The sequence below is a fragment of the Ahaetulla prasina genome, chromosome 14, assembly GCF_028640845.1.
Source record: "Ahaetulla prasina isolate Xishuangbanna chromosome 14, ASM2864084v1, whole genome shotgun sequence".
Lineage (NCBI taxonomy): Eukaryota > Metazoa > Chordata > Lepidosauria > Squamata > Colubridae > Ahaetulla > Ahaetulla prasina.
In genome coordinates this window covers 20,006,419-20,148,546 of record NC_080552.1, presented here as the reverse complement: position 1 = coordinate 20,148,546, position 142,128 = coordinate 20,006,419, and the positions used below count along the sequence as shown (strand labels likewise).

Sequence of the window (142,128 nt, the reverse complement as noted above, 5' to 3'; positions counted from 1 at the left end):
TGATGGCTAAACTTTTTGCCATCATGTGCCAGAAGGTGGGGGCGGGGGGGGAGGGTCATGCGCGTGCGTGCCCACACCCATAATTCTATGTGCCCTGCCTCCGTGTGCACGACTCCCCCCCCCGCTCCTCCTGCTCCTGGCACACGATTGCCTGGTACGCCCGTTTTTCTTTCTCACCTGGCTCCAGAGCCTTTCTAGGAGTCTGGGGAGGGCGAAAACAGCCTTCCCATCCCCCCCCGGAGTTTCTCCAGAGGCTGAAAGCGTCCTGTTTACCAACTTACGGTGGGACCGGAAGGCCCATTTTTTGCTGTCCCCCACCTCCAGGGCCTCTCTAGGAATCTGGGGTGGGTGAAAACAGCCTTCCGCACACATCCAGAGGTCCTCCAGATGACCGAAACGACCCGTTTGCCAATTTCCGGTGGGACTGAGCTCGCATGCCCACTGATCATTCACATCCTTCTTTCAGATGGTTGGCAATTCAAGGGGAGACTAGGGTGGCGTGGTGCGAATCGTACTGCCAAAACAATACGGTTAATCCCAAAGCGTGTTTCCAAACCCCTCCCCCATTCACAGAACATCATCATCATCATCATCATCATCATCATCATCATCATCATCATCATCATAATAATGTTTTAATTTGTATACCGCCCTTCTCCCGAAGGACTCAGGGCGGTGAACAGGCAGATAAAATACAGACATACACAATAGTTAAAACAACCCTTAAAAAACTGATTTAAATTTGCCCAAAAATTAAAATAATATACACCCGCATAAAATTACAAAAATTTAAAAACCCATCAAATTCAATTAAAATTAAAGGTAAAAATAAAGCTAGTCCAGCCATACGAAATAAATAGGTTTTAAGTTCGCGGTGAAAGGTCCTAAGGTCAGGTAGTTGTCGAAGCCCGAGGGGAAGCTCGTTCCACAGGGTCGGAGCCCCCACAGAGAAGACCCTCCCCCTGGGGACCGCCAGTCGACACTGTTTGGCTGACGGCACCCTGAGGAGTCCCTCTCTGTGGGAACGCACCGGACGATGGGAGATAGAGGCCGGCAGTAGACGGTCCCGTAGATAGCCCGGTCCTAAGCCATGGAGCGCTTTAAAGGTGGTAACCAATACCTTGAAGCGCACCCGGAAAACAACAGGTAGCCAGTGCAGTCTGCGCAGGATAGGTGTTATGTGGGAGCTCCGAACCGCTCCCTCAATAACCCGCGCAGCCGCGTTCTGGACTAGCTGAAGTCTCCGGGTGCTCTTCAAGGGGAGCCCCATGTAGAGAGCATTGCAATAGTCCAGGCGAGAGGTAACGAGAGCATGAGTGACCGTGCATAGGGCATCCCGGTCCAGGAAGGGACGCAACTGGCGGATCAGGTGAATCTGATAGAAAGCTCTCCTGGAGACGGTCGCCAAATGATCTTCAGAGGACAACCGATCATCCAGGAGCACGCCCAAGTTGCGTACCTCATCCTTTCCTAATTTTTTCTCTCTCCCCCCCCACCCCAAATAAGTAGTTCAAAGCTTAGAGCAATAAAACTAGTTAAATTAGGCAGGTTGCCAGGAACGCCATGGATTTAGGAACAGAACCTAGCGGTGGAATATAGTTGGATGAAGAAGGAGAAGAGAATTAGGCATGGATGTATTCAAACAGCAGGCTAAGCCATGGTTTCTGGAACCACCATGGAATCCATCAAATTGGTTGAAGCCTTACAATGCTTTAACCAGAAACTAGTTATTTAAGATGATGGGTTTTTTTTCCAGTTTTATGATGGGTGTGGACTTCAACTCCCAGAATTCCCCAGCTAGTGGGTGGACTTCAACTCCCAGAATTCCCCAGCTAGTGAGTGGATTTCAACTCCCAGAATTATCCAGCTAGTGGGTGGATTTCAACTCCCAGAATTCCCCAGCTAGTGGGTGGACCAACTCCCAGAATTCCCCAGCTAGTGGGTGGATTTCAACTCCCAGAATTATCCAGCTAGTGGGTGGATTTCAACTCCCAGAATTCCCCAGCTAGTGGGTGGATTTCAACTCCCAGAATTATCCAGCTAGTGGGTGGATTTCAACTCCCAGAATTCCCCAGCTAGTGTGTGGATTTCAACTCCCAGAATTATCCAGCTAGTGGGTGGACTTCAACTCCCAGAATTCCCCAGCCAGCATGGCTGGCTAGGGAATTCTAGGAGTTGAAGTCCACCCGTCTTAAAGTTGCCAACTTTGAAAAAACGCTGGCCGAGAATAATTAAGTGAACGTAGCCACCATTAATGCTAATAATCATCACACAACAAAAAAACTAACCCCAGTTTCTTTCTCTAGCTTTTAGGAGACAAAATCATTCTCAGTCCAGAGCTAACTGTTATTCCCAGTAAGCAGACCCATTAAATGCATAGGAGATGCCCAAAGAAACTTGGCACCTCTAATTTAACGCTTCCTGCTGGGATTATTTAGGAGGCTTCCATTGCTGGCTTGACAAATGCATAAACCTAGCCAGGATGTGTGACCAGTGAACCAAGTTTAAAATTTAAAATTTTATTTAAAATTTTATTTAAATTTAAATTAAATTTAAAAATTCTGGTTTAATGAGAGGTTCGGTTCTGTCCTTGAAGACAGACGTTTGCTTAGACCCAGAACCTACCTGGAGACTCAGGTGAGATTGTCTAAATTGCAGCCTTTTAAGCCAAGAGCCATTTCCCTTGGCCACACCTGGAAAGGTGAATTCTGGCGGCTACAGAATCAAGGACAGGAAGGAAGTGGGTTTGTTTAATTATTTTTGTTTTAGCACCCAGCCCAAAGATCTCTGGGTGGCGTTCTATCCCCAGTCAGTGCCAATCAGTTCCCACCCTCCTTATCCTCTTTCGCAGACCAAGCAATGCAGCCTTGGAAAGGAGTGATTGAGGAGGTGCAAACTGAGGGGAAAAAAAACCCGCGCCCCAATGGACCTGGCCCCGGGGTACAAACCCAAGTCCCAGAATTGGGTAGGGGGGAGGTTTGAACCACCAGCAGGACAACGTTTGCAGCAGCCGGGGACTTTCCCCAAAGCAGAGGGTGGGGCAGGACAAGAGACCTCTGATTTGGGGTGGGTCCCCCGGAAACAGGGCTGGACGCGTGACACGGGACCTCCAGCCCCCCCAGCCCCCCCGAATCCCCGCCATTCAAGGGCAGCTCGAAATCCCAGCCTCCGACGCCCAGATTGCCCAGCGGCTGGAGATACTGGTCGATGTACCCCACCTCCCTCTCTCCCCCCCCAATACCCGCACCGGAGACCCCCTCTCCCTTTTGTGCAAGGGCGTTCCAGCCAGCCCCGCCCTTGCGGAGCCCCCACCCCAAAAAACCCGGCTCCTCCCGCCCCTCCCTGGCTCCTCCTTCCCCCAACTCCCCAAGTGTCGTCAGCTTGCGGACCAGGGGGAAGGGGAGGGGGGGAGGCGGCTGCAGCGCGCCCCCTCCCCCGGCCGAGCTCCACCCTCTCGGGCGGGCGGGCCGAGCCTCAATTGGCAGCGGCGGGGCAGCCGCGCCCCCTCCCCGCCTTATAGCCGGGTCCTGACATCAGTCCCGTCTCTCTCTGTGTGTGTGTGTGTCTCGCTCGCTGCAGCCCGGCTTTGCGGAGCGCGGGGAGCCCAGCCAGCTAAGCCCGTCCATCCGTCGAGCCCGGCTCTTCTTCTTCTTCCTCCGCAGCAGCAGCAGCAGCAGCATCCGAACAAAGGAGCCGTCGGGGAGAGAAGGGAAGAAGGAAGAAAAGGGAGAAAAGAAGGAAGGAAGACAAGAAAGAAAGAAGGAAGGAGGACAGAAGAAAGAAAGAAGGAAGGAAAGAAGGAAAGAAGGAAAGAAAGAAGGAAGGGAAGGAAGGAAGGAAAGAAAGAAAGGAAGGAGCCCAGCCAGCCGCCCACCTCCTCCGTCCATCCCCGCCTCGCCATGACGGCCAACGGGACCCCGTCGTCGCCGTCGTCGGACTCGCTGCCCATCCAATTCGGGCTGATCAACTGCGGCAACCGGTACCTGACGGCCGAGGCCTTCGGCTTCAAGCTCAACGCTTCGGCGCCCAGCCTGAAGAAGAAGCAGATCTGGACGCTGGAGCAGAACGGCGAAGATTCCAGCGTGGTCTTCCTGCGGAGCCACCTGGGCCGCTACCTGGCGGCCGACAAGGACGGCCAGGTGAGCTGCGAGAGCGAGGCGCCCTCGGCCGACTGCCGCTTCCTCATCCTGGCCCACGACGACGGGCGCTGGTCGCTGCAATCCGAGCCCCACCGCCGCTTCTTCGGGGGCACCGAGGACCGGCTCTCCTGCTTCGCCCAGGCCGTCTCGGGGGCCGAGAAGTGGCGGGTCCACCTGGCTCTCCACCCGCAGCTCCATCTCTACAGCCTCAGCCGCAAGCGCTACGCCCAGCTGGGCGCCGGGGCCGAGGAGCTGGCCGTGGCCCGCGACGTGCCCTGGGGCGTGGACGCTCTCATCACCCTCCTCTTCCACGAGGGTCGCTACCGGCTCCAGACCCGCGACCACCGCCTCCTGCGCCACGACGGCCAGCTAGTCGAACGCCCCGAGCCGGCCGTCGAGTTCACGCTGGAGTTCCGCGCCGGCAAAGTGGCCTTCCGCGACTGCCAGGGTCGCTACCTGGCCCCCTCCGGCCCCAGCGGGACCCTCAAGGCCGGCAAAGCCACCAAGGTGGGCAAGGACGAGCTCTTCCTGCTGGAGCAGAGCTGCCCACAGGTGGTCCTGCGCGCCGCCAACGACCGGAACGTCTCCACCCGGCAAGGTAGGTAGGCAGGGGAGGGGAGGGGAGGGGAGGGCCCGGCTGGGGAAAGGAGTCGCTTGGCCAGACTGGGATGAAGGGGGAAAGGTCTCCGCCCGGTAAGGGAGGGGAGGGGGCTCCTGACCCGCCCGGGGAAGAGAGGAAGGGGGAAGGTCTCCACCTAGCAAGGGAGGGAGGGAGGGGCTCGGCTGGGGATGGGGTCTCTTGGCCAGCCTTGGGTAGAGAGGAAGGGGAGGTCTCCATTCAATAAGGAGGGAGGGCCCAGCTGGGGAGGGGGTCTCTTGGCCAGCCTTGGGTAGAGAGGAAGGGGGGAGGTCTCCATTCAACAAGGGAGGGGAGGGCCCAGCTGGGGAAAGGGGTCTCTTGGCCAGCCCGGGGTGGAGAGGAAGGGGGAAAGGTCTCCACTCGGTAAGGGAGGGAATAGCCCAGCTGGGGAGGGGGCTCCTGGCCGGCCCTGGGAAGAGAGGATGGGGGAGGTCTCCATTCAACAAGGTAAGGAAGGGCCCAGCTGGGGAGGGGGCTCCTGGCACGCCCTGGGTGGAGAGGAAGGGGGAAGGGCTCCACCTGGCAAGGGAGGGGAGGGCCCGGCTGGGGAGGGCGTCTCCTGGGCCATCCAGGGAGGAGGAAAGGAGCGGGGGTTCCCTTGGGGTCTTTGTTCCCATTCCCCACCCTCCACAATCTTTCAGTCCTCTCCCCCAGGGCTGGGGGGGTTTGGGGGCTCAGAGTAGGCTGGGCTGGGGTGTCTTGGCCCAGAGCCCTAGAGGAGTAGGGCATTCTTGGCTCTTTGTGTCCTCCCCCCCCAAACCTTTCACACAGCTGGGGGAGGGGGCTGCGTGGGCTTCCCCTCCTGCTGCAGGCATTTTTCTCCTGGGCCAATGATGGGGTTCCCTCTTGTGTGGGAGGGAGGGTCCTTGTTGTTGGTATGATGGGCCCCATCATCATGGGGGGGGGGTGGGGCTGGCTGGAATCCCCCCCCCCAACAAGATGCTGGTGGGACAGGGAGTTTGAGGGGAGGGAGGGGAAGGAAGGGGCCTGTTTGGGCGACACAGTCTGAGCCAATGGAGGGATGGGTGAATGAATGAATCGGCTTCCACTCCACCCGCCCCCCTCGATGATTCAGAAAGAAGAATGAAAAGTCTGGTGGGCGAGGGGGTTTGGTGGGGGGGGTTATACCTAGAAGCGCCACTGATGGTCTCTGTGTGGCCCCATGGAAACGTTTCTTGAGGGGTTGCTGCCCCCTCCTCCCCAATGGAGAGACCCATGGAGGATGGAGAATTGAGGGGATTTTTTGGGGGGGTTCGGGGTCCCCTAGCAAACCTGAGGAGTCTTTTTTTTCAGGGGATGGGCTGGGATCCCCCACCCACTTCCGTCTTCTCTTCCCACCTCCCTGCTTTCTTCCTGCTCTCGCTGGGCTGGGCTGGGCTGGTGGGGGGGGTGGCAGGGAGAGGTGGGAATGGCCTGGTGGTGTGAGTTAGGGGACACACACACACACACACACACACCCCGGGACATTGTTCAATGGGAATCCTTTGTCTCCCTTCTCAAAATGGTGGAGCCTGGGTATCCGGTTTGGAGGGGCCGGGGTGGGGGGAACAACAGGCATGTGTGGGGGGGGGGAGAGAATGGACGGAGCATCTCCGAGACCGCTTGTGTAAAGTCTGCCCCCCTTTTCACCCATCTGCCCCTACCAAGAGGAGGTGGAAGGAGCTGGAGATGGGGGGGGCGGGCAGAAAAAGTAACAAGGCAGGGACAACCCTGCTTTGAAAGAGGCTGCCCCACCACCCACCAGCAAGGAGGAATGAGCCAGCTGCTTCTGGAGACCCTTGCCTCCTTTCACTGCTTGCTCCCACCCACCCCTCCATTCCGCCATTCTCTGCCCTTCCCCCTCCCCGCGCTCTGGCTCTCCTTTATAAGCGCCTCCCTCCTCCTCCTCAGCGGCATTGGTGGCTTAAATCCAGACTGAGCTGCTGGGTTTTCTACCTTCCCTGCTGGGAACTGCCGGCTCTAATTCCCTAATCCTAATCTTGCAGGCTGATTGGAGAGGAGGATGGGAGGGAAAAGAAAAAGAGAGGGGAAAAAAAAAAAGATTTAGGGAGGAGGAGAAGGAGGAGCTCTTTTCTTGCAAACGTTTCATGACCCAATTGGGTAACATCATCAGTGTTGGAAGGGAGTGAGTTTTGCAGGGGAGGAGGGAGGAGAGGAGGAAGAGGACGAGGACAACAACAACAACGACTGTGGGGTCCTTGGAGCTCTCTAAGCTTGTTTGTTTTGTACGAAGCATTTCATGACCCAACTAGGTAACATTATCAATGCTATAGAAAGGAGTGGGATTTGTTGAGAGGAGGAGGATTATGGAGGTCCTTGGGTGCTCTTTGAGCTTGGTTGTTTTCTTGCAAGGCCTTTCATGACCCAACGAGGTACCATCATCAGTGCTAGAAGGGAGTATGGTTGGCAGAATGGAGGGAGGAAGAGGAGGAGGAGGAGGAGAAGGATGGTGGGGTCCTTGGGTGCTTTCTGAGCTAGTTTTCTTGCAAGACCTTTCATGATCCAATTAGGTACCATCATCAGTGCTAGAAGGGAGTATGGTTGGCAGAATGGAGGGAGGAGGAGGAGGAGGATGGTGGGGTCCTTGGGTGCTTTCTGAGCTAGTTTTCTTGCAAGACCTTTCATGACCCAACTAGGTACCATCATCAGTGCTAGAAGGGAGTATGGTTGGCAGAATGGAGGGAGGAGGAGGAGGAGGATGGTGGGGTCCTTGGGTGCTTTCTGAGCTAGTTTTTTTTGCAAGACCTTTCATGACCCAACTAGGTACCATCATCAGTGCTAGAAGGGAGTGGGGTTTGGGGGGAGGAGGAGAAGGACCTGTCTGTTTTGCCTTGAGTAAAGACGGCAACTCTATGCCACCCTTCCTTTTTGCTCTTCTTCTACTCTCTCTCTCTCTCTCTGCTTTGTCCTTTCCATTTGCCCAAACTCTTTTGTTCAATTTCCCTCCACCTCTCTCCCCCCCACCCGCCTCCCCCCTCCCCGTTTCAGGTTGGCCTGGGTAGCCTTGAGGCCTGGGGAAGGGGGCTGGCTGGGATTGGCCTTTGGGGACCAATAAACTCCCCCCCCCTGCTCCCCCCCCATCCCTCGTTGCGCCCCCACTTTTTAACTCAAAAGGGGGAGAATAGATGTCAAGGTAAAAAGGTTCCTTCTTTTAAAGGCCCAAAGCTTTTGTAAAATGGAACAAACTTTTTTTGGGGGCGGAGGGCATTAAAAAGCTTGAAGTTTGAGGTTTTGCATTTGGGACCGACAGCTGTCTCTTTTATTTTCTCTCTCTCTCTTTAAAAATCTCTTTGGAATTGTTTTTCCTTTTTTTCCTGGCAGCCCTATAAAAACCAACTGTTGCTTTTTAGGGTTTAGTTGTGTTTTTTTAAATTTTTTTTTTAAAAAAATATATAGCTCTGGAAAACCTCAGCAGTTTTTCCGAACGCTGACTCCACAGAAAGATCAAAAGGCAGTTAATTTTATAATGCGAGGAGCCTTTCCGGTCCACATGCTCATCTGTCCTTTTTGCATTTAAAAAAAAAAAAGAGAGAGGGGTGCCTCAAAATGGCCATTGAGCGAATTCTCCCTTTGCTTCAGCCGCTCGTCCTTGACTTATGACGATACAACAGAGCCCCAAAAAATTTCTGCGGCTAAGCAAGGCAGCGGTTATAGAGAGCGTTGTCCCGTTCTGTGACCCTTTGGCCGCAGAGTCGTTAAGCAAATCGGTGCAATTGTTCAGTGAATTAAAGTGAGTTTTTTTTATTCCTTCTGACCCTTCCTGGACACGTCATAAATAGGAGGCAGTTGATTATGTGACCCCGGGGATGTTGCGATGGTCGTTAAGTGTGAACGCTGGTCGTACATGCCAGCTTTTTCAGTTGCCGCTGTCGCTTTAAATGGTCACTAAGTGAACCGTCGAAAGTCCAGAGCTGTTTGTAAAGATGAAAATAAACTTGTCTTTCTGGGCTCTTCCTATTTCCTCCTGTCCTGCTCAAATCGAAAAGACTCCTGGATTATTTCTCTAAATTTCAGCTGAGCAAGTTGTCAGTCCCTATAGCTCTTGCCTCAAAATCAGGAGGCTGTGAGTTCGATCCTAGGTAGAGGCAGGTATTTCTCTCTCTCTGGGCACAATGAAAATATATATCTGCTGGGGGGGGGAAACCCTCTGCATTGGTAACAGGAAGGGCATCCGGCCAGTCAGCTCCATTTAATTGCCCAGACTCCATCCTGCAAGCAATTATGGGGTCATTAAAAGAAGATGAAGCAGTTAGGTCCTATCTAAGCAGTTAGGTTGCAATGGGGCAATTGATTTGGAGGGTGGGGGGATTTGATAGTCCCTAATGTTTTTTTTGGGAGGGGGCATCTCCTACTTTGGAAGCCAGAGTCAACTCTATTCTGCCCCAGAGCAAAAAAGTTGCTTGAGGTCCCCTCCCTCGCCCCGTGAATGAAATGGTGGCTCAGACTGGTAAGACAGTCTGTTATTAACAGCAGCTGCTTGCAATTACTGCAGGTTCAAGTCCCACCAGGCCCAAGGTTGACTCAACCTTCCATCCTTTATAAGGTAGGTAAAATGAGGACCCAGATTGTTGGGGGCAATAAAAGTTGACTTTGTATATAATATACAAATGGATGAAGACTATTGCTTGACATAGTGTAAGCCACCCTGAGTCTTCGGAGAAGGGCGGGATATAAATGCAAATTAAAAAAAAAAAGGCTACAGACGTGTGAGCCAAGAGTGCTTCTGTGCATACTCAGAGTGCACAGAGAAAGGACTCTCGTGATGCTTGGAAAAAATAACAATGGAGGCCCATAGTTCCTGGAGCCGAAATGTCTGATTTGAGAAAAAACTGCTGCTGTGGCACTTTGGGGGAATTCCCTTCTTGGGAGTGCAGAAGGCCAGCTGCCACAATCCTCATAACTTCTGCACAGCTAAAACGCTCCTTTTGCACGAGGCCTCGGGGTTGTGCGTCCTTTCACTGGTTGTTGTTGGCTGGGAAATGGAGGGGGGAGAACTGGAGAGGACAGGGCCCTAATCTTTAGGATTCGTGGCGTGTTCAGGAGCCAAGGATGAGGAAGGAAGCAGAGCACAAGGCTCGGAGACGTGTGTCAGGGCAGGGAAGGCCTTGGATTAGCCACAGAGAGACCTCCAAAGCCGGATTTCTCAACCGTGGCCGCTTGAAGAGGGCTGGACTTCAACTCCCAGAATCCCCCCATCCAGTATGAGATGGGGCTTCCAACTCCCAGAAGCTCCCAGCTGGCATGGATGGATGTCAGCCCCCAGAATTCCCAGCCACCATGGGTGGACTTCAATTCCCAGAATCCCTCAACCACCATGAATGGACTTCCAGCTCCCAGAATCCCCCACCCAATAGGTGTGGACTTCCAACTCCCAGAATCCTCCATCTGGTTTGGGTGGACTTCAACTCCCAGAAGCTCCCAACTGGCATGGGTGGACGTCAACCCGCAGAATTCCCAGCCACTGGACTGCAACTCCCAGAATCTCCCACCCAATAGGTATGGACTTCCAGAATCTCCCAAGTGGCATATGTAGACTAAGCCCCCCCAAATTCCCCACCTGGCCCCAGAATTCCCAGCCACCATGGGTTAGATACCCCACCCAGCATTCTGGGAGTTGAAGTCCACCCATCGTGAAGACGCCAAGGTTGAGAAACACTGCCTGTCGATTAGGGCCTCCCAATCTTGACATCTGAAATTCAACTCCCAGAATTCCCCCTTAGCCACTGGGTAGACTTCAATTTCCAGCATGGCTGGCTGGGGAATTCTGGGAGTTGAAGTCTCCCCATCTTAAATTGGCCAAGATTAGCAACCCCTGCTCTAGAAGATCTTGGCCGGCGGTCTCACGCTCTCAGCCCAGCCTACCCCACAAGGGTGGCGCGGTGGGAAAAACAGGGAATGCGGGAATGCCCTGTAAGATTTAAAAGCTCCTTGACTGAAAGACAGGCTATAAATCTTTTTTAACTAGAAGGACTTTAATCCTTTAGTTGGACAAGAACCAGGGCTTCTGTAAACCGCAGAGAGCTCCAACAAACCCGTTTTCTGGCCAGTGGAGCTGCTATTTCTAGATTGGACCTTTGATGTCGTATCTGGGCATAGACCTCCCCCCCCTCCCCGTCCCCCCTCCCACTCTTGGGGCAGAGCTCTGCAATGTTGTGGGTTCAAGAGGATGGAAAAGAAGCCATGGAGAGGTGGCTTTGGCAGGCAGGCAGGCAGGCTGGCTGGCTGCTGCAGAAACGAAGGGCACCATTTCTGACCATTTTTTTTTGGTAGATTCTTTTTGTGGATCGCAGATGTTCTGGGCGGAGGCCCCTAAAGTGGGGCGTCCTTCAGAATTGTGGAGAGAGTTGTGTATGTGTGTGTGTGTGTCACTTTTATGAAACCCGGATTGGGAGGGCAAGGTGTGGCTGCAAGTGGGCACGTAGATGCGCCAATGTTGGGTGTGGCTGCATCCTTCCGAAGCATCTCTTCCAAGCCTCCTCTAGAATTGGCTCATTTCCCCCCCCCACTCTTCCTCCTCCCAAACTGGTGATGTGGGGGGTGGGGGGGGAGGAGGAATTGGGAGCAGGAAAAAAAGAGGGGGGTGGACACGACGTCAACAGCGGAGGGGAGGGCAGCCTGTGTGGGGTACACGCGCGCCCACCTTCGGAAGGAACGGGCGAATGGGAGCCAGCAGTTTTATTTGCGGCTTGAAGCTGGGTTCGAATTGACTTGTCTGGGGAGGGGTGGGTTGAAAAGGGGAGGAGGAAAGCGGGGTGGGGGAGGCTGCGTCTCCTCTCCCCACCCCCAAGCGATTCAGGGCTGGAACCAGCCTGAAGCTTTTTGCAAAAAAATAAATAATAAAAAAATCTCCCCTTTTTGCAAAATCTCCCCCCACCCCACCCGGCCGCCCGCCCACATAATTGTCGTGATGGCAGCTGCAGGTTGGTGCCTCCCACTCCCCACTCTTTTAGTGTGATTTTTTTATTTTATTTTTTTGCCGAGGTGGGCTGGCTTCCCCCTCCCCGCCAACCAGCCCTCCATCAACACACACACAATCCCTTGGGCCCCCACTCTCCAATAGCAATTGGATTCTTAGCATTTTTGGTTTTGTTTTGTTTTTTTGTTTTTGGCAGATGTTAAATATTTGTCCTGCTGCAAAAAAAAAAAAAGGGGGAGGGGGAAGAGAGGAGGTTGGGAGAACAAGGACAGGATTGTGTGGTTTAAGAGAGCCCAGTGGCTGAGGGGGGGGGATGGGGGGGTGGGGAAGAGGGAAAGAGGCTCCTGTTTCAATCCTTTGTCGCTCTGGGAAACCAGATGTGGGGTGCCATGGGGCGGCTGGTTGCGTTGGGCAGAGAGGCAGAAACCATTTCCAGTTGCCTTCCTGGGTGATGGGGAAATATTTTTTTTCTCCCCCCGCCCGCCCCCGCCCCCCCAGCACTGAGAAGGAGAGGAACCTGAGAATTTTCCAATCTTAAAAAAGAGAGAGAGGTTTGCTTTGCTTTGCTGGGGAGAAGAAGCATTTTTTGGAAAGGAAAGGAAAGGAAAGGAAAGGAAAGGAAAGGAAAGGAAAGGAAAGGAAAGGAAAGGAAGGAGAAAGAAAGAAAGAGAGAGAGAAAGAAAGAAAGAAAGGAAGGAAGGAAGGAAGGAAGGAAGGAAGGAAGGAAGGAAGGAAGGAAGGAACGGAAGAAGGAAGGAAGGAATGGAAGAAGGGAGGAAGGAAGGAAGGAAAGAAAAGAAGGAAGGAAGGAAGGAAAGAAGAAGGGAAGAGAAAGAAAAGATAGCTTTTGAGGTCTAAGGATTGCTCTCAGAAGATTTTCTGCCTTGCTTGGAGCCACCTGCATCTCTGTTAGCCACACCTTGAGGGCTTCTCCTGGGCTCGGTTGGGCTTTGTGGTGGGTGGAGGGGTTGCAGCAGGAGCTTTCTGACATGGGGCTCTTTCTCTGGAGGACAACAAGGGTGTGTTAAAGGAGAATTTAGAATGGAATAGACCTGGAAGGGACCTTGGAGGTCTTCTAGTCCAGCCCCCTGCTCAAGGAGAGCCTATACCATTTCAGACAAGGGACTGTCCAGTCTCTTCTTAAAAACCTCTCTTCTTAAAAACCTTAAAAACTGGAGTGCCGATTTCTGGTGGCAAGCTGTTCCACTGGTTAATTGTCCTCCCTGTTAGGAAGTTTCTCCTTAATTCCAGGCTTTGCTTCTCTCCTTGATTAGCTTCCATCCATTGTTTCCTGTCCTGCCTTCTGGTGCTTTGGAGAATAATTTGACCCCCTCTTCTTCGTGGCAGCCCCTCCAATACTGGAATACTTCTATTATGTCGCCCCAATTGATCATCAATTGTGTTGTAAATGTTGTACCTTGATGAACATATCTTTTCTTTTATGTACACTGAGAGCATATGCACCAAGACAAATTCCTTGTGTGTCCAATCACACTTGGCCAATAAAAATTCTATTCTATTCTAATTCTTCTTTTCTTTAGACTAGCCAAACCTAAAATCCTTGGCAACTGGAAGACCTGTGGACTTCAACTCCCAGAATTCCTCAGCCAGCATTTAAGGCCAATCGCAGTGTTCTGTGGTCACATGACCACCGTTTAGGATGTGGATTCCAACCAATGACACCCATAGGAATATACCGATTCCCTTAATGACTGCTGAGTTCATTTAATGACTGCCCCATTTGCTTAACAACAAATATCGGGTCCGGTCACGTGGGTGACCTCAACTTAAGACCATCATGACTTGCAGCAGAAATTCCCGGCTCCATTACAATCACATCTACCTATCCCATCTACCTAGCTAGCTCCATCACGGTTATATATCTCGATGAAGGTCATAAGTTGAGGACTGCCTACCTATAAGTTACAACACTGCCCTGGCAACAGCTTCACCCTGTTGATCTCCAAGAATCGGAAATCAGATTTCTTGCAGTCACCTGGGATGTCCAGAGATGACCGTCTTGGCCAAGGATTCTGGGAGCCGTAGTTCCGACACATCTGCAGGCGTGCAGCTGGGAAAGAATTAATCATCTTCTTGAATTTGTAGCATATTTTCTCGTAAGAGAGACCTCTCCTGGGCTGTCTTTCTCCAGTTGGAGAAAAGGATAATTTGCAGAAATGGCTGCTGGTTCCCTAGCTCACCACGTCCTGTAGTAATTATTGAGCAGCTCTTTGTAGTTGGATCCCTTTCCACCCACCCACCCACCCTCCTCCAAAAAATCCCAGGACCATAATTTTCATCCGGTTCTCCTTACGGAGAAGAAGATGGTTGTAGGTATTAAGAGTTGTGGTACGGTTTCTGGGGGTTGCAGATGGGAAATTTATTTCTCTCTCTGGCTGTAATCTCTTCCTTTTTCTCTGCCATAAAAGGGAAAAGCAAAAAAAAAAAAAAGTTAAGTTCCCAGTTTTAATTAGAGACAAATTAGAAGGCAGGGTTGGGCATTCTTAGCATCGCACAGTTGGAGTTGATTTTGTTAATTGTATGGTCCCCAAAAACCATCCCCGATAATTGAGTGAACCGAATTAATTCTAGGCTAAATCAAACCAGAGGTGGGTTTCAACAGGTTCTGACCAGTTCTGGAGAACAGGTAGCGGAAATTTTGACTAGTTCGGAGAACCGGTAGTAAAAATTCTGACTGGCCCCACCTCCATCTATTCTTTGTCTCCCGAGTCCCAGCTGATCGGGAGGAAATGGGGATTTTGCAGTGACCTTCCCCTGGAGTGGGGAGGGAATGGAGATTTTGCAATAAGCTTCCCCTGGAGTGGGAAGGGAATGGGGATTTTGCAATGACCTTCCCCTGGAGTGGGGAGGGAATGGGGATTTTGCAATAAGCTTCCCCTGGAGTGGGGAGGGAATGGGGATTTTGCAATAAGCTTCCCCTGGAGTGGGGAGGGAATGGGGATTTTGCAATAAGCTTCCCCTGGAGTGGGGAGGGAATGGGGATTTTGCAATAAACTTCCCCTGGAGTGGGAGGAATGGGGATTTTGCAATAAGCTTCCCCTGGAGTGGGGAGGGAATGGGGATTTTGCAATAAGCTTCCCCTGGAGTGGGGAGGGAATGGGGATTTTGCAATAACCTTCCCCTGGAGTGGGGAGGGAATGGGGATTTTACAGGATCCTTCCCCCGCCACACCCACCAAGCAACACCCACAGAACCAGTAGTAAAAAAATTTGAAACCCACCACTGAATCAAACCTGGGATTTGAAATAGACTATGGGCAGTGCTGGACATACGGCCTCAAGGGAGCCCCCAATTTTTTTTTTTTTTATTTACATTTATATCCCGCCCTTCTCCGAAGACTCAGGGCGGCTTACAGTGTGTAAGGCAATAGTCTTCATCCATTTGTATATTATATACAAAGTCAACTTATTGCCCCCCCCCAACAATCTGGGTCCTCATTTTACCTACCTTATAAAGGATGGAAGGCTGAGACAACCTTGGGCCTGGTGGGACTCGAACCTGCAGTAATTGCAGGCAGCTGTGTTCTAATGACAGGCTCCTTACCAGCCTGAGCTACCACGGCCCCATTTTGTCCCATTTTACGAGTTTTCTTACCACCCTGGTTAAGCGAATCCCTGCTGCCGTTAAGTGAGTAACAAGGTTGTTCAGCGAATCCGGTTCGACTTTGCTTGTCGGAAGGTCGCAAAAGGGGGAATCGCGGGACGTTGCAACCGTCATAAGTACACGCCAGTTGCCAAGCCTCTGAATTTGGATACCGCGACCCTGGGGATGCAGCAACGGTCGTAAGCGTGAAAAATGGTCCCTTTTTTTTTTTTGGGGTGCCGTTGTAACTTTGAACAGTCACTAAGTGAACTGCTGCATGTCGAGAACTACCTGTGCTGCCGTTAAGTGTGAAAAATGGGCATCGCTTTTTTCAGCGCTGTTGCAACTTCGAAGAGTCACTAAACAAATTGTTGTGCGAGTGGAGAACAACTCGTCTCTATGCCATCTGGGTAGAGGGCTGCAGGTTTAAAATTAAAAAATTGGGACAGGATAGATAGACCGAATTTTTTTATTGGCCAAGCATGAATTGGACACGAAAGGAATTTGTCTTTGGTGCAGACGCTCTCAGTGTACATAAAAAGACAAGATACCTTCATCAAGGTACAAGACTTAATGATAGTCATAGGGTACAAAGAAAGAAGGAGGGAGGGAGGGAGTGAAAGAGAGAGATGGAGAGAAAAAAAGAAAGAAAAGAAAAAGAAAGAAAGGGAGGGAGGGAAGGAGGAAGGAAGGAAGAAAGAAGGAAGGAAGGAAGGAAGGAAGGAAGGAAGGAAGGAAGGAAGGAAGGAAGGAAAAGTATGGAAAATTGTCAGCATTTTTTGGAGGGAAGGGGAGAGAGAGAGAAAGAGAGAGAGAAAGAAAGGAGGAAGGAAGGAAGGAAAGAAAGAACGAAAGAAAAAAAGAATAGAACAGAACAGAATAAAAAAATTTTATTGGCCAAGTGTGATTGGACACACAAGGAATTTGTCTTGATCCATACGCTCTCAATGTACATAAAAGAAAAGATACCTTCATCAAGAATCATAAGGTACAACGCTTAATGATACTCATAGGGTACAAATAAGCAATCAGGAAACAATCAATATCGATATAAATTGTAAGGATACAGGCAACAAAATTACAGTCGTAAGTGGAAGGCATGAGTGAGGTGGAGTCCTTTCCATCCATCCCCTTCTCCCTCCCTCCCCCGTCCCCCCAGGAAGTTTTCCCCTTGTCCTCCCCTCCCCTCCTTTTGTTCTGCGTGGTTGTCCATAATGGGGACAACATGGAATTTTTAACGTTTGAACGTGCATCCTCCTCTCAGCTGCGTTAAATTACTCCCGGGGTGGGGGTGGGGGGGTCTGGTTTCTTTTTGTGCAGAAGTGTGGAACAATGCAAAACTCATTTTCAGAACTTTGGGGTCTGGGTGGGAATGGCTCTCAGGCCTCTTCAGTGGAGTTTTTAATTCGGCCCAGGGTCGGGGAGGGGTAACCATGTGGAAGAACAGGTCAAAAAGACCCCTCACCCACGGCTCGTACATGATGCACGTTCTGCGCTCCAGCAAATGCACAAAAAAAAATGGTGCAGGGCTTGTCAATGGGTGGTCAAGAGGTCTTTGTTGCCCCCACCCTCCCAAACAGGATTGCTGCGTTGCTATCCTTGCCTCTCCTAATTAGTAATTGGGGTGGAGGGAGGGTTTGGCAGATGGCCAAGGTCTGTGGAGCATCAGCCCCTCATTATGAGTAAGCCCCCCTCCCCTTTAACTGGGACTCAAATGAGAGAGCAGGAGAGAAAGCCTTTTAAAACAGATTCTTGGGCAGCTCCGACGGGGTAGAGAGGAGGGTCGACAGGGTAGAGAGGAGGATCGGTGGCTCTTTTCGCCCTCCGAAGAAATCTTTCTCCAATTTGCCAGGCCTGGTTCATGCGCTGAGGCTAACCTTAAGCAGCTGATGGTCATTCAGGAATGGGGGTGGGGGGGGAAGGCCACCAGGGGGTCGGGTTCTATGGGGCAAAGGGGTCCTTTGAATGGAGAGTTTTCCCTCCTTGAAGGCTGTTGCATTATGCAGAGGGGAGAGAATATTTGAAGCTCAGGGTGGAACTGTGGGGTCCTTGCATCCTGGACATAAACTGTTTCAACTCCTACCCTCAAAACGATGCTATAGAGCACTGCACACCAGAACAACTAGACACAAGAACAGTTTTTTCCCGAAGGCCATCACTCTGCTAAACAAATAATTCCCTCAACACTGTCAGACTATTTACTGAATCTGCACTACTATTAATCTTCTCATAGTTCCCATCGCCAATCTCTTTCCACTTATGACTGTATGACTATAACTTGTTGCTGGCAATCCTTATGATTTATATTGATATATTGACCATCAATTGTGCTGTAAATGTTGTACCTTGATGAACGTATCTTTTCTTTTATGTACACTGAGAGCATATGCACCAAGACAAATTCCTTGTGTGTCCAATCACACTTGGCCAATAAAAAATTCTATTCTATTCTATTCTATTCTATTGGGGGTTTCCTTGCAGATGTTTCATGACCCAGCTAGGTAAAATCATCAGTGCTCTAGGAGGAAGAAAGGTTTGAGGAGGAAGAGGAGTGGACTGTGAGGTTCTTGGTACTCTCTGAGCTTGGTGGTTTTCTTGCAGATGTTTTGTGACCCAACTACCTAATGTCATTAATAATCTTCCTTCCTTCCTTCCTTCCTTCCTTCCTTCCTTCCTTCCTTCCTTCCTCTTGGTGCTCTCTGAGCTTGGGTGGCTTTCTTGCAGATGTTTGTTTCATCACCCAACTAGGAAACATCATCAGCGCTATCAAGTTTTAATAACCGAAACACCTGCAAGAAAACCAGCAAGCTCAGAGACCACCAGGCACCTCCTTCCCCAAAGCGGGGAATTGCTTTAGCCTCCTTTGGAGGATCATCAGCCAGACAATTTTTCCATCCAACCCAAGGAAATTGCCGCTTCCTTGTCAATGCCCAGTTGCAGCCTTGGGAATAACGATCCCGGTTTGCAAAGCTAGGTTGCGTCAAGAACGGAGAAGGAGACGGGATGCGTTGGAGGAAGAGGCATTGTGGTCCTTGTTGTTTTCAAACTTGGGGGGGGAGGGAGTTTGCACGCTTGCCCTTTGCCGAACACCCACGTTTTTTGTCAAGAGGTGCGTTAGCTCCAGCTCGGTTCGTTCACTGGCAGTCCACCCACCCTGAGATTCTGGAGGACGGGAGGCGAGAGAAACCTCCCCCCACAACGTGAAAACAAGAAAGAGGAAACTGGGAGGAATCGCCCAAAACCAAGAATTGAAAATTGAAAATGTCCTTTACAAACACGTTTGGAAACGATGAATCCCTGCCAAAAAACATATGCTCACAATTTTTTTTAATTTGCATTTATATCCCGCCCTTCTCCGAAGACTTAAGGCGGCTTACACTATGTTAAGCAATAGTCTTCATCCATTTGTATATTATATACAAAGTCAACTTATTGCCCCCCCAACAATCTGGGTCCTCATTTTACCTACCTTATAAAGGATGGAAGGCTGAGTCAACCTTCTTCCCTCCCTCTCTCTTGCAAACCGCTAGTGAAGGTAAGTAAATACCACCCCTGGCCAGGTGGTCTCTCCACGTCTTCTTGGACTATTTGGCTTTGTCAGTTTTTTTGATGGTGTCCAGCCACCATGTTTCTCTGACAGCCTGGTTTTTCCTTTTACCGCTAACTCTTCCAAAGATAATGGCTTTCTCCAGTGAATTCTCTACCCGCTCCCCTACATAACCTGGCCATTAGAAGTGAGATGCAATTTTGTGTTTTTTTGCCTTCCAGTGCCATGTCTGGTGTTACCTGCGCCAATGCTTGCTTGTTAGTTACCTTTGCTGTCCATGGAATATACATAATCTTTGTTTTGCCAAAATCTACCTGTAGATTTGGGCTACAACTTTCCTTGCCTCTGGACAGAAGGTCCCATTGCTATTTCTTTCTTTAAGGCGACCTATAAATCACTTAGCTCTTTCCTTTCGGTTCTCTCTTCTGCCTCTCGTTATTGCAAACCAATGACTTTTTTTAAAAAAACCTATTTTTGCCATTTTTTCCAATTGACGTGATGCAGAGTTGCATTGATCCATGGTTAAGAATCCTTAGGATGTTGTCCTCTCAGATTGATGTCGATTGGATTGTGCAGAAATGAATTCTACCGGCAAAGCATTCCTGGCTGAGAATTGAACCCGTATTCTTGCAGCCGAGTGTTGTGACCTAGGCAGTGGTGGAATTCGAGTAATTTAACAACCGGTTCTCTGCCCTAATGATTTCTTCCAACAGCCAGTTCACCAAACTGCTCAGAAAGTTAACAACCGGTTCTCCCGAAATGGTGCGAACTGGCTGAATCCCACCACTGGACCTAGGCCCCAGTAGTTATTACCAGAGACAATCAGTCCTAAACAAACATATTTTATTAGAACAGCTGAGAATTACTTCTTTCCCAGCTTAGTCCAAATTAATTCCTAAACAAATCCTTCAGAACAAGTCCTTCGGCCGTATCACAAACCTTTGTCTTCTTTGGCACCCTGCCAAAGGCTTTTCTTGGCAAAGCCCCACAAAGTTCAGAAACAAGAGATGCTGACTAGAAACCAATGTAGCAACGTTGCTTTCCTACAAAGAGCCCAAGAGCCATTGCTGCTCTTTTAAGCCTTATGGGAGGGGCCAATCATCTCCAGGCCTTACTCACAAGTCATCCTTTTTGCTTTAGCTGCTCTTGCCTGCTGGCAGCTCTTTGCATGCATGCACTGGGAACAGGCTCCTCCTGTTCCTCTGCCTCTCTGCTGTCTGCCTCTGGAGGCTCCGGAGACCGTGCATCGCTCCCAGATGGCCCTGGCCCCATCTCTGCCTCCGACGCAGAGCCCTCATCCAGGCCTTCCCCTCACTCCAGGACTGACCCGTTGTCCTCCCCATCCTCCTCACTGTCCGACTCCCCTGCCAGCTCCACAGGCTACTGGCGGACCACAACACTGGAGTCTTTGGCACTCTCTGAGCATGGTTGTTTTCTTGCAAACGTTTCATTACCCAACTAGGTAACTTCATCAGTGCCAGAAGGGAGGGGATTTTGTGGAGAAGAGGAGGAGGAGGAGGAGGATTATTGCGGGGTTCTTGGCGCTCTCTGAGCTTGGTTGTTTTCTTGCAGATGTTTCATTATCCTAACTCGGTGACATCATCAGTGTTCTCCAGCACTAGTTTGGGTAATGAAATGCCTGCAGGCAAACAACAACCAAGCAGGGGTCTCCAACCTTGGCAACTTTTAAGTCTTGTGGACTTCAACCCCCAGAATTCCTCAGCCAGCAAAGAGCTGCCGAAGTCCACAGTTCTTAAAGTTGCCAAGGTTGGCGAAGGGAGAAGAGGTTTGAAGCACAATAGGCTGCAATGATTTGGATCAAGAAATCCCTCCTTAAAAATCCGTTCCCATCCCTGGGGATCAAGGAGCATCTGTTTTGGTTAGCCTAGACAGAGACCAATGTGGAAGCTCCTGCTTTGCCCTTTAATTGACGCCTAGGGAAGGAAGGGCAGAGCTGGAAACCCACCCTTTCTAAAAACAAAAAAATAATGATAATAATGATGATGAGCAGAGCCGGTTGGAAGTCCCCACCTTTGCATCTGGGCTGTTCCCACAGCCTCCCCCACTCTCTAGGTCTCGGACAGCAACAGGTGGGCCACTTGGCCCTGGACCGCAGTCGGGTTAATTTCTTTGCTCAGCCATGAACCTGGGAAAAAGCCTGATGAATGGACTTATTATCCGCCGGAGTGTGCAGCTGGCCGGAGTTGGCACCGGTAGCCGCGTTGGCTCTCCGGAGGCTCCGAAAGAGTGAACCCAGTTGGCACGGCAAGCTTTAAAAGATGGCAAGAGGGCAGAGGCAGAATTCGCCTCCTAGTCTCTGCCCGAGATTTCAGCTTTGCGACAATTTTGCACGATTATAAGCCTAAGGTTGAAAATCGGGCACGTCGGACGTTACATCTTTTCTATCTTGCTCTATTTCAGAGGTCTTCAAATCTGGCCGCTTTAAGACTTGTGGGCTTCAACTCCCAGAATTCTCCAGCCAGCTATGCTCTATGTCAGAGGTCTTCAAATTTGAAGTCCACAAGTCTTAAAGCGGCCAAATTTGAAGACCTCTGCTCTATGGAGTAGAAAGTTGATCTCGGACAGAAAGCCATTCGAAGAGACTAGAAGCATTTGAAATGCGGATTTACAGAAAGCTGTTACATATAAGCTGGGGTGACAAAATCAGAAATGAGGAGGGGATAAACCCCCTGGGTAAAGCAAAGGGAAATCATCAAAACCATAAAAAAAGCAAAAGTTAGAATATTTTGGACATGTGCTGCGTCATCCTTTGATAATATACAAATGGATGAAGACTATTGCTTAACACAGTGTAAGCCGCCCTGAGTCTTCAGAGAAGGGCGGGATATAAATTCAAATAAATAAATAAAAATCCTTCACTTAACCCTTCAAGGAAAGATTGAAGGCAAAGGAGGTCCAGGCAGAAGAAGAACATCATGGCTCAGGGGTGGGCTTCAAAAATTTTAGCAAGGGGTTATCTGCCCGGTTGCTGGGTGGGCGTGGCCTAGTCAGCCTCCTGCACCATGGCAGGAAGGGCGTTTTTGGCCACCCCGGGCTCTGGAGGCTTTCCTTGAGCCTCCGGGAGGGCGAAAACAGCCTCCCCAGGATCCGGAGGCCCTCTGGAGGCTGGAAATGGGCCTGTTTCTAGCCTTCCCGAACTTCCGGTAGGCCCGTTTTTTGCCTTCCCCAAGCCTCTGCGCACACCCTGCACTTACCTGCATCCAAAATGGGACGCATGGGGATTCCTGGGAGGGGCGGGGCAGGGTGGGCGGGGCCAGCCAGGCATGGGATTTGGGAGGTTCTCCAAACTGCACAGAATCTTAGCTAGAGGTTCTCTTGAACCCCCAGCAGCTCACCCCAGTCATGGCTTCCAAACCTAAAGGACCGGTTTGGACAAAACTCGGCAGCACTTTCGTGCAGCTGTTGATAAAAATAGGATCGCCAACACGATCGCCGACGTCCGACGATGACGGCTACGGCACACGAAGAAAAAGAATTATTATTTATTTTCTCCTGGCCAGGAGAGGGGCATGAAATAGCATCTCCGCAGGACTTGGAAAGGGTGATCTTCTGCTTCCTTCCTTCCACCTGCCAGATGTGACTCGCACACCCTTGGGGGTTGTGTTGCTTTGCTGCTTTGATGGGAAGGCAGTTCTCTTGGGGCCATTTTTTGCAAATTGGGGTAATGAGGAAGAGAGGGAGGAGGGACACCTGCAGGCATAAGCCAGGATGTGCTGAATAAGCAGTCCTTGGTGTTTTTGTGTGTGTGTGTGTGTGTGTGAAGGGGTTGCTGGGTCTTCTTAGTCAAGAGAGCAGGAATGATGAGAGATTAAAAAGTCAAACACCCTATATCTTAAAATGTCTTGCTTTGAAAGGGGAGCTTTAAATTCTTTCCTGATGCCTTAATTGGTGGATGCAAGGACTTTTTAACGAGGGGAGATGCTTGACAATTTCTGGCCTAGTTTACAGAGGGAAGGTCAATTCAGGAACCTATTTGTTGGCGGGGGGGGGATATTGTGCAAAGAAGAAGAGTTTGGAGCATGCAACCTCATTCGGGGAACTGTCTCCTAAAGCCGAGTGCACAGCTAAGAAAACAGCGTGCGGCTCTCCAAGGCGAGGCAAGTATCCAATTTTAATCCCAAATTTCAATGAATGACATTGCAAATCCCATTGTTGCTTTCCTCTCTGTTGAAGATTTCCCAGTCCCCTATAAAACAATTTTGGTGATGCTGGAGGCCGCGTCCAAAATTTGGGGACCAATCACGTGGACCAGAAACGTAGACCTTAAATTGAACCTTTTAAGCAGTGGTGGGATTCAGTTCGCACCACTACGGGAGAACCGTCTGTTGACTTTCTGAGCAGTTTGGCGAACTGGTTGTTGGAAGAAATCATTAGGGCAGAGAACCGGTTGGTTAAATTATTTGAAGCCCACCGCTGCTTTTAAGGCTATTTCACTGCCTTTCCCCCGACAGAATGTTTCTGTTGTCTTTTCGCACCCTCCCTAAGGGGTAGTAATGTACCTTGAGGCAGTGGTGGGATTCAAGTAATTTAACAACCGGTTCTCTGCTCTAATAATTTTTTCCAACAACCAGTTTGCAGACTGCTCAGTAAGTTAACAACCGGTTCTCCCGAAGTGGTGCAAACTGGCTGAATCCCACCACTGCCTTGAGGCCATCTTGATCTAAAGCAGAATTCTGCCTCCGGCATAAATAATATCAATACTGCAGTTCTCTGGAAGGCCTTTGCTTGGCTTCCCCTGACCCCCAAGGTAAGCCCCGTGGGTTGAACTGAGAGAGGAGGGCAGAGCTGTTCTACTGCTTCCTCTGGGACTGTGTGTGCAGAGCTGCCAGTCGGTGCTGTTCAGCTGCACCGGTTTGCTGCAGCCTCCTGTCCAAGCAGAGCCAAAGAAATCTCATTGTGTTTTTATGTAAGGATTCAAACAACCCCTGCAGCTTGGCACACGTGCCCTCGTCCCCAGGGTTGTTGCGGTCAGAAGTTGCTGCCTTTTCTTCCCCAAGATTTATCCCCAATCTTTATTCTGGCCTTTGCAGGGAAAAGGGAAGGCTTGGGGAGGGCCAGGGCCAAGGTTAGGGCTCCTCTGAAGTTCTCATTTCCGTGTTGTTGTTGCGTGTTGTCACAAGTTTCTCTGGCTTCAAAGCTGAAGATGGGCAAAATTACGAGCTGCCATCAGCTCCGGGCTCCCGTTCTTGCCTTCCTCGACGTCGTCGAGCTGAAAGGTTAGCTTGAAGAATTGTGGGCCGGATGGAAAGAATTGTGGGCTGGATGAAAAGACGTGGGCGTGACCATCTCTGGATTTCATAAAGGGGACAATTGAAGAATCGTAACACAATAACCAAGTTGGAAGGGACCTTGGAGGTCTTCTAATCCAACCCTCTGCTTAAGCAGGATGTACTGTATACCAGTGATGGCAAGCGCCAGCAAGCTGATCTTTGGATTTCCGGGGCTCCTGCACATGCGAAGATCAGCTGGCTGGCGTGCATGTGCATGCCGGAAACCAAAAGAGCAGCTGGCAACAGCGTGTTTGCCCACAGAAAGGGCTGTGCATACCACCTCTGGCACATGTGCCATAGGTTCGCCATCATGGATATAAACCATTTTAGACAGATGGTTATCTCAAAAACCTCCTGTGTTGGAGCATCCAGAACTTCAGGAGGCAAGTCCTTCCACTGATTAATTGTTCTAACTGTCAGGAAGTTTCTCCTTAGTTCTAGGTTGTTTCTCTCCTTGGTTAGTTTCCATCCATTGCTTCTTGTTCTGCCTTGGAGAATAGATTAACCCCTTCTTCTTTGTGGCAGGCCCTCAAATATTGGAAGACTACTGTCGTGTCTCCCCTAGTCCTCCTTTTCATCAAGCTAAGACATACCCAATTCCTGCAACCGTTCGTTGTATGTTTTAGCCTCCAATCCCCTGATCGTCTTTTGTTGCTCTTCTCTGGACTCACTCATAGATTTTAAGCAATTTTAAGGTTCCTTTCTCGGCAAATCCAGCTTGCTCATGTTTCCAGCTGCATCCCCCCAACTCTTCTTGCCTGCAAAAATCTAGGATGAGTCAAGGTTTCCCCTGCGGCCTCCACCCCCTCTCCCCACCCCAGCCCTCTCCCCATCTCCCTCCTTAATTGCCACACTGGGAAATCATCTGACTTCGGAGCCTTTGTCTGACCTTCAGGAGGCTAGTCATTAAACGTCTGCCTGCCTGCCTTGGGATCTGCCAATGGTGCTTTTTGGGGTTCAATCTGAACAGAGCTAGCTCTCTCTTTCCCTTCACACCCCACCCTGATAAAAAAAATAATACCCACTTCTGACTTTGCAAAGAAATTGAGAAAAGGGGCTGCAGCACCCAAGAATTGCCGTAGAGCAGGTCTACCCAACCTTGGCAAATATGAAGAGTTGTGGACTTCCACTCCCAGGAATTCGCCAGCCAACAAAGGGTTTTTTTAAGTCCTTAAAATTTTTATTTTAAAAAAGGGTTTTTTAAGGACTTAAAACCATAAAACCCCTTTAAAACCAAGCTTTTGAAGGGTTTTTTTTAAAAGGTTTTAAAACTCCGAAACCTTACTACCTCTTTAAAACCAAGCTTGGAATTGAAGGCGGGAATTTCACTCTTGCGTGGTTGTAGCGCAAAGCCACAAGCATATCGCAAATGCAGGCGTGAGTGGGGTTACGGGCAGTGGTGAAATCTGAACCGGTTTACTACCGGTTCGCTGGCTGCGCGTGTACGCTGTGCGAGTATGCGCAGTACGCACCACACACCAAACGCGAGGTGCGTGCGCGCAGTGCTCGCCAAAAGGAGGCATGGGGTAAGTAGAACAGCACACGGGGGGTATGATCGGCTGTGGTGCACAATCTTTTTTTTTTACTTTTAAAAGCATTTTTTTTAACAAGCTATTCGGCCGAAGAGGTTGTAAAAAAAAAACGCTTTTAAAAGTAAAAAAAAAAAGGCTCTGACGATCAGGCAGCTCAGCTGTGATTGTCGGAGCCTTTTTTTAATCTTTTAAAAGCATTATTTTTTACAACCTCTTCGGGCAAAGAGGTTGTAAAAAAAAGGCCCTGACGATCAGGCAGCTCAGCTGTGATTGTCGGAGCCTTTTTTTAATCTTTTAAAAGCATTATTTTTTACAACCTCTTCGGGCAAAGAGGTTGTAAAAAAAATGCTTTTAGAAGTAAAAAAAAAAAAGGCTCTGACGATCTCATGGCTCAGCTAGGCTTGGGTGGGGTGGGGGCAGGGATGTTTGCTACCGGTTCTCTGAACCAGCCGCCGCCATCGCTACCAGATCAGCCGATCCGGTCCGAACTGGGAGCATTTCACCCCTGGTTACGGGGCTCCAGACAGCTAAATCTCAATCCAGGGACTGGTTTGTAGAAGGGTTTTTTTATTTTTATTTTTGTGGGGGTGCCTGGAGGGCTGAGATGCCTGGGCAACACTCTGGCAGTTGGAAGGCGTGCGTAGTTGACAAACACACTCAGCCTTTAGCTAAATCCAGCTGCCGCTGAATAAATAGAGTGGGTTTAAGTCCCTGTCATTCTGTTCCATGATGCTGCGCGCATTCTCCGTGTATGCCGTTTCCATAGAAATAGATGTAGCTGGTTCTTTGGCCATAATTCAGAATTTTCTGCTCTAATAGTAGTAGCCCTGCTTCGCCAGTGCCAAGGGTGTGTGTCCACTACTGGGCTATACAATAGCAAGAGCACTTAGACTAATATGCGGCTACACAGTGCTTTTTCAGCCCTCTCTAAGCGGTTTACAGAATCAGGCTGTTGCCCCCAACAATCTGGGTCCTCATTTTACCCACCTTGGAAGGATGAAAGCTTGAGTCAACCTTGAGTCAGTCAGGATTGAACTCCTGGCAGTGGGCAGAGTCAGCCTGCAACACTGGGAGAAGAAAGAAAGGAGGGAGAAAGAAAGGAAAGGAAGGAAAGAAGCAATAGATTTATATACCACTTCAGTCCTTTGCAGTCCTCTCTAAGCTGTTTCCAGAGTCAGCCTTTTGCCCCCAACAATCTGGGTCCTCATTTTACCCACCTCAGAAGGATAGAAGGCTGAGTCAACCTTGAGCCGGTCAGGATTGAACTCATCGCAGTGGGCAGAGATAACCAACAACACTGCATTGTAACAAGTGCACCACTATGGCTTGCTTGCTTGCTCCCTCCCTTCCTCCCTCCCAATAGCAGACTTAAATACCGCTTTACAGTGCTTTACTGCCCTCTCTAAGCTGTTTCCAGAGTCAGCCTCTTGCCCCCAACAATCTGGGTCCTCATTTTACCCACCTCGGAAGGATGGAAGGCCAAGTCGACCTTGAGCCTAGTGGGATTTGAACTGCCAAACTGCAGTCAGCCGGCAGTCAGCAGGACTAGCCTGCAGTACTGCACTCTAAGCACTGCGCCACCCGTGGCTCCATAATGACTTACAATCATTGGTTTAGTGACGGTTCGAACATAACGACAGCACTGAAAAAAGGGACAGGCAACTGGTCCTCATGTTTATGGCCATCCCAGTGTCCCCCTAGTCACTCGAGGCTTTGCCATTTGCAATATTTGAGGGGCTGCCCCAGAGAGGAGGAAGGGGGTCAAGCTATTTTCCAAAGCACCCGAAGGCCAGACAAGGAATCATGGATGGAAACTGACCAAGGAGAGATTCTACCTGGAAATAAGGAGAAATTTTCTGACAGTGGGAACAATCAACCGATGGAACTGAAGTTGCCTTCAGAATTTGTGGGAGCTTCATCACTGGAGGCTTTCAAGAAGAGACTGGATTGCCATCTGTCAGAAATGGTGTAGGGTCTGCTTGGGTGTGGGGGGGGGGTTGGACTAGATGACCTACAAGGTCCCTTCAACTCTGCTGATCTGAATCTTATCTCTGACGATCAAAGGCCTAGAGACTAAAACATACAATGAATGGTTGCAGGAACTGGGCCTGGCTAGTCTAGTGAAGGGAAGGACCAGAGGAGACAGGATAGCATCTTCCAATACTTGAGGGGCTGCCACAGAGAGGAGGGGGTCAGGCTATTCTCCAAAGCACCTGAAGGCAGTCAAGGAATAATGGATGGAAACTGACCAAGGAGAGATTCAACCTGGAAATAAGGAGAAATTTTCTGACAGTGAGAGCAAACAATCAATGGAACAGAAGTTGCCTTCGGAAGTTGTGGGAGCTTCATCCCTGGAAGCTTTCAAGAAGAGACTGGACTGCCATCTGCCGGAAATGGTGTAGGGTCTTCTGCTTGGACTAGATGACCTCCAAGGTCCCTTCCATCTCTGTTGTTGTTGTTAATTCTTCTATTCTAATTCTGAGGGATGGTTCAAAACTGGTTTTATAACAGAACAACAAGACTTGGAAGGGACTCTGGAGGTTTCTCCTCCAACCTTCTTCCATTCTGGACAAAGGGTTGTACCAATTTCTTGAAAAGCTCCCAACGATGGAGCGACCACAACTTCTGGAGGCAAGCTGCACGGATGGATCGTTCTCACAGTTAGAATAGAATAGAATAGAATAGAATTTTTATTGGCCAAGTGTGATTGGACACACAAGGAATTTGTCTTGGTGCATATGCTCTCAGTGTACATAAAAGAAAAGATGCCTTCATCAAGGTACAACATTTACAACACAATTGATGGTCAATATATCAATATAAATCATAAGGATTGCCAGCAACAAGTTATAGTCATACAGTCATAAATGGAAAGAGATTGGTGATGGGAACGATGAAACGATTAATAGTAGTGCAGATTCAGTACATAGTCTGACAGTGTTGAGGGAATTATTTGTTTAGCAGAGTGATGGCCTTCGGGAAAAAACTGTTCTTGTGTCTAGTTGTTCTGTTGTGCAGTGCTCTATAGCGTCGTTTTGAGGGTAGGAGTTGAAACAGTTTATGTCCAGGATGCGAGGGGTCTGCAAATATTTTCACGGCCCTCTTCTTGATTCGTGCAGTATACAGGTCCTCAATGGAAGGCAGGTTGGTAGCAATTATTTTTTCTGCAGTTCTTAGGAATTTTCTCCTGAGTTCCAACTTTGTTTAAAAGTGACTTATGACCAGTTTTTCACTCTTACGGCCGTTGCAGCATCCCATAAAGGTCACGTGATCAAAAATGGATGGGCCTACGAGGTCCCTTCTCAACTCTTGTATCTAATCTGACCAACTCACATTTACGACGGTTGCAGAATCCCAGGGTCAGCCTTCCCAGGCAACGTCCAAGAAGCAAAACCCCAAAAAAAGAATCATAAAAATCAGGCGTGACTTGCTTAATAACCGCTTTGCTTAGCGATGGGAATTCTGATCCTTGATTTGCATGCTCGCAAATCGAGGACACCCCGCAGAAGTGAGCTTTCTGGTCTGTTTCTTTTTTCTTTTTTTTTTGCTTGGGTAGCAGAATGAATGGGTCAATTTTCCACTTCACTCCCTCCCTCCCTCACCCTGGCCATCCGCTGAGTTTCCTTCCTTGCTCTAATTTTGCACGTCAGACATTTTATGGAGTCAATGCATTTTCACTGCCGGTAAGATAGGTTTATTTTTGTAAGAAAGAAAAGGCTAATTTCCTGTCCGCGCTTAAGAGCAAATGGACGGGAAGGCAACCGACAGAAGAGCCTCCGAGAAACTCTTAAAACTCTTTTTGAAAAAGTATTCAGAAGACGAACCTCTGAAACAGCCAGTGAAGAATTGGCTAGTTAGATTCTGATACAGATTAACAGAGCTGGAAGGGACCTTGCAGGTCATCTAGTCCGACCCCACCCCCAGGCAGGAGACCCTACATCATTTCTGACAGATGGCAGTCCAGTCTCTTCTTGAAAGCTTCCAGGGATGAAGCTCCCACAATGTCTAGCAGACAGGTGTTCGACCTTGGCAAGTTGAAGACCTGTGGATACCTAGAATTCTGGGAGTTGAAGTCCACAGGTCTTAAAAATAGCCAAAAGAGTTGGACAACCCTGTTCTAGGCTGTGTCCACACATACACACCTTTTACTGTGTGCTGTAGGGGGGTTAAGATGGTTGTATTTTGGACCAGGAACACTCTGCTGAAGTCCACTGTGAACCATGGAGCTCGTTGACCATTGAAGACCAAGCCAACCTTCTAACCCAACGTACTTCAAAGGGATGACATTGGAAGAGGAAAGGCCAGTTTGTCTCCAGCATTGGAGGAACCTTCAGACTGCGATCAATCCGAAGAAAATGGAATTCCATGTGCTTCCAAAGAGAATAGAGATAACTGGAGCCTGGCCATTGGTGCCTCAAGCAAGATCTGGGGGTTGTGTTGTTCTAGAGTCCATGTGGTGCTTGGGTTTCCTTTGTTAATGGTGCGTAATCACTGGAGGCTCGGAAGAGAACAGACTAACGGAAGGGACCTTGGAGGTCTTCTAGTCCAACCCCATGCTTAGGCAGGAAACCCTACACCACTTCAGACATCTTCTTAAACTCCCAGTGTTGGAGCATTCACAATTTCTGGAGGCAAGTTGTTCCACTGATTAATTGTTCTAACTGTCAGGAAATTTCTCCTTAGTTCTAGGTTGCTTCTTTCCTTGATCAGTTTCCACCCATTGCTTCTTGTCCTGCCTTCAGGTGCTTTGGAAAATAGCTTGACTCCCTCTTCTTTGGGGCAGCCCCTGAAATATTGGAAGACTGCTATCATGTCAACCAGGAGTGGGTTCTACTTATCTTTAGTACTGGTTCGCAACGGGAGCACACATGCGCACATGCGCAGAAGCCCCTTGATGACGTCGGGGCAGGTTGGCGGAGCCTCCCGCCAGTTTTACTATAGAACCGGACAGAACCAGGAGCAACTCACCACTGATGTCACCCCTAGTCCTTCTTTTCATCGGACTAGACATACCCAGTTCCTGCAACTGTTCTTTATATGTTTGAGCCTCCAGTCCCCTAATCATCTTGGTTGCTCTTCTCTGCACTCTTTCTAGAGTCTCCACATCTTTTTTATATCGTGGTGACCAAAACTGGATGCAGGATTCCAAGTGTGGCCTCACCAAGGCCTTATAAAGTGGTATTAACACTTCACTCCTTGGTTGCCCTCCTGGGGAATGTCTGGATGCCATCTTGCTGCTGTTCCAGCTCTTCTCCGTGGGGTTAGCTGAGAAGCGTGGGGGGCAACTGCAGGCCTTTTCTTTCTTTCTTTGTCTCCATGGGGTTCCTGCCATCTTGTCATCGTCTCTTTAGCTGGCTGTCTCTGCTGCTGGAGGGTTTTGTGGGGCGGGAGGGGGGGGCGTTGTTCTCATTGGAGCAGAGACAGAAATGCTGAGGATGCAAATTCTGAACTCTGAGGAATTTCCAAGAGCGGGACTTGCCAAGCATGTGAGCAGTTGGTGTTGGTCTGGTTGAATTTTGAGGAAGCAGCAGCAGCAACTGCCAACGAAGCGGGTTTTTTTTTCCCCTCTTAGATTTCTCCCGGGGGGGGGGGCTGAGCAGGGTCTTTGACAGGGGTGTCCAACTGTGGCAACTTTTAAGGCTTGGGGACTTCAACTCTCAGAATTCCCCAACCAGCTATGTTTGTTTTTTTTCAATCCCATCATCCGATGTCCTCTTCTACAGTGTCGAGTCTGCATTGGTTTAAAGCAGCATTTCTCAGCTTTGTAAGATACGTGGACTTTTTGACTTATTATGTATTTATTTATGTATTTATTATATTTCTATACCGCCCTTCTCCCGAAGGACTCAGGGCGGTTCACAGCCAGTAAAAGACAAAATACATATAATACAAATTAAAAACTATATAAAAAACTGATTCGATAATGGCCTAAAAATTTTAAATACAATTAAAACCCCGTTTTTAAAACCCCTAATTAAAAACCCTAGATTAAAACTATGTTCAAGCTAGTCCTGCACGTCGAAACAACAGCGTCTTCAGCTCGCGGCGAAAGGTCCGGAGGTCGGGGAATTGACGAAGCCCTGGAGGCAGCTCGTTCCAGAGGGCGGGAGCCCCCACAGAGAAGGCCCTCCCCCTGGAGGTCGCCAGCCAACATTGTTTGGCTGACGGTATCCGGAGGAGGCCCTCTCTGTGAGAGCGCAGTGGTCGGTGTGAGGCTACTGGTGGCAGTAGTCGGTCCCGTAAATATCCCGGTCCTAAGCCATGGAGTGCTTTGAAGGTGATAACAAGCACCTTGAATTGGACCAGGAAGATCACTGGGAGCCAGTGCAGCCCGCGCAGGAGAGGTGTCACACGGGAGCCACGAGGTGTTCCCTCTCACCCGCGCAGCCGCATTCTGGACCAGTTGAAGCCTCCGGGTACCCTTCAAGGGGAGCCCTATGTAGAGAGCGTTGCAGTAGTCCAGGCGGGATGTAACAAGGGCATGAGTGACTGTGCATAAGGAAACCCGATCCAGAAAGGGGCGCAACTGGCGTATCAGGCGAACCTGATAAAAAGCTCCCCTGGCGACGGCCGTCATATGTTCTTCTAAACTTCCAGAATTTGGTGTTTGTTAGATGTGTTTGAGAGGAGTCTAAACCAGGGTGTCCCAACTGTGGCAACATTTAGACTTAGGGGCTTTAACTCCCAGAATTTCCCAGCTATCCATGGTAACTTTTAAGACTTATGGACTTTTAACTCCCAGAATGTTGTGGCCCGCCGCAGTCAGCAGAGCTGGCAGCAGACAGTGAGGAGATTGGGGAGGAAGATGGGTCAGTCCTGGGGCCTGGGGAAAGATCGGATGAGGGCTCTGTGTCAGAGGCAGAGAGGGAGATAGACAGCAGTGAGGCAGAGGAACAGCTGGAGCCCGTTCCCAGTGTGTACATGCGCAGAGCTGCCAGAAGACAAGAACAACTCAGAAAGCAGGGTCGACTTGGGAGTAAAGCCACACCTTGGAGGTGATTGACCCCTCCCATAGGAAAACAAAAGAGGAGTGAACGGGGTGTGTGTGTGCTTTTACCGGAAACAATTCGTTCGTTCAGTGACTCTGAGAGACTCTGTGCCAAGTTTTGCCTTGTACTGCATTTGGAAACTAGTTACGTGGCAGCTTGCCAAGCAAGATAAGGTCTGTGTTGATAAATATTCCTTTGAAGAACTGTTTGGACAGGCCTTGCTGACTGTGAATAAAAGGAATTCAGGTTTTGACGGGACCTAGACTCGGCTTCCTGCTTTTTAAGGGTGCCTAGGTCAGAACACAGAATTCCCCAGCCATCCATGGTAACTTTAAGACTTATGGTCTTTAACTCCCAGAATTCCCCGGCCTTGCTAAGCGAGGACTACCTGTATAGACAGATAAGACTTTGGATACCTATCTAGGGGTGGGCCTACAAGGGCCGGCCTTGACTCCTTTCGCCATCCGTGTCTCTTCTTCTAGGGATCGATCTCTCAGCCAACCAGGATGAAGAGGGTGACCAAGAAACCTTCCAGATGGAAGTCAACAAAGAGACCAAGAAATGCACCTTCAGGACTTGTACTGGGAAATACTGGACTCTGACCTCCAACGGTGGAGTGCAATCCACTGCCTCGACTAAGTGAGTTCCCGTTACCCCAAGATTTGCTAAGAAATGTGCGAGAATGGGATACGAGTTTGCTTTGCACTAAGCCAGGGGTGAAATGTTACCAGTTCAAGACCCGTTCTCCTGAACCAGTAGCAAAAAATACTACCAGTTCAGTCGAACCGGTATTTCCGACGATTAGCAGGGAGACGATCAGCTGTGATGTGCGATTTATATTAGCTGGAATCATCAGATTTCCTGCTTTCTAGCTAATCTAAATCACGTGGCACAGCGGATTCCCCTCCCCTCGCTGTTCTACTTCATTTAATTTCCAAAATACAGAAACGCTGCCTGCTCCCAAGAGAGAATAATTCGAATACCGTGAACTTAAACAGCACTTGTGCAAAAACAAAAAATAAAATAGCATCCGAGTCCAAAACAGCTCATTGACTGTTTCTGAATTTGATGTCCAACAGCGTCAAACTCCAAACGCATCCAGAATGCCTATACAATCTTGTTTCAAATTCGAAATGTTTTGTGTACGTCTTCAGTGTTGGGCCACAAATATTTATTTGCTCAGTGCTTAAGAAAATAAATAAATCTGGGGAAAAAATGACCGTGGGTTGGAAAAGACTCAACTCGTTGGCCATTAAGCTTGTAGAGATGGGTGACTCGTGCTCTCCAGAGGCCGTAGCGGAAGAAAACTCATTTTTTCAGAAGCGCGTGGAGAAATTGGGAGAAAGCTACCACCATCAATCCTCAAGGGGGGTCCAAACCATTCTTGGTTGCATTGTCCTCTTGACAAAGGGTGGGGAATATTGGTCTTCTTCTGGTCCTCTCCATCTCCCTGATGCTACAGCAGGAAAGGTCCTTCTCAATCTTCCTTTGCTCCAGCAGGAATGCCAACTGTTACTTTGACATTGAGTGGTGTGACCGGCGTATCACTCTGAAAGCTGCCAACGGCAAATACGTCACTGCCAAGAAGAACGGGCAACTTGCTGCTACGGTCGAAACAGCCAGTAAGTGCTTTTTTTGACTCAGCCTATCAGGAGTCTTAGTTTAGTTTTAGTTTTATTTAGATTTTAGAAGTAGCTAAGAAGCTGAGCTTGTCAATCGAAAAGTCAGCAGTTTGAATCCCTAGTGCTGTGTAACAGGGTGAGCTCCTGTTCCTTGTCCCAGCTTCTGCCAACCTAGCAGTTCGAAAGCAGGTAAAAAATGCAAGTAGAAAAATAGGGGCCACCTTTGGTGGGAAGGGAACAGCGTTCTGTGCGCCTTTGGCGTTAAGTCATGCTGGCCACATGACCACGGAGACGTCTTCGGACAGCGCTGGCTCTTCGGCTTTGAAACGGGGATGAGCACCACCCGCTAGAGTTGGGAACGACTGGGACATATGTGCAAGGGGAACCTTTACCTTATCAGGAGAAGCCAGAGATGTGTCATGGTGGGAGCATCTGCTGCTTAAAGTGGCCATCCTGAGTTGGGGTGATTGGAACTATCCTGGATGGTGAGAAGCAAGTTGGTTTTCTGGTAAACGGTGTCTCGTTCCTTCCGTTCTCCGATGGTAGGTGAGACAGAGCAGTTCCTCATGAAGCTGATTAACCGGCCCATCATTGTTTTCCGTGGAGAACATGGCTTCATCGGCTGTCGGAAGATGACGGGCACCTTAGATTGCAATCGATCTTCTTACGATATCTTTCAGCTGGAGTTTAACGATGGTGCCTACAATATCAAAGGTAAGGGCTCCACCTGGCCACGAGGCAGACTCTCCTTAGGACAGGAGTCAGCAACCTGCAGCTCTGGAGCTGCATGTGGCTCTTTCATACCTCTGCTGCGAGTCCCTGTCGCCGGTTGGCTCCACAATTGATAGGGCTTTCGGTTAGGACAGGTAGAGGAAAAAGAATGCCGCTCTAGGGGGAAACTCTATGGTGGGAGAACCAGACTTCTGCTCGGCTCCAGAATTGAACGGGGGGCTCCCAGTTTGTGGCTCTTTGAGTATTTAAGGTTGCCTACCCCTGCCTTAGGGCATCAGTGAGACTTCCCCCAACCAGTTGCCATACTGAAGTCTGTTGTCAACTCCCAGAATTCTTAGCCACACACTGGTTGGAAGGATTATGGACACCGAAGTCAAGAGAAGGCGGGTAATGTCTTCCACATCCCGTCCTGGAGGAGTTGAGATTTGAAAGTAGGAAGTTCGTGACGCTCAAATAGTTTGGGAAAGAGTCTCTTGGAGACCGTAGGAGAAGATCAGGCAGGACTGGGGGCGGAGTTAAGCAAGCCATCAGCCTAGAATTCTTACATTGCCACGAATGATCCAAGTCCAAACCTCTCTTGAATTCCCTTGACCCTTATTTGGTGCCAATTTTGTTGAACTTTAGTTGACTAGGTCCTTGTGTATAAGTGTTCTGACCCAGCTCCCCAAACACGAAAAACCCTCTGAAATGAACTCAAACCCTGCCTTTTATCCCCAGAGCTAGGGTGGGGCTTTGCTAGCAAAGTTGGCTCTCCCATCCCAAGGACTGGCCCATGGATTTCCACTGCTCTCCTCTCCCTTCTGTTGACTCTCCATCTGAGGGCTGACTGACGGCCCAGGCTCCGCCTCTGTCTCTATCTCTGATAGCTCCATTCCCTCTTCCCCCTCGGATCTCCCAGGTTGCCTCGATGTGAACCCTGATTCCCACGCTGCCGCCTCCTCGTGTGATTCGGCTGCGGGAGGGGTCGGGCGGCTGGACAGGCCACAACAGTAGGCTTGATACATACAAATGATCCTTTGTGCCTGACATCTCGTGGCCATGCTGGAGGTGCCTCCATGAATCCGCTCACCTTCCCTCTTCCTCTTCCCCTTTTCAGATTCCACTGGGAAATACTGGATGGTGGGAAACGAGGCGTCCATCACCAGCAGCAGCGATTCTCCCGTGGATTTCTTCTTCGAGTTCTGCGACTTTAACAAGGTGGCCATCAAAGTCAACAACAAATACCTGAAGGGCGACCACGCTGGGGTCCTCAAAGCCTCTGCCGACGCCATTGAGCCCTCCACCCTCTGGGAGTATTAAACGCACTTTAGTCTCCTTCCCTTCACTCTACGCTTCCTCTCTTCCCCCACTTCCTTTTTTTTTTTTTTTTCAGTTGCCAGAAATTCCTGCAGGAATTTCCTTTCGGTATGTTCTGGTGTGTCTTTCTCAAAAGAGAGGGATTCTATCTTTCAGACCGGCCTGCTGCCTTTGGTCTGCCATGTTGTTGTTGTTGTTGTTGTTTTAAGTTGGTTTCCCCACCCCCGCCCTTTGTTATATGAGTTCATTTAAAACTGGAAGGAAAAAAAAAAGTGTTTTGTCTGCAGAAAATGTCCTGCTCTCATCTTACGGAATTTTTGTAGGAAGGGGAGGGAGGGGAGGAAGAAGGGAAAAATTGGGTAGGGGATGAACGAATCTCTCCTTTGGCCTCTGCTGAATTGAAATCGATTCAATTCTGGAACTGAAAAGGAATCTTATTTCTCAATCATTGGAATCGGAAAACGTGGCCCACCCTCCCCCTCCCCATCTGTGAGGTCTCCTCCTGAGAAGGAGCCGGGTCTTCAGGAAGAGCCAGCATTGAGCTCAGCAAGGGCCCACTTTGGAAAACCTTGGAGGGTTTTGTGTCTTCAAGGACTCCGCCCTCTATCCCAGTGTTAGGTGGGCATCCGTAATCCTTGTTCCAACTGGGCCTTTCCAGTTCGAGTTGGGACATCTTCTGGTAGTAGGACCGAAGAGTTCTCGTTCTTGGCTTTTTAAGTTGCTCGTCCCCCATTCTCTGGCGAAGATAAAGAAGAAGTAGCTGAGGATAGTTCCATGGGATGAGAGAAGGAGGGGCAGGGGAAAGAGTCAGGATGTGAAACTAAGGTGAGCTACCGAAGCAGGACAGAAGGTCCGTTTTTACGCTCACTGACCAAACAAGCTGCTTTTTCTGAATGGAATTGTAACTGCACCCCTCCGTGGGTTCATCTCATCCTCAAAGAGCCAAGCGAATTCCTTGTTTCTTCCACCCTTGTATACCCTTAAAAATCATCTCTAAAATATCTCCCCGATACATACCGAGAAGCCATTGATGTTGCCTTATGATTCCTTTCCCTTTCTCCCCGGAAGGTCCAACCGTTACTGAATTTCCCTTTTTTTCCTCTTTTATTACCTTCTCATCATTTGGGGGCGTCTCTTAGCATTTCGTTAGAGCAGGCCAGGACTACCTTGAAGCCGTTGCTTACGGATTGGATGCATCAGATAAAAAGGCGTTGAGTTGCACGTTAATATGTCCGTGTGTCTTTTCCTTCCCCTGCCTTTTGCTTTGGCTGGGGAGAACCATCTCGACATCTCCTTGTTTCTCTTCACCCGTTCATCCATGATGGAGGGCCGCCAGCGGCTGATAACAACTGACTTGGAGAGAGGTCTCCAGTTGAACAGGAACTTAAGTCATGACACAGATCAGTCCGCAGGAGACCTGTGGCTCTCCCTTGGTTTTTTCCTCCTAAGTATTTCCCACTTTGTAGATTTGGGAGGGTGGGGAGAAAGATATGGAAGACGAGATGGAGGGGAAGGTTAGAAGAGAAGGAGGTCAAGCAGAGGTGAAGCCATGGGGGAATCCTCCATCGCCAATTGTCTGTGTTCCTTAAACTAGCATCATTTGCACAATACATCTCCCACTACATCGTTCTACCTGTTGACCTGAACTGGAATTTGTCGTCTTTCTCATCTCGCCGCCCCTTCCCTCAAAATTGTAAACTGTTTTTTGAGTCAACGTAGCCATTTCTGGGCTTCTGCATCTCAGAAGCTTCCCAAAAATCTCATCTCATCTTTTCTCTCGATAAGCTAGGTGAGGGCATCTCCTTAAGATGGTACCCAAGCATCATCTCGTGACCCACCGGGCCCGCTTCTGTGATCCCACACTTTGCCTCGCAGAACCCCAAAACGTGGAAAGTTGAACAGGAATGGTCTTCTCTTGACTCTTTAGATCAGCCTGCCCTCCGAGCCAACCTAACTTAGCCCCTCTGCTAGGTTCGCTGTTCGGCACGGACAACTTCAATCTTTGCCACATGTTGCTTAACGCTTTGGGAGTTTCAAGAGAGTCTTCTGCGCACGCACATTTTGCGTGGGTTTATTTGATTATTTTTTGGTTGTTGTCCGATGTGATGCCTTCTTGGGGTTTTAATCTCTGTTTCCTCTTAGGCCAAGTAGACCCCAGATTTACCCTGAAGTCTGCGGGGGACTTCGCTTGAAATGGTGCTCTCTCTTTCTATGAAAAATCCATGAAAATTTGTAAGATCCAGATATGTATTTCCTAAACGCGTTCACCTTGCAGGGAGCCGGGGTTGGCCAAATTTGCAAAGGGGTTGGTGGGTTTTTGATGAACCGAGGGAGGGGAAAAAAAAAAAGCAAGGACACATCCTAAGCCTTAAAAACGCATCCAACCCTCTGCCATCCATAAGGTGACTTCAATAGGAATTGGTGCTCTTTAATTTTATAGCAATGGATAATATTTGCCTTATGCGTAAAAAGAGGGTTTGAGCTGGAGTTTGCCTGGGAATCTTAACTGGACTGCGCTGAAGTTCTGGAAACTGTAAAAACAAAAACAAAAAAAACACCTTAGCTTGTGAAAGAATTTGGGGAGCAGAGATGGCTACCCAGTTGGCCTCCGGAGTTTGTCCTGTGTCTCTTGCCCACCTTGGTGGGACTTGGATCATGTACACCTCACTGCCTTTTCCACCCCTGTAACAGTTTTTAAGTCAAGAATCCTTGCCTTCTATTTCCTTGACTATTGTGGCTATGAAAAGCATCTCATATCCTGATATGTTTAGTTAATTTTTCCCCCCTCTCTTTTCAAAACCACTTTTTGTAAGTGCCATTTGTATAAGAAGCATCAAATGGAGAAGAGAATTGACAAAATAATAAATAAAAAAACCTGCATACAGATATAAAACGAACGGCTGCGTGTTTGGTTATTTTAGAGGCTACTTTTTGGTTCCTTTGGGAAATCTGAGCCGGGGATTTTTATTAACTCCTCTCTTAGTGTTCTCTTAAACGACTGATCCCCACAGAAGGTAGCTGAGCAAGTACACAAAACACAAAGGACGTGATTTGCAGGACCCAAAAGAGGGGAGTTTATGCCGTGCATTTCTTAGAGGTAATTATCTGGCCCTTTTGCCTAGCAAAGGCAAATCGATTAATTTGTAGACAATTCACCCGCAAATATTCATTTGTGGAAGGCAACAGCCTCTTTCTACAATTATAAGCCACAGCAGTGTTGGTGGGTTAACACCAAGCGATAAACAATATCCCAATCAAAATTTGGTGAAATCACTTTTTTTTTTACTACCGGTTCTGTGGGCGTGGTGTGGCTTGGTGGGCGTGGCAGGGGAAGGATACTGCAAAATCCCCATTCCCTCCCTACTCCTGAGAGAAGGATATTGCAAAATCTCCATTCCCCCCCCCCCGCACTCTGGGGCCAGCCAGAGGTGGCATTTGCCAGTTCTCCGAACTACTCAAAATTTCCGCTACAGATTCTTTGAACTGCTCAAAATTTCTGCTACAGATTCGTTGAACTGCTCAAAATTTCCGCTACCGGTTCTCCAGAACCTGTCAGAACCTGCTGGATTTCACCCCTGCTCCCAATTCAATAAGCAGCAGCCTAACGAAGAACGCTCTCACAAACACTAACGAGCAAAGCCTCTTGAATATCGACAGAGCACACCCCAATCCCTTCTAGCACTGATGATGTTACCTAGTTGGGCAGTGAAATGCCTTCAAGGAAACAACCAAGCTCAAGAGAACACCAAGGAACCCCACATTATGGCTTAGCAGGATATTTGAAACTTAGTTCCTTCTTCCAAAGCTACATCCTTAAGAGGAAGCTGGGTGGTATTTTTAACCCTTGCCATTAAAAGCCATTCATTCCTCCAGCTAGATACTGGACTTCTATAACTGACTCTATTGAGTTTTTTCCCATGAGAACTTTAATGAGCTTCAGGACCCCAACCATAAATTTCAGGTTCCCCCGCCCAAGACTGAATGATGGTGGTAGTGTGGAAAGGGATATTAATGCAATTATTGTTTAAATCTCCCCAATACCCTGATGTTGCTTTTGAAGTGCTATGCTAGACATCTCCTTAAAAAGCAAGCATTCGTGGGTTTCCAAGGAGTTGTGTTTTTTTTTTGTTGGGCAGGAAATCTTTCTTGCAATTTGCATCTGTCCTTCAGCTCGGGGACTTTAGTATTAAAAAGGTAAAGGTTCCGCTCGCACATATGTGCTAGTCGTTCCCGGCTCTAGGGGGCGGTGCTCATCTCCATTTCAAAGCCGAAGAGCCAGCGCTGTCCGAAGACGTCTCCGTGGTCATGTGGCCGGCATGACTCAACGCCAAAGGCGCACAGAACGCTGTTCCCTTCCCACCAAACGTGGCCCCTATTTTTTCTACTTGCATTTTTTAACCTGCTTTCGAACTGCTAGGTTGGCAGAAGCTGGGACAAGTCACGGGAGCTCACCCCGTTACGCGGGGATTCGAATTGCTGAACTGCCGACCTTCCGATCGACAAGCTCAGAGTCTTAGCCACTGAGCCACCGCGTCCCTGCACTTTAACTAATTAGGCCCTCCAATAAAGATCAGACTGTTTAAAAGGATGTATAGGGCACTTTACACAAAAGATACTTGTTTTGTTGGAAAAACGAAATCCCCCTTGGGTGTTTCCTTTCGTCTATTTGCTTTCTTATGGTCTTCTCTGCCCCCATTCAGGCAGCGGCTGATGTAATAAACATGGTCAGCCAGAGGTAGTTTAGGAGAGACAGAGGCCCTTAAACCGCAGTCTTCCCCCCCCGCCCCCGTTGCCAGCAGCAACTTGCAAGCAAACGTGAGGTTTAAAAAAAAGCAAGATGTGCACAAGTTAACAAAATCGGTGGAGCAGAATTGAAGTCCTTCCACCGTTTCTCTCATTATTTACCATCGCCTAAAAGAATACGGAGTCCTCTTCTTATTCTGGGTTCTCTCGGCCGTTTCCAATATCGACGAAGTTTCCCGCTAAGCCATAGTAATTAAACCACCGTTGAGTTAATTAAAAAGTCAAGCCTCCTCCGAGTTCAGCTGTTAAGTCCCTGGCCCCAGAGGTGGGCTTCAAAAATTTTAGCAAGGGGTTCTCTGCCTGGTTGCTGGATGGGCGCATGGCCATGGTGGCTGTAGCCTAGTCGCCCTCCTGCACTGTGGTGGTGGCAGGGGGGGCATTTTTGCCCTCCCCTGGCTCTGGAGGCTTTCCTTGAGCCTCTGGGAGGGCGAAAACAGCCTCCCCCGGGCTTTGGAGGCCTTCCCGAACTTCCGGTAGGCCTGTTTTTCACCCTTCCTGAGCCTCTGCCGTGCCCTGCACTTACCTGCATCCAAAACGGGCTGTGTGGGGCAGGGGTAAAATGCTACCGGTTTGGACCGGTTCGCCTGAACCGGTAGCAATGGTGGCAGGTGGTTCAGAGAACCGGTAGCAACGGCAGCGCGAGGCTTAGCGACCAGGTTACTAATTTAAGAACGGCAGCGATTCGCTCAGCAAACGTGGCGCGGAAAGTCGTAAAACGGGGGCGAAACTCCCTTCAACCGATGTCTCACTCAACAACATCTGTTTTGGGGCTCCATTGTGGTCGTAAGTTGAGGAGCGCCTGTAGTGTAACCGAGCGGCTTGCCAAAGGTTTTAGAGGCATGGTTTTAGTTCCTTCCAGAGGCAAATCAGCCCCCACAAGGGCCTGCGGAGCTGCAGCTGACCCTTAATAAAAGCAGGACGGCTGATGGATGAGGCCTTCCCGTTGCCATGGTGATGAGGTCTGATGGAGCATCATGCCCAGAAGATTGAAAGTGGGGATTTGCAGCCCCCATGAGAGCAAACAAAAACCAAAAAAACCCAAAAAAACCCCAGAAATCCCGATTTGCAGCAACTTCCTTGCTACTTCAGACCAATCTCTCCTTGTTTTCATTCCCCCCCCCCTTCCAGAGATACCAGAAGGAGAAACCCAGTTTAGCTTAGCCACCATTAAAGGAAGGAACGGCTGGTGTTCTTTTGAAGTCCACTTCTGAATTACGCAGGGAAGGTTTTTATTTTTATTATTTTTAAAAACAAGTTTAAACTTTTCTTGGGATGCTTCAGAAGTCCCGAACCCCTGTGCAGCTGACAAAAAGACAAAACCTCTCAGTTTGTTTGTTTTTTGTTTTTAAAGTCCTGGGGCTGAAAATTCATTTGGCATGTCCCCTATTCTTCGGTTGGATGCCTCTAACAAAATAGTTTTTAATATTTCTGGGGGGCTCGCTTGGTGGAGGGAGAAAAAATGGGGTGAAAGATTGTGTCAGCGTTCCAGAAAAAAACCCCCACTCCAAGTAAAACTCCGAAGCACGCATCTTTCAAATGTCATAATAACAGATTTGGAAGGGACCTTGGAGGTCTTCTAGTCCAACCCCCTGCCCAGGCAGGAAACCTTACACCACTTCAGACAAATGGTTATCCAACATTTTCTTAAATATTTCCAGTGTTGGAGCATTCACAACTTCTGGCGGCAAGTTGTTCCACTGATTAATTGTTCTCACTGTCAGGAAATTTCTCCTTAGTTCTAGGTTGCTTCTCTCCTTGATGAGTTTCCACCCGTTGCTTCTTGTTCTACCCTCAGGTGCTTTGGAGAATAGCTTGACTCCCTCTTCTTTGGGGCAGCCCCTGAGATCTTGGAATGTGTGGCCGTAAGCTTCCGTACTACCAGATTGTGCTTTTTATAACAAGGTGGCCACTGCATGCAGGCACCTAAAAATTGAAAGTCTTTGGGGGGTGGTAGTGAAAGAAAAGATATATTGGTATTTTCAGGAGAAAAGAAGATTAACAGATGAACAGGGTTGGAAGGGACCTTATAGGTCATCTAGTCCAACCCCCCGCTCAAGAAGGGGACCTTACACCAGTGATGGCAAAGCTTTTCGGCACCAAGTGCCCAAACCGGAACATACATGCATATGTGTGCACATGCGTGTGCCAGAGCTCCGGAAACCTGAAAATCAGCTGGTTGGCGCACGCATGCCTGTTTTGGGGCCATTTTTTGAGCATTTTCAGTCTGTTTTTCGGACCATTTTCAGGCCGTTTTTTGGGCTTGAAACCAGCCTTAAAGTGGCCCTGAAAATAACCTGAAAACAGCCTATTTTTGGCTGTTTTTAGGGCCGCTTCCAATCTCGTTCCAGGCTGTTTTTGGGGCCAAAACAGCCTGAAAAACGGCCTGGAAAAGGCCTGTTTTTTGGCCCATTTTCCAGTGTTCTGGTGCCTGCAAAGACCAGCTGGCCAGCGCACGCATGTCTGTTTTTTTTGGCCGTTTTTGAGCCAAAAATGGCCTGAAAATGGCTGGAAAACATCCTCCAAAAATGGCCTGGAAAAGGCCCAGAAAACAGCTTGAAAAAATGGGCTGTTTTTTTGGTTGGTTTTGGCCGTTTTTTGGGGGCATTTTCAGGCTGCTTTCCAGCACTCCAGTACCTGCGAAGACCAGCTGGTCGATGCGCATTTGCGCGCCCAAAACCAGAATGGGAGCTGGCAAAAGCGCACTTGCCATAGGTTCTTCAGAGACGGTTCTGCATTCTACCCCTGGCACGTGTGCCATAGGTTCGCCATCGTGGGTACAGGTTCTCCTGCTTGAGCAGGGGGCTGGACTAGAAGACCTCCAAGGTCCCTTCCAGCTCTACTCTATTCTAAATCCTCTGAACTTCAAAAGTGCCTCTTGAAACGGGCAATTCTGGAGACCCTGGGAGAAAACGGTGACATCTGAAGACGTTTGGGGTTAAAGGGGAAGATCAGTTTGCTGCAATGGGTGTTTTTTAATTTTTAACAAGTTTATTCTTGAATGGTGGGGGGGGGGGCGTGGGAGTTTGGGGAGATACTTTTCTTTTTAATCTTCTAAGCCACCCTGAGTCAGTTGGATGAGATGGGCCGCTTTATAAATAATTTAAAAAAACAAAAACAAAATTACACTTCCCTTATTACAAAGGTCTGGGCACGGCTCCATGGGATGACTCAAGCTAGAAGAAGAAACGGCTATGAAGGTTCAAATATATCATGAAGTTCTCTTCTCCCCCTCTCCCTCCCAAGGCAATTACCTTCCCTTCCTCCTTAAAGAGCAATTAACAGCATCCTCCGGTTTTCAGAGAGGTTTTGAACCCTGGCCCAGCTGCTGCCAGCTGACCTTTCCAATTCTCTCCGGTGTCATTAAAAGCAACGAGGGAAGAGAGGACGATGAATTAAGGAAGAAGAAGAGAAGACGGATGTGCAAGAAAACGCAGCCGAGAATTCGCTTGAAAAAATCAGATTTTAATCCGCCCCCTCCCCCAATTACACCGGATTTTTTTTTTCTTTAAAAAAAATAATAATAATCAAATTTTAATCGCTGCCTCGTGATTACACTGAATTCCAGGCGAAAAAAGGGAAACCTGTGAAATTGTTTCAACAGTTGTTTTTTCAAGAACTGCACACATTTTTATTTAAAAAATAAAAAACGTTTTAAAAAAAAAGAGAGAAAAGAACTGCACATCGTTGGAGGGGTGAAGACCAGTGGTGAAATCAAAATTTTTTTTACTATAGATTCTGTGGGCGTGACTTGGCAGGGGAACAGATACTGCAAAATCCCCATTACCTCCCCACTCCAGGGGGGAGGATACTGCAAAATCCCCATTCCCACCCCACTAAATTAAATAAAAGGGGATTATCGGGACGAGGACTTGGCTTCGTGCTGCTGGGGAAGCCTCGACCGAGAAAGAGACGCCGTGAAGGTTTGACATGTGGGCATTGGCCACAAAGTTATCTCTTCATCACCGTCGTAACTGCAAATGCTGTCTGAGGCAGTCGCTAAACGAGGGCTAACTGTATTGAGATTCAAGCAAGGTTACCTGACCCTTTTGTGGCCCACCAGCTGTCAGAAGAGCTGGAGGCAGACTCGGACAATGAGGAGGTTGGGGAGGAACTTGGACCAGTTCTGGAGTCTGCGTCGGACGCAGAGATAAGAGCCAGGGCCGTCCGACATTTCCTAGCCACCAAAGAGGCAGCTGCCTCAAGCAATGGTCACTAAGGTGGTGTTGTGCCTCGTCCTCCCTCCTCTCCTCAGCCGGGCCCCTCCCGTCTACACCCAGGCCTGTTAAAAGACTCAGAGTCTGATAATGAAGATGAATGGCCTGTCATGCCTCCAGCCCCCGGCCCTGATCCCATGCCCGGACAGGATGTCAGGGATGAACAAACAAACCTCACTCCTACAGCATGTGAGCAGGGAGCCAGCCACGTGCTGGAATTACCAACAGCAGTTCCAGCTGAAGAGAATTCACAGTGGGAGGATCCTCGCTTCCGGAGATCTGAGAGGCGACGCCAGCAGAAGGAAGGGAGGGGCAGGCCTGGATAAATGCTGAGTCATGGAGCCACACCCCACAGCCTATATAAAGGACCTGCTTGTGGCATTCCAACCTTGAGTCAAGCAAAGTCTCATCTAGTTTGCTGAAGTCACAACTTGGACTCCTGCCTGCCCTGAGAAACCTGGAAGGAATTTGGCAAAGCTGCAGAGGCTTCGTGGCCACGCTTGATACGGACTTCCTAGACCCGGTCGTCGGAGGGGGAGGGGGACACGACAGGTGGGATGGCTAGGGAAGAATTTGTGGGTTGGAAGACGCTCACAAAGCTGGGGGAGGAGGGGAAAAAAATCATGCGCTGGTAATTTTATGCAGAGGATCAGCTTACCAGATTCCCCAAAGCCGACTCCCAACGGCGGCCCTCAACCAGGCTGGGAAGACAGGTTGACACTGAGCGCGCTCGCGTTTGAAACGCGAAGCTAATCTGTCGCGACATCCTTGTCATTTTTCTCCCCGCAGCTGCCCGTTCATTTAAGGGGTGAATTCCCCCCCCCCCTGCAGCAGGCGGTGTCGCCGTCGCCAAACACCCCTTCCTCTTTATCCCAGATTAGGAGCTCAGAAATGGCGGGCACGCCTGACTCCCCCCCCTCTTCCTCATCCTTGCAGAGAAGGGATTAAAAATCACCGCAGGCAGTGCCCCAACTTACAAGAGTTCCTTTAGCGACCGTTCAAAGTTATGATGGCAGGGAAGAATGAGACTTGGGACCCTTTTTTCATCGCTACGGCCTTCGCAGCACACACACACACGGTCACGTGATCCGAATTCGGATGCTTGCCAACCGGTTCATTCTTAGGACCGCTGCTGTGTCCCCATTTTGCGACCTTCTGACCAGCCAAGTCAAGGGGGATGCTGGAATCACGTAAAACGGGTGTCACTAACAATACAGCTGCAGTGATTCGTTTAACAAGCATGGCAAGGAAGGTCATAAAATGGGGCAAAATTCACTTCACAAATGTCTCGCTTAGCAACAAAAATGGGGGGAGTGTCAAGGGTGGTGGTCGTAAAGGCGAGGATTACCTGTGTTCATTGTGTATGTGAGCATTTAATAGCAATCGCACTTAAGACTTATATACTGCTTCACAGTATTTTACAGTCCTCTCTAAGCGGTTTCCAGAGTCAGCCTCTTGCCCCCAATAATCTGGGTCCTCATTTTACCCACCTCGGAAGGATGGAAGGCTGAGTCAACCTTGAGCCAGTCAGGATCGAACCGCTGACAGTGGGGCAGAGTCAGCCTGCAATACTGCATTCTAATAGGAAGGGAGGGAGGGAGGAAGGAATAGCAATAGCACTTAGACTTATATACCACTTCAGTGTTTTACAGCCCTCTCTAAGCGGTTTACAGAATCAGCCTCTTGCCCCCAACAATCTGGGTCCTCATTTTACCAACTTCGGAAGGATGGAAGGCTGAGTCAACCTGGAGCCGTTGAGAACTGAACTGCTGGCAGTTGGCAGAATTAGCCTGCAATACTCCATTTTAACCACTGCGAAACCAGGAAGGAGAATGAGAAAGGGAATAAGAAAGAAAGGAGGGAGGGAGGAAGGAGAATGAGAAAGGGAATAAGAAGAAAGGAAAGGAGGAAGGGAGAGAGGGAAGGAGGGAAGGAGGGAAGGAAGGAGGGAGGGAGGGAAGGCAGGCAGTCAGGCAGTAGCACTTAGATTTATATACCGCTTCACAGTGCTTTGACAGCCCTCTCCAAGTGGTTTACAGAGACAGGATATTACCCCCAACAATTAAGAGTCCTCATTTTACCGACCTCGGAAGGACAAAGACTGAGTTAACCTTGAGCAGGTGAGGATCGAACTCCTGGCAGCTGGCAGAATTAGCCTGCGATACTGCATTCTCACCACTGCGCCACCACGGCTCTTAAACAAAAAGTTTAGCCTTTTTTTGTGATAAAAATGTCCGCTCTTTTCACCCAGGGAAAGTGACATGTTTCAAACTGCAGGGATTTGAAGAGAACGGCAATTGAGCTTATCTGGCACGGCCGTTGGCTACGCCGCAGGCCAGGCTGCATTCTTCGGGACAGATCCTCCCGTAGGAAACCAGGATACGTAAAAAAAACAGGGAGCACAAATTTTCTTTTAATTACAAAAAAAAAATCGAAATTACAATATAATACAGAAACTTTTTACACGCGGATTAGAATGGTTTCCTACCAGAAGGTAAAGAAAAATATTCTCTTTTTTTTTTTCTCTCTCTCTTCTGGTTTTGGGTCGTCTTCTTTTTTTTTTTTTTTTAGTTTTCAGCTATGTTATACAAAGTTGTAGAACATGCAGCTCTCCCGTTGATTGGGTTTTGCTCCTTTAAATTAATTTCTCTCGCTTTTTTTTTTTTTTTGCTAAGTGCAAATGCTAAGTTTCTCTCTCCACCTTTTAAGGCAAGTTAAATGCAACACTGCAAAGTTGATAATAGAAAGTACCTATTAAAATGTCAAAAGGGGGCGGAAATCCATACACTTCTTCTTGTCTACCCGTAAACAGATGAATGCTTTTGGAGAGATAGATACTATAAACCATATATATATGTATATATAAAAAAGAAGCTACCAATAAAAAAAACACCACAACCCCCAAAAATGGAATCTCACACAAATTCCACTCTCCACCCAAGTAACTTTCCACTTGTAGGCATGTTCCGTTTAAACCAGGGGTCTCCAATCTCAGCAGCTTTAAGACTTGGCAACTTGGAAGACTTGTGTACTTCAACTCCCACAATTCCTCAGCCAGCTTTGCTTTGCTGCCTGAGGAATTCTGGGAGCCGAAGTCCACAAGTCTTAAAGCTGCCAAGATTGGAGACCTCTGGGGTTTAAAAGATTCAGGGAAGATTCGGATTAAAGAGAGGGGAAAAAAAAGACAACGCAGTAGACTAACCAACAACATCCAGGAGTTTTAAGAGGAAAAAACAACAACATGGTTTTCTTAAAAAAAAAAGCAAAGCAGGAGAAAAACAGATGAATCAATCGATCGTATTGCTGGAGCCCCCCCACCCAATCCAGAAAGGGAAAAATAAAAGATCTGAAGGCTGGTTGGGTTTGTAATCTCTTTTGCCACACCTTGGTTAGGATTAAGTCTTTTTTTTCTAGCTGAGGGCTAGAGCTGGCTTCTAAGACTGCAGCTGGCCTCCAGTTTTATTTGCACCATCTCTACAGGCACGGGTGGCCAAAACACCTCCCCATCTTCAAGTTTTGAAGAGTTCAAGGATTTATTGATTTATTTATTTTTTAAAAAGAAGATGGGTTTGGTAGGACATTACCTGCTACAGATCGGACCAAGTAATCGTCTCAGTGGGAATTGATAAGCTGGAAGATGTCCTTGAGATGCATGTTTTGGATCAGGGGTCTCCAACCTTGGCAACTTTAAGACTTGTGGATGTCAACTCCCAGAATTCTGGGAGTTGACGTCCACAAGTCTTAAAGTTGCCAAGGTTGGAGATCCCTGTTTTGGATAGTCTCTTTCTTTCTTCTTCTGAGAAACTTGTAGGTAATTTTCAGAAAGAGCAAAGAGCTGCTGGAAGTCAGAGGTCTTTGTCAAGGAATACCTTCCCCGATGCTCTGGGCTCCTTCCTACCCATAGTTTCTTCCTCAAATGTATTGGGAGACTTAGTCCCAAGGCCACAACTCTCAAAAGCCTTTTCTAAACCGTGAGTGGGCCAGCTGAAGTTCTCCAGAAGATGCGAGCATAGGTAGTGATGAGAGAATCTGGGCTTTTCAAGTAGAGGAAATGGAAATAGAAATTACTAGTTAATTAATTAGTTAAATCGGGAGGGGGGTTGTCCTCCAACTTCGGCAACCTTTAAAACCTGCGGACTTCCAATTCCCAGAATTTCATTTCCGTAAGGATCTTGGCTGCCTGGGGAATTTGTGGGAGTTGGAAGTCATAGATTTTAACATAGCCAAGGTTGGACACCTCTTGTGTTAAACGATAAAAGAATTCTTCCCCACTTGTTACGGGCAACCTTGTTCCAAACTCCTCGTTCAAGATCCTTACAGGAATGAAATCTTAAGAGGCAGGGTTGGGTTTTCTACAACCAGGAGTAAATGCACACAGCCTTTACCCAACAGAAAAAGCTGAGCTAATATTCTGGAACTCAAAGCAGAGGAAGAAGGGAATTGTTGCATCAGCTGTTCCATGATGTAGGAGCAGAAAGGAGGATGCAAATCCTTTTCACTTTAAATCTAGCCCAAATAGCCAAAACCTATCAAGAATATGTTAAAAAGAAAAAAAGCAGCTTTAAGATGCAAAAGAACTCAATTTCCTCGGAATGAGGAGTCTTTCTAAACTCAAGTACTTCTATGAGAACGGGTCCCTTTTGGGTTTTAGTGGTAGCAAAATTATTCTACATATATATATAGAGAGAGAGAGAACAATTGCTACCGCAAAGAAGCCAACAATTTAAGGTTAAGGTGCCGATTTAAGAACCTGAATAAGATCCATATAAGCAGAGTTATCGGATCAGCTTGGACTTAACGTGTTCCGTGGGCTTGGTTTTCATGGCCGAACGATAGCAAAGGGAAAAAAACCCCACAATTTTGAATCTAACGTGGCTTAAGATGGGACCGGAATGGCAACCTGTGGAATGGAAGACAAAAAGAAAAATTTTGGGATGGAAGAACTTCAGGAATATATGGCTCCTATGGGATTAAATTCCCAGCCGGTCCCAAAACTTTCACCATGAAGCACATCACTTTCTCACCAAGGAAAAGGGTCCAAAAATTTTCCACGGGAACATTCTGATCTATTGATTAGTCTGAGCGATCCTTATTGATTTGGGATTCTGTGGGCCACCTAGACCAGGGGTCTGCAAACTTGGCTCTTTTAAGACTTTGCTGGCTGAGGGACTCTGGGAGTTGAAATCCACAAGTCTTACAAGAGCCAAGTTTGCAGACCCCTGCCCTAGACCTACGCACACGGGGTTGTGAGCGCTCTTCCTTGGAAGCGAGCAGCTATTCAAAGCATCCCTGATTTTATTTCAGAATCATTTTAAAGAAAAGTGGGAGTTGCATGATCACGTCCAGAAGGAAAGGGGAGACGGTCAACTGCTTGGATATCCAGGAGGAGAAAACAAAACAAAGAAACAAACATAAAAAGCTGGTTTGATAATATCGTTTAAAAGGAAAGAAGGTAGCTAGAATCGGGGAGGAAACCCTTGAAAAGCAAGCACTCTGCTTCACCTTCCCTGATTCTTTTCCACACTTAATGGAGGGTGAATAAATGACAATATTTATGGGCCTTTTCGTTATAGCCAAAGAATCCTGTCCTCCTCCAAGGAATATAGTTTTTTGTTTTTTTTTTCTCACGGAGGAAATTTTTAAAAAATATAAAATAAAAAAAAAATTGAAGGAGGGAGGGGAGCAATCTGGGAGACAAACAGAGCTAGTCCTGGTTCAAAAACCGTCACTTGTATTCTATTGCTTGAGCTGAGCCAAGGCCCCGAAGGAAAACCGCAGGGAAGATTCCCTCGGTTGGATTTAGGGTTTTAGAAGAGAAGAAAGCCATTTTCTGCAATGTTTCACACACACACACACACAACCTGGCGTCCACCAAAGATGCAAGAGGCCCTTTGGCTTCCAGGCTTCTGACCCAGGGAGAGAGAGAAAGACCCTTACTGGCCAAACTCTTCGGAAGAAAGGTCATCAACCTTGACACGGGTGGCTGCTGGTTTTGGGAAGGGAAGCCGTTTCTGAAGACAAGGAAGTTTTCCTTCCTGAAATCACGAGAGCCAGCCGGAGTGCGGCTCACTTCCTTGTCCTCCGAGCTCTGGTGTGGGTGGCTGATCACGCAGGAACTTTCTGGCATGTTTCTGAGGTCACACCTCTTCCAGATGAAGGTATTAAAGTCACAGAGGACCGAAGGGGGTACAGGTGTACTGAAGATGGAAGGGGAGATCTGGGGGAGGGGGGGGGAGAGACAGGAATATTTGGAGAACAGGCTCTATCCATCCATCCAACTGATCTTACTAAACCAGGGGTCTCCAACCTTAGTAACTTTAAGGTTTGTGGACTTCAACTCTGGGAGTTAAAGTTACTAAGGTTGGAGACCCCTGTACTCAACCATTGTTTCTCAACCTTAGCGGCTTTAAGTTGGGTGGACTTCAACTCCCATAGCTGGCTGGGAATTCTGGGCTTTTAAGATGGGCAGACTTCCAACTCCCATAGCTGGGAGTCAAAGCCCACTCCTCTTAAAGCAGCTCGGGTTGAGAAGCACTGATCTAAAGTGGGCCCTTTAAAACGGTTCTGCGGAAGAACCCAAGACCTAAATGTTGAGACCACAGATCTAGCTTCTTGGTGACCTGTTCACACCCCTGGGCTTCGAGAGCTGGAGGATGCATAAGGGAGCTTAGAGCCAGGTGCTCCCACAGGTAAGGGATGGGGGGCGGGGGCGGGGAAGGTCCAAGGCGCATAGGGGCAGTTCTCCTAGCCGTGAGAGCAACGGCAGAGAAAAGCGGAGGAGGCCCAACCCAATCGCACACCTGCCTTTCACCCAGAACCTCAATACTTTTGACCTCTGTGTAGGCCAGTCAGTTTGTCCTCGCTTCCTCCAGCTGGGGCTCTCATTTCCATTGCACAACAGAGAAAACCTCCATGGGCTACATTAACGCTGATCTGCTTTGTGCTTCCGGAGGCCCCAGCCCCACCGCTGAGCTGTGATCAAGGCTCATCAAATTATCCGAGGGTTTCCCCCCAGCTCGCTTTAGGACAGGGGTCTCCAACCTTGGTCCCTTTAAGACTTGTGGACTTCAACTCCCGGAGTTCCTCAGCCAGCATTGCTGGCTGAGGGACTCCAGGAGTTGAAGTCCACAAGTCTTAAAGGGACCAAGGTTGGAGACCCCTGCTTTAGCAGACCCCCGACCCGCTTAAGAAGGGCATCGGTCCCCTGCTTTTCCTAGCAGAAGAGGGAAGCTGTGGAAGATCTAAGCTAAGAAGAGCACACACACACACACACACCCGTGCCACGCCTGGCTTTTTGGGCAGGAAGAGAAGCGCCACCTGAGCGTTGCAAATATTCCAAACTCCTCCTCCGCCGCCACTTTCAACCTCTTCTTGGGGTTGAGGTGTTGGGAGGTCCTACCGCTACGGAAGGAGATGATTTGGCAATGCTGTATACCCCTCCCACTCCTCCTCCTGCGGAAGCCCTCTTCTCAAAAACCGAGAGCACCTGGAGAAAACTGAACGGTGCCGGGATTAAAAAAACAAAAAACCCTTATTGCAAACTAGGGCTCCCCTGCACCTAGCGGTGGGCAGGGGGGAAAAAAAAGGACTTCTGAACTGGGAGGCAACCAGGGAGGCAGAAGGAACAGGTGGCGAAGGTGGACATGTAGCTTTTGTGGGGAGGGGAGGGGAGGAGGGGTCGAGCGAGCGAGCATCGACAACCAGTGTGTGTGGACTTTCCCTGCAGCAAGTTCCAGGAAAGGACCTTCCCCGAAAGCGGATCAGAACCGATGCCGAGGCTGAGGCCCGAAGTGCATAGGGAGGTTGTGCTCCAGCTGAAGGTTCATTGGGGGGAAGTCGTAGTTCACTCGCATGTTGGGGAGCGGAGGCACGTAAGGGGCCGGGATGGGGCCGAGGTTGATGGGGCCGAGGTTGTTGTACAGGGGGTGCACCGGAGGGAGAGGGAAAGGGGGGTGGCCGAACGGGTAGGGGCGCATTTGGTGGTGATGATGGTGGTGGTGGTGGAAGTTCTGGGGAACCGGCCTGGGGATGGCTTCGATCCGCGGGATCTTCTCTGCGGGTTTCTCTGCCGGAGGCCCGATCCGCTTAAAACTGTTTTCTGCAAAAGAAAACAAATAGATATATATAGATATATAAAAATATAGAAGGAGAAGGTAAGCAAGAAGGTGACAATTTAAAAAGAATTCCGGCCGTCCTGTTTGGATGGGTTTCCTAGTATTAGGATGAAGTAACCGGGTCATTTGGACTAGATTTGCGTGCCACGTCTGTGTTTCTTTAAGGACAAATACGGGCTAGCACTGATGACGTTCCCTAGCTGGGTCATGAGAGGTCTGCAAGAATACAACCAAGCTCAGAGAGCACTGAGGAGCCCACAATTCTCCTCCTCGTCCGGAAGTCTGCAAACCCCACTTCCCTTCTAGCACTGATGATGGTTTGGCAATGAAACATCTGCAAGAAAACCACTAAGCTCAGAGAGCACCAAGGACCCCATGGTCCTCCTCCCCCCTCCCTCTCCACTAACATCTCTCCTCTCTTGCACTGATGATGTTACCCAGTTGGGTCATGAAACGTCTGCAAGGAAACCACCAAGCTCAGGAATCATTAAAGACCCTACAGTCCTCCTCCTCTTCATGTCTTCTCTCCCTCCTCCTCCTTTCTATTTCTTCCCCTCTTCCTTCTCTTTCTCACTCCTCCTCCTCCTCCTCCCAAACCCCACTCCCTTCTAACACTGATGGTGTTCCCTAGTTGGGTCATGAAACGTCTGCAAGGAAACCACCAAGCTCAGGAATCATTAAAGACCCTACAGTCCTCCTCCTCTTCATGTCTTCTCTCCCTCCTCCTCCTTTCTATTTCTTCCCCTCTTCCTTCTCTTTCTCCTCCTCCTCCTCCTCCCAAACCCCACTCCCTTCTAACACTGATGGTGTTCCCTAGTTGGGTCATGAAACGTCTGCAAGGAAACCACCAAGCTCAAAGAGCACCAAGGGCCCCATAGTCCCCTTCCTCCAGTCTTCTTCTTCCCCTTCTCTTCCTCTTCCTCCTCCTCCCAAACCCCACTCCCTTCTAACACTGATGGTGTTCCCTAGTTGGGTCATGAAACGTCTGCAAGGAAACCACCAAGCTCAGGAATCATTAAAGACCCTACAGTCCTCCTCCTCTTCATGTCTTCTCTCCCTCCTCCTCCTTTCTATTTCTTCCCCTCTTCCTTCTCTTTCTCACTCCTCCTCCTCCTCCTCCCAAACCCCACTCCCTTCTAACACTGATGGTGTTCCCTAGTTGGGTCATGAAACGTCTGCAAGGAAACCACCAAGCTCAAAGAGCACCAAGGGCCCCATAGTCCCCTTCCTCCAGTCTTCTTCTTCCCCTTCTCTTCCTCTCCTTTTCCTCTCCTCTCCTCCTTTTCTTCCTCTTCCTCCTCCTCCTCCTTTCTCTTCCTCTTCTCCTCCTCCATCCACAAAAGCACTCCTTTCTAGCACTGATGATGTTACCTAGTTTGGCAATGAAACATCTCCAAGCTCAGAGATCACACCAAGGACCCCACAGCCCTCCTCTCCTCCTTTCCCCTCCCTCTCCACTAACATCTCTCCTCTTCAGCACTGATGATGTTACCTAGTTGGGTCAGGAAACGTCTGCAAGAAAACCACCAAGCTCAGAGAGCACCAAGGAGCCCTCGTGTCAACCCTGAGCTCCAAATATTCTCCTTTCTTGGTCAAAGGCAAACATTCCCACCTAATGCCGCTTTCCTGCTTCTATCCATTCAACGCCAAGGTTCAACCAACCTCCGCTCTTCCTCTTTTGTTCTTCTTCCGCTTCCTTCTGAATTTCGTGGATTATCTTCTCATCGTCCTCCTGTAAGGGACAGGGAGACCCAGAACCGTCAGGAGAGCTAGAGGTCGATACGCTTAAATTTATACATGTATATAAAAAGGGAAATCGGTGACGCTGAACGAAGGTGTCCTCCGCCTTCTGCAAGGGGAAAAAAAACTAATTTCTTTTGCACGCCTGTGTTTTGAGACCTTGACTTGGGTCTGCTGCCGTTTGTTCACGGCGAATCACCCCTGACTCCAGGGCTGTAGATATGTCACTGCTACCTCCTGCAATCTCTGGTTCCTGAAATTACATCCACAAGACTTCAAAGCATGCCTTTGAGGTCTCCACCCGAGGAGCAACTGCCCCGGAACACTTGTGAGCAATCTCCATTCTTCCCCTTGTCAGATTTAACAGATTAATAGAGTTGGAAGGGACCTTGTAGGTCATCTAGTCCAACCCCCTGCTCAAGCAGGAGACCCTACACCATTTCTGACAGATGGCAGCCCAGTCTCTTCTTGAAAGCCTCCATTGATGAAGCTCCCACAACTTCCGAAGGCAACTTCTGTCCCGTGGGTTGATTGTTCTCGCTGTCAGAAAATTTCTACTTATTTCTAGGTTGAATATCTCTCCTTGTTCGGTTTCCATCCATTGTTCCTTGTCTGGCCTTCAGGTGCTTTGGAAAATAGCTTGACTGTTGTGGCCCGCCAGCTGCCAGCAGAGCTGGCGGCAGACTTGGACAATGAAGAGGTTGGGGAGGAACTTGGGCCAGTCTGTTGTGTCTCGCTCGCTCCCCCTGCCACAGCCGGGCCCCTCTTATCTTCTGCCAGAAGCTGATAGTGCTGAAGAATGTCCTGGCATGCCTCCAGCCCCCAGCCCTGGCACCATGCCCGGACAGGCCGAACAAACAAACCTCCCTCCGATAGCATGTGCGCCTGAAGCCAGCCACGAGCTGAGATTACCAACAGCTGGAGACGAAACGATGCAATGGATAGACCCACGCTTCCGGAGAATGGAGAGGCGATGTCAGCAAAAGGAAGGGAGGGGCAGGCCTGGATAAGTGCTGAGTCATGGAGCCACACCCCATGGCCTATATAAAGGGTCCGCTTTCTGGCATTCTCTGAGTCAGGCAAAGTCTAACTCAGATTGCTGAAGTCACTTCCTGGTCTCCTGCCTGCCTTGAGAACTCTGATAGGACTTTGGCAGAGCTGTAGAGGCACACTTGATACGGACTTCCCCGACCCGGCCGTCAGTGGAGGAGTGGGACACGACACAGTCCTGGAGTCTGGGGAAAGGCTCTGATGGATGCTCTGCATCGGACGCAGAGATAGAGCCAGGACTGTCCGACATTTCCCAGCCACTGGAGAGGCAGCTGCCTTTGGAGGCCGAGATGAATGAGGAGGAAGAATAGCTGGGGCCTGTTCCAGATGCATGTATACACAGAGCAGTTAGGAGAGGAGAACAACTGAGGACTAAGAGTCTGTTTCTCGTTTCTGCTAAGGCTGGGTCAGAATATTAACCCCCCCACTCCTCTCTGTGGCAGCCCCTCAAGTATTGGAAGACCACGATCATGTCTCCCCTGCTCTTCACTAGACCGGCCAGGCCCAGTTCCTGCAACCATTCATCGTATGTTTTAGTCTCCAGTCCCCTAATCATCTTCGTTGCTCTTCTCTCCCAGTCTTTCTAGAGCAGCGGTTCTCAACCTGTGGGTCGGGACCCCGTTGGGGGTCGAATGACGATTTGCCAGGGGTCGCCTAAGACCATCGGAAATATGGGAAGTATACTTGCGAGTCGAAGAATCGCGCTCCAATGGTTGACTCCACAAGCCAGCTGCAGGCTCTTCGAATCGCTAGCCGAATTCGGCTTCAGGCACGATGAATTAAAAACGAAAATAATTTTATGGTTGGGGTCGCCACATCGTGGGGAATTGTATTAAAGGGGTCGCAGCACTATAAAGGTTGAGAACCACTGTTCTAGAGTCTCAACCTCTTTTTTATAGTGTGGTGACCAAAACTGGATGCAGTATTCCAGGTGTGGTCTTACTAAGGCTTTATAGAATGGGATTAGTTACCTTGTCCGGAGAGGAATGGACAAGGTCTACTTCCTGGCTCTCTGTTTCGCCAGTCATCAATTCCACTTTTGCCATTTCCTCCCCGAAAGTCAATAAATCGAAATAACGATGATGATATATGTATTCTAAATGTAGAATCAATGGACTGCTACATAAGAAGAATGCTAAGGGTGAGAAAACTAATGTAAGCTGCAGAGCTAGTTGGAAACAAATGGCCATCCCATTAAAAAAAAATAAAAAATGCACGGACATCTTGTTTTCATTTCTTCGCTTTTTAATGTTTTCCTGTATTTTCCCTTTCCTGTAATGTGGAAAATCCTCTGGATTTGGAGGAACCTCTAGGAAACATGCGGTCTCGGGTGAACATGCTTGCACACGCACACACATGCACACACACAAAGAGAGACACACACAGAGATGATACAGAAATGGGACAGTTTTCCCAATTTGGATTTCATAAAAAGACGTCTGGAAATTTTGTCGAAGCCCTTTCTCTCCCCCTTTTAATGTTTGATGGGAACCAAACAGCATTTTGGCAGGAGGATGGTGTGTGTGTGTGTGTGTGTGTGTGTGTGTGTGTGTGTTTCAGCTCAACCAAAGCTTGTTCCTGGATTCACTAAGTCACTAGTTTAACTGATCTTCCAAGCTGGTCACTATGCCAGAAGGAACTCTTGTGGGTCTTTGAAAAGCATCGTTTTTCGTTTCCCACAATGGAGATCACAACGTAAGGGGTCCGCAAACTCGCACAATCTGGGCATGGGAATCATTTGCAGCAGGGGTGAAATCCAAATTGTTTTTACTACCGGTTCTGTGGTCATGGCTTGGTGGGCGTGGCAGGGGAAGGATATTGCAAAATCCCCATTCCCTCCCCACTCCTGGGGGAAGGATATTGCAAAATCCCCATTCCCTCCCCACTCCTGGGGGAAGGATATTGCAAAATCTCCATTCCCTCCCCACTCCTGGGAGAAGGATACTGCAAAATCCCCATTCCCTCCCCACTCCTGGGAGAAGGATACTGCAAAATCCCCATTCCCTCCCCACTCCTGGGAGAAGGATACTGCAAAATCCCCATTCCCTCCCCGCTCCTGGGGGAAGGATATTGCAAAATCCCCATTCCCTCCCCACTCCTGGGAGAAGGATACTGCAAAATCCCCATTCCCTCCCCACTCCTGGGGGAAGGATACTGCAAAATCCCCATTCCCTCCCCACTCCTGGGGGAAGGATATTGCAAAATCCCCATTCCCTCCCCACTCCTGGGGGAAGGATACTGCAAAATCCCCATTCCCTCCCCACTCCTGGGAGAAGGATACTGCAAAATCCCCATTCCCTCCCTGCTCCTGGGGGAAGGATATTGCAAAATCCCCATTCCCTCCCCACTCCTGGGGGAAGGATATTACAAAATCTCCATTCCCTCCCCACTCCTGGGGCCATCCAGAGGTGCTATTTGCCGGTTCTCCGAACTGCTCAAAATTTCTGCTGCCGGTTCTCCAGAACCTGTCGGAACCTGCTGGATTTCACCCCTGGTTTGCAGCCATAAACCAAGGATCATGTTGTTTCCAGAGTTCCCCACATGGAAAAGGGGGAGACTGAAACGTATCTCTAAACACACACTTGCGGAGTTGTCCACACACAGAAATACATGCAAGCGGTCTTTGACTTACAATACCTCACTTAGTGACTGTTAGAAGTTACAATGGCACTGAAAAAAGTGACTTATGACCGTTTTTGCCCCGTTTTACGACCTTTCTCTCTCCGCCACAGGAGTTAAGGGAATCGGCGCCATCTTTTATTTCCGTCTGCTGCAATGGCTGGCGGTTACTTTCTTGGCATGCGACAGCAATGATGTGAATCCTTTACAAAGGTCGCCCTTGAAATGCTTCTGGGATGTTTGAGGAGAAGAGAATGCGAAGCACATGGGCACAAAAGGGCCTGAAGATGCGCTGGCATGTGCAAGCAACGATGTTAAAAAGGAAGATTTGTAGCTATCAGCTGTACAGCCGACGCCACGGGAACTCCTTCCAAATTCCTCTCTCCAGAACAGGTTGCTTGAGATAAAAAGTTTTCTCTTTCTCTCTCTCTCTCTCTCTCTCTCTTTCTTTCTTTCTTTCTTTCTTTCTTTCTTTCTTTCTTTCTTTCTTTCTTTCTTTCTTTCTTTCTTTCTTTCTTTCTTTCTTTCTTTCTTTCTTTCTTTCTTTCTTTCTTTCTTTCTTTCTTTCTTTCTTTCCTTCCTTCCTTCCTTCCTTCCTTCCTTCCTTCCTTCCTTCCTTCCTTCCTCTCTCTCTCTTTCTCTCTCACCCCTTCCAAATTCCTCTCTCCAGAACGGATTGCTGAGATAAAAAGTTTTTCCTTCCTTCCTTCCTTCCGTCCTTCCTTCCTTCCTCCTTCTCCCTTCCTTCCTCCCTATCTCTCCCCTTCCAAAATTCCCTTTCTCCAGAACAGGCTGCTAAGATAAAATGTTTCCTTCCTTTCTCCCTCCCTCCCTCTCTCTGCCCCTTTCCAAAATTCCTCTCTCCAGAACCGGCTGCTAAGATAAAGTTTCCTTCCTTCCTTCCTTCCTTCCTTCCTTCCTTCCTTCCTTCCTTCCTTCCTTCCTCCCTCCCTCCCTCCACCCCATCTCCCTCTCTCCCCTTCCAAAATTCCTCTCTCCAGGACGGGCTGCTGAGATAAAGTTTCCTTCCTTCCTTCCTTCCTTCTTCCTTCCTTCCTTCTTCCTCCCTCCCTCCACCCCATCTCCCTCTCTCCCCTTCCAAAATTCCTCTCTCCAGAATGGGCTGCTGAGATAAAGTTTCCTTCCTTCCTTCCTTCCTTCCTTCCTTCCTTCCTTCCTTCCTTCCTTCCTTCTTTTTTTCTTTCTTCCTCCCTCCCTCTACCCCATCTCCCTCTCTCCCCTTCCAAAATTCCTCTCTCCAGAACGGGCTGCTAAGATAAAGTTTCCTTCCTTCCTTCCTTCCTTCCTTTCTTCCTTCCTTCCTTCCTTCCTTCCTCCTCCCTCCCTCCACCCCATCTCCCTCTCTCCCCTTCCAAAATTCCTCTCTCCAGAATGGGCTGCTGAGATAAAGTTTCCTTCCTTCCTTCCTTCCTTCCTTCCTTCCTTCCTTCCTTCCTTCCTTCTTTTTTTCTTTCTTCCTCCCTCCCTCTACCCCATCTCCCTCTCTCCCCTTCCAAAATTCCTCTCTCCAGAACGGGCTGCTAAGATAAAGTTTCCTTCCTTCCTTCCTTCCTTCCTTTCTTCCTTCCTTCCTTCCTTCCTTCCTCCTCCCTCCCTCCACCCCATCTCCCTCTCTCCCCTTCCAAAATTCCTCTCTCCAGGACGGGATAAAAAGTTTTCTTTCTTTCTTCTCTCTCTCACTCTGAACAGTAGGGAACTCGTTACAGTGCTGATAATCACAGAAGCTGTGGAAGTAGTAAATGCAGGGAGTCCTTGACTTACGGCCACATCCGAGCCGAGCCAACATTTCTGATTTCTGGGGCTAAGGGAAACGTTGGTTCAGTGAGTTTCTGAACCATTTGATGACTTTCCTTGCCGTAGTTCTTGTTTAACTATTGTTAAATAATTAAACTGCAATTGTTAAATTAGAAACACTGTTTTGTGAAGTGAATCTGGTGACTTTGGTTGCAAAAGGGGATCACGTGACCCCGGGGACACTGCAACCGTCATAAATAGGAATCAGTTGCCAAGCGTCTGAATTTTTATCATGTGACCATGGAGATGTTCCAACGATGGCAAGTGCGAAAAACGGGTCATAAGTCACTTTATTCAGTGCCTTTATAACTTTGGTCACTAAACGAACTGCTGTTAAGTCAAGGACTTCCTGTAGAAGTAAGAAGAAGTCAGTTATGCGAATAAAGCAACTTTAGAGCATGTTGTTCCTCTGGGATAACAGACTGCAACTGTTTGAACAATTTTGCATATTTTTTTCTGGCGCTATCAGTCACGGGGAGAGTTGTGCAGAGCACCAAAAGGTTGTGTTTGCATTGTTATTGTGAAACAAAAAGCAGAACATGGCTGTTGTGGTCCCCCAGCGGAGTTGGACAGCGATGAGGCTGAGGAAGAACATGGGCCAGTCCTGGAGGCTGGGGAAAGCCCGGATGAGGGCTCTGCGTCGGAGGCAGAGGTGGGGCCAGGGCCATCGGGGAGTGAGGCGCGGACTCCGGAGCCTCCAGAGGTTGACAGTAGTGAGGCAGAGGAACAGGAGGAGCCTGTTCCTAATCCACGCATGAGAAGAGCCGCCAGAAGGCAAGAGCAGCTCAAGCAAAAAGGACAACTTGGGAGTAGGGCCAAGAGATGATTGGCCCCTCCCATAAGGCTTAAAAGACCAGCAACAGCGTTTGGGCTCTTTGTCGGAAAACAACGTTGATAGCCTTGCTCCTTGTCTTGCTGCATTTATTTCTTGTCGGCGTCTTCTGCTTTTGAACTTTTGCCAAGAAAAAAGCCTTTGGCAGTTTGCCTAATTAGACCAAGGTTGGCGATAAGACTGAAGAATTGTGCTTATGAAGAACTTGCTTCGATTTAGTTTGGACGACGCTGAGAATGAGTTAATTCTCAGCTGTTCTAATAAAGTCTGTCTGTTTTTGAACTGAGGGAGCCTGTGGTCCCTCTGGCAGCCAAAATGGGGCGTGGGAAGGGGCGTGTCCCGTTTTACCTAGCAAGGTGCTGCAGGAGGCTGTCCAGGCCGAAAAGTGAGCATGGGGGAGGGGGGGCATGTGGTCCCCCCATGCCCCGTTTTGGCCAGAAGGATGCTATCCCCTCTCCTTCCCCTCACCCCAGCCAGCCCGCAGACGAGAACTACAATGCTGATCTGGCCCTCAACAAATTCCAGTTTGACACCCCTGATCTAAGGGCTGCTCACGGCCCCTGAGCCTTCAGGTTGCTGACCTTTGCTTGGGACTGTAAAGTCCTCTGGCCAACCACGGCTGGGCGCAGAAAACGAAAGGAGGTGGGGAACCCGCAGAGACCAGATAAGAGAGTAAAAAGCAAAGGGCCCCATCACACTGCAAGACGATCTTGATTGCCAAAGCTCCCCTCAACAGAACGTATTCCTTTCCAACTCAAAAAAAAGCAAAAAAATAAAAATAAAAAATCTCTCGCAAGATATATTTACAGTCTTTTATATCGAGCCGGAATCACTGGCTAATTATTCCAGGATGGAGGGGTTTATATTTAAAAGTGGTGTTTCAGATGAGTCAATAGGAACTTGGTTCCTCCATCTGTAATTTGATATGCAGGCATATATAGATCTCCCCCCCCATCCGACATTCTCTCTCTCTCTCTCTCTCTCTCTCTCTCTCTCTCTCTCTCTCTCTCCATGTGTGGGCACAGCTGTTCCCAATAAGCTCAAAATGCTTTCATGATGTATGGATGTTCAGAGGGAGGAGGAGAACAAGGACTTTAAAAAGAAGAAGATCATTCCCATATTAAACCAGGGAAGGTCTCAAGAGCAACAGGGAAACGGTGACGAGGCCAAGCCTATTTTCTCCAAGAAATTGGGAAACGTGAAGGCAGGGAGGCAGGGTTGAAATGGTGAAAGGATACCAGCAGGACAGAGAACGCATAGAACGTAAAATAACAAGAGTTGGAAGGGACCTTGGAGGTCATCTAATCCAACCCCCTGCTTAGGCATGAAACCTTACACCACTTCAAATGGTTATCCAACATTTGGCCTCTGGTGGCTCAACAGATTAATGCAGTCTGTTATTAACAGCAGCTGCTTGCAATTACTGCAGGTTCAAGTCCCACCAGGCCCAAGGTTGACTCAAGTCTTCCGTCCTTTATAAGGTAGGTAAAATGAGGACCCAGATTGTTGGGGGCAAACAAATTATACTTGTATATAATATACAAATGGATGAAGACTATTGCTTGACATAGTGTAAGCCGCCCTGAGTCTTCGGAGAAGGGCGGGATATAAATGCAAAAAAAACCAACAACAAAAAAAACAAACAAACAAAAAACATCTTCTTAAAAATTTCCAGTGTTGGAGCATTCACAACTTCCAGAGGCAAGTTGTTCCACTGATTAATTGTTCTAACTGTCAGGAAATTTCTCCTTAGTTCTAAGTTGCTTCTCTTCTTGATTAGTTTCCATCCATTTCTTCTTGTCCTGCCCTCAGGTGCCTTGGAGAATAGCTTGACTCCCTCTTCTCTGTGACAGCCCCTCAAATATTGTATATATATATATATATATACAATTGAGGGAACTGGAAATGTTTAGTTTCATATATATATACGTGTGTGCATACCATGGTAGCTCAATCAACACGGACTCGCACTTAGCACTTAAGACTTATATATCACTTCACAGTCCTTCTCTAAACGGTTTACAGAGTCAGCCTCTTGCCCCCAACAATCAGGGCCCTCATTTTACTCACCTTGGAAGGATGGAAGGCTGAGTCAATGGCAATAGCACTAAGACCAGGGGTGAAATCCAGCAGATTCTGGAGAACCGGTAGCGGAAATTTTGAGTAGTTCGGAGAACCGGCAAATCCCACCTCCTGCTGCCTCCAGAGTGGGGTGGGAATGGAGATTTTGCAATAGTCTTCCCCCAGGAGTTAGGAGGGAATGGGGATTTTGCAGTGTCCTTCCCCCAGGAGTGGGTGGGAATGGGGATTTTGCAGTATCCTTCCCCAGCCACACCCACAGAACTGGTAGTAAAAAAATCTGAATTTCAACACTGACTTAGACTTATACACTGCTATATAAGTCCTAAGCCGTTGACAGAGTCTCTAAGCGTTTGACAGAGTCAGCCTCTTACCCCCAACCATCTGAGTCCTCATTTTACCCACCTCGGAAGGACGGAAGGCTGAGTCAACCTTGAGCCTGGTGAGATTCAAACTGCCAAATTGCAAGCAGCTGGCAGTCAGCAGAAGTAGCCTGCAGTACTGCACTCTAACCACTGCACCACCGCGGCTCTTGGCATCCCTGGGCTTCTCGAGAGTCTTCCTGGGGGCTCTTCCCGGTTTTCCCGAGATAGAGGACGACACCACCACCACCACTCGTGAAGGGCGCCAAGGAATGGGGGTCACAGCTAGGCAGTTGTGAGGGGGTCAATCCCTTCGAGATTGTGGAGAGAACCTCGGGGCGTCCCAGACACTTACCGTGGGGTCGGTCCAAAGGGAACACCTCGCACAGTCTTGACACGGGGCTCCCGGGGAACGAGGGTGCTGGCAGAAGTGGTCGTACCCGTTAATGGCAGCTCGGCAGAGGTAGCACATCTGGGCCCCGCAACGACAAGACATGCGGTTGCAGCCTTCCGACTTGATCAAGCCGGTGGCGCATTTGTGGCACTTCCTGATGCGGGCCGCCGTCATCTTCTCTTCTCTGGAAGGCAAACGGGGTAAGAGTCAGGCGGGGGCCAGAAAGAAGACGGTTTGACTACATGAGCCAACAGCTCATGTGCCGAGACAGCCGGAGTTTGAAAAGGCTGCCCGAAGCTGGGTTGGTTCAGAACTGGCGTCGGCAACCTTTAAACACTCAAAAGAGCCATTTGGACCTGTTTCCCACAGAAAAGAAAACACCGGGAGCCACAAAACCCTTCCCGTGCCTGACTATTTCCTGAGCGGCCACAAATCTAGCCTATGTGGTTGAATTAAATGTTCTGTTTTCTTCTGAAACTTTCCTTTTCTTGGATTTATCCATGGTTGACCTACCGGGGGTTGAAAAGCTCAATAAATCACGTGCCGGCGGGTGTCACACATTGGCGGTTGTGATGCATATTTTGAGTGACAGGGAGCCGCAGCACAGGGGTGAAAGAGCCACATGCGGCTCCAGAGCCACAGGTTGCTGACTCCTGGTCCAGAGTTTTACCTACGTCGGGGATCTCCAAAATTGGCAAGTGTCCCAAAAAGGGACACTGTTGTCTAGCTCCAGAGGCAGCTGATAACTGCCAGATGGCCTTGACCCCCTCTCTGCCTCGGATGCAGAGCCCTCCTTTGAGCCTTCTCCAGCCTCCAGGACCGGCTCAGGTTCCTCCCCAACCTCCTCACTGTCCGACTCTGCTGGAGGGCCACAACACTCTCCAAGGTCATCTCCGTGGCTCTCCTACAACTTTCCCTAGAGCAGCGGTTCTCAACCTGTGGGTCGCAACCCCGTTGGGGGTCGAATGACGATTTGCCAGGGGTCGCCTAAGACCATCAGAAATATGGGAAGTATACTTGCGAGTCAAAGAATCGCGCTCCAATGGTTGACTCCACAAGCCAGCTGCAGGCTCTTCAAATCGCTAGCCGAATTCAGCTTCAGGTGCGATGGATTAAAAAAAGAGAAAAATCTTTGCTCTGATGTCTCCCTCTCAAGCCAGCTGCAATCACTCCCAATCCCTAGCCTAATCTGGCTTCAGGCGCGATAAACTTAATAGGAGAGGAGTCTCCGCTTTAATGCCTCCGTCCTCAAGGCAATCGCAAGCAGTTCAGATCGCTAGCCAAGACGGCTTCAGGCGCGATAAATTCAAAACGAAAATAATTTTACGGTTGGGGTCGCCACATCGTGGGGAATTGTATTAAAGGGGTCGCAGCACTATAAAGGTTGAGAACCACTGCTCTAGATGGTGGGTGTCTTCTCTGTCTGAAGCTAATAGTTGCCAAAGCCATGGTCGATTTATTGACCTCAGCCCATCTCACCTCCTGGAACAGAATTGAGGGGAAGTGCTCCAGATCTTTTCTCCGAAGCACAGTCATCTAAGAGAGGAATCTTCAAGGTGACTGAGGAATTCTGGGAGTTGCAATCCACAAATCGTAAGATTGCCAAGGTTGGTAGATCCTTGATCTAAGGCAGGGGTCTCCAACCTTGGCAACTTTAAGACTTGCGGACTTCAACTCTCAGAATTCCTCAGCCAGCTTTGGACCCAGGAGATCTCCTTTCTGAGACAGCCTTCCCTCCTGAGATGGCCATCACCCCCTATGGAAAGACCCTCATTTCAAGAGGGTTAGAGGGACCCGGGACGCGTGCTTTGGGGTTGCAACTGGGTGACCAACTGCCTTGACGATTGCATTAAGATTATTTTCATGGCCTTTTGCTTTGTTCTACGCCGATTTTTTTTTTTAAAAAGGGTGTCTTGAACTACACTTATTACTTATGGTAGCTGCCTACAGCGACCTCTTTGAGGTGGGTGGCCATATTGTTGCTTTAAATAAATAGCCAAATAAAGAACCGAAGGAGACGAAAAACCAATTTAAGGCTAAACATTCATCACCCATCCATCCACATTCTGCAGGTTTAAAGCCAGTCTCCTGGAGAACCAGCCAGACAGCCAAACTTTTCGGCTAGAAACAATGGAAGGTCTGAGAAACCAGCCGCAGAAGAATGGTGACTCCTGGCAGAGAGAGAATGCAGAACTGCAGGGGCGAAAAGGAGGCTGGGGAAACCAAGCTCACCCCAAGAGTTTTTCAACCGAGCAGGGTTGCTTGTTGCTTAGTTACTGAGATGCTGCCAAAGAAGTTGGGGCTACCATGGTCTGCAAACACTGGACCGTGTTTAGAATAGCAGTAGCACTTAAACTGATATAGAAGCAGCCTCTTGGCCCCAACAATCCGGGTCCTCGTTTTACCCACCTCCGAAGGATGAGTCGGTCAGGATTGAACTGGCAGTGGGAATGCAGAGTTAGCCTGCAATTCTGCATCCTAACCACTTTATTGTTACGTCGAAAGCTTCTCTTTCCCTCCCTCTTACTGCCAAAGAGACGCAAGGCCTTACGATCTTGAGTTTCTTTCTCACCCTTTCCTGTTTTTCCCGGCTAAGCACTGATGTTTTTGTAACAGTCCCTAAGCCCACCTTCCCCCTCCTCTACACTACAGCTGTTAAAAAGCTGTCAACACAATTGATTTCCCCTACTTGGAGGCGGCAGACAAGACAAAAGCTAACATCTAAGCCTTAAAATAGTTTAAAAAAACAAACACACACACCTCACCACCCACTACAATCAGGAAACCGTGAAACATCCTGTCTGCGTTCAAGCGCAAGAAACAGCCCCAGTTCCCTTTCTCTAAAGCTATCGAATTGCTCGTCCCTGCACTAAACCAGTTTGTTCCAATCACAGTTTATGAAAACAGCCATGTTGGTTGCGTTATACTCTCATTACAGTAGTGGCCAAAATTGTGGAAACCGTTTGGGGAAAGTGTATTTTTCAGGTTTGATGGCTAATAACACCACTTTTCTTTTTGGGAGTTTCAAGATAATCCTATTCCACTGCTGGAATGGCCTGGGAATAGCACGGACCTTCACCCAATTGAAAAATCTATGGAACCCACTAAAGAAACTTGCTAGTCAGAAGCGACCCAGCAATAAAACCCAGTTAATAGAAGCCATCGTTCAATCTTGGTTTCACATTATAACAGCTGCAGAACTCAAAGACTTGGTTCGCTCCATGGGAAGATGTTGTAAGGCCGCAATTCACGCTAAAGGTTACTCATAAATTAATTGACATTTTTTCTACCTGGCTTCCCCGAAAATAAGCCCTCCCTGAAAATATTTAACCGCATGCACAGCCGGTCCCTGCCATTTCCTCTGGTTAGAGTTAGGGAGACAGGGCTGAAAATCAGGTAAGACGGCAAGAGGAGCTCCGTCTTGCTCCACACGCCCCAAAATAATAAGACCTCCCCAAAAATAAGGCCAAGCGTTCAAAAAAATATAAGACGGGGTCTTATTTTTGGGGAAACACAGTACGTGTTTCACTTTTCTTCTTGATACTGTAACTGCTATTCTAATAGCAAATCCTTCATGAAAGTTACTGCATTACATTCTTGATTAAATTATCTTTCCATTGATATATAATTTTATGGCACTACTCCCATAAAAAAAAGTGGTGTTATTAGCTAGTTTTAGAAAATACACTTTTCCCCAAAAGGTTTCCACAATTTTGGCCACTATTGTACATACTCTAGAGCAGGGGTCTCCAACCTTGGTCCCTTTAAGACTTGTGGACTTCAACTCCCAGAGTCCCTCAGCCAGCTTTGCTTGAACTCTGGGAGTTGAAGTCCACAAGCTTTGAACTCTGGGAGTTGAAGTCCACAAGTCTTAAAGGGACCAAGGTTGGAGACCCCTGCTCTAGAGCAATAATGGCTAACCTTTTTGCTGTCGCGTGCTAAAAGCGAGGGGAACACAGGGGGTCGCGTGCGTGCGTGCCCACACCCATAACTCAATGCGCCCCGCCCTCCCGCACATGAGTGCACGCCCCACCTGTGCTCCCCCTGCTTCTGGCGCGTGATGGCATGGTGGATCTGGTAGACACGCTTTTTGCCCTGCCCATGCGCCAGAGGTTTTCTAGGAGCCAGGGGAGGGTGAAAACAGCCTTCTCCAACCCTCCTGGAGGCCCTCTGGAGGCCAGAAATGGCCCGTTTCCCAACTTCCGGTGGGCCCAGAAGGCCCGAAAGTCAGCAGGCTGCCATGCGCATGTGCGCTGGAGTTGAGCGAGGGTAACGCTTGCGTGCCCACAGATATGGCTTCGCGTGCCACCTGTGGCATGCGTGTGATAGGTTCGCCATCGCGGCTCTAGAGGTTTTAAAAGGGCCAACGTGCAATCCTCTCTTTGCAAAACAATTCTTAGCAATCCTGGCTTGCAGAGCAAACTGGGAAAAAGAGAACAAGGCTAGCAATCTCCCCCACCCCTACCCACCCCCTTAGGAACCATGTAAGCAGAGGCTCTTCTCAATGATCAGGAAATATCATCAGGAAATGAGATAATGTGCAAATTTCTAGCCTCAGATGCAAACTCTTGCTTCCATCGGTAATCAACGCAGATGTGTCCCTAACTTTGAAGAGTGCAGAAAGAAGGAAAAATAGAGTCATTATATATTTAGCGGAATGGAAAAACAAATGAAAGGTTTGCATACGGCCCTAAGGAGACAGCAGGGCCTCTGCGAAAGAGGAAGAAAATGGAGTTTACCCACAATGCACTCAGAACCGCAATCCTAGAGTAATTTTGAGGTCTCCAAGTTCAATTCTAGCAAAACTTCCAATTCTTCTCTGCAGTAGCCCAACTGTCCCTTCACCATTTAGAATAGTATAAAGGCAAAGGTTCCCCTCGCACATATGTGCTAATCGTTCCTGACTCTAGGGGGCGGTGCTCATCTCCGTTTCAAAGCCGAAGAGCCAGCGCTGTCCGAAGACGTCTCCGTGGTCATGTGGCCGGCCTGATTCAACGCCAAAGGCGCACGGAACGCTGTTCCCTTCCCACCAAAGATGGTCCCTATTTTTTCTACTTGCATTTTTTACCTGATTTCAAACTGCTAGGCTGGCAGAAGCTGGGACAAGTAACGGGAGCACTAGAGATTCGAACTGCTGAACTGCCAACCTTTCGATCGACAAGCTCAGTGTCTTAGCTACTGAGCCACCGCGTCCCTTAGAATAGAATAGAATTCTTTATTGGCCAAGCATGACGGGATATACAAGGAATTTGTCTGCAGGTGCATAAGCTCTCGGTGTGCATGCAAACAGCAAAGTGGTAAGCCATAGATCATAAATCATAAGATACAAACAACAAGTGATAAATCATAAGATACCAATAGGAGAAGATAGTAGGAAAGATGAGAAGAGGAAAATATGAGGATAATAGCAATACAGCTTACTACGTGGCTGTATTTATATGTAGAAGTATGTACCGTGTTTCCCCGAAAATAAGACCCTTATTTTTTTTAACCCTGAAATAAGCGCTTGGCCTTATTGCCATGAACTCAAAAGCCCAATTTGGCTTATTATCAGGGGATGTCTTATTTTGGGGGAAACAGGGTATTCTGCACTATTGGCCTAATAGCGTGTACTACAGCTGTATTTATATGTAGTAGAATGTAGTATGTATTGGGCCTCTGGTGGCTCAACAGGCTAATGCAGCCCATTATTAACAGCAGCTGCTTGCAATTATTGCAGGTTCAAGTCCCACCAGGCCCAAGGTTGACTCAGCCTTCCATCCTTTATAAGGTAGGTAAAATGAGGACCCAGATTGTTGGGGGCAATAAAAGTTGACTTTATATATAATATACAAATGGATGAAGACTATTGCTTGACGTAGTGTAAGCCGCCCTGAGTCTTCGGAGAAGGGCGGGATATAAATGCAAATAAATAAAAAAAAAAAATGTATGTAGTACATTCTACTATTTATATGTAATACATGCTATGTATAAAGACAACCATTTAGTAGGCTGCATTGCTATTATCCTTCTCATCTTTTTCACGTACATAGTAAAATGTACTATGGCTGCATTTATATGTAGCAGTATGTACTATGTAAATGTAGCACTATGTACATTTATTTTAGACTTCACTAGATAAAGACACCTGGTTTGAGATACAGGTAACTCCTAGATCTTTCTTGAGACCTCTATTATTTTACTATTATGTCATGGCACAGGAAAGATTCTTCCTCACTAACTTATCTTGTTAGCATCCTGCCACGAAAAGGTCTACATAATTCAAAACATTTCAATCTGGCTCTACGGACGCAGACTAAAATAGCAATGTTGTACTGTATCTTCTATGTCAGCTATGGCAAATCTAGACAGATGCTAAAAAGCAGAGATATCACCCTACCAACAAAAGTGCACTGGTTTTCCCAGTTGCAATGGATGGCTGTGAAAGTTGGACCATAAGGAAGGCTGAGTGCCAAAGAATCGAGGCCTTTGAACTCTGGGGCTGGAGAAGACTCCTGCGAGTCCCTTGGACTGCAAGGCGATCAAACAAATCAGTCCTAGAAGAGATCAACCCTGACTGCTTTTTAGAAGGCCAGATCCTGAAGATGAAACTGAAATACTTTGGCCACCTAATGAGAAGGAAGGACTCCCTGGAGAAGAGCCTCATGCTGGGAGCGATGGGAGGCAAAAGAAAAAGAGAAGGAAGTGGATGGATGGAGTCACTGAAGCAGTTGGCGTGAGCTTAAATGGTCTCCAGAGGATGGTAGAGGATAGAAAGGCCTGGAGGAATGTTGTCCATGGGGTTGCAATGGGTCGGACACAACTTTGTAACTAACAACAACACAGTATCTTCCAGCTTTGAACTGGAAAGTGTCCTAGAAACCAGGGGTCTCCAACCTTGGTCCCTTTAAGACTTGTGGACTTCAACTCCCAGAGTTCCTCAGCCAGCTTTGCTGGCTGAGGGACTCTGGGAGTTGAAGTCCACAAGTCTTAAAAGGACCAAGGTTGGAGACCCCTGCTACAACCAATTTTTAGGGATTGGGGCATCGTGATTTGTGAATTAATCTGCAGGCTGGCCTTCTGTGCTACGATCTTCTCGTTCCAAATTCCATTTTTGGTCATTGCCTTTGCGATTCGGACAAGCAAGAATAACTCCGCGTGAATTCAGCCCCTTCATTACTCTTCTATTCCCATCTCGTCCTCTTTCCCAACAGGAAATCCTTAGCAGCCGAGCAGGAAGCTGGCTCTGAAAATCCCGCTGGGCTTACTCTTCCTTCGGCTCAAACAGGAAGTCGCATTGTCCCGCGTTTCAGCTGGGCCCAGCGGTTCGCCAAAAGACATCAGCCGAGTTCTTCCTTCCCCTCTTCTTCAGATGAATAAAGCTTAAAAACCTGGGTGTATTATTAGATCTGCCCTCTCTCTCTCTCTCTCTCGATAAATATATCCTGTGGAAGAAAGCACGACGGGAGCTTTTTTTTTTTTTTAAAGTATTTTTATAATAATCTAGAATAGCTTGGCAAGACAATGAGGGACAAAGGAGGGGAGCGGCATAAAAACAACGGGCATCTCATTAAACGCCACCTTTCCTCCTCTTTGCTAGGATCCTTTCTGACCACAGCAATCAGACACAAGAGGCGGAATCCTTAGCCTCCTTCCTTCTGATACTCTCAAGGGCATCGAGCCCCAAATCTCAGGATGGCGTATTTGTTTTATTTGCATTAGCTCCTCTTCGGTTCACTTCCGTGGATGAGGTTTCTGGTCCCCTCTCTACTGCTTTGGAAATGTGCTCGAGCTTCATGCTTTGAGAAAGCCCGTCCAGCTACCGGGAGGGGCTTCAGATAATCTGCCTCCTGTGGCTCTTGGCTCCGAATGGCACAAAGGTTGCCCCACTTGTAGGAAGAAGGGTGAGAGTTTGACTTCTGTTGCAGCTGGTCAAGAAGACTAAAGATCTCTCGCCTCTCCTCTCCTTCCTTCCATCCTTCTCTTCCTTCGATCCTTTCCCTACTTCCTTTTCTCTCCTTTCCCTCCCTCTTTTTCCTTCCTTCCTTCCCTTCTATCCTTTCCTTCCTGCCTTTTCTCTCCTTTTTCTTCCTTCTCTCCTTTCCCTACTACTTCCTTTTCTCTCCTTCTCTCCTTTCCCTTCTTCCTTTTCTCTCGTTTTCCTTCCTTCCCTCCCTCCCATCCTTTCTCTACTACTTCCTTTCTCTCCTTCCCTCCCTCTTTTTCCTCCCTTCCCTTCCCTTCCCTCCTTTCTCTCCCTATTTTTCCTTCCTTCCCTTCTATCCTTTCCCTACATCCTTTTCTCTCCTTTCCCTCCCTTTTTCCTTCCTTCCTTCCTTCTATCCTTTCCCTACTTCCTTTTCCTTCCTTTTTCCTTCCTTCCCTCCCTCCCATCCTTTCCCTACTTTCCTTTTCTCTCCTTTCCCTGCTTTTTTCCCCTTCCTTCCTTCCCCTTCCCCTCTCCCTCCCTCCTATCCTTTCCCTCCTATTTCCTTTTCTCTCCTTTCCCTGCTTTTTTTTCCTTCCCTTTCTCCCTCCATCTGTCCCTCCCTCCCTCCCTCCCTCTATCCTTTCCCTTCTATTTCCTCTCCTCTCCCCTTTTCTCCCTCCAAGCAACTTTGAATAAAGAAGCAATTTACCTGAGAGGGGGGAAAAAACAACCCACCAGTCTTTACTCAAATTTCAACAGGTCGCGGAGAAGGTAGGAATAGAGCCAAGTCAGTCCAGGGAGACCAAAAAAAGAAAAAGAAAAGAAAGAAAAGAAAAACCTGGTAGCCACGCAAGCTTGTACCTTTTCATAAAACATGTTCCAGAAAAGGTGCTACTGTCCCGGATTTGTAATTTTGTAATCGTTAGGAAACAAAACATTAGAGCTTAAGAGCAACCTTTGCAGAACTGGCCCTAGTTGAAATCTGGGGAGTGGGCGGGTTTCTGTTTTCTTCTCCCCACCGCAACACTAAAGATACTCACATGGATGTTCTGTATTTAATGTCGTCCTTTTCAGCCAGCTGTTCACAACTGAGGTTCATGTGTTCCTTCCAGAGACCTTGGCATTTTCTGCAGGTTTCCTGGAGAAGAAAGCAGAGACCTTAGGTAAGGAAGGGGGACCCACCAAATCCAGGTTACCCAGTCAGGGAAGCTGTAATGGACCGATCCTGCACCGAGCAGAAGTTCTGGAGTACAGGCAGTCCTCGACATACGACCGTCCATAGCTCTTCTCCATGCAAACCTCCTTCCGAAATCTCAAGAGTGTCTTTCATCAAAAATCCTAAGAGCTCATCCATTCCTCTCTGGACAAGGTACTAATACCACTCTGCAAAGCCTCAGTAAGACCACACCTAGAGTACTGCATCCAGTTTTGGTCACCACACTATAAAAAAAGATGTGGAGACCCTAAAAAGAGTGCAGAGAAGAGCAACCAGGATGATTAGGGGACTGGGGGCTAAAACATACGATGGACAGTTGCAGGAACTGGGCATGGCTGGTCTAATGAAGAGAAGGACCAGGGGAGACAGGATAGCATCTTCCAATATTTGAGGGGCTGCCACAGAGAGGAGGAAGGGGGTCAAACTATTTTCCAAGGCACCCGAAGGCCAGACAAGGAACAATGGATGAAAACTGACAAAGGAGAGATTCACCCTGGAAATAAGGAGAAATTTTCTGACAGTGAGAACCATCAACTGATGGAACTGAAGTTGCCTTTGGAAGTTGTGGGAATTTCATCACTGGAAGCTTTCAAGAAGAAACTGGACTGCCGTTGGTCAGAAATGGTGTCAGGTCTCCCGCTTTGGGGGGGGGGGTTGGACTAGACGACCTACAAGGTCTCTTCCAACTATGTTAATCTGTTAAATCTCAGAATTGTGATTTTTAAACAAAATACGGCCTCCCCACCCCCACCCACCCCCGCCTGATTGCTTTCGGCCAACGCCAACCCCTGCATCGTCTGGCTTTGCTCACCAGAGATCAAAAGCAATCTATGCATTTCGACCTATGGATTCTGGAAGAGAGATCGCTGGCGTTGCTCTCTGAAGACAATCATCTCCAGAACTTTAGGAGAACCTCTCTTCCTTTCTCTTGTGGAAAAGGGCCCTCCAAAGGAGAGGTCTCCAACCTTGGCAACTTTAAGACTTGTGGATTTCAACGCCCAGGAGGAATTCTGGGCGTTGAAGTCCACAAGTCTTAAAAGTGGCCAAGGTTGGAGACCCCTGCTCCAAAGGACGAATTCATTCAGCAGCTAATACTGCCACCTTGTGGCTCAGGCAGGATGCTGGACTCCATCCCACCCCAAGGCCAGGCTAAGCCCGCCTGCATGTAGGGGGATAAAAAGATGAAACAGGTTTATTTATTTATTTATTTATTTATTTATTTATTTATTTATTTATTTATCAAATTTTTATACCGCCCTTCTCCCGAAGGACTCAGGGCGGTGTACAGCCTAAATAAAACACAATATATATACAATTAAAATCAAAATTTAAAATAAAACATATTTGTCAACAGCTGCAGAGTGGAGGAAGGAGATTCAAGCCAAGCCAACTTTAACTGCTCTGGGAAAGTATAAATGTTGACATGAGTCACGAAGCTGTTGAGGTTGGATGGCTTCCATCAGCAAAGGATCCAGGAGGATTATTTACACTGGTCCTCGCAAAGCATCAGAGATACTGGAGTCAACCGTGAAGCTCTGTTTGTGCAGCTATCTATCTATCTATCTATCTATCTATCTATCTATCTATCTATCTATCTATCTATCCACCCCTCCATCCATCCCTATCAACATCTATCCATCCATCCATCCAGCTATCCACCCTTCTTATTTTCCTCTGTATCTTACATTTTGATAAAATTAATAAATATTTGATTATCTATCTCTATTATCTATCCATCCATCCATATCTTATCCATCTATCATCTCTCTATATTTTTTCTTTTTCTTTTTTTCTTTCTTTCTTTCTTTCATCTATCTATCTATCCATCCATCCATCCATTATCTATCTATCTATCTATTTTGTCTATCTGTCTGTCTGATTCCATCCATCATCTCTCTATCATCTCTATATATCAACTATCTGTTATCTATCTACATCTATCTATCTATCATCTATCTATCTATCTATTTTGTCTGTCTGTCTGTCTGATTCCATCCATCATCTCTCTATCATCTCTCTATTTATTATCTATCTGTTATCTATCTATCTATCTATCTATCTATCTATCTATCTATCTATCTATCTATCTATCTATCTATCTATTTTGTCTGTCTGTCTGTCTGATTCCATCCATCATCTCTCTATCATCTCTCTATTTATCATCTATCTGTTATCTATCTACATCTATCTTTCTATCTATCTATCTATCTATCTATCTATCTATCTATCTATCTATCTATCTATCTATCCCTAGCTATATCTATCCATCCATCCAGTTATCCACCCTCTATCTATCTATCTATCTATCTATCTATCTATCTATCTATCTATCTATCCATCCCTATCAATATCCATCCATCCATCCAGCTATCCACCCCTCTATCTATCCATCATCTATCTATAAGAAGGACTAGGGGTGACATGATAGCAGTCTTTTAATATTTGAGGGGCTGCCACAAAAAAGAGGGAGTCAAGCTATTCTCCAAAGAGAGAATAGGGCAAGAGAAGAAGCAACAGATGGAAACTAATCAAGGAGAGAAGCAACCTAGAAATAAGGAGAAATTTCCTGGCAGTGAGAACAATTAATCAGTGGAACAACTTGCCACCAGAAGCTGTGGCTGCTCCAATACTGGAGGTTTTTAAGAAGAGACCCGGCAGCCACTTGTCTGAAAAGGTCTAAGGTCTCCTTATTGAGCAGGGGGCTGGACCATATTACCTTCCACAAGGTCCCTTTCAACTCAGTTATTCTGTATTCTATACTATCCATTTCTCTTCTCTCAAAAACCCTCAACCAATTCGCCTACGCTCGGCATTTCGCCACCAAGCAAATCGCTTAATGGATTTAAATGTCCCGAAGGAAAAACTAAATGACCAGGATCGGTGCCGGTCTTTAAAACTTTTATTTTGTTTTATTTTTTGTTTTCTCTTGGATGGGATCCCGCAAAACAAACACACAGGAAGGTTTCAACACCCAGGGTAAATTTCCATGTTTATTTGCACGAGTCTCTGTTATGACTCCGCTGCAGAAGTGTGGGGTTGTGCAATGAAGTTATTTACGGCCTTGCAGAGGGATTGTGCAAGGGAAGAAGGAAAAAGCTGTGTTTTGAAGCGTGGCGGGCGGGCGGGGGAGGGGGGGGGGCTGTAGCAAAACAATTCTCTGAGCATCTGAGCCTGGCCTTCTCCAATACAGTGGCCTCCGGTTGGGTTGGCACCGGCCATTGGGAGACTGCACTCTCCACACCCTCACAACAGGACATCAGGTTGGAGAAAAAAGATTCGGGTCGACCAGAAGCCCAGGTGAAGGCAGACAGAAAAAAACAAAAAGAGGAATATGGATCAACAAAAGAAAAAAGGAAGTGGCAAAGGATATGCCAAGTCTTGCATCACAATTCCAGATTGTGAGAATCTAGAAGCAATTGCTGGGCATATCCCACCTACATACAAGACCAGCCAAAATGAGCAAAAATTATTCACCGAGGTGTTGGAAATGTGAGGAGGTGGTAGGGACCTTTTGCCACATTTGGTGGGAATGCCCCAAAAACCAGAGGCTATCATATCGCAAGATCTAAAATGGACAGCTAACATCAAAAACATCATTAAAAAAGGACAGCAAAGAATGTTCTTTCTGCGCCAACTCAGTAAGCTCAAACTGCCCAAGGAGCTGCTGATCCAATTCTACAGAGGAATTATTGAGTCTGTCATTTGCACCTCTAGAACTGTCTGGTTTGGTTCTGCAACCCAATAGGAAAGACACAGACTTCAGAGGATAATTAGAACTGCAGAAAAAATAATTGCTACCAACCTGCCTTTCATTGAGGACCTGTATACTGCACGAATCTAGAAGAGGGCCGTGAAAATATTTACAGATCCCTCACATCCTGGACATAAACTGTTTCAACTCCTACCCTCAAAACGACGCTATAGAGCACTGCACACCAGAACAACTAGACACAAGAACAGTTTTTCCCCGAACGCCATCACTCTGCTAAACAAATAATTCCATCAACACTGTCAAACTATTTACTGAATCTGCACTACTATTAATCCTCTCATAGTTCCCATCACCCATCTCTTTCCATTTATGACTGTATGACTATAACTTGCTGCTGGCAATCCTTATGATTTATATTGATATATTGACCATCAATTGTGTTGTAAATGTTGTACCTTGATGAAGGTATCTTTTCTTTTATGTACACTGAGAGCATATGCACCAAAGACAAATTCCTTGTGTGTCCAATCACACTTGGCCAATAAAAATTCTATTCTATTCTATTCTATCAGGTAAAGCAATGGCTGGAAGAAATGCTAATGCAAAATATCGAATTAAAGCCAGAACTTTTCTTACTAGGTATTACAATAGATAAATACAATAAGGAAACAATATACTTAATGTTACATATTCTAAGGGCCGCAAAAACTGGCCTTTGTACCAAACTGGAAAAATAAAGAAACCGCTCAGAGGAAGAAGTAGCAGCTAAGGTATTAACTTGTTATGAAATGGACAGGTTGACATTGGAACTCAAAGATAAGAGGGAAACAGAATAGGACGAAATCTGAAATAAATTATACTATTGGTTGGAGAGGAGGAAGAATGCTAAAGGATAAAGGATTGCTGATGAGTTGAAAGTTTAGCAATTTATACGGTAGTTTCTTGAAAGAGATAGGAATGAAATTGTTACGGATGTAAGTTCTATAGACGCAAGAATTCTTGTGTTTGAATTGTGAGACAAGGTATATATATTTGTATAACGTAGAGGAATTGTATTAGTTGTAAGGTAAAATATGACGGAAATGTCTAAACCGGAAATGTCAAACCATGTCCAATGGTTTTAATTGTATTATTAATAAAAAAAACTTTTTTTAAAAAAGAGAGAATTTAGAAGCATTGCTTGGGGGCAAGGAGGAGGCAGAATTAGATTAAGATTAATTTCAAAAGCGCAGATCTGGCTTGGTCAACTTTTCCAAAGAACAAAAGATACCCTTCAATTACAGGTGTTCCTTGGACTTACGACCGCAATTCAGCTCCAAATGTACGTTGCTAAGCGACACATTTGAGTTTTACCCCATTTTAGGACCTTTCTGAGCCACCGTGGTTAAAACGAATGCCTGCGGTTGTTAAGTTAGTCACATGGTTGTTAAGTGAATCCTGGCTTTCCCTCTGACTTTTTGCTTGACAGAAGGTCACAAAGGGGGATCGCGTGACCCCGGGATACGGCGACCGTCGTAAATATGAGCCGGTGGCCAAGCGTCTGAATTTTGGGGATGCTGTGAGGGATGCGGTGGCCTAGAGGTGGAGCTCTCGCCTCACGATCAGGAGGCTGTGAGTTCGATCCTAGGTAGAGGCGGATATTTCTCTCTCTGGGCATGATGAGAATCTATCTGCTGAACAAAACTCCTCATCGGCGACAGGGAAGGGCATCTGGCCAGTAAAACACTCCGCTGGCTCCATTCAGTTGCCCACCCTGCAAGGGATTATGGGGTCGTTAAAAGAAGAAGATGATGATGATTGCGGGGATACTGCAAAGGTCGTAAGTGCAAAAAGTCACTTTTTCAGCGCCACTGAACGGTCACTAAATGGATGGTCGTACGTCGAGGACTATGTGTACACAGAAGAGAGTTGGCCAATGAAGAAGCATGAGAAAGCAAGAGAAAACCAGCAGGGATCTCCGTCAGTGCGTGTCTCCAGCCCCCACCAAGCGCTCATGGAGATCTGGCGATGGGAACCTGTCAACGGTTAATGGTCCAAGTCGTAATATTTACGACGGAATTATAAACTAGGACACAGAGACAGAGAGAGCAGATGCAATCTGCTAGTTCTCAGGCTCCATCCTCAGCTGAGCGTATCAATAATCCAATTAATGACACGAGGAGTCATTCCCGAGAAAGCAAGGATAAGGAACAGCTCTGCTAGATAAAATAGACCCAATAATTACACGCCTGCAGGCTCAAATTTGGGGGTTCAAGGGTCTTTAATCCCCCTCCCCCTTTTCTTGTATTCCTTCAGGACATATTGAAGGTAGAGACAGGGTCGTGGGTTTCCAATATTCTTACAACCAGTGTTCTGTCCCCCCCCCCGCCTCAGTCCGAGCGACGGCTTAATTAGCCGGCACTATCAGCTCTGGCAGCAAACTAGCGAGCGTCTGCCAAGTGTCTCTGTTATCTCCCTTGATGCCGATGAGTCAACCAGGAACAAACAATACTTCAGCTCTAGTTAAGCAGTTGATTTGCTTGCCACGAAGAGGTATAGCAGCCCTCGCTGCCTTTATATCCTGTGGGGTGTGGCTCCATGACTCAGCACTTCCTAGGCCTGCCCCACCCCTGCTTCTGTTGTTCCCGCCTCTCCTGCCTACAAAACCTAGGGTCCAGCCAGGCCTGACTGCCATCAGCCGGGTCTGGAGGCGTGGCCTGGGGGGGGGAAAGAGTCAGGGGATGGAGGCCTCGTTATCTCCTCCACCTGGCCTGCCTCTGGCTCCTGGAGCTGAGCCAGGGAAGCCGGTGCTCCCGAGGTAAGTCCTGATGGCCCTTCCCCCTCACTTTCTGGCAGGGGGCCCGGCTCGGAGGGCGCAGACATAACAACCGGTTCACCGTGCGTGTGCCTTCTACACATGTGCCCAGCCTTCCGCGCATGTGTTTTGCTTCTTCGCGCGCCTTTCTACACATGTGTAACACCACTGCTCCGTAGTCTGCACTGGCTTCCTGTGGTCTTTCGGGTGCACTTCAAGATTTTGGTTACCACCTTTAAAGCGCTCTATGGCTTAGGACCCGGGTACTTACGAGACCGCCTGCTGTTACCCTATGCCTCCCACCGACCCGTACGCTCTCAAAGAGAGGGTCTCCTCAGGGTGCCGTCCGCCAAACAATGTCGGCTGGCGGCCCCCAGGAGTAGGGCCTTCTCTGCGGGAGCATCGACGCTCTGGAATGAACTCCCCCCTGGCCTACGTCAAGTGCCTGATCTTCGGACCTTCCGTCGTGAGCTAAAAACATACTTATTTATTCAAGCGGGACTGGCATAATAGTTTGATTTTAAATTGGGGTTTATTAATATTTTAAATATTTTAAATTTTAATTTTAATTATCAGCCGTTTTCGTAATTTTGCTACATTTTAATTCGTTTTTAACTGTACATATTCTGTATTTTTATCTCTGGCTATACACCGCCCTGAGTCCTTCGGGAGAAGGGCGGTATAAAAATTTAATAAATAAAATAAATAAAATAAATAAATAAATAAATAAATGCGCCCAGCCTTGAAAACGTGCCTAAATAGGACGGTTCCAAACTTTTTCAGAGGTTGGCTTCTCAGCCCTGAAATCTCACAATTGTGACAACAACACCTGCCCGATGAAGAAGGTCAGCCCCCCGCCCCCCCTTCCAAGAGAATAATTGCCCATTGTGGATCGCTGGTTTGAAAAGCAACCTTGAAAAACTGGCGGAGACTATTTTGCCCCTTCTGACCAGCTGCGTCTTTCTGAAAACATCGCCAGATGTTTGAAGGGGAGTGACTTATCTTTTGTTCCCCTGAAGGACGAAAACAGGCAAGCTATATTTCTTTCTTTAAAGGCGCAGGACACACCTGCTCTGCAAAAGCCACGTTACTCCAACTATTGTGGGGGTGGAGGCGGGAAGGCATTTTTCTGGGTGAAGGTTTCTTCCGTCTCAGATTTGGCTTTGGGAGGGGGGGAAATAAGTCTGAGCTTGCTAGATAAAATGAGAAGCGGCAAAGAATAACGGAACAGAATAAGGGAGTTGAGGGGACCTTGGAGGTCTTCTAGTCCAACCCCCTCCTCAAGAGTGAGACTTTTTACAATTTCAGACAAATGGTCATCTAATCTCTTATTTAAAACTTCCAGTGTTGGAGCATTCACAACTTCTGGAGGCAAGTCGTTCCACTGATTAATTGTTCTCACTGTCAGGAAATTTCTCCTTAGTTCTAAGTTGTTTCTTTCCTTGATTAGTTTTCATCCGTTGCTTCTTGTCCTGCCTTCAGGTGCTTTGGAGAATAGCTTGACTCCCTCTTCTTTGGGGCAGCCCCTGAGATATTGGAAGACTGCTATCATGTGTCTCCCCTAGTTCTTCTTTTCATCAGACTAGACATATTCAGTTCCTGCAGCCGTTCTTCATATGTTTTAGCCTCCAGTCCCCTACCACTGTCTATGGTATCAAAAGCCACAGAGATCTCAGCCCAGAAAAGGATAGCTACTCTCCCTTTTAACAGAATAAGAGAGTTGGAAGGGACCTTGGAGGTCTTCTAGTCCAACCCCATGCTTAGGTAGGAGACCCTAGACCACTTGAGACAAACAGTTATCCAACCTCTTCTTTAAAACTTCCAGTGTTGGAGCATCCACAACTTCTGCAGGCAAGTCGTTCCACTGATTAATTGTTCTCACTGTCAGGAAATTTCTCCTTAGTTCTAAGTTGCTTCTCTCCTTGATTAGTTTCCATCCGTTGCTTCTTGTCCTGCCTTCAGGTGTTTTGCCATACCTGTTTAATTCATGTGTGATTCAAGGCAGCGGCTAAAGCTCACTGAATAAAACCCAACTGGAGGAGTTCAAAGCTTGCTAGAAGTCCATCAATCATTACCGCTGAATTCACATGAGATCAACAATAATTATTTTTCCTGAAGGATATAGATTTATGTATATGTGTGTGTGTGTATGTATGTATGTATGTACACACACACGCATGCACACACACACACATATATACATACACACACACACACATATATATATATATTCCCAAAAAATTACAAGCATCTTTCTCTAAGCTATTAACTTTGAGACCTCAATAGAGATTTGAAATTATTTTCCTGATCTTCCTTCCATAAATGGCCGATGGTTAATTCCAACCTGATACTAACTAAACCATCCGTTCAAATGGGTTGAAAGTACTTTATGAGGGGTCTGTTGTAACTTCGAACAGTCACTAAGCGACCGGTCATAACTGGAGAACTACCTGTACTGCTTTTAAAGAAAGATGAACGATAAATGATTTCATCGAATTGGTTGAATTAATACGTGAATGCCCCAGGTTGGTTTGGCGAGAATTGGTAACACAATTTTTCAAAATCTAGGGTTTTGGAGCCTCCTGCTGGCCATCCCTGGTCTTTACAACCACTGCAGAAACCTAAAAATGCAGTTCCTCCTCTAGAGGGCCGTATGCCTCTTGAAACTCAAAAACACTAGATTAGAAAAGGAAGCAGTTCTAAATTTTTCCCCCTCCTGCTTTCATCCCTGCAAGGAAACCAGTTGTAACGTCTGGGATTACCTAGAACAAGATACTCATGCAGAGAAGAAGAGAAGTTTTTTAAATAATTTTATTGGGGTATTTTAGTATCGGTCAATTTGACGGTTTTAATTCGGCCATTTATTGAATATGTATTTTAATTGCTATTTTAATTCTGTATATTTAATTGTTTTAATCTTGGCTGTACACCGCCCTGAGTCCTTCGGGAGAAGGGCGGTATAAAAATTTAAATAAACATAAACAAAACAAACAAGACCGAAATGCACGCATTCTCCTGACCCTCTTCAAAAATTACCCAACTTTCATTTTTGCATGCGCCGAAGGGGAATTTACGGAATGTGTAAAACAGAACAAGGTTACTGAAGTTTGAACCAAATCTAGGTTTTGCCCTGGTTCTGCCCACTTTTCTCCTGCCCTCCCTCGACTTTTGGTGCCCGGGCTTCCCAAAGGTAACTTAACGACCGGTCCTCACACTTATGACCATCATTACCAGGAGCACTGCAAACATTTGCTTCCGGTTTGGCCACAAAAACGCCAAGTCACGTGAAAAAGCCTTTGCATAAAAGTCCACGTGACTGGTAGTCCTCGACTTACAGCCACAATGGAGCCCAAAATTGCTGTTGCCAAAGGAGAAAAATGGAGCTCTGCCCCATTTTACGACCTTACTCGCCACAGTTGTTAAGTGAATCACTGCGGGCGTTGAATTAGCAGCAGAGTAGCGACATTGTCATTAAGTGAAGCTGGCTTCCCCTTTGACTTTGCTTGTCGCAAAAGCGGATCGAAGGGCCCAGGGGCACAGCAACTGTCTATTCCTATTCCTATTCCTATTCCTATTCATCCTCCAAGGAAAGGCTGAAGGCAAAGGAGGTCCAGGCAGAAAACGAACATCATAGCTTCAAAATCTAAGGCACCGGTTAGGACAAAACTCAGCAGCAATTTTTCGTGTAGCTGTTGATAAAAAAATAGGATCGCCAATATGATCGCCAACGTCCAATGACGGATATGGCACAAGGAGCAGAAGAGGAGCTGGAAGGGAACTTGGAGGTCTTCTAGTCCAGCCCCCTGCTCGAGCAGGAGACCCTACATCATTCCAGATAAGTGGCTGTCCATCCAGTCTCTTCTTAAAAACCTCCAGTGATGGACAACCTCTGGTGGCAAACTGTTCCACTGATTAATTGTCCTCAGTGATAGGAAGTTTCTCCTTAATTCCAGGGGTTTTGCTTCTCTCCTTGGTTAGCTTCCACCCATTGCTTCTTGTCCTGCCTTCTGGTGCTTTGGAGAATAATTTGGCCCCCTCCTCTTTGTGGCAGCCCCTCCAATATTGGAATATCGATATCATGTCACCCCTGGTCCTTCTTTGTTGTGCCAGGGTAGATACGGAAGGCGTACCAGAAAGATAATGCCATGACAGGCAGAGATCTGGAGCAATGCTGCCCCAGTTTTTCATTAACTCAGCCTCTGTATAGGTCAGGGGTCTCCAACCTTGGCAACTTTAAGACTTTTTTTTTATTATTTAATTTTGTCACAACAGTATACATAAACATTGTCATAGTAAAAAAAGAAAGAAAAACATATCATGAAATATAAATATATATATATAAATATATGTTTTCTGAGGTTTTCACAGGTGTTTGTATGTAGGTCTTTGGTTGTTCGGGTTTTCTCCCGTGTAAAATTGGAAATGTCTTGGCAACGTTTCGACGAAGTCTCATTCGTCATCTTCAGGCTTCAGCTTCGTGCTTCTGGGATATATTTCTGGGATATATTTCTGGGATATATTTAATATATATATTAAATCCCCCTGCAACTCAGATTAATCTGAGCACAACCAAGCCCCCACCCAAACAGGACATACCCCCATCCAATCAGAGCACAAAAAAAACCCCCATCCAATCAGAGCATAGCCAAGCTCCCACCCAATCAGTTCAAACCCCCACTAGCAGTTAAAAAGGAAGAAACAGCTGCAATCACACATTGCTCCCAGAAGCATGAAGCTGAAGCCTGAAGATGACGAATGAGACTTCGTCGAAACGTATACATACATATATATATGTATGTATGTATGTAAAGTATATATATGTAAGTAAAGGATGTGCATAGCTATATTAATTTGCATAGCTGGCTGAGGAACTCTGGGAGTTGAAGTCCAAAAGTCTTAAAGATTTAAACCTTAAACCAATGTTGGAGACCCTTGGTAGAGGCAGTCCTCAACTTAACACCACAATTGAGAGTGGAGCACTTTTCGTTAAGCGAGACAAGTGGTCGGGTTTGCAATCTTTCCCTACAAACCGCTTTCTCATCCTCGTGTTCAGACTCATTATTAACTCAGCCTCTGTACAGGCGATCCTGACTTATGACCACAATTGGGAGTGGAGCACTTGTCCTTAAAGCGAGACAAGCGATCGGATTTGCAATATTCCCACCAAAATGGTTCTCATCTTGGCGTTCAGACTCATTTAAACTCAATCCTCTGTACCGGCAGTCCTCGACTTAACGACCACAATAGGAACTGGGACACTGGTCGTTAAGCGAGACAGGCGGCCCGATTTGCAAGCTTCCCTGCAAATCGGGTTTCTCGCCCTCGTGTTAGGACGTAACCATCCCCAATCTCGCCAAACTTTCCTTCCCTTGAGTGCTTCTCCAACTCCATTACTACGAGCGTGTGTTTAAATTAAGGGCTTAATTGGTTGACTTTTTTTTTTTGCCTTGCTTATTTAATACGTTATAATCAAATGTGGGATTCCCTAGATCATGCGGTTTTCAATTATTTTTTTTCCAGGCAATTAAAACGGTTAGTTTAATTAAAAAAATCCAAGGACTACTGATCCAGAGCCTAATGGATCTAATGTTGGGCTGAATTCAAGCGAACTTTTCTTTCCTTTCATCCAATTTTTGGGGTGTGCTGACTGAAAAAAAATCCTGCTCTGTGTCCCGGACAGACGATAAATATTTTAAATAAAATAAATGCCATCGCAGAGCTGAACCAATGCAAACTGAAAGGAATTAGGATTTTCCGTTCCTTAAGAAAGGCCCTTAAGAGCGAGCGTTTATATAAAAACACTTGTCTTAAAAAGATGCAGTTCCTTGCAGGATTGAACCTGGATCGGTCACTGGGACCAGACGTTTAGTTTTCCCAGCTTTCGGAGCCCATCCACAGGGAATTTCTCTCTCACTAGAATGTGCGAGCTTTGGGCTAATCTACGCGTAGTATTTATATGGTGCCTGGTTGCGTGTGGCTTTTTAGTTGTAGATTGGGGTGTTGATGGCCGGTACGTACATTCAGTTTTTTCAGCTTACTAAGATTGTTGGCCAAGCAGGCACAAAAACAGCCAGGGAAATGATTAAAGCCTGGGAAATGGTCCCCTTGTCAGTCAACAGGAGTGCTGACTTACCCCCAGCTGACCAGGTGCTTAGGAGCTGAGGGCTTCGCAGCACAAGGAACAGGTCACCCACGCCCCAATCAACAATTCTTCCTCCTCCTCTTCTTCCTTTCCCGTCCCCCTGTTACCTAGCTGGGTCATGAAACGTCTGCAAGAAAACCACCAAGCTCAGAGAGGACCAAGGACCCCGTAGTCCTCCTCTTCCTCCTCCTGACCCCCCTTCCTCCTCCTCTCTACAAATCCCACTTCCTTCTTGTACTGATGATGTTCCCTAGCTGGGCCAGGAAACATCTGCAAGAAAACCACCAAGTTTAGAGAGGACCAAGGACCCCGTAGTCCTCCTCTTCCTGACCCTCTTCCTCTCCACAATCCCACTTCCTTCTAGCACTGATGATGTTCCCTAGCTGGGCCAGGAAACGTCTGCAAGAAAACCACCAAGCTCAGAGAGGACCAAGGACCCCATAGTCCTCCTCTTCCTCCTCCTGACCCCCCTTCCTCCTCCTCTCTACAAATCCCACTTCCTTCTTGTACTGATGATGTTCCCTAGCTGGGCCAGGAAACGTCTGCAAGAAAACCACCAAGCTCAGAGAGCATCAGGGACCCTGTAGTCCTTCTCCTTGTTCTCCTCCTTCCCTTCTCCACCATTCCACTCCACACAACCCACTCCTTCCTAGCACTGATAATGTTCCCTAGTTGGATAATGCAACGTCTTTAGGAAAACAAGCAAGCTCAAAGAGCACCAAGGACCCCTCGTTTCAACCCCGAGCTACAAAGATCCTCCTCTGAGGGTTTTCTGTTCAGGATTTTGCAAAAACAGCATGCACTAAGAGAACGGAGCGAAGATGAAAGCGCCATCACTGATCAAGAGAAAAGACCCTGTTCCTTTGACGTTATTTTATTCGAGAGAGACCAAGACCCCGAGCTGGCCTTTGGCCTCTCTTGTTAGAAGAAATAAGAACAAGAGACCAGCCAGCTGCCAAGATGGCCCCTCCTGCCAGCCACACACGACGGCGGTTTAACCTTGAAGCCTCCAACTTTCCGCTTAAAACTCCTCCTGCATTATGGATGGTGGCGCATCACGTCCAGCCATCATGCTGACATTTTACAATTGCTCTTGGTCGGGGAAGAGAACAAGCAACTCCAGCGCTCTCGCTAAAACATAAGCCTGCCCAAGAAAATAATGGAAGACCCATGTAAGGGACGCAGTGGCTCAGGGGCTAGGACGCTGAGCTTGTCGATCGAAAGGTCGGCAGTTCAGCGGTTCGAATCCCTAGTGCTGCCGCGTAACGGGGTGAGCTCCCGTGACTTGTCCCAGCTTCTGCCAACCTAGCAGTTTCGAAAGCAGGTAAAAAATGCAAGTAGAAAAAATAGGGACCACCTTTGGTGGGAAGGGAACAGCGTTCCGTGCGCCTTTGGCGTTGAGTCATGCCGGCCACATGACCCGGAGACGTTTTCGGACAGCGCTGGCTCTTCGGCTTTGAAATGGAGATGAGCACCGCCCCCTAGAATCGGCAATGACTAGCACGTATGTGCGAGAGGAACCTTTACCATGTAAGAAACGGTAAAATCAAAGCCTCTCACGTCAGTGGTGAAGTCCTGAGAGGTTTGCCACCAGTTCGCTGTGCGCGCATGTGTGGTGCGCCAAGCATGCGCTGTGCGCACAAGTGCACAGTACACTCCAAATGCACGCTGCACACGCACAGTATGCATCAAACGCACGTAGGCGCACCACAGGTGCTACCGTAGAACAACGGGCGGCGGGGGGGGGGGGACAGCTCTGCCCCGCGATTTAGATTCGCTAGAAAGCAAGATTTCCTGCTTTCTAACGAATGTAAATCGCGCAGCACAGCTGATCATCGGAAATACTGGTTTGGATTGAACCAGTAGAATTTTTTTTTACTACCGGTTCGCACGAACCGGCGCGAACCGGCAGCCTTTCACCCCTGCTCTCGGTCCATCAAGCAACACCAGAATTTAAGAAGGCCTTCAAAAGATGGTCGCTCTCGTGAGGTCCTGCAGGAACAATGGCTTCCTGAAAAATTGCTTCCATAAGAAGGATCTTATTCGTAGCCATCTGCTCCAGATGTGAACCCGAAAGCTGGGTGAAACATACGTTCTTCGAAATCTTGGCTTCTATGAACGGGGAAAGAATACGCAGAAACATGGAAGAGACCTCCATCTCAGACCACAAGAGGTTTCTTAAGATCAAACGTCAAGATTTTTAATTTGTCACACAAGGAAATGATAACCAGAGGACTTGGTTGACGTATTGCTTGGGTTCACAACATCAAGCCACCCAGCTTGGCTTTGGCTTAAAATGTTCGGTAATTTTGACTACTGTGGCTTGTAAACCATGATTTATGGTTCCGTGGGGCATGTAAGCTAAGCCGCTGTGAATTTATTAAATAAATCTGAAGTTATAACCGTAAGCAGTTGCTGAATGCCTTGAGGGCCAGTTTGAGATTATAATCAGGGCCACCTCATTCATCTAGGGCTGGTTCTGAAAGCTCCCCAAAAGTTGTCTTATAATTGCTGCAGAACCAACCAGATCTACTTCGGTGCGTTCCCACAGAGAGGGACGACTGGCGGCCCCCAGGAGGAGGGCCTTCTCTGTGGGGGCTCCTACCCTGTGGAACGAGCTTCCCCCCGGGCTTTGACAACTACCTGACCTCGGGACCTTTTGCCGCGAACTTAAAACTTATTTATTCCGTTTGGCTGGACTGGCTTGATTTTAAATTCTAAATTTTTAATTTTTAATTATGGGTTTTAAATTCTGTAATTTTTATGGGGTATAAGGTTATTTTAAATTTTTTGGCTAATTTTTGAATCAGTTTTTTAAGGGTTGTTTTAATTAAGGTGTATGTTTTTGTTTGTATTTTATTTGCCTGTTCACCGCCCTGAGTCCTTCGGGAGAAGGGCGGTATACAAATTAAAATATTATTATTATTATTATTATTATTATTATTATTATTATTATTATTATTATTATTATTATTATTATTATTAATAATAATAATACTTGCATATTCAACTTTAGCTCAAACAAAGTCCTTGATAATTTCCCTTTTCCCCCCAACCAACTCTGTCCTCTTCAAAGGAGAATATTTGTAGCTTGGGGTTGACATGAGGGATCCTTGGTGCTCTCTGAGCTTGATGGTTTTCTTGCAGACTTGCGTGACCCAAGCCGCAAAACTGATGATGTTACCTAGTTGGGTTATGAAACGTCTGCAAGAAAACAAACAAGCTCAGAGACCCTCTACCTCTACCCTCTTTCCTTTAATTCTTGTAGTTGGGACTACCTAGTTATGTCTGGAGAAGACATCCAATCCTAATCCTCTCTCTTTCTACCTCTAACTCATAAAGACACCTGAACAAGAGGAGTTGATGTTCCTCGGAAGCTTCCAAGCACCCCTCTCTCCTTTGGTTGACCCTGTCATCTGCACCTCTAGAACTGTCTGGTTTGGTTCTGCAACCCAACAAGAAAGACAGAGACTTCAGGGGATCATTAGAACTTCAGAAAAAACCATGGCTACCAACCTGCCTTCTGTTGAGGACCTGCATACTGCACGAATCAAGAAGAGGGCTGTGAAAATATCTACAGACCCCTCGCATCCTGGACATAAACTGTTTCAACTCCTACCCTCAAAATGACGCTATAGAGCACTGCACAACAGAACAACTAGACACAAGGACAGTTTTTTTCCCTCTGCTAAACGAATAATTCCCTCAACACTGTCAAACTTATTCACTAAGTCTGCACTACTATTAATCTTCTCATCGTTCCTATCACCCATCTCCTCCCACTTATGACTGTATGACTGTAACCCTGTTGCTTGTATCTTTACGATTTATATTGATATTGATCGTTTCCTGATTGCTTATTTGTACCCTATGACTATCATTCAGTGTTGTACCTTATGATTCCTGATGAACGTTTTCTTTTTATGTACACTGAGAGCTTCTGCACTAAAGACAAATTCCTTGTATGTCCAATCACGCTTGGCCAATAAAGTATAGTATAGTATAGTATAGTATAGTATAGTATAGTATAGTATAGTATAGTATAGTATAGTATAGTATAGTATAGAGCAGGGGTCTCCAACCTTGGCAACTTTAAGGCTGGCGGACTTCAACTCCCAGAATTCCCCAGCCAGCAAAGCTGGGAGTTGAAGTCTGCCAGCCTTAAAGTTGCCAAGGTTGGAGATCCCTGGTATAGAGTAGAGTAGAGTAGAGTAGAGTAGAGTAGAGTAGAGTAGAGTAGAGTAGAGTAGAGTAGAGTAGAGTATACTGTAGTATAGTATAGTATAGTGTATAGCATAGCATAGTATAATATAGTATAGTATTGTATTCTTGGCTACAAAGGAGACACACACATATATACACAAACACACACTCTTAAGAGTTAAACTCTAAGTGCAAAGGAAACAACACTGAATTTCAGGTCCTCCTAGAGCTATCGCTTCCTCCTTCTGCTCCACAGTGTTCCCCTCTTAAGAAGGGGGTTAAGCAAGACAGCTGGGCTTCTTCTTCTGTGACCAAATTAGGAAACAAATGACAAAGGGCTCTCTAAGATCATCGCAAGACACACGGTGGCCCAGAGCTTCGGTTTGGCCTTTCTGGCTGGGAGTGCAGAATGCAGCTGGGCACCGCCCCACGTCAGGCCCAGCCGTCCCAGCATAGCTGTGTGGAGGCAGACGGGCAGCCTCAGAGCTGACGGGGGCTGAAGTCCCTTCTTCGATGTTCATGGAGGCCACTGAGGTTGGCCTCCATTATCACATCCGTCTAGAAACTCCAAATCCAAGAGCAGGATACCAGGAAAGTGCAGGTAGACCAGTAATGGAGCCAAACGTTTACGTTGTTAAGTGACCACAATCGTTGAGTGAGTTTTGCACCATTTTATGACTTGCCATAAGGGACGTGCGGTGGCTCAGTGGCTAAGATGCCGAGCTTGTCGATCGAAAGGTCGGCAGTTCAGCGGTTCGAATCCCTAGTGCTGCCGCGTAACGGGGTGAGCTCCCGTGACTTGTCCCAGCTTCTGCCAACCTAGCAGTTCGAAAGCACGTAAAAAATGCAAGTAGAAAAACAGGGACCACCTTTGGTGGGAAGGGAACAGTGTTCCATGCGCCTTAATCCAGGCTTAAAGTTGCCAAGGTTGGAGACCCCTGCTCTAGGTCACTGACCTTCTAACCTTTTCGTCCTGGAAATGAAGAGGCCATTAAGCCAGGACAATCACCCTGTCTGGATCTCTCGGCCCTTCCCAACCTGGGACCCTGAATTTAGGGAAGCCGAAGCAGCTCAGCTATGACTTCATGCTGACAAACCCACTCCTGTTTCTGCCTTAAAGAAGTCACTGCGAAGGCCAACCGCAGCTTCCTGCTCAAACAACCCCTGAAAAAGCTCGGCTTGAAAAGACGGGCGGACGGCTTTGCCTCTTATGGATATATTTCCCCGAGCCGATCGGCACCGAAGCCGAATCATCTTCTCGCTTGGATGGCTATATATGGAAGGAAGCGTTAAGGCAGAACCTCCACACACACCCCACCCCCATGCGAGGTTTCACTTCCCAAATCTGCCTAATCTATTTTTAATTCCGGGTTTTTTTAAAAAAAAAAAATCCTGCTTTTGGAAAGTATGGGATAGCCCAAACCACCACTCATCGTGCTAAGTTTGGAGAGAGAGAGAGAGAGAGAAAAAAGAATATGTATATTTTTTAAAAAGAAAAGAGAAGAGAAGAGAAGAGAAGAGAAGAGAAGAGAAAAGAAAAGAAAAGAAAAGAAAAGAAAAGAAAAGAAAAGAAAAAGGAGGAGTGCAGAGAGGATCAAGACAGCTCTCCCCCTAAGAAGTCAGATTCCCAAATATGTTGAGCCTCTTGAGGCTGTTTTGGAAAAGGCTCAAGTTATTCAGCCTTTCACGATTTAAGGGGTTGTTACAGGATTTACATCTGAAAGGACTCTTATTGTGGGAAAAAAAGAAGAAAAAACAAAACAAAACAGGAAGAGCTGAGAGCTACGGAGAATGTCTGAACACACTGTCTGAAAAACCGAGGGTCTCCTGCTTGAGAAAGGGGGGTTGGTCTAGAAGACCTTCAAGGCCCCCTCCAGTGGTGGGTTTCAAATTTTTTTACTACCAGTTCTGTGGGTGTGGCTTGGTGGGTGTGGCAGGGGAAGGAGACTGTAAAATCTCCACTCCCACCCTACTCCAGGGGAAGGTCACTGCAAAATCCCCATTTCCTCCCGATCAGCTGGGACTCGGGAGGCAGAGAATAGATGGGGGCGGGGCCAGTTAGAATTTTTACTACCGGTTCTCCGAACTACTCAAAATTTCCACTACCGGTTCTCAAGAACTGATCAGAACCTGCTGAAACCCACTTCTGGTCCCCTCCGACTCTTGTAATTCTTGTTTTCTGCAACGGTCCCGTTTTTGGAGATAAACGGAAGGAAAAAAAAAACACCCCAGGAAGAGCTGAGCTACGGAATGTCTGAAAATATTGTCTGAAAAATAAGGGCCTCCTGCCTAAACAGGGGGTTAGTCTAGAAGACCTCCGGGGTCCCTTCCGACTCTTTTGTTATTGGTGTTTTCTGCAAAAAAACAAACACGTTTTGACAAGAGTAGAAAGAAACGAGACACTGCCCTTGGCTAAAGAAAGCCGAGTTATGCCATAAGAAAGCAACAGCTGGAACGTGGACAACATCTGGTTAGCAAGATTCTGAGTCTCCCCCCCCCACCAGGAGATAGTTATGGATCTTTAAAAGGAGCTCAGTTGGATGCAAATTGCTTCCTTTCCAGTCTAGGTGCCAAGAAGGTTTACACACACACAAATCTTCCCTGCCACCGAATTCCATGGTTCTGACTTAGTAGTTCTGGTTCTCTGCTCGGTCCACAGCATCAACCACAGGGATGGGCTGCTGGGGGTTCAGGAGAACCTTATGCAACCGTCATAAATGTGAGTTGGTTGTCAGCCATCCAAATGTACATCACGTGACCACGGGAAGGCTGCCAAGTTCCTAGGTGTGGAAAAAAGGTCATTAGGTGCTTTTTTCCAGCGCTGTTGTCACTTTGAACGGTCCCTAAGCGAACTGCTGTAAGTCGAGGACTAGCTGTAGCATTTCAGGCAAACGGTTGTCCAATCTTTGCTTGAGAAAACCTCCAGGAGTGGAGCATCCACACCTTCCAGAGGCAAACCGTTCCCAGTGAATTAATTATTCTAATGATCGGGGAAATTTCTCCTTAAGTGGAGGCTAAAACATATGAAGAACGGTTGCAGGAACTGGGTCTGTCTAATCTGATGAAAAGAAGGACTAGGGGTGACAGGATAGCAATCTTCCAATATCTCAGGGGCTGCCCCAAAGAAGAGGGAGTCAAGCTATTCTCCAAAGCGCCTGAAGGCAGGAAAAAAAAGCAATGGATGGAAACTTATCAAGGAGAGAAGCAGAGCTAAGAACTAAGGAGAAATTGCTTGACAGTAAGAAAAATTAATCAGTGGAACAACTTGCCTCCAGAAATTGTGATTGCTCCAACACTGGAAGTTTTTAAGAAGATGTTGGATAACCATTTGTCTGAAGAGGTGTAGAGTTTCCTGCCTAAGCAGGGGGTTGGACTAGATGGCCTGCAAGGTCCCTTCCAACTCTGTTATTCTATTCTATTCTATTCTGAAGTACCTTTAAGTATATCTCCCAAGTGTTCACCTCCTGCCAGGAAAGCTGGCATCTTTTGAACTTGGCGTCTCATAGAATCGGAGCCAGATTTGGCAAACCCCGAACAACAACGGCTTGCCCTGCCTGACAAAACAGGGTCTCCTTGCAGGAAAATTAAGAGATTTATGATGGAGGATGCCCTACAGGTTTTTCTTTTTCTTTCTTTTTCCCCCCAAAAAAGTTTTTGTTTTTATTTCTCATAAACATATTTAAACGTACAATCTTTTATCCATCATTTTCCATTCACCTCGTCTTTTAACTTTCATTGTTAGTTGTTTGGGGCTGCTCTTTTACCATTGAACCTCCTTTATTTTCCTGCAACCTTTTCCTCTTCCCTTCCCCTTCTTTTCCTTCCTCCATCTCTTCCTACTTCCTTCGTTCTTCCTCTCCTTCTCTTTCCTGCTTCCCCTTCCCTTCCCCCACTCCTCTCTTCTTCCCCCCCCTCTCCTACTCCTCTTCCCCCTCCCTTTTCTTCCTCTCCTTTTTCCCTTTCTTCTATCTCTCTCCCTCTCCTCTATCTTTATCTCTTCCTACTTCCTTCGTTCCCGAAGGCCATCACTCTGCTAAACAAATAATTCCCTCAACACTGTCAGACTATTTACTGAATCTGCACTACTATTAATCGTTTCATAGTTCCCATCACCAATCTCTTTCCACTTATGACTGTATGACTATAACTTGTTGCTGGCAATCCTTATGATTTATATTGATATATTGACCATCAATTGTGTTGTAAATGTTGTACCTTGATGAACGTATCTTTTCTTTTATGTACACTGAGAGCATCTGCACCAAGACAAATTCCTTGTGTGTCCAATCACACTTGGCCAATAAAAAATTCTATTCTATTCTATTCTATTCTATTCTATTCTATTCTATTCTATTCTATTCTATTCTATTCTTCCTCTCCTTCTCTTTCCTGCTTCCCCTTCCCTTCCCCCACTCCTCTCTTCTTCCCCCTTTCCGACTCTCTCTCCTACTCCTCTGTCCCTCCTTTTCTTCCTCTCCTTTTTCCCTTTCTTCTATCTCTCTCCCTCTCCTCTATCTTTATCTCTTCCTACTTCCTTCGTTCCCGAAGGCCATCACTCTGCTAAACAAATAATTCCCTCAACACTGTCAGACTATTTACTGAATCTGCACTACTATTAATCGTTTCATAGTTCCCATCACCAATCTCTTTCCACTTATGACTGTATGACTATAACTTGTTGCTGGCAATCCTTATGATTTATATTGATATATTGACCATCAATTGTGTTGTAAATGTTGTACCTTGATGAACGTATCTTTTCTTTTATGTACACTGAGAGCATCTGCACCAAGACAAATTCCTTGTGTGTCCAATCACACTTGGCCAATAAAAAATTCTATTCTATTCTATTCTATTCTATTCTATTCTATTCTATTCTATTCTATTCTATTCTATTCTATTCTTCCTCTCCTTCTCTTTCCTGCTTCCCCTTCCCTTCCCCCACTCCTCTCTTCTTCCCCCCCCCTTTCCGACTCTCTCTCCTACTCCTCTGTCCCCTCCCTTTTCTTCCTCTCCTTTTCCCCTTTCTTCTATCTCTCTCTCTCTCCCTCTCCTTTCCTCTCTTCTCCCTTCCTCCAGAAAGGTGAACCGTCTCTGCTGCCAGATTTCACTGCAGACGACAGCAACCTAACACTCCCGGAACAGCAGCCTTAGGCTTGGCCAGGAAACACACACACAACACACACACACACACACACACACACATACACACAGGGCACAATTTCTGCCCCAAGTCTTTTTTTTCTTCTCTTTGTTTCCTCCCTGGTTAAGCTTGCAGTAACACCACCAAAAAAAAATAAAAATCTGCTATCCTTTTAAGGTAGAAAAATGCCTGCCCCGACTGGGTGGGGGAAGAGCCCAAGAAGAGCCAACGGAGGCAAGAAAACTTCCTTTTTCCTGCGGCTTTGGCACAGGCTCAACAGAGCGTGTTCTCTCTCGGCTGGGCTGTTCGGAAGGGGAACTCCACATCAGCAAGTAGAGAGAAAAGGGTGAGGGGGGTGGGAGGAAGGCAGAGCTTTGCAAAATCAAGACACAAGCGGATTTCTCGGAAGGAAAAAAAAAAAAGAGCCGCTCTTCATGGGAAAAACTAACGGGGACGCACACGGTGGCTCAGGGGCTAAGACGCCGAGCTTGTGGATCGGGACGGTCGGCAGTTCAGCGGTTCAAATCCCTAGCCTAGGTCTCCTGCGTGAGCAGGGGGTTGGACTAGGTGACCTCCAAGGTCCCTTCCAGCTCCGTTGCTGATAAGATGGGAACGGTCTGCAGATCCTGATCAAAATAGGAACTTGCTAAACTAAAAATTTCAGCTGAATTATGCAGCCTCGGGTTGACCTGCCAGCTTGTTTCATCTTGGGGGGGGGGGAGGGGGAGGGGTCGTGATTCTGAATTAAAAACGGGACGCGATGGCTCAGTGGCTAGGACGCTGAGCTTGTCGATCAGGAAGGTCAGCAGTTCGGCGGTTCGAATCCCGAAGCGCCGCATAACGGGGTGAGCGGGTGAGCTCCCGTCGCTTGCCCCGGTTTCTGCCAACCTAGCAGTTCAAAAGCAGGTCAAATGAATTTGGCTTCCTCTTTGACTTTTGCTGGTCAGAAGTTTGCAAACATTGATCGTTTGACCCTGGGACACTGCGACCGTCATAAATACGAGTCCGTTGGCAAGCGTCCGAATTTTGATCACGTGACCTATGTGGGGAAGGAGGGCTGCAACTGTTGTCAAGTGTGAAAAATTGTATGTCACTTTTTGTTTCAATGCTGTTGCAAACGGTCACTAAACGAACGGTTGCAAGTCGAGGACAAAAGGGACGCGGCGGCTCAGTGGCTAAGACGCTGAGCTTGTCGATTGGAAAGGTCGGCATTTCAGCGGTTCGAATCTCTAGTGCCGCGTTAACGGGGTGAGCTCCCGTGACTTGTCCCAGGTTCTGCCAACCTAGCAGTTCGAAAGCACGTAAAAAAAAAATGCAAGTAGAAAAAACAGGGACCACTTTTGGTGGGAAGGGAAGAGCGTTTTCCGTGCGCCTTTGGTGTTGAGTCATGCCGGCCACATGACCACGGAGACGTCTTCGGACAGCGCTGGCTCTTCGGCTTTGAAACGGAGATGAGCACCGCCCCCTAGAGTCGGGAACGACTAGCACGTATGTTTCTTCTGTCCACAACCCTCTTTCTTTCTAGCACTGATGATGCTACCTAGTTGCATCATTAAACCAAACTCAGGGAGCACCAACGACTTCACTGTTCAACCCTGAGCTACCAATATTCTCTTTTATTTTACATTTATAAGAGGCTGCCGGACACCAGAGTTGCCGGATACCGAGGTGAATCAATCACTTTTGCATAGAGAAGGTCTTGTTTTTAAACCCTGACGCCTTCAATTGAAAATAAACGACGCCTCAAAACGACGTTATAGAGCACTGCACACCGGAACAACTAGACACAAGGACAGTTTTTTCCCGAACGCCCTCACTCTGCTAAACAAATAATTCCCTCAACACTGTCAAACTATTGACTAAATCTGCACTACTATTAATCTTCTCATCGTTCCCATCACCCATCTCCTCCCACTTATGACTGTATGACTGTAACTTGTTGCTGTATCCTCACGATTTATATTGATTGTTTCCTAGTATGATTCGACTGCTTATTTGTACCCTGTGTGACTATCATTAAATGTTGTGCCTTAGAATTCTTGATGAATGTATCTTGTCTTTTTATGTACACTGAGAGCATATGCACCAAGACAAATTCCTTGTGTGTCCAGTCACCCTTGGCCAATAAAGAATTCTATTTATTCTATTCTAAAAGGCCCCAAGGCCCGCGGGACAGGCACTGCAGCACTGAATTAAAAAGGGTGCATTCTTAATCCGAACTGTTTTGAGCTCAAAATGCTCCCCCGACCAACGTTGAGTCATTCAAAGCAAGGTTTCTGGCCACAGGAGTTTTGCTGCATCCAGCTTCATTTGGTATGTTAGCCGTGCCTCCTTTCCGGTAACAAGATAATTGAGGTTTAATTATAATGATGACGGCAATTAGTCTCTCTTATTGTGGAGGGGTCACTTGAGCGTTGGTAGGAGCAGGAAAAAAACAGCAAAAGAAGCTGCTTTTAGGAAATAAGGAAGGTACGGCTGTTTGTAATTCAACTTGGTTTTTTTTAAAGAGGGGTTTGTGTACAATAGAGAACAAATGTTAGAATTTTGACCCTTATGAGTGCGCACAATAGTCAACAGATGGCCCACTCTACACATATCTAATGGAAAGAATAGAATAGAATAGAATAGAGTAGAGTCTAATATAATGTAGAATAGAATATATAAAATAGAATAGAATATATCGCATAGAATATGTAGAAGAGGATAGAATAGATCGAATAGACGCTAATGTAACGTAAAATAGAATAGAAAAGAGTAGAGACGAGAGGAGACTAATACAATGTAGAATATAATATATAGAATAAAATATACAGAATAGAATAGAATATATAAAAATAGAATATATAGAACAGAATAGGATAGGATAGAATAGAATAGAAAGAATAGAATAGAATAGAATAGAGTCGAGTCGAGACTAATACAATATAGAATAGAATATATAGAATAGAATAAAATAGAATAGAACAGAATAGAACAGAATAGATAGAATAGACATTAATATAATGTAGAATAAAGACTAATACAATGTAGAATACCATATATAGAATAGAATAGAATAGAAAATAGAATAGAATGTAAAGGAATGGAATGGAATGGAATGGAATGGAATAGAATAGAATAGAATAGAATAGAATAACAGAGTTGGAAGGGGCCTTGGAGATCTTCTAGTCCAACCCCCTGCTTAGGCAGGAAACCCTACACCACTTCAGACAAATGGTTGCCCAACCTCTGCTTAAAAACTTCCAGTGTTGGAGCATTCACAACTTCTGGTGGCAAGTTGTTCCACTGATGAATTGTTCTAACTGTCAGGGAATTTCTCTTTAGTTCTAGGTTGAGATTATAGGTTGACGTACAACCATTCCTTTAGTGACCGTTCAAAGTCCCAACAGCACTGGGGGAAAAAAGTGACTTACGACCATTTCTCACCCTCATAGCTGTTGCAGCATCGCCATGGTCAGGTGGTCAAAATTCAGAAGGCTTGGCAACTGACTTGTACTAATGGTGGTTGCAGCCTCCCGGGGGGGTCGGCTGATCCCTCTTTTGCAACCTCCTGACCAGCAAAGTCGACGGGGAAAGCCAGATTCACTTAACAACCGTGTCACTTGGGCTTAACAATCGCAGTGGGCTCACTTAACGGCCGTGGCAAGAAAGGTCACGAAATGGGGCAAAACTTGCTTCACGGCTGCCTCACTTAGCAACCAAAACGTTGGAGTCGTACGTCGAAAGCTACCTACGTTGTCACGATTAACCAGGCGAGGTGAAAAGGAGTCGGGATAATAAATAAATAAACAGTTAAACGTCCTTCGCTGCTACCCAGCCTCACAAAAGGAAGATGGGCTAACTACTCTCTTTCATAGATGAATGATCACCATGGCAACCGTATCCTTCACCTTCTGGTCCTTCCCAGCTCAGTGGGAAACGCTGCTGCAGTGACTTGTGCTGAGACTGCAAAACAGAAACAGACTTTTCTGCCTATACGGGAAATTGCACCGAAACTGCCGTTGTCGGCAAGTTTACAGCTGTTGTCGAGAGAGACAACACCACACACCCATGGCCATCACAACTGATGGGCAAAAACTCAGTTAACCGATTTCTCGCTTCGCAACGTAAATTCTGGGCTCCACTGCGGTCGTACGTTGAGATCAGTGATGGTTATTCAGCCGGTTCTATCGGGTTCGGGCGAACCGGTAGCGGCGGCCGCTGCAGGTGGCTCCGCCCACCCTCCCAGATGTAATTACATCACATTTATCCACGTTTTTGACGCTCTGAGCACGCGCACTCACATTTGCAAACCAGTAGTGAAGGTAAGTAAATACCACCCCTGGTTTAGATCTACCATATATCAGAAATCAAGCTGGATTAACAAATAATAGGGCAGGTTCAACATGCATTCGCTCAGAAGGAAATCGTTCTTATTGAACTTTTTTATTTTATTTTATAACCCAAAATTGGAAAGACAGAGAGAGAGGAAAAAAATCTGAGATTCAATGCACAGTTTCCCCCCTCCATCCTTCCTTTCTTGTCTTAGAAGTGGCTTTCTGGCTGAAAGCATCTGCTTTCTTGGTGTAACTCCTAGGAACTTTAATTACATCCTGGTTGGAATAAAATACAGTTGGAGCCATTCAGGGTCGTAAACTAAGACCTGATTTTGTTTTGGAAGTCCTTGTTTAAGCTAGCCGCAGTTTGTTAGACGCCACAACAAGCCATGGGTCACTTATAATGAGGAATGGGTGCTAAACTGTGATTTATGTTGGATCCGAAGCAGAATTATTTCGGCCGGAATTGCTTGGTTCCCGGCTTTCAAAGCACTCAAAACCAGATTAAAATTAGAAATCCTTTTAAGGCTTTGGGGTATTTCAAAAGCAAACATTTATCGGTTCAATACAATGCTGCTTCCTGCACCATGTAGCTGGTCAGTGGTTTTCCGCTGCCATCAAAATCTGTAATAAAACAACCGGATCTTTTGCCCTAGACTTAAATCAAGAAGTGGGTTCAAATCCTGAAGCCAGCTCAATGCACTATGGGTTGGGTTTGTTTTTGTTTTTTTTGGATAAACAGTTTCTTTGTATTTAGAAAGAAGAACTCCTTAGAGCAGGGGTCTCCAACCTTGGTCCCTTTAAGACTTGTGGACTTCAACTCCCAGAATCCTTCAGCCAGCAAAGCTGAGGTCTAGAGGAGGGGTCTCCAACCTTGGTCCCTTTAAGACTTGTGGACTTCAACTCCCAGAGTCCCTCAGCCAGCAAAGCTGGCTGAGGAACTCTGGGAGTTGAAGTCCACAAGTCTTAAAGGGACCAAGGTTGGAGACCCCTGCCTTAGAGAAAGGGTGAAGTTACACCAGGGGTGAAATTCAGCAGGTTCTGGAAAACCGGTAGCGGAAATTTTGAGTAGTTCGGAGAATAGGTAGTAAAAAAAATGCTTTAAAAGGTTAAAAAAAAAAGGCTCTGATGATCACGCGCCACAGCTGATTGTCGGGTCTTTTTTTTTTTTTACATTTTTTACTACCAGTTCCGCGAACTGGTAGCATTTCACCCCGGGGCTGGCTCCAGAGCGGGGTGGGAATGGGGATTTTGCAGTATCCTTCTGGAGTGGAGTGGGAATGGGGATTTTGCAGTCTCTTTCCCCTGCCATGCCCACAGAACCGGTAGTAAAAAAAAAGTTGAATTCCACCACTGAGTTATGCCATTCGACAGATAACTGAACAAAAGGGCTTTAAAATGCTGGTATGGTTTATTTCGTGTTTTTTTTTTGGAAATAGGAGGCTGCGTAGAATTCATCCCCACTGTGGATTAACCAATGGTGCCATCTAGCGGCGTTCAGCTCTAAGTGGACTTTGTGCAATTTTTAATCAATGAGACAGTTCCATTAAATAAATATTTTTTTTAAAAAAAAGCTTTCATTGAGCAGATCCTTTTCCAGAGCTAAAAATAACTCCCATCCCTGGGCCAGACAGCAATCCACAGCTGGCTCAGGAATTCTAGGAGTTGAAGTCCACAGGCTGCTGTAGTTGCCCTCCTCTGCTTTAAGGCATGGGGAAATAGATGCACACTCTCTATAGGAAGGGTGGGTCTTGAAAATTAATAATAATAATATTTGTGAAAATATTTGCAGATCCCTCGCATCCTGGACATAAACTGTTTCAACTCCTACCCTCAAAACGACGCTATAGAGCACTGCACATCAGAACAACTAGACACAAGAACAGTTTTTTCCCGAAGGCCATCACTCTGCTAAACAAATAATTCCCTCAACACTGTCAGACTATTTACTGAATCTGCACTACTATTAATCGTTTCATAGCTCCCATCACCAATCTCTTTCCACTTATGACTGTATGACTATAACTTGTTGCTGGCAATCCTTATGATTTATATTGATATATTGATCATCAATTGTGTTGTAAATGTTGTACCTTGATGAACGTATCTTTTCTTTATGTACACTGACAGCATATGCACCAAGATAAATTCCTTGTGTGTCCAATCACACTTGGCCAATAAAATTCTATTCTATTCTATTCTATTCTATTCTATTCTATTCTATTCTATTCTATTCTATAATAATAACCTTTATTGTCACTGCACCATGAGATTGGTGGAGCTCCCTCAGCGCACTCCCCCCACAACACAATACAACTCACAGTGGAAACAGAAAATCCCTAACCCAATAAATCATATTAACAATCACCCAGTCCTATTACACCAGTGTGAACATGTTACACGTTGTGCCGGCCCTGCAGTCCATCATACTAGGTAGTTATGATGCTATTTCGCATTCAGGAGTCTGACAGCCCACAGATAAACTTGGCCACTTTTCAGACTTGTGGACTTCAACTCCCAGAATAGCTGACTGGGGAATTCTGGGAGTTGAAGTCCATGAAGTCTTCAAGTTGCCAGGTTTGGAGATCCCCCTAGCATGTTGACTGACAGCTGAACTGGAATATAATCTCAGAAGGTTTTCTGCCAAGCAATTTGATGAATAGAATAGAATAGAATTTTATTGGCCAAGTGTGATTGGACACACAAGGAATTTGTCTTGGTGCATATGCTCTCAGTGTACATAAAAGAAAAGATACGTTCATCAAGGTACAACACTTACAACACAATTGATGGTCAATATATCAATATAAATCATAAGGATTGCCAGCAACAAGTTATAGTCATATGGCCGTCAAAGGTGAAACCATCATACTTGGTTTAAATGAAAGTGATGTAAGGAGATGCAAGATCCCAAGGGAGAAAGGAGTATGGGAGCATGGTCAAAAAAAAGTAACAAGAATTGAAATACTAAAAAGAGCAAGAGATGATGGATAGATATAGAATACTTCTTAATATAGGATGATTGATTTAAGAGTTAGAAAATAGAAGAAGTTACAAATGGGGAAAACATTACTACGCATATCGCTATATAATATATTATAATTACCATGAAGACACAAATGATAGAAGCTGAAAGATTATTATTAGATACACTTGAACAGTATTATTACTGTTATTGTTGTCTCTAAAGTAAGTTGATCATTATTACTATTATTATTTTAACTACGATTATTAATCTCAGAAATATTATTAGTATTTTGTAAATCTAAAATAATTCAGACAATACACTGTTCAGCAAGCACCTACCTGTATTTAAAGAAAAAATATATATAAAGAAAAATTATATGTATATAAAAATGTGAAACCACCGCTTGGCCGGTTGTTTATTTTCAATTGGCAATATCAAAAGACAGAAACTCACCTTACAATTGGCGATATCAAAAGACACAAATCCACCTTGCATTTGGCAATATCAAAAGACACAAACCCACCTTCCATTTGGCGATACCAAAAGACACAAACCCACCTTCCATTTGGCGATACCAAAAGACACAAACCCACCTTGCATTTGGCGGTATCAAGACACAAACTCAACTTGCATTTTCAATTTGTATCAAAAGACACAAACCCATCTCCAGATATTCCTTTCTCTCATTTCATCAAAGTTGTGAGTCACACACCTTTGTTGCCAACTGCAAAGTTAGCCTAAATGGCCTGAGGGTTTAAGCTCCTTTCTGGAATCTCTAAACCATGTCTAAAATTATGGGTGAGACAAAACAGCCAGAATCTTTCCCTGGTTGTGGCTTTTCTAGGCCTGTGATGGCAAACCTCAGGCACGTGTGCCGGAAGTGGCACACCGAGCCATCTCTCTGGGCACGCCGGCAGTCGCCTGTTGCTCTTTTGGGTTCCGGCATACACATGCACAATGGCCAGCTGCTCTTCCTGCACACATGTGCGCCAGAAACCGAAAGACCAGGTGACCGACTGGCATGCGCACACTGGAAACCAGAAGCTCAGCTCAGCGCGCCGGGAAAATGCTCCAGAGGTAGGTTTCAGCAGGTTCCGACCACTTCTGTAGAACCAGTAGCAGAAACTTTGACTAGTTTGGAAAACCGGTAGTAAAAATTCTGACTGGCTCTACCCCCATCTATTCTCTGCCTCCCAAGTCCCAGCTGATCAGGAGGAAATGGGGATTTTGCAGTATCCTTCCCCTAGAGTGGGGTGGGAATGGAGATTTTACAGTATCCTTCCCCTGGAGTGTGGAGGGAATGGAGATCTTGCAGTAACTTTCCCCTAGAGCGGGGTGGGAATGGGGATTTTGCAGTATCCTTCCCCTAGAGTGGGGTGGGAATGGAGATTTTACAGTATCCTTCCCCTGGAGTGTGGAGGGAATGGAGATCTTGCAGTATCCTTCCTCCAGGAGTGGGGTGGGAATGGAGATTTTACAGTATCTTTTCCCCCAGGAGTGGGGTGGGAATGGAGATTATGCAGTAGCCTTCTTCTGGAGTGGGGTGGGAATGGAGATTATGCAGTAGCCTTCTTCTGGAGTGGGGTGGGAATGGAGATTTTACAGTAACTTTCCCCTAGAGCGGGGTGGGAATGGAGATTTTGCAGTATCCTTCCCCTAGAGTGGGGTGGGAATGGAGATTTTACAGTAACCTTCTTCTGGAGTGGGGTGGAATGGAGATTTTACAGTAACCTTCTTCTGGAGTGGGGTGGAATGGAGATTTTACAGTAACTTTCCCCTAGAGCGGGGTGGGAATGGAGATTTTGCAGTATCCTTCCCCTAGAGTGGGGTGGGAATGGAGATTTTACAGTAACCTTCCCCTGGAGTGTGGAGGAATGGAGATCTTGCAGTATCCTTCCTCCAGGAGTGTGGAGGGAATGGAGATTTTACAGTATCTTTTCCCCCAGGAGTGGGGTGGGAATGGAGATTGCAGCAGCCTTCTTCTGGAGTGGGGTGGAATGGAGATTGCAGTAGCCTTCTTCTGGAGTGGGGTGGGAATGGAGATTTTACAGTAACTTTCCCCTAGAGCGGGGTGGGAATGGAGATTTTGCAGTATCCTTCCCCTAGAGTGGGGTGGGAATGGAGATTTTACAGTAACCTTCCCCTGGAGTGTGGAGGGAATGGAGATCTTTCAGTATCCTTCCTCCAGGAGTGTGGAGGGAGTGGAGATTTTACAGTATCTTTTCCCCCAGGAGTGGGGTGGGAATGGAGATTATGCAGTAGCCTTCTTCTGGAGTGGGGTGGGAATGGAGATTATGCAGTAGCCTTCTTCTGGAGTGGGGTGGGAATGGAGATTTTACAGTAACTTTCCCCTAGAGCGGGGTGGGAATGGAGATTTTGCAGTATCCTTCCCCTAGAGTGGGGTGGGAATGGAGATTTTACAGTAACCTTCCCCTGGAGTGTGGAGGGAATGGAGATCTTTCAGTATCCTTCCTCCAGGAGTGTGGAGGGAATGGAGATTTTACAGTATCTTTTCCCCCAGGAGTGGGGTGGGAATGGAGATTATGCAGTATCCTTCCCCTGGAGTGGGGTGGGAATGGAGATTTTACAGTAACCTTCCCCTGGAGTGGGGTGGGAATGGAGATTTTACAGTAACCTTCCCCTGCCATGCCCAGCAAGCCACACCCACAGAACCGGTAGTAAAAAAATTTTGAAACCCACCACTGAACTGCTCTTCCGGTTTTTGGCGCTCCCCCACGTGCGCATGTGCGGTCCCAATTTGGCACTTGATGCCGAAAAGGTTCGCCAACACTGTGCTAGGCAAACAGTCGTTTTGGTTTTCCATAAACGGGCACAACCTACCTTCCTGCAGCATGGATTGGGACAGCTGAACCGCTTCACCTCCTTATCCAGCAGAGCTGGGAAATTGCAAAAGGGACATCTAGAAAGCCAAGGAAAAAAAACGAGTGAGGGGCTTTGAAGGGGAAGCTTGTCGAAAGCAAGGCCTGTGTTGTGTCTGCGCCCCCCGAGCCGGGCCCCCTGCCAGAAAGTGACTTGGAAAGTGAGGGGGAAGGGCCGTCAGGACTTACCTCGGGAGCACCGGCTTCCCTGGCTCAGCTCCAGGAGCCAGAGGCAGGCCAGGTGGAGGAGATAACGAGGCCTCCGTCCCCTGACTCTTTCCCCCCCAGGGCCACGCCTCCAGACCCGGCTGATGGCAATCAGGCCTGACTGGACCCTAGGTTTCATAGGCAGGAGAGGCGGGAACAACAGAAGCAGGGGTGGGGCAGGCCTAGGAAGTGCTGAGTCATGGAGCCACACCCCACAGGATATAAAAGCAGCAATGGCTGCTATGCCTCTTCGTAGCAGGCAAATCAACCGGCATCAAGGGAGATAACAGAGCCACTTGGCAGACGCTCGCTAGTTTGCTGCCAGAGCTGATAGTGCTGGCTAATTAAGTCATCGCTCGGACGGAGGCGAGGGGGACAGAACAGCGTGGAAAAGGCGAATGTGGACGTAACAGCCACCCCGACCTTCCTTCCCAGAGCAGGTAATCAATGACTTACAACTCAACTGCTCAAAACCAAGTTGTGTTAACTTGACCAGGAGGCATTAAAGCGGAGACTCCTCCCCTATTAAGTTTATGGCGCCTGAATCCAGATTAGGCTAGCGATTGGGAGTGATTGCAGCTGGCTTGAGAGGGAGACATCAGAGCAAAGATTTCTCTCTTTTTTAATTCATCGCGCCTGAAGCCGAATTCGGCTAGCGATTTGAAGAGCCTGCAGCTGGCTTGTGGAGTCAACCATTGGAGCGCGATTCTTCGACTCGCAAGTATACTTCCTATATTTCCGATGGTCTTAGGCGACCCCTGGCAAATCGTCATTCGACCCCCAACGGAGTCCCGACCCAGAGGTTGAGAACCGCTGCTCTACGCGGACCAAGCTCTTTTAAGAAGCCAGGATTTGACAGGTCTCCGACTTGCGAGGTGGGTTGGGGAGGCCCCACCAGCAGCCGCTGCCACGTGGAGCGCCTTGAAAAGGTGGGAGGATGCTCCTAAGAGCCACACACACACACACACACACAAACTCCTCACAATTCACAACAAGGCAGTGAGCTTTACCTGACGAGTTCATCCGCGCAAGCAGCCGCCACTTCCTCCTCGGCTTTCCTCTCGTAGTATTTACAAAGGATGTTTTCCGGAAGCACTTTCTCCAGTTCGGTGGTGGGGAACGAACAGGTGCAGCTCCCTTCCATGCAACTGAGCTCCGACTGCGTTCGGGGAAGAAGGAGGAGGAGGAGGAGGAGGAGGAGGAGGAAAGGAGGAGGACATGAAGGTTACAGGCCCGGAGTGAAAGTTGCGCATGTCAGGAGTTGTGGTGGCACAGTGGTCGGAATGCGGAATTGCAGGCAGACTCTGCCCACTGCCAGGAGTTCAATCCTGACTGTCTCAAGGTTGACTCAGCCTTCCACCCTTCCAAGGTGGGTAAAATGAGGAGTCAGATTGCATGGCCCAAGAGGCTGATTCTTTAAACTGCTTAGAGAGGGCTGGAAAGCACCGTGAAGCGGTATGTAAGTCTGCTATTGCTTAGGAAGGAAGGAAGGAAGGAAGGAAGGAAGGAAGGAAGGAAGGAAGGAAGGAAGGAAGGAAGGAAGGGCAAGAGAAAAGAGGAGGGAGGGAGGAAGGACAAGAGAAGAGGGGAGGGAGGGAGGGAGGAAGGAAGGAAGAAAGGACAAGGGAAAAGGTGAGGGAGGGAGGGAGGGAGGAAGGAAGGACAAGAGGGGAGGGAGGGAGGGAGGAAGGAAGGACAAGGGAAAAGGTGAGGGAGGGAGGAAAGAAGGACAAGGGAACAGGGGGAGGGAGGGAGGGAAGGAGGGAGGGAGGGAGGGAGGGAGGGAGGGAGGAAAGAAGGAAGGAAGGAAGGAGAAAAGAGGCAGGCAGGGAGGCATGTTTCATGACCCAAACTAGGTAACATGCTAGTAATCATCAGACTAGCACTGATGATGTTCCCTAGTTTGGGTCGTGAAATATCTGCAAGAAAGCCAACAAGCTCAGAGAGACCACCCAGGACTCAGTCCTTATCCTTCTCTCCTCCTCTCCACAAACCCCTCTCCCTTCTAGCACTGATGATACTCCCTAGGTTGGGTCGTGAAACATCTGCAAGAAAACCACCAGGCCCAGAGAGCACCAAAGAACCCACAGTCCTCCTCCTGATCTCCTTCCTCCCGCTCTCCACAAATCCCAGCTGCTTTGGGTGTGCCCTAAAGAGAGGGTCCTCACCTTCCCGGAGCCAAAGACGGCCTCCTGAGCGTATTTTATTAAGCATTCCTTGCAGAATAGGTGTCCGTCGGCGCACTGCGTCAGCTCTTCGAACGCAAATTCCCCGTAGCAGCAGCGGCATTCGATCAGCTGGCCATCCTGAAAAGCAGATCCCAAAGGTGAGTCTTTTTTTAAAATTATTATTAAAAAGTTTTACAAAAAATTTTTTCCTCCCCATATCCACCCCTCTCCCTCCCTTTCCCCCCCCCCCCAAGACTTCCCAGAACCGAATACAGGGTATAAAATTAACAATCATAAATTAAAATACAACATAAATCATAATCCATAGTCGCTCCTTTCTCTAAAACCTTAACTCCCCTTCCAGAAACAAAAAAGGTACATTCTTCTTAAAGTCCATTATATATATCAGTCCATTCCACTCCTAAAGTCTTCAGAATCTTCCGATTAAATTGGTATTTCCAGTTCTTCGATAAAGTACATAGTTTTTAGTCTATAGTTTTTCGATCAACGCCAAAACAACGTTCCATCTTCCAGTATTCATCAGGAATTTTTCTGAAATAAAGGGGAGTCCTTAGCAACCGCCTAGAAGTGGCTCCCTTCTCTTGGCACGAAGCTGCAACGCAGAGAAAGGGACACCTGTGCGGGCTCACCTCCGGCATTATCAAGCCCGACTGGCTTCAAATGCTCCTTTGACAACATGAAACAAATGTTTCATAGGCCCAGTTTTGAAGAACAGGAAGCATCTGATAAAACGTGGGTGGATTTTTGCGCTTAAGAGGTGAAACACGACCGAGTTAACCAACAAACCAACCTTGCTAACAAGTTGAACATCGGGAGCTATCTAACAAAATGAAATGTGGCTCAACAGGCCAATGCAGTCTGTTATTAACACAGCTGCCTGCAAGTACAATTACTGCAGGTTCGAGTCCCATCAGGCCCAAGGTTGACTCAGCCTTCCATCCTTTATAAGGTAGGTAAAATGAGGACCCAGATTGTTGGGGGGGGGGGCAATACAAGTTGACTTTGTATATAATATACAAATGGATGAAGACTATTGCCTTACACAATGTAAGCCGCCCTGAGTCTTCGGAGAAGGGCGGGATATAAATTCAAATTAAAAAAAAAAATGAAACGAAGGTTCTACATTTAGGCAAGAAATTTAATTAATTAATTAATTAATTAAATTTCTTAAACATTTAGGCTGTTCTCCAAAGCACCTGAGGGTAGAACAAGAAGCAATGGGTGGAAACTGATCAAGGAAAGAAGCAACTTAGAATTAAGGAGAAATTTCCTGACAGTTAGAACAATCAATAAGTGGAACAACTTGCCTGCAGAAGTTGTGAATGCTCCAACACTGGAAATTTTTAAGAAAATGTTGGATAACCATCTGACTGAGATGGTGTAGGGTTTCCTGCCTGGGCAGGGGGTTGGACTAGAAGGCCTCCAAGGTCCCTTCCAACTCTGTTGCTATATTATATTATATTAAAAACAAAATGCAACGGGTGCAGTTTATGTGGTGCCTTGCTCAATAATAGTAACTGTGAGAGGGATCTTGGACAACCATTTAGATATGAGCCAGCAGTGTGCAGCAGCTGCCAAAAAAGCCAACACAGTTCTAGGCTGCATAAACAGAGGGATGGAATCAAGATCAGGTGAAGTGTTAATACCACTTTATAATGCCTTGATAAGGCCACGCTTGGAATGCTGCATTCAGTTTTAGTCGCCACGATGTAAAAAAGATGTTGAGACTCTAGAATGAGTGCCGAGAAGAGCAACAGAGAGCTAAAACATATGAAGAACGGTTGCAGGAACTGGGTATGTCTAGCTTAATGAAAAGAAGGACTAGGGGAGACATGATAGCAGTCTTCCAATATCTCATTGGTTGCCCCAAACAAGAGGGAGTGAAGCTCTTCTCCAAAACACCTGAGGGCAGGACAAGAAGCAATGGGTGGAAACTAATCAAGGAAAGAAACAACTTAGAACTAAAGAGGAATTGCCTGACAGTGAGAACAATTAATCAGTGGAACGACTTGCCTGCAGAAGTTGTGAATGCTCCAACACTGGAAGTTTTTACTATGATGTTGGATAACCATTTGTCTGGAGTGGTGTAGGGTTTCCTACCTGGGCAGGGGGTTGGACTAGAAGAACTCCAAGGTCCCTTCCAACTCTGTTATTCTGTTCTGTTCTGTTCTATTCTATTCTAAGTTCTTGTTAGATTTGTGCGGAGAACAATAAGAGATGAAGTATTGAAGAGGAAGAGAGAGAGAGAGAGAGAACCACCACTGCAATACAGAGGAAAGGAAATTGTGGTGTTGAAACAGATCCTAGAGAGCTAAGGAAACAATATCAATTCTTCACCCACAAAACTAAATGAAAAGGGAATAAATTTTAGATGGCCGATCCCGGAGGGGATCTGAAATTGATTGGAATACTAGAAAATATAGATTGGATTCTACCCTTAAAGCATCAGATTTTTTACGAGAGGCATATGAGTATTTTTGAAGAGAAAACACAAGGTGACAAGAAAATAAAGAATTGAAAAGAAAACAGGGAGGGGAGAAAAACCACTGCTAACAAGTCCTAGTCCTTGACTTATGACCACAACTAGCAAGGGAAAATTTGTTGTTAAGTGGTGCACTTGTTAAGCGAAGCATCGCAGGACCGCCCCTGGTTTTAGGTCTCTTTCCCCTCCCAGCGGTCATTAAGTAAATCACTGCAGTTATTAAGCGAATTATGTGGTTGCAACGCAAAGCCGGGCTTTCCCCGTTAACTTTGCTTGCCTGTCGCAAAATTGGTGATCACGTGACCCTAGGAGGCTGCAGCCACCATAAAATCATGTTGATTGCCAAGCGCTCAAAATTGTGACCGTGTGGACTTTTGGGACGGTCGTGACTGCCATCACAGCTCGAGGCAGCCAGCGTTTTTCGATAAAGGGACGCAGTACGATTGGTCAGCGATGCCTTTTGGCTACTTACTTTTTGATACTGCTCCTCGTTCATCTGCAGGGCAAGGAGGAAGTCTGCATGCTGGCAAAGAGAGACAAGACACACTTAGCACCGGCAGTAGTGAAAAATAGAGCATCTATCTTTATTAGTGACTGGAAACCCCCTGTGCACTGTTTGTGTAAAAATAAACTTGTGATTTGCAATGGATGGCTGCGAAAGTTGGACCATAAGGAAGGCCGAGCGCCAAAGAACTGAGGCCTTTGAACTCTGGTGCTGGAGAAGACTCCTGCGAGTCCCTTGGACTGCAAGGCCATCCAACCGGTCAGTCCTAGAGGAGATCAACCCTGACTGCTCTTTAGAAGGCCAGATCCTGAAGAGGAAACTCAAATCCTTTGGCCACCTGATGAGAAGGAAGGACTCCCTGGAGAAGAGCCTAATGCTGGGAACGATGGAGGACAAAAGAAGAAGGGGACGGCAGAGAACGAGGTGGCTGGATGGAGTCACTGAAGCAGTCGGCGTGAGCTTAAATGGACTCCATTCCCCTCTCCCACCCAGGGCTTGTAACTACCTCTGCCATGTGTATAAAGAAGATATTTTCTGGAAGACTTGGAAACCATTCATGGACTATGCACTTGGAACATTGGACACTTCGGTACCTGTACCTCGAGAACGTGGATTTTGGCAATCATGAGGATATATCCGAAGACCCAAATCTTCCTCTTTTTTTTTTTATGTATAGCACAAGGGTGGAAAAATGTATTTTTTTTTTTTTTTGTAATGTTAAAATTTTTTTAAAATAAAATAGTAACTACCTCTGCCATTTCTTTGATCTTCTGTTCGTAAAACTCCCTCTCCAGCTGCACCGGGGGCAGGAGGGAGAGCTGGTCGTAACTCCTCCAGTGGCGCCTCTTGTTCTCCAAGAAAAACATGCGCTTCTCAATCTTGGTGTCACCTGAAGCATGGTTTGAAAGCCACGATGGGGTTGTTAAAAAAGAAGAAGAAAAAGGAAAAAAAAAGAAAATCAAATGCTTCTCTTTGTGAAGACAAAGACCTCTGCGGAGGAGGCTTCCTTAAAGACAAAACTTTGTAAAGGAATGTGTGAGAATGCAAGTCTAAACTCAAAAGAGCCCAGCGGCAGGAATTGCTGGGAGCGGGTTTTCTTTCTTAAAAGGAGAAATTATTAATCCATCAGGATTTGCGCCGATGAATTTTGCTTCTGGCTGCCCGGGTTGCTTGTTTGTGCAGCTTTTACTGTGGTAGAAAAATCCAAATGGCTATTAGGGCTGAAAGCTCAGGAGAAGGAATAGGATCAAACTGGGGGAAGGAGCATCCCATAGAGGCAGTCCTCGACTTATTGTTCTGATCTAAGGTAAAAGATAAAGGTTTCCTATGCACATATGTGCTAGTGGTTCCCGGCTCTAGGGGACGGTGCTCCTCTCCGTTTCAAAGCCGAAGAGCCAGCGCTGTCCGAAGACGTCTCTGTGGTCATGTGGCCGGCATGACTCAATGCCAAAGGCGCACGGAACACTGTTACTTTCCCACCAAAGGTGGTCCCTATTTTTCTACTTGCATTTTTTTACGTGTTTTCGAACTGCTAGGTTGGCAGAAGCTGGGATAAGTAACAAGAGCTCACCCCATTAGGCGGCACTAGGGACTTGAACCGCTGAACTGCCCACCTTTCGATTGACAAGCTCAGCATCTTAGCCACTGAGCCACCGGGTCTCTTGTTCTGACTTAGACTTCCTTAAAAAGCAGGAAGCAGGGTCTTGGTCTTGAGAAATAATAATAATAATAATAATAATAATAATAATAATAATAATAATAATAATAATAATAATAATAATAATATTTTAATTTGTATACCGCCCTTCTCCCGAAGGACTCAGGCCAAATAAAACAACAATCAAAACACATACAACTAAAAACAACAATAAAAAAACTTATTTAAATTTGGCCCAAGTTTTAAAATACATTCAAACCCAATTAAAACTAATTAGAATTAAAACCCATAAAATCATCTAAAAATTAAAATTAAAATTCAAGCCAGTCCTTTTATTTAAAAGAGTAAATAAAAGAAAAAACCCCTTTTATTTAAACGACTGTGAATTCCTTTCATTCACAGTCAGCAAGGCTTGGCAAACAGTCTTTCAGAGGAATATTTATCAACACAGACCTTATCTCGCTTGGAAGGCTGCCAGGTAACTAGTTTCCAAACGCAGTGAGGTCGTCCCAAAGGTGCTTTTTTCAGGAGGAAACTGGAGTTTTCTTGGTTTTTTCTTTGAAGACGTTTTGCTTCTCATCCGAAAATCTTCTTCAGCTCTTGATTTGGATGGTGGGGAATGGAAGGACTGAAACTCCTTGCAGACAGAGCTGGTCATTTGCATCCTTTTAGAGGGTCCTTGAGGCCACTTGGAGATTTATCTGCAGAAAGTTCCAAGAAGGCTCCACACGTATTTGCACCACAGTTGACTTGGACACAGATAAACCTCCAAGTAGCCTCAACGGCTCTCTAAAAAGGATGCAAATGACCAGCTGTCTGCAAGGAGTATAAATCCTTCCGTTCCCCACCATCCAGTCAGAGCTGAAGAAGCTCCTTGGATGAGGAGCGAAACGTCTTCGAAAGAAAAAAACCAGAAAGTCCCGTTGCCTCCCGAAAAAAGCACCTTTGGGACAACCAGGACCTCGGATGGCCGAGAATCTCTGCAGACTTTTAGCTGTACAATTTGGGACGAACACCCCTTTGAATGGTGTGGGAGTAGGAATGGATTTCCAGAGGAAAAAATTGGCAAGGCTACAGGAACCATTTGCACCACTCAGGTGGCTCTGAAGACACAGGTAAACCTCCAAGTGCTTCAATGACCCTCTAAAAAGGATGCAAACGACCAGCTCTGTCTGCAAGGAGGATAAATCCTTCCATTCCCCACCATCCAAGTCAGAGCCGAAGAAGCTTCTCAAATGGAGAAGAGAAACGTCTTCCAAGAAAAAAACAGAAAGTCCAGTTGTCTCTTGAAACGAAAAAAAAAAAAGCTCCTTTGGGGAAAAAACCATGACCTGGAGCAGGGGTCTTCAACCTTGGCAACTTTAAGCCTGGTGGACTTCAACTCCCAGAACCCCCCAGCCAGCAAAGCTGGCTGGGGAATTCTGGGAGTTGAAGTCCTCCAGGCTTAAAGTTGCCAAGGTTGGAGACCCCTGACCTGGAGGATTGAGAACCTCCAAAGACTTCCCACCTTAAGATCTACCCAGGACAGGCTTTCTCAAACATTCATGCTGGGAGACCCATCACTTCCGGATAAAATCGCCTCTTGTTTTTACATTCCGCCACCAACGGTTCGAGCCCACCTCTGCAGAGCACTCTCCACCGGAAGCCGCTTACCCTGCTCAAATTTGAAGTCTATGTACGAATACTGATTCATTTCTTTCCTCCTTTTTCGCTTCCCGCTGGTTTCGGGAGACAACTCCTGCCATTTTTTGATGGCATCGGAAAAGGCCTATAAAAGAGGAAGGGAGGGAGGGGAAAAAAAAAGCCGTCAGGCCAGATGTGAAGATGGAGCCACAGATGTCAATTAAAGCGTTGGCTGCTATCAGGAATGGGGAGGATCTAAGACCGTAATGCTACTCTCGAAGGCAGGGAGGCCTCGGGCAGTCTTCCCCAACCCCAAAAGAAACCGCCAGGTGCAGCTGCGCCTTTGAAAGGCTGTGTTCTGTCCCCCTCGCCTCAATCCGAGCGATGGCTTAGGCAACTATCAGCTTCTGGCTGCAAACTAGCGAGCGTCTGCCAAGTGTCTCTGTTATCTCGCTTGATGCCGATGAGTCAACCAGGAACAAACAGTACTTCAGCTCTAGTTAAGCAGTTGATTTGCTTGCCACGAAGTGGTATAGCAGCCCTTGCTGCTTTTATATCCTGTGGGGTGTGGCTCCTTGACTCAGCATTTCCTAGGCCTGCCCCACCCTTGCTTCTGTTGTTCCCACCTCTCCTGCCTACGAAACCTAGGGTCCAGCCAGGCCTGATTGCCATCAGCCGGGTCTGGAGGCGTGGCATTGTGGGGGGAAAGAGTCAGGGGATGGAGGCCTCGTTATCTCTTCCACCTGGCCTGCCTCTGGCTCCTGCAGCTGAGCCAGGGAAGCCGGTGCTCCTGAGGTAAGTCCTGACGACCCTTCCCCCTCACTTTCCAAGTCACTTTCTGGCAGGGGCCCCGGCTCGGGGGCGCAGACACAACAGGTTGTAAACCAAGTGTCACTTTTTATAGGAGCAGAACAAAATTATTATCCCTACAAGTGCAGAATAAGTCATCTGAAGGTGGAGCTTCTAGGGATGGCTAAATTAACGTCTTTGATCAAAAGGAGAGAAAAAAAACAGGAGCGCCATTTATATTTTACATGTACATTGATCTGCATTCGTTTACTTACTGGAAACCCCGGTTATAGATCTTTTGCATGAAATAGGCGGGGATATGGAGGGGGGGGGAATGCATTTATGAGTTGTCGCTTTGATGATTTAAAAACCAAAAAAACACCCTGGAAAATTTAAAGAAACGAGCTTTTTTTTTCTTCCTGCCACCACAGGAAAAGAGATAATTTTGTAACTGACTTTTTTATTTGCTGCAGAAACCTCTTCTCCGTTTTTATTCCCTCGGCCCTTTTTTCTCCCTTCTTTCTCCTTACTAGTTTGCGTTGGTTTTTGTATGCTTTGTTTTAATTAAAATGATCAGGTTTTTTGTTTTTTAAAAGAGAACCCATTCAGTTCTGTTTGATTAAATTGTCGACGGAAGCCAAGCCAGTACGTAACTTTGTCCAGGTCTCTCTCTCTCTCTCTCCTGCTCTTTCTGGAGGGAGAAGGCCAGCACCCCATTTTAGTGGAAAGGGCAGATCTTATATCATGGAAAAGTAGGGTACCCTCGTTCTTGAAGGCCCCACCGCTATTTTCCCCGAGCTACTTTCAATCCCTCTGCAAAGGACTCTCCTGCACTAAGCACAAAGACAATCCTGCACAAACCTGATATCAATCCAATCTTTATTACGGTCATAGGCCAGCGGATTGCAACCTGGCGCCGAGGAGCCTCTGCCAATTAGGTTGGCAGGTTATCTACATGAAAACCAGGCCTGGATGGTGGACACAACAGAATCTCGCTGTAGCCAAACACATCGCATTCGAATCAGGGAGGTGGCCGTGGCTTCTTGATCTGATCCCACTGGAATCAATCCAATGGGCTACCCTCGCCTAGGAATTCACTGCTCGCTTCAGGAGTTCGATTCTGAGCGGCTCCAGGTTGACTCAGCCTTCCATCCTTCCGAGGTGGGTAAAATGAGGACCCAGATTGTTGGGGGGGCAAGAGGCTGACTCTGTCAACCGCTTAGAGTGGGCTATAAAAGCACTGTGAAGCAGCATATGCTACTGCTAAGGAAGGAAGGAAGGAGGGAGGGAGGGAGGGAGGGTGGAAGGAAGCCATAGTGGTGCAATTGTTACAATGCAATATTGTAGGCTAACTCTGCCTACAGCTGGGGGTTCGATTCTCACTGGCTCAAGGTTGACTTAGCCTTCTATCCTTCAGAGGTGGGTAAAATGAGGACCCAGATTGTTGGGGGCAAGAGGCTGACTCTGTAAACCGCTTAAAGAGGGCTGTAAAAGCCCTGTGAAGTGGTATATAAGTCTTAAGTGCTATTGCTTGTGAAGGGAGGGAGGGAGGAAAGGGGAAGGAAGGAAGGAAGGAAGGAAGGAAGGAAGGAAGGAAGGAAGGAAGGAAGGAAGGAAGGAAGGAAGGAAGGAAAGAAGGAAGGCAGGCATTGTAGTACAGTTGTTACGATGCAGTATTGCAGGCTAATTCTCCCACTGCCAGGAGTTTGATCCTGACCGGGTCAAGGTTGACTCAACCTTCTATCCTTCCGAGGTCACTAAAATGAGGACCCAGATTGTTGGGGGCAAGAGGCTGACTTTGGAAACAGCTCAGAGTGTGCTGTAAAGCATTATGAAGTGGTATATAAGTCTGCTGTTGCTTGTGGAGGGAGGGGGGGGGAGGGAGCCCTAGTGGTGCACTTGTTACAGTGCAATGTTTCAGGCTAATTCTGCTGACCGCCAAGAGTTCGATCCTGACCGGCTCCAGGTTGACTCAGCCTTCCATCCTTCTGAGGTGGGTAAAATGAGGACCCAGATTTGTTGGGGGCAAAAGGCTGACTCTGTAAACCACTTAGAGTATGTTGTCAAGCGGTATCTAACTCTAAGTGCTGTTGCTAGTAGCGTTACCTGCTTTGGGATCTTACCTGGAACTCACTTTGAGGCTCTGAGGTTTGGGGAGAACTGACTGAGGTCATAAGATAGAATAAAGCAAAGGAAAACTCGAGGTAAATGTAGGTGAAAACATTCTTTTGACAACGGTGTTTGGTCAGTCGGGAATTGAGCGTTTAGTATCCCCCCCAAGCAAAAGCCTCTGATACACAGAGCGCTAAGTAATGCAGAAATAGATTAATATTAATAGAGTCTGTTAACGTTATGGGCTCTTTACACTTTTAATCATTAAGCTGCTTGTTTGGATTTTGCCGACTGGCCTGCTCCTGGGAATCGGGGTTTTCTGCACTATTTCTTCCAGCTTACGGCTATTTGTCTGGGAAACGTGAGAGGCAGTGAAATGCGTTTGATAAACAGGAAGATGGCCAGAATTATTTCACAGCAGTTGGAGTTGCCTCCCACCCCAGTTTCACAGGTTTTTCTCTGCTGATAGTCCCCGACTTAGGTCAAGGTTCCCCTCGCACATATGTGCTAGTTGTTCCTGACTCTAGGGGGCGGTGCTCATCTCCGTTTCGAAGCCGAAGAGCCAGCGCTGTCCGAAGACGCCTCCGTGGTCATGTGGCCGGCATGACTCAACGCCAAAGGCGCACGGAGCGCTGTTCCCTTCCCACCAAAGGTGGTCCCTATTTTTTCTACTTGCATTTTTTATCTGCTTTCGAACTGCTAGCCTGGCAGAAGCTGGGACAAGTCACAGGAGCTCACCCCGTCACGCGGCAGCACTAGGGATTCGAACCGCTGAACTGCCCACCTTTCGATTGACAAGCTCAGCATCTTAGCCCCTGAGCCAGCGTGTCCCTTTTGTCCTCGACTTACAACCAGTTATTTAGTGACCGTTTGCAACAGCATTGAAAAAAAAAAGTGAGATACAATTTTTCACACTTGACAAGAGTTGCAGCCCTCCTTCCCCATAGGTCACGTGATCAAAATTCGGACACTTGCCAACGGACTCGTATTTATGACGGTCGCAGTGTCCCAGGCTCAAACGATCAATGTTTGCAAACTTCTGACCAGCAAAAGTCAAAGAGGAAGCCAGATTCACGTAACAACCGTGTTACTCACTTAACAGCTGCAGTGATTCACTTAAGAACCGTGGCAGGAAAAGGTCGCAAAACGGGACAAAACTCACTTAACAACTGTCCCGCTCAGCAGTGGGAATTTGGGGCTCAATTGCGGTCGTAAGTCGAGGACTAGCTGTATCAGAGGACTTTGAATTCCGGGCTCCTATGGGATTTCTTTTCTGAGCCCAGGCTGCGCTTCTCCGTTTCGGACATAAAAGAGGGGGGGGGGTGTTCCTAGGAAGGAGAGGGGGAAAAGCAAGAGGGGAGAACCTTTCGTGTGATTGCATAGTGTCCTTTGAGTTCATGGAGGGCCCACTTGATGTCTTGGCTGCTCAGCATTTTGAAGTCGGCCATGAGGAGGTCAGCGGCTTGAATGAAGCAACGTTGGTCGAGTGGATCCAGTTTGGAGAAGTCAAAATAGTCCACTTTAGGCACCTAAAGGATGAAGAGGAGGAGGAAGAGGAGGAAGAAAAGGAGGAGGAGGAAGAAGAGGAGGAGGAGGAGGGGAAAAGGAGGAGGAAGAGGACGAGGAGGAGGGAGAAGGAGGAAGAAGAGGAGGAGGAAAAGGAAGAGGAAGAAGAGGAGAAGGGAGGAGGAAAAGGAAGAGGAAGAAGAGGAGAAGGGAGGAGGAGGAAGAGGAGGAAAAGGAAGAGGAAGAAGAGGAGAAGGGAGGAGGAGGAAGAGGAGGAAAACGAAGAGGAGGAGGAGGAAGAAGAGAAGGAGGAGGAAAAGGAAGAGGAAAAGGAAGAGGAAGAAGAGAAGGGAAGAGGAAAAGGAAGAAGAGGGAGGAGGAGGAAGAAGAGGAGGAGGAGGAAAAAAGAAAATAAGGCATTTTTTTTAGGTAAACTACCTTAGGTACACTTTAGAATTTTTGAGGCAGTTCTGAAGATGCATATCGGCAGCTCCCGACTTATGGCTTACATTTGGACCAGAATTTCCCTTGCTAAGCAAGGGGGTTTGTTAAATGAGCCACGCCCGATTTTTGCAGCCTTTTTCGGCACGTTAAGCAAACCATGCAGGCATTAAGCGAATCCTGCTTGCCCCATGGACGTTGCTTGTCCAAAGCCGGCTGGAGAAGTTGACCCACGGCCATCATGCGCCACCCAGGACGTTGGCTGCCAACTCTCGTAAACACAGGCTAGTTGCCAAGCACCTGGATTCGGATGGCGTGACCTTGGAGGGGACACGCTGGGACGGACGTAAGCACGAGGACTGGTCCCAAGTTAGCTTTTTTTCAGGGCGACTGTAACTTCGAACGGTCGGTAAACAAAGAATAGTAAAAAACAAAGGATTGTAAATAGAGGGGAAATCCCAACTTGCCTTTGTCTCGTCTTGGCTGGAAAGGAGGCTGCTATTTGGATTTAAAACCATAGTGAGTTCCTTCTTTGGGTAATCTGGATTTTCCAGGAGAAAATTGCAAAGTCTGAAAAAAAGCAAAAGGAAATCGGAACCTGTGGAAAAGGGTGCATTCTGGAGAACCTCCCCCTGGCCCATCAAGCATTAAAAACAGTTTAAACGCTCCAGAACAGTCAGAAGCATCGGGGTGGTTGTGGGGGGGGGAGCTAAGAGATTTGGGGTACCCGACTGGTAGCCTAGACCGGGGGCCGCGGGATGCTTAGATCTGGCTTGAGGGGCTGCCCTGGAAACAGCCGACGATCGACCTGCAGTGCCTTTTGCCAGCGAATAAGGGAACGAGCAAAACAAACTAGAAGTGAAACAAAACAAAAGGAGAAACGTTTCTTCCCCTTTTGTATTTGGGCAAGCAAGAAAGGACAGGAAAGGAGAAAGGGAAAGAGAAAGAGAAAAAGAGGAAAGACAAAGACAAAGAAAAAGAAGGGAGGATGGGAAGATGGCAAGGAAGAAAAAAGAAGGAAAGAGGGGAAGGAAGGAGAAAGGAGAATGAAGAGGGAAGAAAAAGGAAGGGAAGGGAAGGGGAGGGAGGAAGGAAGGAAGGGAGGGAGGAACGGAGGGAGAGAGGGAGGGAGGGAGGGAGGAAGGAAGGAAGGAAGGAAGGAAGGAAGGAAGGAAGGAAGGAAGGAAGATTACTAATGACATTAGCTAGTTGAAGGAAGAAGGAAGGAAGGAAGGAAGGAAGGAGAGAATAGGAGGGAAGGAGGGAAGGAAGGAGAATGGGAGGAAGGAAGGAAGAAGAGAATAGGAGGGAGGGAGGGAAGGATGGAAGGAAGGAAGGAAGGAAGGAAGGAAGGAAGGAAGGAAGGAAGGAAGGAAGGAAGGAATGAGAGAATAGGAGGGAAGGAAGGAAGGACAGAATAGGAGGGAGGGAAGGAAGGAGAGAATAGGAGGGAAGGAAGGAGAGAATAGGAGGGAGGGAAGGAGGGAAGGAAGGAAGGAAGGAAGGAAGGAAGGAAGCAATGAGAGAATAGGAGGGAAGGAAGGAAGGACAGAATAGGAGGGAGGGAAGGAAGGAGAATGGGAGGGAAGGAAGGAAGGAGAGAATAGGAGGGAGGGAAGGAAGGAAGGAAGGAAGCAATGAGAGAATAGGAGGGAAGGAAGGAAGGAGAGAATAGGAGGGAAGGAAGGAGAGAATAGGAGGGAGGGAGGGAGGGAAGGAAGAAGAGAATAGGAAGGAAGGAAGGAAGGAAGGAAGGAAGGAAGGAAGGAAGGAAGGAAGGAAGGGAGATTATAACGAGGGTGGGAGGGTCTGAGGGAAGTCCCGCCTTAGCACTTGGCCACCACAGGTGTCACCGATGTCGAGCTGGCCACGCCCCCTGGCCACGCCCTCCCCCCTCAGGTCAAAGACAACCCTGATGCAGCCTTCAATGAAATGGAGTTTACCCCCCCTGGCTTAGACCAAAAACAAAAAGTTCGGGCAGAGAGACAGCTGGGACATGACGTCAGAATCATCTTTCTGTTGCGTTGCAAGGAAGGGAAGCTGGACACAAACTCTGCGCAGGAGAGGTTTGCTGGCCTGAGGAGTGACTCCACACCAGGCGTGTGACACTCACATGTTTAAGTCGTTGCAGTTTTTGCTTTGTATCAGCTCTTCGATGTACTCTCTCGTTGCATCTGGAAACCTGGCTTCCTAGAAGAGGCGGAGAGACGGCTGAATCCAGTGGTGGAATTCAAGTTCTCTTTTTTTTTTACTACCGGTTCTGTGGGCGTGGCTTGGTGGGTGTGGTAGGGGAAGGATCCTGGAAAATCTCCATTCCTACCCTACTCCTGGGGAAGGATACTGCAAAATCTCCATTCCCTCCCCACTCCTGGGGGAAGGATACTGCAAAATCTCCATTCCTTCCCCATTCCTGGGGGAAAGATACTGCAAAATCCCCATTCCCACCCCACTCCATGGGAAGGTTACTACAAAATCTCCATTCCCTACTTCTGGGGGAAGGATATTGCAAAATCTCCATTCCCTCCCCACTCCAGGGGGAAGGACTGCAAAATCCCCATTCCCTCCCCACTTCTCCTGGGGGAAGGATACTGCAAAATCCCCATTCCCTCCCCACTCCTCCTGGGGGAAGGATACGGCAAAATCCCCATTCCCTCCCCACTCCTGGGGGAAGGATACTGCAAAATCTCCATTCCCTCCCCACTCCTGGGGGAAGGATAGTGCAAAATCTCCATTCCCTCCCCACTCCTGGGGGAAGGATGCTGCAAAATCTCCATTCCTACCCCACCCCACTCTGGGGCCAGTCAGAGGTGGTATCTGCCGGTTCTCCAAACTACTCAAAATTTCTGCTACCGGGGCTCAAGCAACCGTAAGGCTTACCGTCTCTCGGGTGAGTAACACAAGGAGGTCTTTATCCTGCAGAGTAGCCGTCTGCTTGGGAAGCTCACCGGAACTGGTATCCAACGAGCCTTGGACTGGAAACGCCGGACCAGCCTGCTCGTTGATTACCGCCTGCTGGCCTCCGTCTTCCTCTGGGGGGTGAGCTGGTTGAGGGGAAGCGGGTCCTGGGATTCCATCTTGCTGAGGCTCAGGCCTGGGAAAAGCTGGCCCGGGGATCTCCCCTTGGTATTCCCTCGGCAAAGGTCCCAGTTCTCTTTCCAACGGTGCCGGCTGAGAAGGAAGAGGATTGACCGCAGTCCGTGCCTCCTTCTTCACCGGCTGGAAGTAGGGATGATCCAGTCGCATGTTCTCCTTGACGCAGTGCAAAACCCTCCCGAGGATGGGTGCCAGCTGCGGCTGAAGCCTCTGATCTCTCTCCACTTCTTGGTGGTCACGATCGGCCCTCGCTTCCTCTAAATTAATGACCTCCGGGGCAACTTCTCCCTTCGGAACCACACTGGGCCCAGCCTCCGTCCCACTCACCTCCCTGGGGTCAACGGGATCCGGAGAATCGGGTAACTCCAAGACTTCGGTCTGGCTCGGTCTGTCCGGTCCCGCAGTTCTCGCCATCAGGCCGTTCCGGCGGGCCCCAGGCAGCCTCGGAGAAGTCGAAGGTTTGGTCTTCTGGTCTTTGTGAGGAAGGGCCACCACATCGCCATTAGAGCCTCCTTCCCCGGTCTTGTTAATGGCTTGCCAGGGAGCGGCCGGCTTGATGACGTTGGGCCGCAAAAATTTCTTGGTGGCTGTCTTTACAAGGAGGCAGAGAGAGAGAGCAGTTAGAATCATCATTTCTTTGGAAAAATTGGGTTTTCTCGGTCTAAAATTACTCTGTCGAGATCCAGGGGTTTCAAACTTGATTTCCTTGAGGGCTGCATCAGGGTTGTGTTTGACTGTGGGGGGATGGCGGGGTGAGCATGGCCAGCTTGACATCACTTGTGTCGGGGGTGAGGGGGGGCGCCTGTGGTGGCCCTAGCGCTCTGCCAGTCGAAACAGGCTCCCGAGCTCCGTTTTCTACTGCGACGGCCTCCTGCAACCCTCTGCAGCTCAGTTTTCACTGGCACGAGTGCTGCAGCAGGCCGTTGCGGCTGAAAACGGAGCCTGAGAGGACAGCGTGTGGCCCTTCCCGAGCTCCATTTTCCCTAGTAGAGGGACCAGGCTGTTTCCAGGGTGGCCCCGCCAGCCAGATCCCCCCCACAGGCCTTGAGGTTGACGCCCCTGGTCTAGATCATGGCAGGTTTTAAGCTGCTTAAGGTGACCCTGACGACACAGTCAAACCGGCCAAGTAGCCTCTACGATTCTCTTAAAAGAATGCAAATGACCAGCTGTCTTCAAGGGATATAAATCCTGATTATCTTATATGCTCTCTCATCCTAGCCATTCTCATATTGGTTAGAAAGGTTAGCTGTTGGGATATACCGGAATTTACCGAGTATAAGATGCACCTTTCCCTCCCCCACAAAAGGGGATGAAAATTTAGATGTGTCTTATAGACCAAATAGGGGCTTTTTTGCCCTCCCGAACCCTCTGAGTGTCGCGTTTTTGCCCTCCCCGGCCCCCAGAAGCACTCTGCCGGCCGAAAACGGACCCGTTTTTTGGTGAAAACAGGGCTGTTTTTGGCAAAAATGGGCCATGCAAAGCACTGCAGAATGCTTCTGGGGACCTGGGTGGGCGAAAATCCAACACGCGGAGGCCAAAAACTATTGTTTTCTTGTTTTCCTCCTCTAAATTTAGGTGCATCTTATAGTCCAAAAAAAAAGTAGTTCTCAACTTAAATCCAATTGCTTAGCCACCATGTGAAACTATAAGAGACCTTGAGAATGGGATTTACGACCCTGATTCGGAGTTCCGACAGCCAGGTTCCCCTGGAATCACATGACTGCATTTTGGGGCCACATTTGCAGTCATTAAGACTGCAGGGCTTAATTATGGCCATACGCTGAGGAATACTTATATACCATCGGTGATGTTCTGGGATGTTTTGAATAAAAGGTGTTTTCTAAACCCTGTTTTATTTTTCAGGATCGTAAATAAATCTCTAAGGGGCTCAGGGGCTAGCTTGTCGATCGAAAGGTCGGCAGCTCAGAGGTTCGAATCCCTAGTGCTGCCGTGTAACGGGGTGAGCTCCTGTTACTTGTCCCAGCTTCTGCCAACCTAGCAGTTTCGAAAGCACGTAAAAATGCAAGTAGAAAAAATAGGGACCATCTTTGGTGGGAAGGGAACAGCGTTCCATGCGCCTTTGGCATTCAGTCATGCCGGCCACATGACCACGGAGGCGTTTTCGGACAGCACTGGCTCTTTGGCTTTGAAACGGAGATGAGCACCGCCCCCTAGAGTCGGCAACGACTAGCATGTATGTGCGAGGGGAAACTTTACCTTTACCTTTAAATAAATCTCTACGTCCCAAAAAGAGAATTAGGAATGTATGCTACCTGGATAGTCTAATTTTCTCTGGAACCAAAGAAAACAAAAATTCCCAGCAACACACAAAAAAAGCACAACTTTGCTTGCAACAGCTCTTTCAAGTTATATCTTCGACCTTCTGGTCCAACAGCTCCCGCTTGTCAAAATATCTCAGAGGAAAGAATAAAAAGCGGCTTGGGATGCATGTAATGACTTTTAGGTAATAAACCTCTCATCAACTCTAAGAACATTTAAGCACGGTTACTCACGCACTCGTGACGTCTCGCCTGGATTACTGCAATGCTCTCTACATGGGGCTCCCCTTGAGGGGCATCCGGAGGCTACAGTTAGTCCAGAATGCAGCTGCGCGGGTGATAGATGGAGCCCCTCGTGGCTCCCATATGACACCTATCCTGCGCAGACTGCACTGGCTTCCTGTGGCCTTCCGGGTGCGCTTCAAGGTTTTGGTGACCACCTTTAAAGCGCTCCATGGCATTGGGCCGGGTTATTTACGGGACCGCCTACTGCGACCGAATACCTCCCACCGACCCGTGCGCTCTCACAGAGAGGGTCTCCTCAGGGTGCCGTCAGCGAGGCAATGTCGTCTGGCGACGCCCAGGGGAAGGGCCTTCTCTGGGGCTCCCACCTTTGAACGATCTACCCCCGACTTCAAGCTGACCTTCGGACCTTCGGCCGCGGGCTAAAAACATACTTATTTAATTGTGCAGGACTGAGCTAGATTTTAAATTTTGGGTTTTAAATTGGGTTTTATTTCTATTTTTAATTGGACGGGCTTTAGAATAAGTTTTTTAAATGTTTTATATTGTATTTATATTGTATTTATCTGTTTTTAGTGCCTGTAAACCGCCCTGAGTCCCTTGGGAGATAGGGCGGTATATAAATATGATTAAATAAATAAATAAAATAAATAAATAAATAAATAAGCACCTGGAAAAGAGCAATCTGGCATTTAAGAGAATGCAGGGGGGGAAACTGTGCTTTGCTTTAAGCCCTGGGACATTCCTCAAACCTTGCACCTGGTTTACACACCGGACAATTTTGCTTGAGGTTTCATGCAAAGTGTGACACACACACCCCGCCCAATTGTAGCCGATGCACCAAACTGTGGTTGAATAATTAAGGTTTGGCCACAATTATTAGTATAAGATAAAGCCAATGTTAGCTACAGCTTATTTGGAAAACGTACAAAAAAATCAGTTTGGGAAGGCCCTGAACTTAAGAGTATTCAGGAGTTATAAAACTGATCGTTGGGAAAAATGCTCAGCTCCTTCACCAAGCTGCAAGAGAAAGGAGGTTTTTTTCCTTTGTTTTGTTTTCTGCACTGTTGAAAAGATTTTTTTTTTTTTTTAGAAAATACCATGGAGAAACTCATCGTTCTTCTTTTTTCCCCTTATATTTCAAGAAGAGAGGGACGCAGTGGCTCAGTGGCTAGGACGCTGATCTTGTCGATCAAAAAGTTGGCAGCTCAGCGGTTCGAACCCGTAGGGCTGCCTTGTAACGGGGTGAGCTCCCGTGACTTGTCCCAGCTTCTGCCAACCTAGCAGTTTTGAAAGCACGTAAAAAAAGGCAAGTAGAAAAAATAGGGACCACCTTTGGTGGGAAGGGAACAGTGTTACGTGCACCTTTGGCATTAATCATGCCGGCCACATGACCACGGAGACGTCTTCGGACAGCGCTGGCTCTTGGGCTTTGAAACGGAGATGAGCACCGCCCCCTAGAGTCAGGAACGACTAACACATATGTGCGAGGGGAACCTTTGCCTTGACCTTACCTCCATCAAGATGACCACGTCTTCGTCATCCTCGTCTTCCCACTGCTGGTGAACAGGTGTGTCCAACATAACAGGCAACTCTTCGTCCGAGGAGTCTGATATAGTGATGAGTCCCTCGTCTCGGTGGTTAATTCTGTCTGAAAGGAGGATAAGCCTGTCAACCAGCTGAAGGTTTGCAACGGCTGGTGCAAGATGCCCGTCCTCCCAAATCCAGACTTGAAATACGTGGCCCGAGCTTGCCTGGAAATAAGGCAGGAGGAGAAATCCCAGGACAGAGGTGGGTGGTCCTTCGTTGGCCTGTGGACTTCAACCCCCAGAATTCCTTGCGCAAGGCACTTCACCACCCACCTTGCTTAGCCACAGGAATTCCACTGGCCAGAAGTTGAGAACTACCTGAGAACTTACCTTTCCCTCGATGGCTCCGGAAACTATTCAAGTCGATGACTTCTTTCTGACCTCCGTCTTCCATGTTAGAAGGTTACGCACCTGAGCATGACATCCGCTTCGTCAGGAGCCCCTGGAAAAGGTAGAAGGACCGTCTGACCGCACGGCTTTGCGTGAGCTTGTTACTGCAGTCTCCAGGAGCAAGAGCCCTTAGACTTATACACCGCTTCACGGTGCTTGGCATCCCTCTCTAAGCGGCTTACTAAGTCAGCATCTTGACCCTAACAATCTGGGTTCTCATTTTACCCACCTCAGAAGGATGGAAGGCTGAGTTGATCTTGAGCTGGTCAGGATCGAACTCCTGGCAGTGGGCAGAATTAGCCTGCAATACTGCATTATAACAACTGTAGCACTATGGATGGATGGCTTCCTTCCTTCCTTCCGTTTTCCTCCCTATTTTCCTTCCTCCCTTCCTTTTCCTCCCTACTCTTTTCCTTCCTTTTTCCTTCCCTACTCTTTTCCTTCCTTCCTTCAGTTTTCCTCCCTTTTCCTTCCTTCCTTTTTTCTCCCTCTTTTCCTTCCTTCCTTCCTTTTCTGCCCTATTCTTTTCCTTCCTTCCTTCCTTCCTTCCTTCCTTCGGTTTTCCTCCCTATTTTCCTTCCTTCCTTTTTTCTCCCTCTCTTCCTCTTCCTCCCTACTCTTTTTCCTTCCTTCCTTCTCTCACACCTCATAATCATCACAGTATCAAAATCCAGGGGGAAGGCACTCAACGACTTAACAACTGCACCGATTCACTTATCGGTGGCAAGGAAGTTCGTAAATCGGGGCAAAACTCACTTAAACAAACTTCTCGCTTAGCCCAGGAAATTTTGGGCTCAATTGCAGTTGTTAAGTCCAAGATTCCCTCTAGCCGTGGTTCTAAACCGTGCGCACACAACAAAGCCAGGCTCATTTATTGCAACCACTGTTTTCGCGAACCGAGCCTTAAGATTCTGCCTTCGCTGCCTCTTCCTAGGCACAGCTACTTAAAAGGCTTCACGCCGAAATTAAGTTGGAAATATGAACTATTTTTGAGAGACTGCTTAAGGAAGAAAGACATTTAAGAAGAACCCATGGTGAATATTGGAAGATGGAACGTTGTTTTGATATTGATTGATGAAGGTTGGATATTAAAAACTATGTACTTTGTTCAAGAACAAACACTAACTCAATCGGAAATTTCTGAGAACTCTAGGAGTGGAATGGTCTGATATATAATGGATTGGAATAAATGTATTTTCTTTGTTTCTGGAAGGGGAGTTGAGGTTTTAAGGAGTGACTATGGATTATGATTTGTGTTATATTTTAACTTTTGTTGTTAGTTTTATACCCTGTATTCGGTTCTGGGAAGTCCCGGGGTGGGGGAGGAAGGGAAGGAGGGGAGGGGATGAGGGTAGAAAATGGATTGATGGTCAATGTCCAAAGATGATCGAAGATGTATAATTAATGTAAGATCGGAGCTGCCTGGCTACCACTTCAGAATGATGGGAAAGAAGGAAGTAGAAGAGAGAAGGAGGTAGGAAAGAGAAGAGGAGGAATAGGAAAGGAAGGAAGAGGGATAGAAGAGGGAGAAGAAAGGAGTAGGGAGGAAGGAGGAGAGGATGTAGATAAGAGAGGAGGAGGATGGTCGTGGAAAGTAGAAGAAGGTAGAGAAGGGAAGAGAGTTAAAGGAAGGGGGTGGTGACCGGGCAGGTCCGATTAATTGTATATGATGGTACATTAAATATGTTATTGGATATGAATGTTAAAATAAAACTTTTTTAATTAAAAAGAAAAAAGAAAAAGGCTTCACGCCATGGCTTTTTCGGGGCTCCTCCGGGGCTGCGTTTGGTGTCCATTGAGTGTGCGGGCATGTATGAGCGGGGAAGACTCACTGCGAATAACAAGAGAGGCTATAATTGAAATATGACATATGGATCTCAACAGAGGACTGTGCAATAAACGGCTCGCTGGGAAACGCACCGCTGGGCCGTTTCAACTCCACTCTCGTTGCCAAAAGCCTGCAGCAAACTTCCATTCAGAATTGTTCCATGACACCAAACCCATCCAGCATCTGTTTGGGTGTAAATAAAATCCTTCCAAGGGGCAGAGAACAGAGGCACCGGGGGGGGGCATAAAAATACAAGAGACCCACTCCACTGACCTTTATCTACCTGTGTTTCCCTGAAAATAAGACCCCGTCTTATATTGTTTTTGAACTTAATAAGGTCTTATTATTTTGGGACGCGTGGATCAACACGGGGTTCCTCTTGCCGTCTTACCTGATTTCCAGCCCTGTCTCCCTAACCCTAACCAGACGAAATGGCGGGGACCGGCTGCGCATGCCGTTAAATACTTTTGGGGAGGGCTTATTTTCAAAGGGGGGGGCTTATTTTAGCACGTGCTCAAAAGCCCGATTGGGCTTATTATCAGGGGATGTCTTAATTGTCCCTCCACAGATGCTTACCTGGCATCAATTTGCCTGGATAAGGGTACTAGACCAGATTCTTGTTTATAATAATTATGTCATATTTATTAATATTTAATAAATTTACTTTATTTAATATAAACATTATATTATTTATAGGGACACGGTGGCTCAGGGGCTAGGACATTGAGGTTGTCGATCGAAAGGTTGGCAGTTCGGCGGTTCGAATCCCTAGTGCTGCCGTGTAACGGTGTGAGCTCCCATTACTTGTCCCAGCTTCTGCCAACCTAGCAGTTCGAAAGCACGTAAAAATGCAAGTAGAAAAAATAGGGACCACCTTTGGTGGGAAGGGAACAGCGTTCCGTGGGCCTTTGGTGTTGAGTCATGACCACAAAGACGTCTTCGGACAGCGTTGGCTCTTCGGCTTTGAAACAGAGATGAGCACCACCCCCTAGAGTCGGGAATGACTAGCACGTATGTGCGAGGGGAACCTTTACCTTATTATATTATTTAAATATTTTTAAAAAATTAAGGGCTTCTTTGAACTCAACTCCTGTTCCTGGTTAGTTGCGCCTGACCCAAGTAGACTACTAAACACATTTTCCTGCTGGGCAACATTTTTACATGCCATGATTGTTCTGACGGAAGGACAGTCGAATATGGCAGGCACCAACGGTACAACTGAGAGAAAGTTGCCACACTTTGAGAACCATCATACTCTGCTGATGTTACATTTAATGCGGTGCTTCCACAGCCTGGGTAAATTTGCCCCAAACTGAGTAAAAGTGGGTTTTTTGGGGTAACAATACCCCTTTACCCATCACAATAGGGACATTTAAATTGATTTATTGATGGCCACGTGTGCTAAAACAGGGGTCTCCAACCTTGGCAACTTTAAGCCTGGCGGACTTCAACTCCCAGAATTCCCCAGCCTGGCTGGGAGATTCTGGGAGTTGAAGTCCGCCAGGCTTAAAGTTGCCCAGGTTGGAGACCCCTGTGCTAAAATATATTTAAAAATCTCCCAAAAGCATTCCTACCAAGTTACCAAAGGTAATTTGGTAACTGAAATTCCTTCAGCCTTTAAATTTAATTAGTTTTTAAATGTTTTTTTTTAACATTTCTGATTTGTGCTTTTGTGCTTTTTTTCTGGCTGTAAACCACCCTGAGTCCTTCGGGAGAAGGGCGGTATATAAATTAAATTAAATTAAATAAATGAATGAATGAATGAATGACATAAAGATCATTCAAGGATATGGTTTTTATAACGCAGGTAGTCCTCGACTTACGACCACAACGGAGCCCAAAATTTCTGTTCTTCAGCAAGACAATTGTTAAGTGAGTTTTGCTCCATTTTATCACCTTTTGCCACCTGTTAAGCAAATCATTGCATCTGTTTAGTTAAGACCCCGGTTGTTAAGTGAATCTGTCAAGAGGGTCGCAAAAGGGGATCACGTGACCCCTGCGACTGTCGTAAATGTGAGTCAGTTGCCAAGAATATGAATTTTGAGCACGTGACCATGGGGAAACGCTGTAACAGTCTAAGTGTGAAAAACGGTTGCAAGTCACTTTTTTGGGTGGCGCTGTAACTTTGAACGGTCGCTGAACAAACTGTTGTAAGTTGAGAACTGCTTGTAGTGTATTTACTAACACAATTAATAGCAACGACTTACAAAATGTCAAATTCAAAACTGCATCTGACGTCTGTAGAGCAGGGGGTGTCAGTTTTGGAAGGCAATTTTCTTTTTGCTTCTTAACTGCCACATATTTTAGCTGGGGAAGTCGGGAGGGGGTTGTTGTTGGAGCGGTAGAAAGTTAGTCATAACAACATTCCATATTCAAGGACTTTTGCCTGCGTCTGATGGAGACAGCCTGAAGATTGTATCCAATTGAGTGTGAAGAGTTGATTGGACAATGCGATGAACTTGTGGGTGTGGGGCAGGGCTGTGAACTGTCAAGTGGGTGTGGAAAACCTGGAAGCTTTCAGTTTCGGGTTTTCCCAGCTGTGCCAACATGACATCTCTAATAAATTGGAACTGAGGAACCTCAAGCCTCAGAGCTTTATTTCGTTGGGGGTGTTCCGTGGAACCCTGACAAGGGGTCTCTAAACTTGTCAACTTTAAGACTTCTGGACTTCAACTCCCAGAATTCCCCAAGTAACTTTAAGACTTCTGGACTTCAACTCCCAGAATTCCCCAACTAACTTTAAGACTTCTGGACTTCAACTCCCAGAATTCCCCAAGTAACTTTAAGACTTCTGGACTTCAACTCCCAGAATTCCCCAAGTAACTTTAAGACTGATGGATTTCAACTCCCAGAATTCCCCAAGTAACTTTAAGACTTCTGGACTTCAACTCCCAGAATTCCCCAACTAACTTTAAGACTTCTGGACTTCAACTCCCAGAATTCCCCAAGTAACTTTAAGACTGATGGATTTCAACTCCCAGAATTCCCCAGCCTGGCTGGGAGATTCTGGGAGTTGAAGTCCGCCAGGCTTAAAGTTGCCCAGGTTGGAGACCCCTGTGCTAAAATATATTTAAAAATCTCCGAAAAGCATTCCTAACCAAGTTACCAAAGGTAATTTGGTAACTGAAATTCCTTCAGCCTTTAATTTAATTAGTTTTTAAATGTTTTTTTTTAACATTTCTGATTTGTGCTTTTGTGCTTTTTTTCTGGCTGTAAACCACCCAGAGTCCTTCGGGAGAAGGGCGGTATATAAATTAAATTAAATTAAATAAATGAATGAATGAATGACATAAAGATCATTCAAGGATATGGTTTTTATAACGCAGGTAGTCCTCGACTTACGACCACAACGGAGCCCAAAATTTCTGTTCTTCAGCAAGACAATTGTTAAGTGAGTTTTGCTCCATTTTATCACCTTTTGCCACCTGTTAAGCAAATCATTGCATCTGTTTAGTTAAGACCCCGGTTGTTAAGTGAATCTGTCAAGAGGGTCGCAAAAGGGGATCACGTGACCCCTGCGACTGTCGTAAATGTGAGTCAGTTGCCAAGAGTATGAATTTTGAGCACGTGACCATGGATGGGGAAACGCTGTAACAGTCGTAAGTGTGAAAAACGGTTGCAAGTCACTTTTTTGGGTGGCGCTGTAACTTTGAACGGTCGCTGAACAAACTGTTGTAAGTTGAGAACTGCTTGTAGTGTATTTACTAACACAATTAATAGCAACGACTTACAAACGTCAAATTCAAAACTGCATCTGACGTCTGTAGAGCAGGGGGGTGTCAGTTTTGGAAGGCAATTTTCTTTTTGCTTCTTAACTGCCACATATTTTAGCTGGGGAAGTCGGGAGGGGGTTGTTGTTGGAGCGGTAGAAAGTTAGTCATAACAACATTCCATATTCAAGGACTTTTGCCTGCGTCTGATGGAGACTGCCTAAAGATTGTATCCAATTGAGTGTGAAGAGTTGATTGGACAATGCGATGAACTTGTGGGTGTAGGGCAGGGCTGTGAACTGTCAACTGGGTGTGGAAAACCTGGAAGCTTTCAGTTTCGGGTTTTCCTAGCTGTGCCAACATGACATCTCTAATAAATTGGAACTTTGAGGAACCTCAAGCCTCAGAGCTTTATTTCGTTGGGGGTGTTCCGTGGAACCCTGACAAGGGGTCTCTAAACTTGTCAACTTTAAGACTTCCGGACTTCAACTCCCAGAATTCCCCAAGTAACTTTAAGACTGATGGATTTCAACTCCCAGAATTCCCCAACTAACTTTAAGACTGATGGATTTCAACTCCCAGAATTCCCCAAGTAACTTTAAGACTTCTGGACTTCAACTCCCAGAATTCCCCAAGTAACTTTAAGACTGATGGATTTCAACTCCCAGAATTCCCCAAGTAACTTTAACACTTCTGGACTTCAACTCCCAGAATTCCCCAAGTAACTTTAAGACTGATGGATTTCAACTCCCAGAATTCCCCAAGTAACTTTAAGACTGATGGATTTCAACTCCCAGAATTCCCCAGCCAGCATGGCTGGCTAGGGAATTCTGGGAATTGAAGTCCACCAGCCTTAAAGTTGTATAAGTTTGGAGTCCCCTGCTGTAGAGCTTAATCACACACACACAAACACACACAGACACTGTATTAGGTGCTCCCTGCTGACTCCCAAGGCTAAGGAAGAAAACCACTCATATCCCAGAGCTACAAGGCTGGGACTAGAAAATTCCTACAAACCATCTCAGTAAATCCATTTCATCCAAGTTATTCTCACAAAACAGGCAGCAGACAATTTCAGGATCTGCCCTGCTTCTCTCTCCCCTCCCCATCCCCCAAATTCTTCTTACCTTCCTCTTCCCCCCACCCACCCCCGGGCAGGCTGCCTTGTGTTTTCACTGCACACAAAACTAGATCTGCAGGTAAATGGACTTTGTCCCTGCCAGCAGTTACAAACCAGGAAATTTAATTCTCGTAATCCCCACGAACTTTCCAAGGAGGAGCAAAGTCTGTTTTAGGGAGGGGAAGGGGGAGGGGAAGAGAGGAGAAGGCGCTTGTGGGATGGGGAGGGGGAGAAAACAGTTGAAAAGGGAGAGAACAGGTGGGAGAGAGAATTCAAAGGGAGAGTTCGAAGGGCGTTTCCATAAATGGGAAAACAGCAATATGGTCCGGAGGACGAGCAGACACGTGGCTTTAAAAAATGTAAAAAGAGAACAGCATTACGTGCCTGATCTGTTCAATCGATAAGCCACGTTTACATTCAAGGGGGCAACAAACCCTAATTAAAAACCCCAGAGGTAGATGAAGGCAAATGTTAATGAAGAATTAAAAACCTGTTTTGTTTTGTTTTTAGAAAAAAATAGTTTTAAAGTTTCAACTTCAAGAGGATTCGGAAAGTCCATGAAGCATTTTGGCCTGCAGACCTGAAGGGTTGAGGCGGAGGCAGACAGTCCTCCAGGCCAGGGGTCTCCAACCTTGGCAACTTTAAGCCTGGCGGACTTCAACTCCCAGAATTCCCCAGCCAGGTTGGAGACCCTTGCTTCAGACTATCTGGCCCTGGGCTAGGTAGATTTTTTTAAAAGTTAGTTACACAGGTCAACTTACGACCCCGCAACTGAGCCCAAAATTTATGTTGTTCAGTGAAGTTTTTTGTCCCAGGTTATGGCTTTTCTTGCCACCTCGGCTAACGGAAGCACTGTGATTGTTAAATCAGCCACACGGTTGTTAAGTGAATCCGGTCTCCTCACTGACTTTGTCGTAAGGTCGCAAGAAAGGGGAAAAAATCACGTGACTCCGGGACACTGCGACCGTCCTAAAGGTGAGTCAGCTGTCAGAAATTCAAATGTAAATCCGACGGTTGTTAAGTTTGAAAAAAATAGCCCTAAGTCCCTTTTCCCAGTCCCGTCGTAACTTCTAACGGCCATTAAACAAACTGCCGTAAGTCGAGGGCTACCTCTGTTGTCTTCAATTGGGGGAGGGTGAAGCCATGATTTCAGATCTCATGAGTCATTTCGGTATGATAGGAATCCCTCGGGAATTGGACATAAGATTAAAACAGCCTGTAAAACCGGGAGCAAATTCCAATATACACAATAAAGGCTGGTTTCCAAACCAAGCCAGCTAGCTCCAATTTGGCCAGCAAAGAAAGTTTAAAAAGGCTAAAAAAAAGTCCAGCGGGGGACTTGCCGACAACATAAAGTTAATTTATAGCGGGCCAAACCACATCTGGGTGGCTCTAAAATCCAGAAAGAGATTCTTGTCTTGCTTAATAATCCCAGGGTAGAAAAGCAGCAGGATTTGAAACCGAGACTCTGCTGTTTATAGAGAAACAGGTGCTGGGCCATCCACCACCACCCTTTCTCGGAAGGCCTTGCAGGGCGCTGGTGGAGACCCCAGAAGCAACATGCCAGGAAGGGGAAGAGGGAGGCCGGGCCCGTGGGCTGAGATGGGGGCAATGCTGCTGAAAACGAAGCAGCAAGAATTAGGGAAAAGCAAAGAAACCAACCAGCAAAACTCGCAAAGTGGAAGAGAAAGTGAAATGAAAAGACGGTGGGATTAGCTGGGAGAGTATTTTTCCTATAAGGAAGAGAGAAAGAAAGCCAAAGGGGGGGCATGGATTGGGGTGGGGGAGAGAGGGGGGGAGAACCCTAATCCTAACCCACCTGTCTGGGGGGGGAGGAAAATAACCAGACAATATTTTGGAGGGGTTGATCAACCACTGGGGTGGGGGGAGAGGGAAGGAGAGGGAAACCTCTTAGGGAAAGGGGGGGGGGAGGAAAGAGAAAAGAGCCCCCTCCCAAGGCTACCAAGTCCGGAAAGTAGGGCAGAGGGAGGCAGGAGGGGAGAAAACAACCCCCTCCCCAGAAATGGAAGGGGAAGGAAGGAAAAGTGAAGACCCCACCCCCAAGAAAGTAAGGGAATAAGTAAGGAATAAGGGGGGAAGAAAAGAACCCCCCCCATAAAAGGAAGGAGAGAGGATGGGGAAGGAAGGGAAGACCCTCCCCCCACAGGAAAGGAAGGGGAGGGAAGGAGGAAGGGAGGGGAAGACCCCTTAGGAAGGCCAAGGAAGAGAAAACCTACCCCCCCACACCAGAATTGAAAGGGGAGGGGAACAGAAGAAACCCTCCCCCCCAGGAAAGGAAAGGGAGGGACCCCTCCCAGGAAAGGAGAAGCACAAGAGGGGGAAGACAGCTCTCCCCCCCCCCCAAGGAAAGGAATGAAGGAGGCGAGGAGGGAAAGGAGAAAAAGAGACCTAAAAGGAAGGAGGGAGGGATAGGGAAGGAAGAGAAGACCCCTCCCCAGGAAAGGAGAGGCAGAAAAAGGGGAAAACAGCCCCCCCCAAAGGGACGAGGAGGGAAGGGAGAAGAGCCCCCTACTCATATAAAGAAGAGGGGAAGGGAGAAAAGACCCCTCCCCACAAGGAAAGGAGAAGCAGAAGAGGGGGAAAAGATTCCCCTCCCCCACGAAGGAGAAGGACAGAAGACCCCCAAGGAAGGAAGGAAGGGATGGGGAGGGAAGGGAGAAGAAAGACCCCCCCCATAAAAGGAAGGAGGGGAGATAGGGAAGGAAGAGCAGCCCCCTCCCCAAGGAAAGGGACCAGGAGGGAAGGGAGAAGAGCCCCCTACTCATATAAAGAAGAGGGGAAGGGAGAGAAGACCCCTCCCCCCAAGGAAAGGAGAAGCGGAAGAGGGGAAAAATATTCCCCCACCCCAGGAAGGGGAGAACAGAAGACCCCTCCAAGGAAGGAAGGAAGGGGACGGGGAGGAAGGAGAAGAAAGACCCTCCCCATAAAAGGAAGGAGGAGATAGGGAAGGAAGAGAAGGCCTGTCCCCCAGGAAAGGAAGGGGAAGACCCCTCCCCATAAAAAGAAGAGAGGAAGGGGAAGGAAGAGAAGAAGACCCTCCCAAGGAAAGCAGAAGCGGAAGAGGGGAAAGACGCCCCCAGGAAGGGGAGAACAGAAGCCCCTCCCAAGGAAAAGAGGGCGAGGACCCCAAGAAAGGAGGAAGACCCTCCCCAGGAAAGGAAGGAAGACCCTCCCCATAAAAAGAAGAGAGGAAGGGGAAGGAAGAGAAGAAGACCCTCCCACAAGGAAAGGAGAAGCGGAAGAGGGGAAAGACGCCCCCAGGAAGGGGAGAACAGAAGCCCCTCCCAAGGAAAAGAGGGCGAGGACCCCAAGAAAGGAGGAAGACCCTCCCCAGGAAAGGTAAGGAAGGGGAAAGCAAGACCCCTCCTCCCTCCCTCCCTCGCCCCCCCGGTTCCCTCACTCACCGCCCGCTGCCTCCCTCGCTCCCTGGCCGGTTGCCCCGTCCGGGCCTTCGCAGGCCGGCCTGCCCCTCGCGCTCCGGCCCGACCCCCGCGCGGCTCCGGCGCTTCCGGCTTCCTCCCTCCTCGGCGCCGCCCCCTCCCTCCTCCCTCCTCCCCCCCTCCCACTCCCCCCTCCTCCCTCCCGCCCGCCCGACTGCGCGCGCGCGTCACGCAGCGCCGGCCCCCCACCCTTCCCTTCCCTTCCCCGGCCCGCGCGCCCGCCACGTGACCCGCCAGAGGGGCGGGGGGCGGGGCAGGGAGCCACACGCGGAGCCCAGCCGGTGCCATAGAGCGCGCGGAGGGAGAGGCGCCCCCCACCCCGACACACCATAGAGAGAGAGAGGGAGGGAGAGACGCGACCTCGGTGGAGCACAGGGTGAGCCTGGATCAGGAGTCTCCAACCTTGGTCCCTTTTAAGACTTGTGGACTTCAACTCCCAGAGTTCCTCGAAGTCCACAAGTCTTTAAAGTTGCCAAGATTGGAGACCCCTGCTTTAGACAGCCCGAATTGAAAGCCATAAAATAGCTGGCTGGGGAATTCTGGGAGTTGAAGTCCTCCAGGCTTCAAGTTGCCAAGTTTGGAGACCCCTGATCTAATTTATATACCGGTATTTATCTACAATATCTATCTATCTAGTTATTTATTTCTACAATATCTAATCTTCTTGTATCTATCTATCTACTTAACTAACTAATCTATATACCGGTATCTATCTACAATATCTAATCTGCTTGTATCTTTCTTTCTTTCTTTTTCTTTCTTTTTCTTTCTCTTTCTTTCTATATCTACAATATCTAATCTTCTTGTATCTATCTATCTATCTATCTATCTATCTATCTATCTATCTATCTATCTATCTATCTATCTATCTACAATATCTAATCTTCTTGTATCTATCTATCTATCTATCTATCTATCTACAATATCTAATCTTCTTGTATCTATCTATCTATCTATCTATCTATCTATCTATCTATCTATCTATCTATCTATCTATCTATCTACAATATCTAATCTTCTTGTATCTATCTATCTATCTATCTACCTACGTACCTACCTAACTAACTAACTAACTAACTAATCTATATACCGGTATCTATCTACAATATCTAATCTATTTATATCTTTCTTTGTTTCTTCCTTTCTTGTATCTTTCTTTCATCTTTGTTGCTCTTCTCTGCACTCTTTCTAGAGTCTCCACATCTTTATTTATAGCGTGGCCATGTTTCCCTTTAGATGATACTGTACTGTAAACACCAGTAAAAGTGGTGTTTACATAAAAATCACAAAGGTAAATATTGTGATTTTAAGGGTATTCCTGTGTCCGATTTTTTTCCCCTTCCATTTGTTAGTTACATTTGGTTACAATGAACATTTCAACTTAGGATAACAAATATTTTTCCCTAACATGTTATCCACCAGGTGGAGCTCAATGATCAAAAACTAATATTGACTGGAGCAATTCTGGAAGGGAAGTGATTTAAAATTAAACTCACTGCTTCTGGGAAAATGGGAACGTTCACAGACAGGCGCCTGTCTCGATCTGATTCAACAATGCTGCCTGGGGAATTGTGGGGAGTTGAAGTCATGCATCTTAAAAAGAAGAGGGAATCAAGCTATTCTCCAAAGCACCTGAGGGCAGGACAAGAAGCAATGAATGGAAATCAATCAAGGAGAGAAGCAACTTAAAACTAAGGAGAAATTTCCTGATTATTAGAACAATTAATCAATGGAACAGAAGTTGCCTCCAGAAGTTGTGAAAGCTCCAACACTGGAAGTTTTAAAGATGTTGGATAACCATTTGTCTCAAGTGAAAATATTTGCGTGAAAATATTTGCAGACCCCTCGCATCCTGGACATAAACTGTTTCAACTCCTACCCTCAAAACGACGCTATAGAGCACTGCACACCAGAACAACCAGACACAAGAACAGTTTTTTCCCGAAGGCCATCACTCTGCTAAACAAATAATTCCCTCAACACTGTCAGACTATTTACTGAATCTGCACTACTATTAATTGTTTCATAGTTCCCATCACCAATCTCTTTCCACTTATGACTGTATGGACTATAACTTGTTGCTGGCAATCCTTATGATTTATATTGATATATTGACCATCAATTGTGTTGTAAATGTTGTACCTTGATGAAGGTATTTTTTTCTTTTATATACACTGAGAGCATATGCACCAAGACAAATTCCTTGTGTGTCCAATCACACTTGGCCAATAAAATTCTATTCTATTGTATTCTATTGTATTCTATTCTATTCTATTCTATTCTAAGTGGGCCTCTGGTGGCTCAGCAGACTAAGTCTGTATGTTATTAACATACTGCGTGCAGTGGTGGCTAAGCTTTTTGCCATCGTATGGCAGGAGCGGGGGGATCACGGGGTCGCATGCGCGGTGGCGGGGTGCATAGAATTACGGGTGTGGCCACGCACACGTGTGACCAACCCCCCGCCCCCCCCTCCTGATATGCAATGGCGCAGTAGGCCCATTTTTCTCTCACCCGGCTCCAGAGCCTCTCTAGGAGTCTGGGGAGGGCGAAACCTGCTTTCCCCACACACCCCGGAGGCCCTCCAGAGGCCAAAAACGAGCCCAGAAGGCCCGAAAATTAGCTGGCCGGCACACACCTGTGCAGGAGCTGAGATCATGTGCCTACTGATATGGCGTGCCATAGGTTTGCCATCATGAGCCTAGGGTTTCCTGCCTAAGGAGGGGGTTGGACTAGAAGACCTCCAAGGCCCCTTCCAACTCTTGTTATTTTATTCTATTCTAGTTGCCAAGATTGGGAAACCCTGAACTCTTTTGGGTCATGTATTGGGTCACTCCAGAAAATGGGTCGAGTACCTAGGTAAAAAAACACATGTAATTTTTGCCTTTCTTTTGCGGGCAGTGAACGTTTTACTTCAAAGCAACTAATCTCTCCATCCTGTCAAAAAGATTTGGACCCAAGCCATCCATTGTGCAGCCTGGAAGGTTTGCAAGTCCTTGGCCACAGGGGGAAGGGGAAAAAAAACCCGAAACACCACCACCACAGCGATGTGTTCAAATGGATCACGTATTACCTTTTACCCCATGTATGCAGGTGGGAGCCGGAGGCAATGGAACAGCTCCAGGCCCAGAGGCAACATTAATCTGGCCAATTGAGTTGCTTGCCAGGGTATTGTTTTGCCAGAGGCTAAGGTTTAAAATTGGTCACGAGGGCATGTTGGTTCAAGCAGAGGAAGGAGGAAGTAGCAGCTCAGCTGGCCTGGAAGTTCTGCTTCCCGCACAAAAAAAACCAGGGAGAGATCGAAAAGTGTAGCCAGTTTTGGCAAGATATGAAGAATTCTCCTTTTTTTTAAAAAAAAATAATCTTTTATTGGCCAAGCATGGACAGACAAGAAATGCGCCTAAGCTCTCAGTGTACATCCAAGCCGCAAGTGACAAATCCCGATTGTAATCATAAGATCCATTCATCCTAAATCATAAGATACAGCACTCCACCATAGCCATAGGATACAAAATAAGCAATTGACACAAATCATACTGGTGGGTTTTTGTGGGTTTGTTGTTGTTTTTTGCAGGAAGGGCAGGTTTCAATAGATGGCTGAGCAATGTTGACGCATCTTGGTTTCTCCATTCCTAGACCAGGAGGGCTCATCTCGTAATCCTTGCTTTCCTCACTCTTGTCTGGATGATTTAGGATGGGACTGCTCAATTTGGAAGCTGTAGCTGGTCTAGACCAGGGGTCTCCAACCTTGGCAACCTTAAGACTTGTGGACTTCAACTCAGCTTTATTGGCTGAGGGATTCTGGGAGTTGAAGTCCACGAGTCTTAAAGTTGCCAAGGTTGGAGACCCCTGGTCTAGAACACAGCACCCTCCCAAGAACTTATGTATGTATGGGCATACGTAACAGTATGGACACCCCTCAATGTTCATACTGGGCACCAGGAAGATTCTGGGCATAGGTCAAAGAGGGCTAGTTATGAACTACAAAGCCCTCCATGCAGGGGTAAAATGCTCCCGGTTCAGACCCGATCCGGCAGCGATGGCGGTGGGTGGTTTGGAGAACCGGTAGCAAAAATCCCTGCTCCCCCCCCCACCTGCTGCCCATGCCCAGCTGAGTCAGTTCATGCCCAACTGATCATCAGTTTTGTTTTGTTTTTACTTTTAAAAGCATTTTTTCTTCAGTTGAAGTTGTTTAACCTGAACTGAGAAAACTGCTAATTTTCCCACTGTATATTTTAACACAGTCTTTCAAAACATATAGTAACAATGAAAAAAAACCCGAGACACAAAACTAAAGTTGTGAGAGTTTATTGCATATGTAACAAAAATGGACATGACCTTCCCAGGGCCCACCCTACTACACAATCACTGTTTATTCCAGCCGGCTCCATAACACATTAAATAGAACTAGCATTTCTTTTAAATACTTTGATTTAGACATAAAATGAAAAAAAAACAAAAACACATTAGTGTACAACTTTTTTTTTTACAAAATAAAATCTGCAATATAAACGGTGAGAAGAGTAACAAGGGTAGCAGCAATATTTAAAAACCCAAGACATTACAAAAGAATAAGTTAAAAAACACATTATAAAGTGGTTAAAGAATGGATAACAAAAAAAAAAAAAGTTACTGAGGGAGAGAAAAAACAAACAAACCAAACAAACAAGAGACTTAAAACTGCATTTCTGGAAAACTTCCTGTGCCCTACAGTGCAGAGATACTGGGTTGTGGTTGAGAAAGGGAGAAGGTTTTAAAACCAATTGCTGAGGCCTGAGAACTAATGTTAAAGCAAGCAATCCCTTTAAAGCGGCGGCGTCCAAACCCGGCAACTTTGAAGACCTGTGGAATTCCAACTTCCAGAATTCCCTTCCCCATGCACAGCTGGCTGGGGAATTCTGGGAGTTGAAGTCCATAGGTCTTCGAAGTTGCCTGGGGGGGGGGTGTTGGACATCTCTGCTTTAAACAAGCAGAAAGTTGGTCCAATTTTGACTCAGAGCTACTCCAGCCTTTCGAATTCCTAACACTGAGCAAGTGGCTGATTTCCTGCATCCCTGGGAGCGCATGAAGGCAGACGAGGCATTTTGGGGTAAGTAAACAAACCAACCAAAAATGCAGAGGGGGGGGGGGAGAAGGAAATTTGCATCACTGGACCAGGCTCAGCTTTTCTCTGGCTATTGGGGGGGGGATGCTGAAGGTCACTTCAAGAGGCTCCGGATAAGATAAGCTGAGGAGAAATTGGCCCTTTCCCGCTGAAGTGGCGTCACAGCTAAACTCCGGGTTCCTATCCCCTCGT

General features: G+C 47.3%; 2 protein-coding genes across 3 annotated transcripts; one reads left to right on the top strand and one right to left on the bottom strand.

The window, feature by feature from the left end:
* The first annotated feature begins 3,475 nt into the window (after positions 1 to 3,475).
* On the top strand, positions 3,476 to 39,200 carry FSCN1 (fascin actin-bundling protein 1). The gene is made up of 5 exons (XM_058157914.1): positions 3,476 to 4,737; positions 33,140 to 33,296; positions 34,158 to 34,279; positions 34,826 to 34,993; positions 36,108 to 39,200. Exons 1-5 carry the CDS (start codon positions 3,900 to 3,902, stop codon positions 36,308 to 36,310), a joined length of 1,488 nt encoding a protein of 495 aa, XP_058013897.1. The 5' UTR covers positions 3,476 to 3,899; the 3' UTR covers positions 36,311 to 39,200.
* Positions 39,201 to 47,724: 8,524 nt separating this feature from the next.
* RNF216 (ring finger protein 216) lies at positions 47,725 to 136,907 on the bottom strand. Of its 2 annotated transcripts, XR_009152125.1 has the most exons (18): positions 136,800 to 136,907; positions 126,657 to 126,768; positions 126,252 to 126,388; positions 122,000 to 122,806; positions 121,236 to 121,312; positions 119,590 to 119,692; positions 118,540 to 118,704; positions 114,305 to 114,419; positions 111,744 to 111,883; positions 110,962 to 111,012; positions 107,987 to 108,124; positions 106,829 to 106,977; positions 105,574 to 105,652; positions 73,279 to 73,376; positions 64,291 to 64,513; positions 55,101 to 55,170; positions 52,505 to 53,422; positions 47,725 to 52,365 (listed from the first exon to the last, which is right to left on the bottom strand). XR_009152125.1 is itself a non-coding variant. In XM_058157911.1 (17 exons), the coding sequence occupies exons 2-17, from the start codon at positions 126,718 to 126,720 to the stop codon at positions 53,085 to 53,087; spliced, it is 2,754 nt and encodes a 917-aa protein (XP_058013894.1). In that variant the 5' UTR covers positions 126,721 to 126,768; positions 136,800 to 136,907; the 3' UTR covers positions 52,393 to 53,084. The 2 variants fall into 2 exon arrangements, 1 of the variants encoding a protein (XP_058013894.1); XM_058157911.1 differs by lacking the exon at positions 47,725 to 52,365 and having other exon boundaries at positions 52,393 to 53,422.
* Between the last annotated feature and the right edge of the window lie 5,221 nt (positions 136,908 to 142,128).

What these genes read in the sequence shown, in the direction of transcription:
- RNF216 (XM_058157911.1), bottom strand. Translation starts at nt 126,720, where the DNA reads ATGGAAGACGGAGGTCAGAAAGAAGTCATCGACTTGAATAGTTTCCGG. An exon ending in CCAGCCAAGACGAGACAAAG is followed by an intron (nt 118,705 to 119,589) that starts GCAAGTTGGGAT and finishes TTCATCCTTTAG; the next exon opens with GTGCCTAAAGTGGACTATTT. An exon ending in ACTATGCAATCACACGAAAG is followed by an intron (nt 114,420 to 118,539) that starts GTTCTCCCCTCT and finishes CCTCTTTTATAG; the next exon opens with GCCTTTTCCGATGCCATCAA.
- FSCN1 (XM_058157914.1), top strand. Translation starts at nt 3,900, where the DNA reads ATGACGGCCAACGGGACCCCGTCGTCGCCGTCGTCGGACTCGCTGCCC. An exon ending in TGCTACGGTCGAAACAGCCA is followed by an intron (nt 34,280 to 34,825) that starts GTAAGTGCTTTT and finishes CTCCGATGGTAG; the next exon opens with GTGAGACAGAGCAGTTCCTC. An exon ending in TGGTGCCTACAATATCAAAG is followed by an intron (nt 34,994 to 36,107) that starts GTAAGGGCTCCA and finishes TCCCCTTTTCAG; the next exon opens with ATTCCACTGGGAAATACTGG.